The sequence below is a fragment of the Martes martes genome (genome assembly GCF_963455335.1).
Source record: "Martes martes genome assembly, chromosome: 5".
NCBI classification, from domain to species: Eukaryota; Metazoa; Chordata; class Mammalia; order Carnivora; family Mustelidae; genus Martes; species Martes martes.
In genome coordinates this window covers 95,639,211-95,778,823 of record NC_137892.1, presented here as the reverse complement: position 1 = coordinate 95,778,823, position 139,613 = coordinate 95,639,211, and the positions used below count along the sequence as shown (strand labels likewise).

At 38.7% G+C, this 139,613-nt stretch overlaps 2 protein-coding genes across 2 annotated transcripts; one reads left to right on the top strand and one right to left on the bottom strand.

Annotated features, from left to right (window-relative positions):
• Positions 1-6,602: 6,602 nt before the first annotated feature.
• Positions 6,603-8,806, bottom strand: IL5 (interleukin 5; the record flags this gene model as incomplete). Its single annotated transcript, XM_080803394.1, has 4 exons — positions 6,603-7,127; positions 7,235-7,363; positions 8,434-8,466; positions 8,669-8,806. 4 exons carry the CDS (start codon positions 8,804-8,806, stop codon positions 7,029-7,031), a joined length of 399 nt encoding a protein of 132 aa, XP_080659520.1. The 3' UTR covers positions 6,603-7,028.
• Positions 8,807-18,428: 9,622 nt separating this feature from the next.
• On the top strand, positions 18,429-116,378 carry RAD50 (RAD50 double strand break repair protein). The gene is made up of 25 exons (XM_080803383.1): positions 18,429-18,875; positions 20,423-20,506; positions 48,981-49,132; positions 52,415-52,600; positions 52,964-53,168; positions 66,887-67,015; positions 67,251-67,416; positions 69,072-69,265; positions 70,136-70,342; positions 71,479-71,661; positions 72,418-72,575; positions 75,303-75,478; positions 75,987-76,224; positions 78,498-78,687; positions 79,318-79,444; positions 79,860-80,053; positions 81,826-81,936; positions 82,772-82,864; positions 82,938-83,051; positions 90,211-90,338; positions 92,204-92,428; positions 111,244-111,329; positions 111,844-111,986; positions 114,534-114,667; positions 116,037-116,378. Exons 1-25 carry the CDS (start codon positions 18,747-18,749, stop codon positions 116,221-116,223), a joined length of 3,939 nt encoding a protein of 1,312 aa, XP_080659509.1. The 5' UTR covers positions 18,429-18,746; the 3' UTR covers positions 116,224-116,378.
• The last annotated feature ends 23,235 nt before the right edge of the window (positions 116,379-139,613 follow it).

The following is a 139,613-nucleotide window of genomic DNA, read 5'->3' as shown; positions in this document are numbered from 1 at the left end:
TGTGAGTTGACATTGGCATGTGGAACATCTAAATGCCACCATGATATTCTGGCTGGAATGGAAATCACTTAGGACAAGTGGTAAATGGAGCTTTGTCATGAGTCTTTTTTATACCCTTTGATTTTATTTTTTTTTTTTTTAGTTCTTTACCATATATGTGAGGTAAATATTCTTAGCACCTGGGACAGCCTTCATACTGGCTCTCTGACCCATGAGGTAAGGGACAAGTGGAAGGCCTTCAAACTATGTGGACCCTATCAAGATAGAAAATCAAAAACAAATACTGTATTCTTGGTTGACCACCACCATGAAAGACTTTAAACATGCAAGAGGTATATATTCCCATTCAATTTATCCTCTGTCCTCTGCGAAGACCAGAATGACACTTTCAATTCAGGCTGTGGTCAACTAGCTTGGACAGACTAGCCCTGCAGCTAAACAATTAGGAAAGATGGTTAAATGGTTTCAAAAATCTATTTAAAACAGTTAGAGAGCTGACATGGCAGTGAAGACTTAAGAGACTATAAAGAATGTAAGCCTAGAAGTGGGCCTGACATTTGGCATAGCTTCTTGCTTTGAGGCGTTTAATGATTAGTAAGCAGCGGAATGGAGGTTGAGGAGCTGAGCAACAGAGAAGCCAAGAGAAAAGTTGTGGTTGAGGGACCATGGGTATAGCAGAGTTTTAGGCCGCTTCATGGATATGGAGGCACAAAAATCGGAGTTCAGGGCCTAGGAAGTAGGAGGGGTTTCTGTAATTACTTCCAGGCTTTCCACTGGGACCCCTGAAGAGTTATACCTGAAGAACTAACTGAAGTACACCGACCTTTTAAAACCAAAACCCAGCTCAGTCAGTTGTATCTCAGACTAAATTGAGATGACCTGTTCTTACCCTAATTGCCTGCTAGAAGTACATCATTTCTAGAGGAAGATACCATCATCTTGTGTAAAACGATGACTGTATAATTCCTTCTTGCATTTCAGACCTTCCTTCTGAGATGTCCCACACCTACAATTTATCAAAGTTCTTTTAGTGAGAGTTTATTGGTAATACATTCTCTCGGTTTTAATTCCTCCTAAAGTGTTTTTAGCTGTTTTAAAAATGGGCCAAAGACATGAACAGACACTCTGCCAAAGAAGATATATATATCTTCTTTATATAGTAAATAAGCATATGAGAAGATGCTCAATGTCATGTATCATTGTGCAATTGCAAATAAAAACGAAATATCACTGTGAACCTATTAGAATGGCCAAAATCCAAAACACTGACAACACTAAATGCTGGCAAGAATGTGGAGGAATAGGAACTCTCATTCACTGTGGTGGGAATGCAAAGTGGTAGAGCCACTTTGGAAGACGCTTTGGCAGTTACTAATAAAAACTAAATGTATTTGGGGCAGCTGGGTAGCTCAGTGGGTTAAAGCCTCTGCCTTCGGCTCTGGTCATGATCCCAGGATCCTGGGATCGAGCCCCACATGGGGCTCTCTGCTCGGCAGGGAGCCTGCTTCCCCCTCTCTCTGCCTGCCTCTCTGCCTACTTGTGATCTCTGTCTGTCAAATAAATAAATAAAATCTTAAAAAAAAACCTAAATGTATTTTTACCAGATAATCCAACAATCACTCTCTTCGGTATTTATGCAAAAAAGCTGAAAATATATCCACGCAAAAATCTGCACATAGATGTTTATAGCAGCTTTATTTATAATTGCCCAAACCTGGAAATTACCAAGATATCCTTCAGTAAGTGAACTAATAAATAAATTGTGGTACATACAGATGATGGGAATATATTTCAGCATTAAAAAGAAATGAGCAATCGAATCCTGAAAAGACACAGAAGAACCTTAAATGGATATTACCAAGTGTAAGAAGCCAATCTGAAAGGGCTGTACGTTGTATGATTTCAATTCTATGATATTTGGAGAAGGCAAAATGATAGAAACAGTTAAAATATTAGTGGTTTCCAGTGGTTAGAGAGGAAGGTAGGATGAAGAAAGTTCAGCACAGAGGATTTTTGGGGCAGTTAAACTCTTCTGTTTGATGCCATAAATGCAGGTACATGTCATTATACGTTTGTCAAAACCCACCGAAGGTACAACACCAAGAATGGAACCTAATGTAAACCGTGGACTTTGGGTGATAATGATGTGTCAGTGTAGGTTTGAATCTCAGCTGTATCACCTATTAGCTATGTAACATTGGCCGGTAACTTAAACTCTCTGAGCCTTTGATTTCATATCATGAAGAAGGAATACTACTGTCTCTCATTGGCTTGTGATGTGAATTAATTGAGATAGTGACATAAAATATCTAGGAAATTCCTAAACCATTTGAGGAGATCAGTAAATGGTAGTTTGCTCCCCTCCCTCAACATAACACTTGAACACTGTGAACATTTATTAAGGGCTTATTGTGTTAAATATTAGTGCTACTCTCCAGGATTTCTTCCTCAAAAAAAAAAAAAAAATTATTTATTTATTTTAAAGAGAGAGTGCATGCATGAGTAGGGGGATAGGCAAAGGGTAAGGGAGAGAAATTTCAAACAGACTCTGCACTGAGTGCAGAGCGGGTCCTGGAGCTTGATCTCACAACCCTGAGATCGTGACCTGAGCTGAAACCAAGTGTTGGATGCTTAACCATCTGAGCCACCCAATCGCCCCCTCCACTATTCTGACTTTTCTTTTTTTCTGGGCACATGGGAGAACTGTATTTTCCTTGCCTCTTAAAGTTACTTATGGCAGTGTGGCTTGCACTAAGTAATGTGATGTGCAGTGCTTAAGAACTAACGTGTGATTCTCTTTGTTCTCTTCCAAGAGAATTGCAAAAGCAGTGGTTGTTATGGAGTCACCATAGATGAAGTATTCTGGAACACTGAGCCAACCCACAGAGGACAATTGCTCTGAAGGGTTGCCCAGAGCCACACCCACAGAAGACTTTGTGTAATTTAGAAACAAACTTATGTTGTGTGCTGCCCCTGGGATCCAGGGATAATTTGTTACTGCAGCATCACCTAGAAGATTCTGACTGATACATACACAGAAATGTATCAGAGGGAGCTGACAATGTTGCAGTGTAAAAACAAATGTTCTCACAGCAGAACGTTCAAAGTCATGCAGGGAGCTGAGAAGGAGCAACAAATCCTGCTGGGCTAGGCAGGGAAGGAAAGGAGGCAACATTTGAGCTGAACTCAGTGTGAAAGCCGAGAGAGGGATGAATGAAAATAGGAAAGTTACACATTCCCTACTTGGGAAAAGATGGGTGTACAGAGGCAGTGTGGGCAGAGGCACAGAGGTATGAACATTCGTGGGGCTATTCTGGGAAGGATAAGACTAGCATTCCCTATGGAATGTTTTCCACATGAAACATTTCTGCATAGAATGTGTGTCCTTCAACACAATGCTTTTCTACCAACATCTATGTAGGAAAAATACTTCTGTCCCCCAAAGTCGATGCATTTTTTTTAGTAAAGTGTGGTGGAGGGCTCAACAGAGGAAGTTTTTACTTTCTTTCCACATATAATTGTCAGTATATCAATGTTCACTGAAATAATTGGAAAGGCTCTGAAGGTTGGCCAGGGAGACAACATAGTGTGTTATAAAGACAAAGCAGCTATATTAGTGGTTTTGTGGTTAGGAAGTAGTGTTTTAAATATTTTACCACCATTTATTAAATAATTAAATACAAAAACATAAATTTAAAAATATTTTGAATCTAATATGTTAGCTTGTTGCTTACATTCAGGTATTTTACTGTGCTTTGTGGAAATTGGTTGATTTTGGATTGAGATGTAATGCACTAAAATTTCTCCATTTAAAATAGTGGGAACGAGACTCCTGGTTAGAGTTTTCTTGCAAGCATTGTTAAGTGAGAGATGCTTTTATTTCTATATGGCAGGGGCTTGGAGGGGACAGAGATATGCTCTAAGAAGGAACCTAGCCCTGAGACAATGAGCCCGACTGCTTCATATACAGAGATGTATCAAGTGTATCAGAGGTTTTTATGCCTTGCGACATGTGGACATGAGTATACTTTATCAACAGCCCTGACTCCCAGGCATGGGCAGAACCAGAAGTAGGGAGCGGTGCTGGTTCAGTCTAGCTGAGAGGCAATGTCTCCACCGAGGCAGTGGGTACAGAGAGGTGGGATAGGAGAGACATTTCAGAGGCTGAGTGGAGGGTGGAGGGCAGAGAAGGTTAAATGAAGTCAGGGAGTCATCCAGAAAGGTGATGGGGAAGTAGTTGTGGTTGTATTAGCCAAAATAGGGAACCTCAGAGGAAGAGGGGAAAGAAAGACAAAGAGGAGAAGCAGTGGCAGGTGTCAGGGGGTGAGGCTGGCTGACAAAGGGTGACTTTATTTGGACACATTATTTTTTTTAAGATTTTTTATTTATTTATTTGACAGACAGAGATCACAAGTAGGTAGAGAGGCAGGCAGAGAAAGAGAGAGAGAGGGAGGCAGGCTCCCTGCTGAGCAGAGAGCCTGATGTGGGGCTCAATCCCAGGATGCTGGGATCATGACCTGAGCCGAAGGCAGAGGCTTTAACCCACTGAGCCACCCAGGCGCCCCTTGGACACATTACTTTGAGATGTTCTCTGGGAAGGGTCCTCTGTGTCCCTCCAAAACTCAGCCTATTCACTCACACTGGCTCCTCTCACTGGGGGGTCACAGTGACATCCCCAAGATAGAGTGAGTGGCTGCCCTGTTGTTGGGATAAGCTTTTGAGAGGAAAAATAAGGCTTAGGAAGGTAGTCCTATTACCTGGAGGCTGCATTCCTTGCCCCCGATACCCTGGGTTCTGGAACCCCACGATCAGCAGGTTTGGGTGAGGGGGCAGTGGATGTGATCTGCCAGGGGCCATCTGGATGTTTTTCCCTCTACAGGGAAAGTAGAATCAGTTTGAGGATCATAGTTTCTGCCTTTAAAACCCTTGGTACATCTAAGAAGTCGCATTTGGGTTGATTGTATACAGTGCAGATTGCTTTTAGCTTCTCTGAGCCCTGGTAGATTGGTAAGAGTTTATGAGTGGGATTTCAGACGGGCTATTCCAGTCTTAAATCCACCTGCACCATACTGGACTTTCATAAAGAAGTGGAAAAATAACCTTTTTTGAGAGAGAATATAAGTCTACAAGGGCAGGGAATGTTGTCTGCTTTATTCATGATAGATCCTAGTCCCTAAAACAGTCCTGGACCAGTTGGGAGCTCAATAAATATTTGCTGAATGGAATTAAGTTGACATTCAGTCTCTTTACAAATCGAGTTTCCTGTTTCCTGTCAGTTTCTAGACAGTCAGCACAGTACTGTGCTGACCCATCTTCCTCGGCTCGGCTCCAACTCTCAGGGCTTGGTGGACACACAGTTGGGGGTTTGGGCCATGACAAAGCGTTAACCTCCATGCCTGGTTTGTGCTAGAAGGAAAACTTGTCTTCTTTCATGGAAGGTCTTGTATTCTCTGACCTGAGACTCTGTCTGACTACTCTGCCTCCTGTCCTGTGCCCAGACACAGCAGAGTGGTTGTTTAACACAAACAACCAGGTGTGACCCATACAATCCATGCAGATAATGCATGGGGTAATGGCACCCATCGGTAAGAACCTCCAGCCTACACCTGCAACTGTATCCCAGCATGCAGTGTAGACCCTGTGATCAGTAAATGAACGAAGGAGTCAATGGCATAGTTGAATATTCTTATTGGATCTCTCCTCCAGTTCTAGCTCAGTTTTAAAATATATTTTAAAGAACATACTTTCTGGATCCTTGAGAAATTTCCTCAAGCAGAAGAACCTTCGGTTATGGTACTGATTGTCCGAGGCAGGCAGACTGGACTGCTGCTGCTCTATGACTGGGAATACAGGATGATGGAACCCTCTAGAACCCAGTCTTCTGAATATAACTGCCTACCAGCTTTTCAGTGAGATGAGGAAGAACTCTCCCAGGCCATCGTGCTCTGGGCTCCACCAAGAGGGTTCCTGCCTCCCTCCCTGAACCAGCAGTGGGATTGGTCTGCCAAATTCTTCTCACTGGCCAGGAAGAGACCTAGTTACAGACTTTTACACTCTCCTCCTCCCAGGAAGATCCTTGAAAGTTATTTTAATTCTCCAGCCAGTCCTGGAAGCTTCATTCATTCATTCATTCGTCACCTACCATTTAACATGCATCCTCCCAGGTTCTGGTACACTGTGTCGAGGAAACCATGCTCAGCCCCTGCTGCCCACATCCACGCTAAGGCCTACTGGATCACTTCCGCCTGTGGTTTGCCTAGCAACCCTGCGACCTCTGTCATCAGGGAGACAGGAATGCTCAGCCAGCACAGATGCAGACTCGCCCTCCAAACTCAGTGTGTTTTCACACAGACTGTGCTCACTTCAAGAGTAAGACAGAGATGGCTGGGTGGCTCAGTTGGTTAAGTGCCAGACTTTTGGTTTCGGCTCATGTCCTGATCTTGTGTGTAGTGAGATCAAGCCCTGTGTCGGGCTCTGGGCTCAGCTGGAGTCTACTTGGATGTTCTGTCTCCCTGTCCTTCCCCAGCTCACGCTCTGTCTCAAATAAATACATAAATCTTAAAAAAAAAAAAAAAAAAAGGGTAGGACAGAGACCAGCAACAAACTGAATCAGAGATGTTTATTTTTGTTTTATTGGAACATAACATGATCTGATATAAATATTAATTTATCAAATTCTTAATCGTTTCATAAATAAATATTAAGTTAACAGACATTTTACAGAATGTTGTGTTAAATAAGGTTAAAGTACATATTTATTTTGCCTGGAGCAAACTGGAGGAAAATACTTCCATGATCGGATATCTAAAATATGTCTCTAACATTTTATTTTTATGCCTTCTGCTTATGTGAGGAGGTGAAGTAGAAGGATGCCTGAAATATCTACTTTGCCTCTGAAGTTTAAGTCTATGACCAATTATTAAGCGCCACGCCCCCCCCCCCCCAGTGGCTTGGCCCTCATTCTCATTCCAAAAGAAAACATTTTTCTTCTCCTCCAAAATCTTTCACTACAATAAGTCAGTTTTGTCTCAACTTTCTGTTGTCCACTCAGTGTTTATGACACCAAGAAACACTTGCAGGTAGTCTAGGAACTTTTTTACTCTCCATCTTTCTCCTCCACATTTTTTCTGTGAAAAGAGCAGACAAGAGGTAAAAAAAAAACCTGTTAGTTCTTGTCAAAACAGCCCCAGCTAGAAAAATATACTTAAGTTTCCACCAAATATCTTTAACTTACTTTTTGGTTGTCTATATGTGCTTTTATGAAAGACAAATTTTGGAATAGTTTATCCACAGCCGCTGCTTGTGCAGTTCGGTTCTTTAATATGTCTATACCCTGAAATACTTCTTCGATGCACAGTTGGTGCTAAATGAAGAAAAATTTTAAAAATATAAATAAAACAAGCTATAAAAATTTGGTGCAAAAAGTTGGACTTTGTTTTGTGGAGTTTACACAAGTTCCCTTCTCCCAAGAGTATTTTCCTTGTTTCTTTTCCGGGGGGAAACCACCTCATACTGACCTATAATTTCTTCCTTTTTAAAAAAAAAATATTTTATTTATTTATTTGAGAGACAGAGAAAGAGCACAAGTGGGGTGGGGGTCGAAAGAGAGGGAGAAGCAGACTCCTTCCTGATCAGGGACCACAATGTGGGGCTTGATTCCAGGACCTCGAGATCATGTCCTGAGCCGAAGGCAGCTGATTAAACAACTGAGCCACCCAGGCACCCTGAGCTATAATTTCAGTAAGTAAATGACATTTATGTAATTATTGAGGAGTTTGACAAATGATATAAATTAAATGCTTAATGAGAAATAAAGTATTTAAGAAGTATAATGCAACTACATTACTGATTTACCTCATATCAGAGTTTCCTCTGACAGTTCTAAGTGGTAATTTTATTCTATTTAGACTAATGATATCACATCTTTTACATTTTAAAATGACCATGACATACTCCAAAGGTATATATTTCCATTAGAGTTAAAATCATTTAAGAAATGACTATTAATATGAGACTTCACTGTATATTTTAATGTCTACTGACCATAATTCTAAAAATATAACCCTAAGTTGCTGGTACTTACAAAAAGACTTCAAAGTGAAGGAAGCCATAGATAGAGGTGAATGGAGACTAGGAGGCACCTCTCACCCAATGTGGAATTTTTCTGGAAAGAACGCTTGACCTGAGGCTCTTTGAGATGTAGAACTGACAACATCAGAAAAGGGCCTGATGCACTTGCCTAATGGATTCTACTTAATATGGTAGAGTCATTCCTAACACCATTCCTAATATTCAAAAGCACGTACATTCACATCCACACACATAAAAACAAAATGGGTAAAATTAAATCATCCCAATGTTAACTAATGCTTTGTAGCTTAAAATACAAAACTAATTCATGCAATCATTTTGTCAAATAACAATTTAACTTACATTTTTATTTTCAGGAGTAGGAATCATCAGGTTCTGAAAAGGAAAAGAAATACATTCATTTTTAATGTATTTTAAGATACATAACTTTTAATATAACATTTCCTAGTAACATGGCTATGCATTATATATTACTAACACTCATAATTTCATTATTAACAACAGATCTTTAAAAATTAGCCACTGCCAATGATTACCCATGTTTTTTAAAGACTGCAAGAATCAAAAAGAAAATTACCCCATCACCTATCAGCAGAGTTCGATGAGTGGAGAGCAGTGTCAAGGTCTCTGCCACCAGTCTGTTCATTTCTACAGCAGTGACAGAAACATAGGCAGCCCCAAGAGCTAGCAAACTCAAATGCAGAAGCAGTCTCATAGCTCTCAAATGCTCAGTGTTTGCCTTGGGCAAAGAAAGTGCATACTACAAGATTGCATCCCCAACCAATTTATTCTCTATCTTTGAGGAAATGAATAATTTCTAACAATCAGATAGAGGATGCTTAATAATGGCATATCGTAATACGAAATGTTTCCAATGCCTTATATCTTAAAAAATAATTTTGCTTTTATCTTTTAATAATTATAAAAATCCCTACTTCTCCCCCTTTAAAAACATTTTCTATTACAAAGAAAATCTTTGGGTTGATGCATTATTGCCTCACATTTGCATTTCTTAAAATTGGAAGATTGAATTTCCTCTTTAAAGATGTGTATAAAAAGGAGAGGTATAATGCACACCATTAGATTTTATACCAGAATGTATAAATATTGGGAAAGTCTTTTTCAGGCTAACTAAATTCTATCACTGTTGTTACTAGACCAATCTGTCTGGTTTTTTGTTTTTTAAGATTTTATTTGTTTATTTGACAGACAGAAATCACAAGTAGGCAGAGAGGCAGGCAGAGAGAGAGAGAGAGAGAGAGAGAGAGGAGGAAGCAGGCTCCCTGCTGAGCAGAGAGCCCGACGCAGGACTCAATCTCAGGACACTGGGATCATGACCTGAGCTGAAGGCAGAGGCTTTAACCCACTGAGCCACCCAGGCACCCCTGGTTTTGTTTTGTTTTTTAAAGATTTTATTTATTTATTTGAGAGAAAGAGAATGAGCATGAAAAGGGGGGTGTTAGATGGAGAAGAAGACTCCATGCCTAGCAGGGAGCCCAATGTGTGACTTCATCCTAGGACTCCAGGATCATGGCCTAAGCCAAAGGCAGTCGCTTAACCAACTAAGCCACCCAGGCACCCCTAGACCGATCTGTCTTAAAAGGAATTTATTTTTTTTTAAGATTTTATTTATTTGTGTATTTATTTGTCAGAGAGAGAGAGCACAAGCAGACAGAGTGGCAGGCAGAGTGAGAGAGAGAAACAGCTCCCCATTGAGCAAGGAGCCCAATGCGGGACTCGATCCCCCAACCCTAGGATCATGACCTGAGCCAAAGGCAGCGGCTCAACTGACTGAGCCACACTGGCATTTCTTTTTTTTTTTTTTTTTTTTAAAGATTTTATTTATTTATTTTACAGACAGAGATCACAAGGAGGCAGAGAGGCAGGCAGAGAGAGAGAGGAAGGGAAGCAGGCTCCCTGCCAAGCAGAGAGCCCGACGTGGGGCTCGATCCCAGGACCCTGAGATCATGACCTGAGCCGAAGGCAGAGGCTTTAACCCACTGAGCCACCCAGGCGCCCCACACTGGCATTTCTTAAAAGGAATTTAAAATACTTGTGGAAAGATGGTGGTTAGAGCAGAGACCATCAAAACTTAGCAGGGTCAAGTTCACTGGCAACTATGTTAGGATCCTTCCTGTTACCAGTGACCAAAAACCCAACCCCAGCTGGTTGAAGCCAAACAGGGAATTATTAGATCATACAACCAAATGGTCCAGGGTAGGGGCTCCTTTATATCTTACTTGTCTTGGTGATTCTTCCTTGGCTTTCTTGTCGGCCAGGTCTCCCACTGTGGTCCCAAGATGATGTCAAATCTCCTGGATCTTTATGTGTCCTGTTCCTGAGTGGCAGGAGAAAGCAAATTGTGCTTTTCTGTTTGCTCAATCAGAAGTCCTAGAATTCAGCTTCCTTGTGACAAAGGACCTCATGTTCACCCTTGAACAGTGGCTGGGATATGCGTTATACTGACTAGCTCTCACTGTAGCTGGAAGCAAGCTTCACGCCACCCAAGGTGCTCACTGGCTGTGCAAATCAATGGAATGTACAAGGTGTAACACAGCAAAGGTGGTGGGACTAAGTAAACTGCAGCATTGAATGACCGGTCTAAAGTCTTGGACTGCTACTTAGCTTCAGCTGATTGTTGCCATGTGACACCCTTGGATTTCTGTTGCTAGATCATCCCATTTTTTAAAGAATTCAAAAGCCTGCTTATTATGTATAACTTCCTGATTTTTAAATGCTGGCAATTCATATTTTTAAAAAAACAATATAGGGTACCACTGTACAGCCCCTGATTTACAGTATAACTGTGGGTCAAGTGGGAGGGCTAGTTATTTAAAAAAACCCTTCTATTCAAAATAATATTTTGAATAATATTTTATTATGGTAAAATACACATAACATAAAATATAATATCTCAGCCATTTTTAAGTGTACTTAAAATGTACACTTAAAGTGTACACTCACAATATCGTACACTCCATCTTGCAAAACTGAATCTCCACATCCATTAAACAACAGCTATTTCCCCTCTCCCCAGCCCTTGATAAACATGCTTCTACTTTGTGTCTCTATGAATGGGACTCTTCTAGGTAACTCATATTAAGTGGATTCATATGGCACTTGTCTTCTTGTGACTGACTTATTTCACTGAAAAGATCTTCAAGATTCATCCACATTGTAGCATTGGACAGAACTTTCTTTCCTTTCCTTTTTTTTTTTTTAAGATTTTATTTATTTATTTGTTAGAGAGAGAGCAAGCGAGCACAGGCAGACAGAATGGCAGGCAGAGGCGGGAGGGAGAAGCAGGCTCCCCGCTGAGCAAGGAGCCCAATGTGGGACTCGATCCCAGGACGCTGGGATCATGACCTGAGCCGAAGGCAGCCACTCAACCAACTGAGCCACCCAGGTGTCCCTTTCCTTTCCTTTTTAAGGCAGAACAATATTCCATCCTATCATATACCACATTTTGCTTCTTCATTCACCTATCAGTGGACATTTGGGTTGCTTGCATCTTTTGGCTATTGTGAATAATGCTGCTATGAGCATGAGTGTACAAAATTATATTTCTTAAAATGTTGTCCTAATTCATTAACTTTTCCTCTGTGGGACTGATCTCCCAAACCTGACTTCAAACTCTCTCATAGCAAAAGCCATAAAATAATGTATTTAAAAGAGCTTTATTAATGTAAAACTCCATACAAAAGTTAATTATTTTAATCTCCTGTGCAGAAGGACAACTTCAAGTAACTTTTGTTGCTATTCCACCCTCATGAAGTGCAGCGCCATCCCCCTGAAGCGTGGGATACACAGCGACTTCATTTTAAAGAATATGGTGTGGTGGGCACCTGACTGGCTCAGTCAGCTAAGCGTCTGCCTTCGCTTGGGTCATGGTCCAGGGGTCAAGCCCCATGTGGGCCTCCTGCTCAGAGGGGAATCTACTTGTCCCTCTTACTCTGCCCCTTTGCCTGCTCATGCTCTCTCTCTCACTCTCAAATAAATAAATAAACTCTTTTATAAGAAGTAAAGAATATAGTATGGGAAGGAGAGTATAAGAAGACGAACTTTGCAATGGAGAAACCTGGCAAACCTCAACCAGGTAACCAAGGTCAACATCAATTAAGTTACGTTAATTGCAACTACTCTTAACCTGATGTAATGAGAATGGCATTTTATCTGTGATCTTCCTCCGCAAACCCAATAACCTCTATCTAACCAGGAGAAAAACATCATACATATCCAAATTGAGGGAGAAATACCTGGTCAACACTCCTTAAAACTGTCAAGGTCATCAAAAAGAAGCAATGTCTGAGAAACTATCACCGTGCATAAGTCCAAGCATGGTGACTAAATGTAATGTGGTATCATGGGTGAAATCCAGGAACAGAAAAAGGACAGTAGATAAAACTAAGGAAATTCCAAAAAAAGCAATGGAGTCTAGTAATGTACCACTGTTGGTTCCTCAGTTGTGTCAAATGTGCTATAGGAAACTGGGTGCGGGGTATATAGGAACTCTATAAAATTGTTGCAACTTATGCAACTCTAAAACTATTTAAAATTAAAGTTTGTTAAAAATAACATTGCAAGGGCACCTGGGTGGCTCAGTGGGTTAAAGCCTCTGCCTTCGGCTCAGGTCATGATCTCAGGGTCCTGGGATCAAGCACCGCATTGGGCTCTCTGCTCAGCAGGGAGCCTGCTTCCTCCTCTCTCTCTGCCTGCCTCTCTGCCTACTTGTGATATCTGTCAAATAAATAAATAAAATCTTTAAAAAAAAATAACACTGCAAGGTCGCTGGGTGACTCAGTCTGTTAAGCGATTGCCTTTGGCTCAGGTCATGATCTGAGGGTCCTCACATCGAGACCCTCATCAGACTCCATGCTCAGCAGGGAGTCTGCTTCTTCCCCACCCCTCCGTGGCCTCCCAACCCTGCTTGTACTCTCTCTCTCACTCTCTGTCTCAAATAAATAAATAAATAAATAACATCTTTTTTTTTTTTTTTAAGCATTGCAAGTTGAGAAAATTAATGGTTGTTTTTACTTTCATTATTAAAAAGACGTTGCATCCTGTAAATGTCTTGCACTCAGGACCTTTTCACTAGACTGTGAACTACTTGAGTAGAAAGATTTTATTTAATTAACCTTTTCGTCCTCAAGGGCTAGCCTATTATTGTAGGTACTGTTTGTTGAAAAAAAAAAAACTGAATGAATAAGCAGGTACATGGTTGTGTTAGTTGAAAAATTAATGTGAATACTGTGGAAACTCAAGGAATCTATTCCCTGAGGCTGGGAGCCTCAAGTAATAGAAAAAGCTTTGGCAGACTCCTTGGAAAAAAAGGTAAAGCAAAACTTTAAGCCTCAGCTCTAGAGACCAAGGCAATGTGAACTACTATGGCATCTTAAAAAACCCACATTATTTTAGGAGAACAGAAAATTAGCAATCAGTACTTGGAATTTTTAAGAATTACTAGTAAATATGTAAAATAATTTCAAATAGTATTGAAAAGTTGTATTTGTGGGTAATATCCAAACTTTTGCCCAAAACCCTTTATCTCTACTAGTGGCTTCCAAATTGGCAACATGTTTTTTAAAAAACTGGTAAGTGTGGTTTTTACTAACTGTGTAGTCATTTAAGGTCAAATGACTTTTCTATGAACTGATTCTAATCAATCAACTGGGCAAGATGCCACAAATTTTTTTTTTGTGGTGACTAAATGTAAAATGATAGCATCACTTTTTTTCCTTCCTTCCTTTCTTTTTTTTTTTTGACCCTATTCTAACCTCGATGCTTTCAATCCCCAAGCATATCTTTAAAATAATCCTTTTTATTGAATAAATAACATTATAGGAAGAGAAACAGAACTTCCTCCCCTCGGCATAGCAACTGTTAGTTTTTTGATGACTTCTTCCAATCCTTACTAATACATAGATAGCTTTATAGGGTTGTAATCAATGAATATGACACCGTGTTTATCTTTTTGCTTATAAATACCTCTCTTTCATGTATCTACTTATTATTTTAAAGGTTACCTGTTATTAGATAAAATCGGTATCTATAGCTTACTTGACCATTTGGATTGCTTCTAGTCTTCCATAACTATAAACAATGCTGCTAGAAAGCTCTTTGTATAATTTCTAAAAATATTTCCTTATCCCAAGGAACATGTGTGGTCATTTTTACAGCTCTTATTACATTTTACCAGATCACCCCTCTGAAAATATGAAACGGACAAAAAATAAATCCCTTGCATGTCAGTGTTTTACAAATTACAAAGCGCTTTCACGAACATAGCTTTGTTTAATCCTGCTATCAGCACTGTGGGATAGATTTCTTTCCTTGAAATTTAGTTTAATAGTTTTGCTGATATAATGAGCAAGATGAACCCCCATGAAAGATGTGATGCAAGAAGCCGTGGTAATCAAAGAGATTGGTGAATATGTAGGTAAACCTATATAATGCTGATTAGAAAATAATTTATTTAGGGGATTTCAAGACAATGAGGAACAAAAATACTAAACAATGATAATGTAGGAGATACAGTGATCAGAGTTAGTGCATTTTATTGTTCTTGTACTGTTTAGAAATTTCCCAAAGATATTAACTTTAGGGCAACCCTCTCATGTCCCCTCTCTCTTTGGGAACTTTGTACTATCCCTCAATAAACTTTCCTATCACTCAATGAAAAAAAAAGGTATTAACTTTAGATTTCAAAATAGACATGTGAAAAATTTAAGAGGAACCACTAAAAGAACAGGAATAGAATGTACAACTTTCAAGCCAGTAGAATAAAACAAGAGCATAAAAAAAGCTCAATCAGGGTGCCTGGGTGACTCAGTTGGTTGAGCAACTGCCTTCTGCTCAGGTCATGATCCTGTAGTCCTGGGATCGAGTCCCACATCAGGCTCCCAGCTCCATAGGGAGTCTGCTTCTCCCTCTGACCTTCTCCTCTCCCATGCTCTCTCTCACTCTCTCTCTCTCTCAAATAAATAAATAAAATCTTTTTTTTTTTAAAAGCTCAAACCAGAAACCAAGAAAGGAGAAAAAGAAGCAAAGAAAAATCACAGAAAGAGATATGAGAAATACATCCAAATTTATCATGAATCACAGTAATAAAAACAGATTAAACTCATCTATCAAAAGGAAGATACTGTAAAATTCTACCAAAAATCATCTCTCAGCTATTTTCAAGAGATATACTTAATGCAAAATGACACTAAAAGCTTGAAAATCAAGGGATGGAAAATATACTGGATAAACAATAATCAAAAGAAAGCTTATGTATCAATATTAATACAAGAATTTGTGTCAGTACTATAAGGAAAAAGAGATTCACTAATAAGTATAAAATAGTATCTTATAGTAGTTTTATTTTTCATTTCATTAATTATGGTATAAGCAAAATAAAACATTTTCTAGTAATAGTTTACTGAGAAACAGGAACTTGACTAGTTTGCTTTTTCAGTTCTTTTTATTTTAGGGATTAATCATTTTTATTGCAGTTCATTTCTACCCCCCTTTCTACGTTGTTCTCTTAGTCTTATAGTTTCCTATAAAACTGTCATAAAGTTGAATTTTTTTGTCATGGAATTTATTTTGTCACGTCAATTTTTTCTTCAGTTTGCTGTTTTTTCCTGAAGTATTTAAAAGTAAATTACAGAAAAGCATGATGCTCCATCATTAACACATCATATGTATCTCAAAAAAAGAATCATTTTCTTACGTATCAAGATACTGTCACATCAAATATAATGAAATTAACAATAATAATTTTTTAGCATGTGATTTCTACTGTGTATCCCTGTGTATCCCCCAAATTCCTTTCACATCTCTATGTACAAACAAAGATCCAACCCGGGACCATGTGTTGTATATTTTTTAAAAGTAAAGTCTTTTAGGGGCGGCTTAGATCATGATCTCGGGGTTGTCAGATCGAGCCCCACGTTGGGCTCTGTGCTCAGCGCAGAATCTGCTTAATACTCTAACTTCCTCTCCCTCCTCTTCTCCCCCTGCTCTTGTCCTCTCTCTCTAAAATGAATAAATCTTTTTTAAAAAGTCTTTTAGAATCTATAGCAGCCCTTGTTTTAATGACACTGATCTGAGAGCCTGGGCCAGTGTCTTATAACACATTCCACCTTCCAGATTAACCTTTTCCATCCTTGTGGTGTTATTAACCTAATCCTAATTCCTGTGAACTGGAGGCCAAGTATAAAAGTATGATTAGATTCAAGTTAATTTTTAAATACCAAACGCATAAGAAATAATGTTGGGTTACTTCATGGTAAGATTATAGTGGAAGAATATAGTCAATGGTATTGTAATAGGTTGTATGGTGACAGATGGTAGCTACACTTTGGGTAAGCATAGCATATAGTACAAATTTATTGAATCAGTATGTTATACACCTGAAACTCATGTGCATCAGACTCCCTGCTCTGTGGGGAACTTGCTTCTCCCTCTCCCTCTGCCTACCACTCTGCCTGCTTGTGTTCTCTGTCAAATAAATAAATAAATAAATAAATAATTTTTTTTTTTTTAAACGTGGTCTCTAGGGGTGCCTGGGTGGCTCAGTTGGTTAAGCATCTGCCTTTGGCGTAGGTTGTGATCCCACGGTCCTGGGACAGAGTTCCTCATTGGGCTCCCTGCTCAGTGGAGAGTTGGCTTCTTCCTCTTCCTCTGCCCCTCCCCCCTGTTCGTGCTCCCGCCCGGGCGCTCTTTCTCGTGCTCTCTAATAAGTAAAATCTTTTTAAAAAATTTAAAAATGGGTTCTAGTCTTTGCCTATTTTTTTTTTTATTTATTTGTTAGAGAGAGCGAGCGAGCACAGGCAGACAGAGTGGTAGGCAGAGGCAGAGGGAGAAGCAGGCTCCCCGCCAAGCAAGGAGCCCGATGTGGGACTCGATCCCAGGACTCTGAGATCATGACCTGAGCCGAAGGCAGCTGCTTAACCAACTGAGCCACCCAGGCGTCCCCCTAGTCTTTGCCTATTTTTAAGATTACATTTAGTTTGTTACATAAATCATTACTGTATAGTTTCAATCTGTTGTGTTTCATTAGTAACTTAAAATGTGTATTATGATAACTGATGCTTTCATGTTCCTCTTCCTTGGTACAGCAAGAGAGTACTCACTGGCTTTCCCCACTTGCATTCTTTGACATGAATATTTTAGTTTATGTATTAAGTTCTGTAAATGATTGGGAATTATGTGATTGGCGGGGATTTCCTACATTTTTCTGGATCAATAATCCTAAGTTTTTGTTTTGATTTTAATTTCTTCCACTATTGTTTTGTAATTTCTGTCATTTTTCTTATAGATCTTGCATGCGATAGCCCTCCATAAATTGGGTTCCAGAAAGCAATATTCAGTCATTTTTTAGTTACTGTTTCTCTTATTTTACTTAACATTTATCACACAAACATTAATTTTTTTTAACATACAAAAAGCGATACGTACTTAATATACACAATTTGATGGCTTCAAAGGTAAGTGTAAACCACCAGGGAAATCATCACTATTGTCAATGCCATTGGTATATCCATTACTTCCAAAAGTTTGCTCCCACCCTCCTTATTTTTAACTTTTTATGTGCGTGATAAGAACACTATCACAAGATCTGCCCTCTCGGCAAAGTTTTAAGTACCCAATATAGTACACAGTCTCTTATTTTAGTATATGTGCTGCCGAAGCGAGCACACAGTCTCTTATTTTAAACGTGTCCATTCTTGTGGTGGTACTTGGAGGAATGGATTTCTTTCACATTCTATTTGCGTAACGTTTTATAGTTTTGTAACAGCATTAGGCTTTTGGTCTACAATAGGAGTTACCCAACTTTTGATCTTAAACACCTACACTCTTAAAAAAAAAAAATCACTGCAGACCCCAAAGAGCTTTGATGTGAGTTATAACTATCAATACTCAATTGGAAATTAAAATTGAGGTTTTTTTAAGCACAAGAAATAATGCAAGCGCACATTCTATTGGCCATCATTGCGATGGCGTCACCATACGTCATGTGCGTACATTAGCGAAAGAGAATGAAAAACGGAGTGACGTCTTTCTATTGTTAGAAAATAGTTTTGAGATTAGCTCACACGGCACTCCCTTCCGTTCCAGGCATCCCAGGATCACACTTCAGTAACCACTGTTTGTCACAAGCGCCCGCCTTCCTCAGAGTCAGGGCTCTTAAGGTTGCCCCGCCGCACCCAGCAAGCAAGCCGACTGCGAGGCCATCAGCAAAAGACCCACCCGATCTGAACTGCTCCCGGAAGCCAGAGCTGCGCGCGCACCGCGAACCTACGACTTCCCGGCGTGCCCCGGGCCTGCAGCGTAAATGCACGCTGGTCGTAACGACCCACGTGACCCGCGGGGCGGCCGCGGCGGGAACCTGTGAGTGTATCGTTTTGCGGGGTCCCTGGCTTTGCGTTTCGCGTCTACTGCGGGCAGCCCGGGACAGGCCCTCACCCCGGCTCTCGCTCGTCAGGCCAGAAGGAAGTCGGTGTGGGAGGAAGAGTTCCATCCAGAGCCTTCGCTACTCCTTCGAGCCTCCCAGCTTGGAGTCTCGCGGGCCCTCGCAGCGCGCTCTCGCCCTGCTCCGGAGGCACCGCTAAGTCTTGGTGGGCGGGGGCTCTAGGCCCCTGGTGTTGAGAAAAGAAACATTTGCAAACATGTCCCGGATCGAAAAGATGAGCATTTTGGGCGTGCGGAGTTTTGGAATAGAGGACAAAGATAAGCAAATTATCACTTTTTTCAGCCCCCTCACAATTTTGGTTGGACCCAATGGGGCGGGGAAGACGGTAAGTCCTCAGTAGCCCCCTTCAGTTTACGGGCCGTCGTGTCTTGGGAACTGGAGGATGAAATGTCTGGGCAACCCAGAGTAGTGATAGGATGAGAGGCGAGGCGTTCCTATGGCTCAGCTTTTGGGGAGCCAGGAAGTGGGTGGGGCCCGGCCCCTGGGCGTGGCCCGATGTGGCCTGCGGACCCCAGCGACATTAGGACGCGACCAGTGCCAGCTTTGTTAGGGTATCCAAGCTTGTTGGGTGGACAAGGTTTGCTTGAGAATCCCGCGCGCGCACTCAGCGAGCTTATATTCTTGTAGGAAGCCTTTTAGTCTGCACTGTTGTGTGTGTTTTTTTTTTTTAAACACTTCCCTTGCTCCCAAAACACAGCATTCACTTCCTGGCAGTTGTCCCATTATAGGAATTACTTAAAAAGTTATAAAATATGATAAACATAGGAACTTCTGAGAAGAGTTTCGGACTCTTACCGAGTCATAAAAGAAAGTTGAACAGCTTATTTACTTTCACTTCTTAAGGCCCAGGGAATGTTTAGAAATTTGAGTTGGACCCTGGAGTGGCATTCAGTTCCGGGAAGAGGGTAGCCAAGAGACTGGCTGCTCTTTAAGGTGGTTTGAGAAAAAGCGGGGCATTGTATAACGAAGACCAAACGAAGCAAAAAGGGTACAGAAAGAGAGGTTTCGAGTTGAGCATTGAATGCTACACTCTTGTCTACTTGTGCTTATGTGAAAAAGTTATTTATTGAATGCCTGTTGTGTACCTAGAGTTCTGTTAAGCGCTCTCCTAGGAGAGTGGCATTAGTGTTTATGAACACTAGCTGTGCAAATACATATAATTTGCTTCATCTTAATTAGCTGTGTGACTGGGCAAGAGTGAGCCAAATGCATTGTGCTTTAATTTTCTCATATGAAGATTAAAAAAGTTTTCTACAACTTAAGATGAATGTGAAAATTAAGTAGTTAATGTATGTAAAGGTGGGTGGTTAGTAAAATAGGTGGCACATAGTCATGCATAGCTATTAGCCATTTTTTAAAAATTTAACTTTAAAAAATTTTGGCTTTATTGGCGTGTGAAATTTTATATTTCATATATAATATTGTAGGATATTTAAAGAATATATTGGGATGATTTAACGTACATTGTAAAAGGATCCCTCCTATCTAGTTAATTAACACGTCTGTCACCTTTTTTGTGTAAGAATATTTTAAGTTTTACCCTTAGCTAATTTCATTTCTACAAAATGGTGTCATCAACTATGGTAACCATATTTTACATTAACCATTGTTAATAGTTTGAAAAGTTTTAATTGGAAATAGAGGACTTTTAAAAAAATAATTTATTTTAATATGCCTTTTTATTAGTAGTTTTTCCATGCAGTTATCCTTTAACATCTAATCATATCTATATTACAGGTTTTATAGTATCAAATTTTATCTTATACCTTTATAGTTTCTGTGGTAGATAATATTTTTATAACAAGTTAACATTTTATGATAAACTTCTGTGGTTGTCTTATTACTAAGTAATAAAATTTTCTATTTTTTTAGACCATCATTGAATGTCTCAAATATATTTGTACTGGAGATTTTCCTCCTGGAACCAAAGGAAATACATTTGTTCATGATCCCAAGGTAATAGTGCTAGTGAACTTAAGTTTTGGGGTTTGTTTTTTTTTTTTTTTTTTAAGATTTTGTTTATTTATTTGAGGGAGAGAGAATGAGCAGTGGGGAAGGGCAGAGGGAGAGGCTGAGCAGGAATCCCAAAGTGGGGCTCAATCCCAGGGCCTAGACATCATCACCTGAGCTGAAGGCATATTGTTAACCAACTCAGCCACCCAGGTGCCCTGAACTTAAGTATTTTCTTTTTTTTTTTTTCCAAAATAAAATGTTGGCAATTATAAAAGTGATAAGGCTTATTTAGAAAACCTGGCAGTGGAAGAGTATGAAAAGATAGGAAAGTCCACACAGTCTTGGCACCCAGTGACAACCACTGTTAACATTTTCATGTTTTTTTTTATTCTCTTTTACATATAATCTTACATAGCTAAAGTCCTATCCCAATTTTGTATTCTTGTGTTTTTTCCCCACTTAACATTATCAAAAATAAGGTCCCATGTCATCAAATAAATTAAATTCTTAATCTAGGTATTTGTCATATGGGTGCTTCTATTTTTTATACTTCTTGTGTATCTGAAGTATTTCCTTCTTTAAACATGTAACCTATTATGAACATTTTTAATAGTCGCATAATTTTCTTAAATTTAGATTGCTTTTAGTTTTTCATTAAAATGTGCCATAGTTTAAGTCTTTGTGTACGAATCTTTGAATTACAGTGTTTATACCATTATCGAGTGTAAAGGACATAGATTTTTTATACTACATATTTTTGCTTACAGGTTTTTCTTGTTTTATATATGCAGTGATTTCATATGCCTTTCTCAGCTACCTGCCAGTCCCTCTTAATAGTTTGTTGTATATTTCTCAGGCTTTTTTGTGTGACATACTTGTGTGTGGATTTAAATACACTCAAATGTAAATATTTCAAAACAGTGGTAGTATTTTATACTACTGTGTAAGTCAAATTTTTAGTGACATGCTATATATATATGTGCACACTTTTATTTCATTGGTTTTAATTACTGAAATTACTAATCCACTGAGTTTATATTTTATAGTTTATCATTTGACCCCCTATTGGTGGTCATTTAAGGTGTTCCCACTTTTATATGACTGAAGGTAACTGTAATTGAAAATATTTTAAACTTTTCTCTGAGAGATAGTAAAATCATTTAGTACATTGATGGAGGCCCCTCTGCAATGACTGTTTCACACCTTCTCTTTCCTTAAACCTGTAATCTACTCTACTCAGTTGATGATCTTGCCTTGTAATTTATTGAAAAATTAGGAATTGGATAAAAAGTACCTTGTTTTCCAGTCTTCAAGTCTTTCAAACTGTGCTTCGTTTGTACTGGTACTGTTTTTTTTCTCTTGTATTAAAGGTAAATTGTTTACTGTTTTATCCAAAGGCAGCCAACTATTCTTGGAGGCTGGAGCCAGTCAGTCCCTTTTGTCAATGGAAGTGTTTTCCTTTTCAGTTACTTTCTTCTATATTAGCAGTTTCTCCCTCTTCATAGGATTGTTCATATAAGCATGCTATAGTAGCTCTAGTCTACAAACAAAAAACCTCTCCCTTTACCCCAGATCACCATCTGGCTACTACCTCCATTCAGTCTTTTTTTTTTTTTTTTTTAAAGATTTATTTATTTATTTGACAGAGATCACAAGTAGGCAGAGAGGCAGGCAGAGAGAGAGGAGGAAGCAGGCTCCCTGCTGAGCAGAGAGCCCGGTGTGGGGCTCGATCCAAGGACCCTGAGATCATGACCTGAGCCGAAGGCAGAGGCTTTAACCCACTGAGCCACCCAGGCGCCCCTCCATTCAGTCTTATAGCTCAGTTCACAAGAGTTGTATGTACTCATCGTCTTCCTTTTAATGCTTCTCATTTTGTCCCCAGCCTGCTCTGTTCAGGTTTTCTTTCCCACGCCTCCCTTGCTAACATTGCTGTTATAAGGCTGTCAGTAATCTTCATGTTGCCAGATAAAGTGGTCATTTTCTAATTCTCAGTAACTTCTCAGAAGATTTGATACAGCTTCTTACTGCCTTTTTGAAAAACATTGCTCTTGGCTTCCATAGTACCATTATCTCATACCTCCTTTTTCACTGGCCATATTTTAGTCTCATTTACTGAGTCTATTTTTGCCTTACTCTTCTTGGATGATTTTATTCATTCTCATGGCTTTAAGTACTGGTTATGTGCATATTATTCTTGATTTATATATTTAGCCCAAACTTCTTTCCTAAACTCTAGATATCTATGTCCAGCTGTTTGTTTGGAAATTTAATGGGCATCTCCTTAACAGGTTCAAAACGGAACTCATGGTTCCCTGTTCCCCCATTTCTCTCACATTCTCAAGTTTGGTACTACCTCCATACTCTCTGGTTTAATGATACCACAGTTCACACATTTGCTCACGCCAAAACCTGGTGTGTCATCCTTTGATTGATTCCTTCATCTCCCCTGTTGCCAGTCGATAAGCAGTTCTTCATTAGTTTTTTTCAAATATCCATGGATATTTACCTGGCAGGGGAGATACCATGACCACGAAGGTGGTTCTCCCAGTTAAGGTTCGTCCATTGCGCTAAAATATGTCTAAAATTTGTCCCTTTTTTCCATCTTCGCTGCTCATTTCCCAGTCTAAGCTACCTTCGTCTTCCCTTTGAGTTTTTCCAATAGTCTCTAAACTGGTTTTCCTGCCCACATTCTTTTGAGGTCCCCCACGCCCCCCAGCAACCAGAGTTATCTTTTAAATATTCATTCTAGAGGGAATGTGTCATTCACAGTCTGGGAGTAACATTCTAGTTAGTGTTAATACTAAGTGCAAAGTCTCAGAAGTAGGTGCATCCTTGATGTGTTCAAGGAATCACAAGGAGGAGCAAAATGGGGAGGAGATGACTGGTAGAAAATTAAATCAGAGAGATATGACTAGTTTCTGCAAGCCCTTGGGTTCTGTTCTCATTTAAATAGGAATCTTTTGGAAGAAGGAGAAGGGCATGGTGTGTATTTTAAAGCAATCAGTCTGGCAGCTGAGAGAAAACTATTTGCAGGTGGTTAGGGTAGAAGGGTAGAGACTAATAAAGGAGATTTTGTGATAATTCAGGTGAGATATATTGGTGTTTTGATTAAGGTGGTAATGATAGAAATGCTGAGAAATGGTTGGATTTGGGATACATTTTAAAGGTAGGACCAACAGATGAGTTGATGATTTGGATAATGGTGTATAAGAGAGGAAGCATCAAACATAACTTCAAGTTTTTTGACTTGAAAAACCAGATAAAGTAGTGTCGCTGTTTATCACAGTGAGGAAACTCTGGAAAAGGAAATTTGGGTGGCTCTGGTTTAAATGTGTGAATTTAGAAAATGTGTTAGATATCTAAAATGTCCGGTAGACAAACAGAAGTATGTCCAGGAGAGAGTTTCAAGCTAGAGAAAGAAAATTAGGAATCACTGATGTATATAATCAGTTATCTGTAGTTAGTTTTAAAGCCTGATAGGATCACATAAGGAGTGACTGTAGAGAGGAGATGGAAGATTTTTTAAAGGTTTTATTTATTTATTTGACAGATACAGATCACAAGTAGGCAGAGAGGCAGGCAGAGAGAGAGAGAGAGAGAGGAGGAAGCAGGCTCCCTGCTGAGCAGAGAACCTGATGTGGGGCTCGATCCCAGGACCCCAGAATCATGGCCTGAGCCAAAGGCAGAGGTTTTAACCCACTGAGCCACCCAGGCGCCCCGGAAGATTTTTTTTTTTTTAAGGTGTTATTTATTTGAGAGAGAGCACAAGGATGGGAGAAGCAGGGAGAAGGAAAAGCAGGCTCCCTACTGAGCAGGGAGCCTGATGCAGGGCTCTGTCCTAGGACTCCGGGATCATGACCTGAGCCAAAGGCAGATGCTTCACGGACTAAGCCACCGAGGTGTCCCGAGATAGAAAATCTTAACCTAGAGTACATTAACATGGAGAAATAGGGACAAGGAGGAGGCACCTGCAAAAGATGCTAAAAGAATAAGTGGTAAAGTAGGGAAAACTGGGAGGGTGGGGTCTTGGAATATAATAAGATGAAGTGTTAACAAGAAAGAAAGGGGGGGGCACCTGGGTGGCTCAGTGGGTTAAAGCCTCTGCCTTCGGCTCAGGTCATGATCTCAGGGTCCTTGGATCGAGCCCCACACCGGGCTCTCTGCTCAGCAGGGAGCCTGCTTCCTCCTCTCTCTCTGCCTGCCTCTCTGTCTACTTGTGATCTCTGTCAAATAAATAAATAAATAAATAATCTTTTTTAAAAAATTACAAAAAAAAAAGAAAGGGATGTCAGCTGTGTCAGATAATGTAGATAGCTCAAGTCAGGAAGGTTAGGCTACGTGGAGGCCATTGGTCATCTTGACAAAACCAGTTTCAGTAATGTGGGAAAACAGGAGATAAGAAAGGGAAACACAATTGTTTTATGAATTTGCTTGGAGTGGAAGGAAGTAGGTGAGAATGTTTGCACAATCAAGAAGAGTTTTGTTGATTATTCTGGTTTTGTTTTGTATATTTTTGTTGTTTTTCTGGATGTTTCTATGTTGACTGATGCTCTAGCATCTTTGACAATCTCACTCTATCACGCGTTCCCCTTGCAAATGCTTTATCTTTCTAGAGCTGTTTTTCTCAGCTGTCTGCTTATGTCCTCCCTCTTGTTCTTCTGGCCTTGGTGGTTTAGCTTTCTTCACTTATTACCTGCTTTTCAGCTGCTCTCATTCCCAGTTCTGAGCTCCCACCCACACTGTTGTTCATCAGCTCTTCTCTCCTGAGTCATTTATACCTGTTATGGAGGGAGTCATTCCCCTCACCTGAATTGCCCACATCCCCTCAATTTTCCCATCCTACTATGTTCTTACCGTTTCATCTCCTCTTTCATATTCATATTCTTTCATATTCATATTTCATATTCATATTCTTTTCCTTGCTTTAATTTGTCCCTGCACTAATACTGTTTAAGTTGTCTTAAACACCTGAGTTTTTTGGTGCTCCTCACCAGTCTTTCTTACTTGTCTTCATTTGTTTTTCTCAGGAACTTTGATTTTCATATTGCTCCATTTGCCTACGTTCCCCTTTTCTCCTCTACTTCTTTCAAACTTTGACTACCTCAGTCCTTCCCATTCATTCTCTGACCTCATTCACATCTCCTCAACTCTGTTGTCTGCATCTCATCAGCTTTGTTTTGCTTCTGGTTGATAACTATAAATTAACCAGATGCTTATTTCTGTAGCTGTTTCTTTATCACATATTGCTCCCATATTTGTGTTTTTAAACACTATAGGACTTAACCCATGTGGGATTAATATGGGTTAAAGCATATATACTTGGGATAGAGCATTTCTAGGCTGATAGAAATGACCTTGGACAGAGGAAACAAATGGATGCAGAAGGGATGATTGCAGAGTTAAATCCTGGAGTAGGCAAGAAGAGATGGGATCCATGACTTGACTGAAGGAGTTAATAGGAGTATAAGCTGTTTATCGGTTTTAAGAGGATGGCACGCACAGTATGTAATTGTTTAGAGGTGAGAGAATAAATCAGTTGTCTTTGGATTGTTTCTGTGTTCTCAGTGGAAAAAAAGTTAAATTGTTGGCTGAGTGTGGGAGAAGGGGTTTATAGAGGCTTGAAAAAGTGTAAGGTAGTTTTTTTTTTTTTTTTAAGATTTTATTTATTTATCTGACAGAGACCACAAGTAGGCAGGAAGGCAGGCAGAAAAAGAGGGGGAAGCAGGCTCCCTGCTGACCAGAGGACCCTGGGATCATGACCTGAGCCGAAGGTCATGATGAGCCACCCAGGTGCCCCTGTAAGGTAGTTTTTAGCTCAGAGCTAAGTTGGTTAGGGAAGTGTTACAGTTACATGATGGTGTCATTGGGTCACTTGAGGTTTGAGGGTGAAAGTTTGTAGGAAGACCAGTCATCATAGTTGTGTTTCTTCTGTCTAGTTTAGCAGCTCAAAGGTAAGCACTGAGCAAGTTGGAAAGTTGGAGTTCATCAAGGGCTGAGTAAATTGGAAAGTAGGTTTAATCCATTGCCTGGTAAATAGAGTGAAAACAGAAGCAAGGAATTGACTATATTGTTAATGTATTTACTTACTTGATCAATCCCGGTGTTTGTACTGAATCTCCCATCACTGTAGTAGGGCTCCCAACACCTCATGCTGTACTGATACTACCCCATGTGAATGCCCTCTTCACCTTGCTTGGGCTCCAGCTCCTCATGTTGGTCCCTTCACATGGATGGTTTCCCATCCTGCTTTGGCCTCCCATGCTAGACCACCTCCCCATTCCTCCCAGTGGGTATCTTTATCCGTTTGTCTGTAGATGTACACTTTCATTGCTTTTATATTTTGGCTATTGTAAATAATGTTGCAAAACATAGCTGTGCATTATTATCTTGTCAAATTATGTTTTCATTTGGGGGGGGGTAAATACCCACTAATGGAATTACTACATCATATAATATTTCTGTTTTTAGTATTTAAGGAGCCTCCATACGGTTTTCCACAATGGTTGTACCAGTTTACATTTCTCCCAAATAATGCGCAAAGGTTCGCCTTCTCCACATCCTCACCAACGCTTATTATTAATTTTTGTCTTTTTGATACTAGCCATTCAGACTGGTGTGAAGTGGTGTCTCTTTGTGGTTTTGATTTGCATTTCTCTGATAATAATGCGGAGCATTTTTTCATGTGTCTTTTGGCATCTCTGTGTCTTTGGGAAAACACCTGTCTATTCAGGTGGTCTGCCTCTTCTTAATCCAGTTATTTAATTTTTTTGGTGTTGAGTTGTATGAGTTTTTGGATACTAACCCTTGTCCAATATATCATTTGGAAATACTGTGTCCCATTCATTAGGTTGCCTTTTTGTTCTTTTGATGGTTTGCTTGTTGTACAAAAGCTTTTTATTTTGATATGATTCCATTTTGTTTATTTTTGCTTTTCTTTCCTTTACCTGAAGAGAGACATATTCATAAATATGTTGCTGAGGCTGATGTCCTCAAGATTACTATGTTTTCTTTTAGGGGTTTTATGGTTTCACATCTCACATTTAGGTCTTTAGTCCATTTTGAGTTTATTTTTGTGTATGGATAAAATAAGTGGTCCAGTTTCATTGCTTTACATGTAACTGTCCAGTTTTGCTAGCACCATTTATTGATGAAACTGTTTTTTCCATATTATATATTCCTGTTTCCTTTCTTATAGATTATTGTAATTGGCCATATAAGCATGGGTTTATTTCTGGGCTTTCTATTCTGTTCTGTTGATCTGTGTGTCTATCTTTGTGCCAGTACCATCCTGTTTGATTAATACAGCTTTGTAGTATTTCTTGAAATTTGGTATTGTGATACCGCCAGCTTTGTTCTTTCAGAGATTGCTTTGACTTTTCAGGGTCTTCTCTGTGTGATTCCATACAAATTTTAGGACTACTTGTTCTAGTTGTGTGAAAAATGCTGCTGGTATTTTGATAGGGATTACATTGAATCTTTAGATTGCTTTGGGTAGTGTGGACATTTTAATAGTATTCTTCCAGTCCATGAGCATGGCATATCTTTCCATTTGTTTGTGTCATCTTCAGTTTCTTTCATTATTGTTTTACAGTTTTTAGAGAATAGGTCTTTTTCCTCTTGGTTAAACTGACTCCTGGGCATTTTATTCTTTTTGGTGTAATTGTAAATGGAATTGTTTTCTTAATTTTTCTTTCTGCTACTTTGTTATTAATGTATAGAAATGCAGTGGATTTCTGTGTATTATTTTGGATCCTGCAACTTTTGAGCAGCCAGGACAGTAACTTCTCCCTCCTTAACTCCATCCTCAGTGCTGAAGCTCTTATGCAGGCTGTCTTCCTGGAATACTTCCTGTTCCTCCTGGAATACTCCCTACCTCCTGTCTTGCCTCAGTGCAGTTTGTTTATCCTGAAGGCAAAGTGATTCGTCTAAAATGCATATCTGCAACATGCATTTATCTTTGATTAAACCCCTCAGTGACTTTCCATTGCCTTAATTGGAAAGCCCTTAACATGTTTTAGAAGGCTCTCTCTTTATTTTTTTTTAAGATTTTATTTATTTATTTGACAGAGATCACAGGTAGGCAGAGAGGCAGGCAGAGAGAGAGGAAGAGAAACAGGCTCCCTGCCGAGCAGAGAGCCCGATGCGGGGCTCTATCCCAGGAGCCCGGGATCATGACCTGAACTGAAGGCAGAGGCTTTAACCCACTGAGCCACCCAGGCACCCCTAGAAGGCTCTTAATTACTAGTCATTTCCTGTCTTTACTCAACTTTTCCCTACTTTCTGCACCATACTTTCTGAAATTACTTTAACTATTCAGTGACTCAGATTTTTTCATCTGGCTAACTCCTGCCCATCTGGCAGTTCTCGGTTGAAACATTCACTTCCTTTAGAAAACCTTCTCAGAACTCTCCAAGGTAGATTAGATGTTCCTCCTTTGTGTTCCCAAAGGATCCTGCATGTCTCTTAAGATGATATTTAACACACCTTTTTCTACTCTTCTATTTAACCTATATGTTAAATAGGTTAACTTCATACTTCAAAGGAAAAAATGTCCTTCGTTTTTGAACCAAAATAATACATGAAAGTTACAAGTTCTTAATAATACAAGTTCTTACAATCCCAAAGGATCCTGCATGTCTCTTAAGATGATATTTAACACACCTTTTTCTACTCTTCTATTTAACCTATATGTTAAATAGGTTAACTTCATACTTCAAAGGAAAAAATGTCCTTCGTTTTTGAACCAAAATAATACATGAAAGTTACAAGTTCTTAATAAATTTGTGCTTAATCATTTTTTGAATGACTTGTTGAATTAATATCAAAGTTAGATTCATGCCTGAAAATTATTAAAAGGCCAACAAAAGATGGTCTGTGATTCAAAAAAAAAATTCAGGATTTGCTCCAAGATAAACAACTGTAAAACTGGAACATATAACTGAAGCAACTGTTTTTAGGTATTGGGCAATAAATGCTGCAGGGCTGTGATCTTGAGAAAAGAGAAATATATGATGTGACTATGCATTCATTCTAGCTTTCTATACATGGGATTAGAACCCAGCAGAGAATAGTGGTATTGCTAGGTAGATGAGACAAAGGTAGGTAGAAGTGTGGGTTTACTGAAGTGGCTGAAGATTGTGGGAAAGATACAGGAGTGGGATTGCTTTGCAGAGATGGGCACCAGAAATCAGTGTAAGGGATTGTTGAATCTTTGGCTAGATACTAAGCTGTGTGTGTCCAGGATAGGATTCAGTGAGGGCTAACAGAGATTAACTACTGAGGTGGAGGAGTGGGACAGTGAGCTGAATGGATATTGTAGAGGTTACACACTGCTGGGTGACATTTGAGTTTCAATATGCCAGAGTAGGGAAGCCTTCTGGAACCCTAGCATTCTTCTGAGACCTCAGAAGGGCCTTCTTAACAAATCTTAAAATAAGCTTTGACAGAATCAAGGTGTGTTTCCAGTAAATTAACTGCTCGCTAAAACAAAACTCAGCACTTTTTTTTTTTTTTTCACAAGTAGAGAAGCAGGCAGAGAGAGGGGGAAGCAGGCTCCCTGCTGAGCAGATAGCCCGATGCGGGGCTTGATCCCAGGACCCTGAGATCATGACCTGAGCTGAAGGCAGAGGCTTAACCCACTGAGCCACCCAGGTACCCCCAAAACTCAGCACTTTTTAAGGGAAGTCACCACAGTCCAGACTCTCGGTGTAGCACCTATAGTGTCTGAGAGTCTAAGATGTAATAAAAAAAAAAAAATCAGTGGGTATATGAAGAAGCAAATGTGATCCATAACTGGGAGGAAAAAAATGCATAGAAGGAGATCTAGAGGTAATAGATTTTGGAATTAGCAGACAAGGATACATAAGTTCAACAGTTTAAAGGGAAACATGGTCATATGTGTAGACCTCATATCTCAACAGAGAAAATGAAAAAAGACCTAAGAAGCTCAACACATCACAAAATAGCGTAAACACATTTATGTTGTGTATTATATTCAAACTACTGAAAACCAAAAATAAAAAGAAGATTTTAGCAGACTGAGGAAAAAGTAAAACATTATGCAGAGGAGAGAAATACTGACTGACTTGTCATTAAAAACCATCAAAGCCAGGAGATAATGAGGTGATATCCTCAAAATGCTAGAGAATAAAACTCAGTTTAAAATTCTATATCCAGCAGAAATACCTTCAAAAAATAAAGATGAAATGGAGTACATTTTTAGTTTTTGTTTTTGTTTTTTTTTTTTAAAGAAATGACAATTACTTGTTCATCACCACACTTGTGCCACAAGAAATGTTAAAGGAGTTTCTTGAGGTTAAGGGGAAACGATACTAAATTAGTCGTAGAGTAAAGGTTGCTCTACATCCCCCTTTACAGTCTTTTTAAAAAAAGGGTCATAAGGATCAAATGTTGAGAAACTCAGCTGCATGCCTGCACAAAGTTCAATACTCATTAAAGGAGTAAAATGTAATTCTTTATTCAACAACGTAAAATTCACAGTAAAAAATTACCAGCCATGCAAAGAAGCAGGGAACTCATAACCAGGAGAAAATTCAGTCACAGAATCTGATCAAAAATGAAAGAGATGATAGAATTAGCAGACAGCCTTAAAACATTATTACCAATCTTATAAGTGTATAGGAAGTTGTAAAGCAAAATATAAGTATAATGAGAAAAATGCAAAATAAAACGAAAGACCCAGATAAAAGGAGTAGCAGTGTTTTTAAATACAATACAGATAGGTTAAAAGTAAACAGATGGGGGAAAAAACCCCTAAAATATGCCAACTGAAGTGGAACATTATATGAAGTAGCTGTATTAATAACAGATAGTATACTCAGAACCAGCAAGGTTAGTGGGGTAAAAAGACATTTTATGATCATAAAGGGATCAGTTCACCGAGAATATACAACAGTTCTAAGTGTAAAGCTTCAGTATAGAAGATAACAAAAATCTGTGGAACCAGAAGGAGAAATAAACAAATACACAACTATAGCTGTAGATCTCAACACCCTCCTGGGTAGAAAAACAGGAAAAGGAGGCAAAAAATCAGTAAGGATATGGAAAATTTTAACACTATTAACCAAATTAGCCTTAATTGACATTTATAGGACATTCCACCAATGAACAACAGAATATACATTATTTTCAAGCACACTCACAGAACATTCACAAATATTCTGGACCATAAACAGGTGTATATAAGTTATAAGAATGAAGTCATACAGAGTGTGTTCTCTAAGTACACTAGAATTAAACTAGAAATCAGTAACCAACTGGAAAATCTCTAATGTTTGCAAATTAAGTAGCACACTTCTAAATAACCTATGGATTAAAGCAAAAGGGAAATTAGAAAATACTTCAAATAAAAGCGTAACAGAAGAATTTATGGGGTATATCTAAATAATGCTTAGAAATTTATAGAATCAAGTGTTAGAAAAGAAAAAATATCTGAGATTAATGACCTGAGAGCTTCCATCTTAAGAAGCTTGAAAAAGACAAGGTAATTAATTTCAAAATACACAAAGGGGAGAAAGTAAATAAAAATGAGAGCAAAAATAAGTGAAATAGAATACAAAGACAGCAGAGAAAAACCAGTGAAACCAGAAGCTAGTTCTAAAAAAACAAAACATGAAATTAATCAACATCAGGAAAAAGAAGAGAAATTATCAATATTCACAGTAAAACAGTCAACATCACTGCAGATCCTATAAGCCTTATATAGGTAAGAAGACAATATTGTTTTTAAAAAAAAACTATTGTTAGCGATTTTATGCCAGTAATTCAACTTAGATGACATGGTCAAATTCTGTTAAGGATGCCAGCTACTAAAGGTCACCCAAGAAAAAAATGCACCTGTTGAAGAAATTAATGGTTAAAAACCTCATGATGAGGGGCGCCTGGGTGGCTCAGTGGGTTAAGCCTCTGCGTTCAGCACAGGTCATAATCTCAGGGTCCTGGGATTGAGCCCCACATTGGGCTCTGCTTCCCTCTCTCTCTGCCTGCCTCTCTGCCTACTTGTGATCTCTCTCTCTCTCTGTCAAATAAATAAAATCTTGAAAAAGCAAAACAAAACAAAACAAAACCCTCATGATGAGAACTTCAGGGCCTTATGATTTCCCTGAATTCTACCAAACATTTTAGGAAGAAATAATTTCAGTTCTACAAACTCTTTCAGAAAAGAGAGGCAGAGGAATCATGTCCCAACTCATTTTATGATGCTAATATTTCCCTGATACCCAAACCAGGCATATACAATACAGAAGAACTACAGACAGCTAGCTCTGATGAACAAAAATGCAAAACCCCATAGGAAAATTGTAACCAATCAAATTCATTAATATGCAAATAGAAATAATATACTGTGAATAAGTTGGGTTTATCTCAGGAATGCAAGGTTTGTTTAATATTTGAAAATTGATCAGTGTAGTTTGCCACTGATAACAGAATAAAGGAGAAGAATTATAGGAGCATCAATAAGTACAAAAATACTTAAATTCATGAAGTTCCCACATGGCTAAGTCCATTAAGCATCTGACTTGGTTTCTGCTCAGGTCATGATCTCATGAGTCATGAGACCTAACTCCACAGTGGGCTCCCTGCTCAGCGGGGTGTCTGCTTGAAGATTCTCTTCTTCTTCTCCATCCACTTGTGCTTGAGCTCACTCTCTCAAAATAAATCTTTAAAAACAAAATAAATTCAGTATTCATGTTAAAAACTCTGCACCTTCCTTCATCCCTAATTAATTCAGTACAAACGCCAGTTGGTGAAGCTGTGGGACAAAGGGAGAACCTAACTGTGGCATCCTGGTTGGGGATTGGGACTCCAAGTGAGGAATGTAGGAGTCTGTAGTGATATTATTTATTTATTTATTTATTTATTCTATGGTGATATTTTTTAAATGAAAGTAAATAATGGGAAAAGACAAAACCCTTCCTTATAGTAGAATATTGTTTTTTTCAGCGCTCCAAGATTTATTGTTTATGTACCACACCCAGTGCTCCATGTAATACCCACCACTAGGCTAACCCATCCCCCCAACCCCCTCCATTCCCAAACCCTCAGTTTGTTTCTCAGAGTCCATAGTCTCTTGTGCTTTGTCTCCCCCTCTGATTTCCCCCATTCACTTTTCCTTTCTGTCTCCTAATGTCCTCCATGTTATTCCTTATGCTCCACAAGTAAGTGCAACCATTTTATAATGGACTTTCTCTGCTTGACTTATTTCACTCATCATAATCTAGATCTCCAGTACCATCCATGTTGATAAAAAAGTTGGGTATTCGTCCTTTCTGATGGAGGCATAATAGTCCATTGTAGATATGGACCATATCTTCTTTATCCATTGGTCTTTTGAAGGGCGTCTTGGCTCTTTCCACAGTTTGGCCATTATGGCCATTGCTATTAACATTGGGATACATATGGCCCTTCTTTTCACTACATCTGTATCTTTGGGGTAAATACCCAGTAGGGCAATTGCAGGGTCATAGGGTAGCTCTATTTTTAATTTCTTAAGGAATCTCCACACTTTTTTCCAAAGTGGCTGCACCAACTTGCATTCCCACCAACAGTGTAAGAGGGTTCCCCTTTCTCCACATCCTCTTCAACACTTGTTGTTTCCTGTCCTGATAATTTTGGCCATTCTGACTGGTGTAAGGTAGTATCTCAGTGATGTTTTGATTTCAATTTCCCTGATGGCTAATGATGATGAACATTTTTTCATGTGTCTGTTAGTCATTTGCATGTCTTCTTTGGAGAGTCTGTTCATGTCTTCTGCCCATTTTTGACATGATTATCTGTTTTTTGGGGTGTTGAGTTTGAGGAGTTCTTTATAGATCTTGGATATCAGCCCTTTGTCTGTAGTGTCATTTTCGAATATCTTCTCCCATGCTGTGGGCTGCCTCTTTGTTTTGTTGACTGTTTCCTTTGCTGTGCAGAAGCTTTTCATCTTGATGAAGCCCCAAAAGTTCATTTTTGCTTTTGTTTCCTTTGCCTTTGGAGACATGTCTTGAAAGAAGTTGCTGTGTTCAGTGTCAAAGAGGTTACTGCCTATGTTCTTCTCTAGGATTTTGATAGATTCCTGCCTCACGTTGAGGTCTTTTATCCATTTCGAGTTTATCTTTGTGAATGGTGTAAGAATGGTCGAGTTTCATTCTTCTATATATAGCTGTCCAATTTTCCCAGCCCCATTTATTGAAGAGACTGTCTTTTCTTCCACTGAATATTTTTTCCTGCTTTGTTGAAGATTATTTGGCCATAGAGTTGAGGGTCCATATCTGGACTCTCTACTCTGTTCCATTGGTCTGTGTGTCTATATTTGTGCCAGTACCATGCATGCTGTCTTGGTGATCACAGCTTTGTAGTAAAGCTTGAAATCAGGCAACATCATGCCCCCAGGTTTTTCTTTTTCAACATTTCCTTAGCAATTTGGGATATTTTCTGGTTCCGTGCAAATTTTAGGATTATTTGTTCCAGCACTTTGAAAAATGCCGGTAGAATTTTGATTGAGATGGCATTGGAAGTATAGATTGCTCTGGGCAGTATAGACATTTTAACAGTGTTTATTCTTCCAATCCATGAGCATGGAATGCTTTTCCATCTTTTTGTGACTTCTTCAATTTCTTTCATGAGTGTTCTATAGTTCCTCAAGTACAGATCCTTCACCTCTTTGGTTACGTTTATTCCAAGGTATCTTATGGTTCTTGGTGCTATAGTAAATGGACTTGATTCTTGATTCTCTAATTTCCTTTATATATTTTCATTGTTAGTGTATAAAAAAGCAGCTGATTTCTGTGCACTGATTTTGTATCCTGCCACATTACTGAATTGCTGTATGAGTTCTAGTAGTTTGGGGGTGGAGTCCTTTGAGTTTTCCATGTAAAGCATCAAGTCATCTGTGAAGAGAGAGAGTTTGATTTCTTCTTTGCCAATTTGAATACCTTTTATTTCTTTTTGTTGTCTGATTGCTGTTGCTAGGACTTCTAATACTATGTTGAACAACCGTGATAAGAGTAGGCATCTTTGTCGTGTTCCTGATCCATTGGGAAGGCTGTCAGCTTTTCCCCATTAAGAATGATATTCGCGGGCGTCTGGGTGGCTCAGTGGGTTAAAGCCTCTGCCTTCGGCTCAGGTCATGATCTCATGGTTCTGGGATCGAGTCCCGCTTCGGGCTCTCTGCTCAGCGGGGAGCCTGCTTCCCCCCCCTTCTCTCTGCCTGCCTCTCTGCCTACTTGTGATCTCTGTCTGTCAAATAAATAAATAAAATTTTTAAAAAAGAATGATATTTGCTGTCGGTTTTTCATAGATAGATTTTATGAAGTTGAGAAATGTTCCCTCTGTCCCTATACTTTAAAGAGTTTTAATCAGGAACAGATACTGTATTCTCTCAAATGCCATTTCTGCATCAATTGAGAGGACCATATTGTTCTTCTCTCGTCTCTTATTGATTTGTTCTATCCCATTGATTGATTTGCGAATATTGAACCTCCCTTGCATCCCAGGGATAAATCCCACCTGATCATGGTGGATAACCTTTTTAATGTACTGTTGGACATTAAACAAGCTAGTATCTTGTTGAGAGTTTTGGTATCCATATTCATCAGGGATATTGGTCTGAAATTCTCCTTTTTGATGGGGTCTTTGCCTGATTTGGGGATCAAGGTGATGCTTGATATTAGAAATATCAAAGATATCAAATAGGGTCTGGAAGTTTTCCTTCTGTTTCTATTTTTTGAAACTCTTCAGGAGAATAGGTATTATTTCTTTGAATGTTTGGTAGACCCAGGGAATCCGTCAGGTCCTGGGCTCTTTGGGGGGAGGTTTTTTTTTTTAATTAAAATTTTTAATTTTTTTATTAACTTATAATGTATTATTAGCCCCAGGGGTACAGGTCTGTGAATCGCCAGGTTTACACACTTCACAGCGCTCACCATAGCACATACCCTCCCCAAAGTCCATAACCCCACCACCCTCTCCCTACTCCCTGCCCTCTGGCAGCCCTCAGTTTGTTTTGTGAGATTAAAAGTCTTATGGTTTGTCTCTCTCCCCATCCCATCTTGTTTCATTTATTCTTTTCCTACCCCCAAACCCCCCATGTTGCATCTCCCCTTCCTCATATCAGGGAGATCATATGATAGTTGTCTTTCTCTGATTGACTTACTTCGCTAAGCATAATACCCTCTACTTCCATCCACGTTGTTGCAAATGGCAAGATTTCATTTCTTTTGATGGCTGCATAGTATTCCATTGTGTGTGTGTGTGTGTGTGTGTGTGTGTGTGTGTGTATACACACACCACATCATCTTTATCCATTCATCTGTTGATGTACATCTAGGTTCTTTCCATAGTTTGGCTATTGTGGACATTGGTGCTATAAACATTGGGGTGCACGTGCCCCTTCGGATCACTACATTTGTATCTTTAAGGTAAATACCCAGTAGTGCAATTGCTGGGTCATAGGGTAGCTCTGTTTTCAACTTTTTGAGGAACCTCCACACTGTTTTCCAGAGTGGTTGCACCAGCTTGCATTCCCACCAACAGTGTAGGAGGGTTCCCCTTTCTCCACATCCTCGCCAGCATCTGTCATTTCCTGAGTTGTTAATTTTAGCCATTCTGACTGGTGTGAGGTGGTATCTCATTGTGGTTTTGATTTGTATTTCCCTGATGCCAAGTGATGTGGAGCACTTTTTCATGTGTCTGTTGGCCATCTGGATGTCTTCTTTGCAGAAATGTCTGTTCATGTCCTCTGCCCATTTCTTGATTGGATTATTTTTCTTTGGGGGTTGAGTTTGATAAGCTCTTTATAGATTTTGGATACTAGCCCTTTATCTGATATGTCGTTTGCAAATATCTTCTCCCATTCTGTCAGTTGTCTTTTGGTTTTGTTAACTGTTTCCTTTGCTGTGCAAAAGCTTTTGATCTTGATGAAGTCCCAGTAGTTGATTTTTGCCGTTGCTTCCCTTGCCTTTGGCGATGTTCCTAGGAAGAAGTTGCTGTGGCTGAGGTCAAAGAGGTTGCTGCCTGTGTTCTCCTCGAGGATTTTGTTGGATTCCTTTCTCACATTGAGGTCCTTCATCCGTTTTAAGTCTGTTTTCATGCGTGGTGTAAGGAAATGGTTCAGTTTCTGCATGTGGCTGTCCAATTTTCCCACCACCATTTGTTGAAGAGACTGTCTTTTTTCCATTGGACATTCTTTCCTGCTTTGTTGAAGATTAGTTGACCATAGAGTTGAGGGTCTATTTCTGGGCTGTCTATTCTGTTCCATTGATCTATGTGTCTGTTTTTGTGCCAGTACCATACTGTCTTGATGATGACAGCTTTGTAGTAGAGCTTGAAGTATGGAATTGTGATGCCACCAACTGTGGCTTTCTTTTTCATCATTCCTCTGGCTATTCGAGGTCTTTTCTGGTTCCATATAAATTTTAGGATTATTTGTTCCATTTCTTTGAAAAAAATGGATGGGACTTTGATAGGGATTGCATTAAATGTGAAGATTGCTTTAGGTAGCTTAGACATTTTCACAATATTTGTTCTTCCAATCCATGAGCATGGAACGTTTTTCCATTTCTTTTTGTCTTCCTCAATTTTTTTCATGAGTACTTTATAGTTTTCTGAGTATAGATTCTTTGCTTCTTTGGTTAGGTTTATTCCTAGGTATCTGATGGTTTTGGGTGCAGTTGTAACTGGGATTTACTCCTTAATTTCTCTTTCTTCTCTCTCGTTGTTGGTGTATAGAAATGCAACTGATTTCTGTGCATTGATTTCATATCCTGATACTTTACTGAATTCCTGTATAAGTTCTAGCAGATTTGGAGTGGACTCTTTTGGGTTTCCCACATAAAGTATCATATCATCTGCAGAGAGTGATAGTTTGACTACTTCTTTGCTGATTTGGATGCCTGTAATTTCTTTTTGTTGTCTGATTGCTGAGGCTAGGACTTCTAGTACTATGTTGAATAGCAGTGGTGATAATGGACATCCCTGCCGTGTTCTTGACCTTAGTGGAAAAGCTCTCAGTTTTTCTCCATTTAGAATGATATTTGTGGTGGGTTTTTCATAGATGGTTTTGATGATATTGAGGTATGTGCCCTCTATCCCTACAGTTTGAAGAGTTTTGATCAGGAAAGGATGCTGTACTTTGCCAAATGCTTTTTCAGCATCTATTGAGAGTATCATATAGTTCTTGTTCTTTCTTTTATTAATGTATTGTATCACACTGATTGATTTGCAGATGTTGAACCAACCTTGCAGCCCTGGAATAAATCCCACTTGGTTGTGGCGAATAAACCTTTAAATGTACTGTTGGATCTATTGGCTAGTATTTTGGTGAGAATTTTTGCATCTGTGTTCATCAAGAATATTGGTCTGTAATTCTCTTTTTTGATGGGATCCTTGTATGGTTTTGGGATCAAGGTAATGCTGGCCTCATAAAATGAGTTTGGAAGTTTTCCTTCCATTTCTATTTTTTGGAACAGTTTCAGGAGAATAGGAATTAATTCTTCTTTAAATGTTTGGTGGAATTCCCCTGGGAAGCCGCCTGGCCCTGGGCTCTTGTTTGGAGATTTTTGATGACTGCTTTAATCTCCTTACTGGTTATGGGTCTGTTCAGGTTTTCTGTTTCTTCCTGGTTCAGTTGTGGCAGTTTATATGTCTTTAGGAATGCATCCATTTCTTCCACATTGTCAAATTTGCTGGCATATAGTTGTTCTTAATATGTTCTTATAATTGTTTGTATTTCTTTGGTGGTGTTTGTGATTTCTCCTCTTTTATTCATGGTTTTATTTATTTGGGTCCTTTCTCTTTTCTTTTTGATAAGTCTGGCCAGGGGTTTATTAATCTTATTAATTCTTTCAAAGAACCAGCTCCTAGTTTTGTTGAGTTCTGTTGTTTTTTTGGTTTCTATTTCATTGATTTCTGCTCTGATCTTTATTATTTCTCTTCTCCTGCTGGGTTTAGGCTTTCTTTGTTGTTCTTTCTCCAGCTTCTTTAGGTTTAGGATTAGGTTGTGTATTTGAGACCTTTCTTGTTTCTTGAGAAAGGCTTCTATCGCTATATATTTTCCTCTCAGGACAGACTTTGCTGTGTCCCGTAGATTTTGAACTGTTGTGTTTTCATTATCATTTGTTTCCGTGAATTTTTTCAGTTCTTCTTTAATTTCCTGATTGACCCATCCATTCTTTAGAAGGATGCTCTCTAGTCTCAATGTATTTGGGTTCTTCCCAGATTTCCTCTTGTGATTGAGGTCTAGCTTCAAAGCATTGTGGTCTGAGAATATGCAGGGAATGATCCCAATCTTTTGATACCGGTTGAGACCTGATTTCGGACCCAGGATGTGATCTATTCTGGAGAATGTTCTATGTGCACTAGAGAAGAATGTGTATTCTGTTGCTTTGGGATGGAATGTTCTGAATATATCTGTGATGTCCATCTGGTCCAGTGTGTCATTTAAGGCCTTTATTTCCTTGTTGATCTTTTGCTTGGATGATCTGTCCATTTCAGTGAAGGGAGTGTTAAAGTCCCCTACTATTACTGTGTTATTGTCGATGTATTTCTTTGATTTTGTTATTATTTGGTTTATATAGTTGGCTGCTCCCATGTTAGGGGCATAGATGTTTAAAATTGTTAGATCTTCTTGTTGGACAGATCCTTTGAGTATGATATAGTGTCCTTCCTCATGTCTTATTATAGTCTTTGGCTTAAAATCTAATTGATCTGATATAAGGATTGCCACCTCAGCTTTCTTTTGAGGTCCATTAGCATGGAAAATTGTTTTCCACCCCCTCACTTTAAATCCAGAGTTGTCTTTGGGTCTAAAAAGAGTTTCTTGTAGATGACATATTGATGGGTTTTGTTTTTTATCCATTCTGATACCCTGTGTCTTTTGATTGGGATATTTAGACCATTTATATTCAGGGTAACTATTGAGAGATATGAATTTAGTGCCATTGTATTGCCTGTAAGGTGACTATTACTGTATATTGTCTCTGTTCCTTTCTGATCTACTACTTTTAGGCTCTCTCTTTTCTTAGAGGACCCCTTTCAATATTTCCTGTAGAGCTGGTTTGGTGTTTACAAATTCTTTTAGTTTTTGTTTGTCCTGGAAGATTTTTCTCTCTCCTTCTATTTTCAGTGATAGCCTAGCTGGATATAGTATTGTTGTCTGCATGTTTTTCTTGTTTAGTGCTCTGAATGTATCTTGCCAGTTCTTTCTGGCCTGCCAGGTCTCTGTGGATAAGTCTGCTGCCAATATAATATTTTTACCATTGTATGTTACAGACTTCTTGTCCTGGGCTGCTTTCAGGATTTTCTCTTTGTTGCTAAGACTTGTAAATTTTACTGTTAGATGACGGGGTGTGAACGTATTCTTATGGATTTTGAGGGGGCTTCTCTGTACCTCCTGGATTTTGATGCTTGTTTCCTTTGCCATATTAGTGAGAATTACTGTAGAGAATTGTTGTAGAGAATAATTCTGTCCAATATACCTTCTGCTCCCCTCTCTCTTTCTTCTTCTTCTGGAATCCCAATTATTCTAATGTTGTTTCATCTTATAGTATCACCTTTCTCTCGAATTCTCCCTTCATAGTCCAGTGGTTGTTTGTCTCTCTCGCTCAGCTTCTTTATTCTCTGTCATTTGGTCTTCTATATCACTATTTCTCTCTTCGGCCTCATTTATCCTAGCAGTAAGAGCCTCCTTTTTTTTTTTTTTTTTTTTTTTTTTTTAGATTTTTATTTATTTATTTGACAGAGATCACAAGTAGGCAGAGAGGCAGGCAGAGGGAGAGGAGGAAGCAGGCTCCCTGCCGAGCAGAGAGCCCGATGCAGGGCTCTATCCCAGGAGCCCGGGATCATGACCTGAGCAGAAAGCAGAGGCTTTAACCCACTGAGCCACCCAGGTTCCCAAGAGCCTCCATTTTTTATTGCACCTCATTAATAGCTTTTTTGCTTTCAGCTTGGTTAGATTTTAGTTCTTGTATTTCTCCAGAAGGGGCTTTTATTTCTCCAGACAGTGTTTCTCTAATATCTTCCATGCCTTTTTCGAGGCCAGCCAGCACCTTGAGACTTGTCATTCTGAACTCTAGATCTGACATAGTACCAATGTCCATATTGATTAAGTCCCTAGCTTTCAGTACTGCCTCTTGTTCTTTTTTTTTTGTGGTGAGTTTTTCTGCCTTGTCATTTTATCCAGATAAGAATATATGAAGGAGTGAATAAAATACTAAAAGAGTGGTAAAGACCCCAGTAAAATGTGCTTTAACTAAATCAGAAGAGATCCCAAATCATGGGGGGAAGAAAGAGGGTAAAAAGATGTTCAGAAAAAAACATTAAAAACAAAAATAAAGGAAAAATATAAAAAAGAAAAAAGATATATATTAGACTGGTGAATAGAACAGGGTCACCCGCTTAATTTTGGCAGTATTTTGGTCTCTTAGAACAAACTACCTCCCAAAATTTAAAAGAACGAAAACATATATAAGGGTAAACACAATGAAGGGATGGAATATGACTATAAAGATGAAAAAAAAAATTTTTTTTTTAAATTTCTAAAAAAGGAGTTGATAAGGTAAGTTGGTTGGGAGAATAAAGGAAAAGAAAGTGGAGAGAATTTGCTTAGGCTGGAGACTAGAATAAAGCCCTGTGCTAGATGTAGGGTATATATTGATCTCTTAGAAGAAGTTGTATCCCAAATTTTTTAGATGAAAAAACCCTATGTGTAAACAAAAAATAAAGTTAGATACAATGAAGGATAAAATATGACTATACTAATGAAGTTTCAAAAAAGTTTTTTTTTATGAAAGGTATTGGTAAGATAAACTAGTTTAAAAATGTTAAAAGAGGAAAGGGTAAAAGTTAAAAATATTTAGCAAAAGAAAAAAAATTAAATTGACTTTGCAAGACTGACAAATCATGGGGAGAAAGCCATGAATTCCATGCTTTGCTTTCTCCTTTCTCTGGAATTCCTCTGTTTTCCTTGGTCTTGGCTGGATTTCTTGCTGATCTTCTGGGGAGGGGCCTGTTGTAGTGATTCTCAAGTGTCTTTGCCCGAGGCAGAATTGCACCTCCTTTACCACGGGCCAGGCTAAAGAATCTGCTCAGCTTCGCTTTCGGGAGCTTTTATTCCCTGAAACGCTTTCCGTAGAGCTCTGGAGGATGGGAATAGAAATGGCGGCCTCCCAGTCTCCGGCCCAGAGGAGCCGAGAGCTCGGGGCCCCACTCCTCAGTGCGCCCTTGGAGAAAAGTGCTCAATCACTCCCGTCTCCCTGGTCTTCGGCTGTGTTCCGAGCTCACCCAGCCTGTGACCAGTGGTCTCTGTCTCTGGCACACAGCCCCACCTGCAGTTTCCAAACCCTGCAGATACCTGTGCTCTTCCAGGGCGGGTCTCCCTGGATCTTGTGGGGTCTCTCCTCACAGAGCAGTGGCCTGTGCCACAGACCACAATTTAAGGTAACCCCGAGTTGAGAGCTCACTCCTTGGCTCCATGTCTGTAACCGGCTTACCTGCTCTAATACCTGTGAGCTCTGCGACACTCAGACACCCCCGATCCTTCTGTGATCCCGTGGGACCCGAGGGCATGCTGTCCCTGCATGGGTTTCACCCCGGCTTAGCCTCTGGAGCAATGTCCCTCATTGGAGCAGACTTTTAAAAGTTCTGATTTTGTGCTCCATTGCTTTGCTGCTTGCCCAGAGCCAGCCCCTCCCCCGCAGTCTATCTTCCTGTCTCTTTGGATTCACTTCTCTGCCAGTCCTACCTTTCAGAAAGTGGTTGATTTTCTGTTTCTAGAATTTCTGCTCCTCTTCTCTTCGATCTCCTGTTGGATTTGTAGGTGTTCAGAATGGTTTGATAAGCTATCTAGCTGATCTCCTCCTACCTGATGTTGTCTCAGCCTGCTACTTCTCCGCCATCTTGACTCCTCCCTTTGGGAGGTTTTTTGATCACTGCGTCAATCTTGTTACTAGATATTGGTCATTTCAGGTTGTCAGTTTCTTCCTGTTTCAGTCTTGGAAGTTTATAGGTTTCCAGGAATGCATCCATTTCTTCTAGGTTGCTTAACTTATTGACATATAGCTGTTGATAATAATTTCTGATGATTGTTTCTATTTCCTTGGTGTTAGTCGTGATCTCTCCCCTTTCATTCATATTTTTGTTAATTTTGGTCCTCTCTGTTTTCTTTTGGATTAGTTTGGCCAGTGGTTTATCGATCTTATTAATTCTTTCAAAGAACCAGCTTCTAGTTTCATCAACTTTTTTTAAAAGATTTTATGTATTTATTTGACAGACAGAGATCACAAGTAGGCAGAGAGGCAGGCAGTGGGGGGGGGGAGCAGGCTCCCCACTGAGCAGAGAGCCTGATGTGGGGCTCAATCCCAGGACCCTGGGATCATGACCTGAGCCAAAGGCAGAGGCTTTAACCCACTGAGCCACCTAGGTGCCCTCATTGTTGTGTTTTACTTATCTCTAGTTTCTAACTCATTGATCTCTGCACTGATCTTAATTTCCCTTCTTGTGCGTGGGGTTGGCTTAATTTGTTGTTGATTTTCCAGTTCCTTAAGGTGTAAAGAGAGTTGGTGTATTTGGGATTTTTCAGTTTCTTTGCGTGAGGTTTGGATGGCTATGTATTTCCCTCTTAAGACTGCCTTTGCCATATCCCATTGGTTTTGGACCAATGTGTCTTCATTCTCATTGGTTTCCACGAATTGTTTAAGTTCTTCCTTGATTTCCTGGTTGATCCAAACATTCTTGAGCAGGTTGTTCTTTAGCTTCCAAGTGTTTGAATTCCTTTCAAACTTTTTCTTGTGGTTGAGTTCCAGTTTCAAAGCATTGTGGTCTGAGAATGTGCAGGGAATAATCTCAGTCTTTTGGTATCAGTTGAGCCCTGATTTGTGACCCAGTATGTGCATGTTCTGGAGAAAGTTCCATGTGCGCTCCAGAAGAATGAGTATTCTGTTGTTTTCGGATGGAATGTTCTGTATATATCTATGAGGTCCATCTGGTCCAGTGTGTCATTCAAAGCTCTTGTCTCTTTGTTGATTTTCTGCTTGGATGATCTATTACCGTGATTTGCATGTTAAGATCCCCTACAATTAATGTATTCATATCAGTAGGACTCTTTATTTTGATTAACAATTGGCTGCTCTCATGTTGGGAGCATAAATATTTACAATTGTTAGATCTTCTTGCTGCATAGACCCTTTAAGAATGATATAGTGTCCTTCTGTATCTCTGACTACAGTCTTCAGCTTAAAATCTAATTTATCGGATGAGAATTGCTACCCCAGCTCTCTTTTGAGGCCCGTTGGCATGAAAGATGATTCTCCATCCCTTCACTTTCAGTCTGGATGTATCTTTAGGTTCAAAATGTGTCTCTTGTAGACAGCATATGGAGGGGTCCTTTCATTTTAATCAGTCTGCAGCCTGTGCCATTTTATGGGAGCATTTAGGCCGTTCATATTGAGAGTGATTATTGAAAGGTAAGTTTTTATTGACATCATGTTGCCTGTGAAGTCCTTATTTTTATAGATTATCTCTGTAGATTTCTGTTCTATGTCAGTCTTGGGTTCTTTCTTCTTTTATAGAACCCCCCAATATTTTTTGTAGTGCCTGCTTGGTGATCATGTAATCTTTTAAACCTTGGCAGTCTTGAAAGCTCTTTATTTCTCCATCCATTTTGAATGTCAGCCTTACTGGCTAAAGTATTCTTGGCTGCATGTTCTTTTCATTTAGTACCCTGAATATGTCTTGCCAGCCCTTTCTATTTTGCCAGGTTTCTGTGGATAGGTCTGACATTATTCTGATGGTCCTCCCTCTATACGTAAGGGATCTCTTCCCTCTAGCTGCCTTTAAGACATATTCTCTGAAACTATGATTTGTGAATTTCATAGTTATGTGCCTGGATGTCTTTCTGGCCTTGTTGATCTTGGGGCAGGGGTGGTTGTCCTCTCTGCCTCTGGGACATGAACACTTGTTCCGTTCCCCATATTGAGAAAATTTTCATCCAGGATTTGTTTAACTATATCTTCTTGTCTTCTCTCTCTCTCCACCCCCTCAGGGATCCCAATAATTATGACATTTGGATGTTTCATGGCATCATTTATTTTCCTAATTCTGTTTTCATGGCTTCTAAGCTGTTTGTTCCAGGCCTTCTCCTGATCCTTCTTTTCTATCAGTTTGTCTTCTAGATTACCAATTCTATCTTCTGCCTTGGTTACCCTAGCTCTTACAGTATTTAGATTAGATTGAATCTCATTGATAGCATTTTTAACTTCTTCCAGATCAGCTCTCACCTCCACCCTTAGAGATTCTATGTTGTCTCTAATGGTCTTCTCCAGCCTAGCCATTGCCTGGATAATTGTTACCCTGAATTCCCTTTCCAGCATATTGTTTATGCCCATATCCAATAGTTCTGTTGTCACAGTCTCCGAATTTTTCCTCTGTTGGGTGTTCCTCCTTGTAGTCATTTTAGTGAGAGTTGGTTGAAGGGATGTATAGCTGAATACATGTTTTTGGCAAGGTGCACCTTGAAAAGCTTTGGAGCAATCGGAAGTCACCACCAAAAAGAAAGAAGGAAAAGAGAAAGAAAGAAAAAAACCTGCCAAAATGGGCCCCCAAAGTAAAATTATAAAGTACAAAGACAAAAACAAACAAAAAGACCAACAAAAGAAAAGACAAAAAAACTAGCCAAAATGAACCCCAAGAATAGGATTTATATAGTACAAAAACAAAAGTAAGTACACAGAAACACTGACAGAAGGATAAGATGGGAAGGTGTTTATAAATCTTCAGTGTGGGTGAGGAAGGTTATTTCAGTTCTTCCTGGGTGTATCTTGTTATCTTGGTTAAAAGACTCAACTTTCTAGAGATACAGGGAAATTAAAACTGGTTTCTATACAGGGGTAGTATTGAATAGGGGAAAAGGATTACCTTGAAGCTTGTATCTATATGTATATTAAAAAAAATAAAAGAAACACAGGTATATGTATGAAAAAAGTTCAAGTTAAAAAGTTATTATGGAATATGTTGTATTAATCCTCTAGTTGTAATGGTAAGTAGGTTAAAAAAGTTAAAAGAACAAGAATCATGAGAACGAATTTAAAAAAAAGAAAAAGAAAAGTTGTATCTATGTAATATATAGGTTTTGGTGTAATACCGGGAGCTTAATATATTGTTTTCCCCTGATGTTGGGGTTTTACAGTTTTATGGGGACTCTGTGGTGGTTGTCCTCTTGTTCTTTTGGCTTCTCTTCTGGGGGAGGGGACTGCCACGTTTGCCAGTTGATCTTGCTTTGGCTGAGTTGTCCTGCCCCCTGTTAAGGTGCTGGGCTCTGCAGAAACTGGGTTTTCAGGCTTTTGTTCTCTGAAGGTTTTTGTTCTTAGGCGGCTTTCTGTGACTTTTTGGAGTGTTGGTGGAAAGTAAACTGTCCGCATCCAGACCTCCGCCTCAGAGAAGCCTCAGTTTGCTCCCCTCTGGGTGGTCCAGAAGACACAGGCTCCCCCTCTGCAAACTCTGCTGAACACCACAACCTCCACAGGTAGTGCACACCCCCAGCCACCATCTCAGTGGTCACCCAAGGTCCCCGCTTGTCTCTGTACCCCTGTGCCACTAAAACCACGAGTGATACTGGTCGGGGGGAGCCCAAACCTGGGTGGCTGTCCTTGCTGGGACTGCTGTCTTGAGTCCATGCCCACACTGGCTGTGCTCAGGCAGCGGCGCAGGTCGTGGAAGGCTGCAGGCCAAGGGACACCAATCAGGGTCCGCGCCAGGTTCTCTCAGGTGCGGGCTGGGTGTGTGCAGACCCTGTAGTCGCGCAGGTTGTGAAAGGCTGAGGGCCCAGAGACCCTGGCTGGTGCCCACACCAGGCTCTCTCAGGCATGGATGGGAGAGCGCCTGACCCGAGCGGTGGTGAAAGCAGCGGAAAGCTGTAGGCTCAGGGACCACGGACTGGAGCCCCCACCAGGCTCTCTCTGGCACAGGTGGTCACTGGCAGTGACCGTCCTGGCATCGTGGACTTAGGCCTGTGCCCATGACCGCCCAATTCCATCAGTTGCCCCTTAAGATCTTTTGCTGTTTTTGAGTGGTTTTAACCAGACTCCAAATTAATGCTGGTCCCCAGTCACAGGGCACTTTTCGTATTGAGGTATTACTTTCCAGTGGGTTGCTTCTGGTGGCTCTCCCCCTTCTGTTTATCGTCTGATATCAGTCCGAGTGTTCCTACTCTGCTTTACCTCTCCACTGATGATCCTCTGTCCGGGTAGAGATCCAGAAGTGTATGATCTTACATCTCAGGGTGATTTCATGGGTGTTCAGAGTGCTCTGGTAGATACTTAGTTCACTTTAGGGGACTAGTTGAAACAGGGTCTCTTGCTTTTCTGCCATCTTGCTCCTCCTCCCCTTATAGTAGAATCTTAACAAATAAATGTAGGAGAAATAATGGAACTAGAAAATTACTATTTGATAGTTATAATAGAAATAGCTCATTCAGGTAAGAAACATTAATAGGTGCTAAAACTAGTAGAAGAAGGTTTGATGAGGTATGAGATACTAACATCATCTCAGTGTATATCCCAAATATTTGTTAATAGCAAAGTATAAAACATAATTTAATGGTAGAGAAGTGTGACATACCATTATCCCCATAGTGGGATAAATTGAAACCATGTCCCATTTGACAAGATGCAATGAAAGGAACACATGTCACTTCTGTAATATTCCTCCCAAAGGTACATAATCTGATTCTAGTCATGAGGAGATATTAGACAAACCCAAATTCTGGGAAATAGTCTGTGAAATAATGGTTTGTAAATTACCAGTCATGAAAGTCAAGTAAAATCTGAGGAACTGTCCCAGACTGAAACTAGAGGCATGACAACAATATGTAATTCTAAACAGTGTGTAATACATATAATAAATAGGGTGTAATACATATAATTCTGACCTGTAATACACTGTATAATTCTTTTGTTGTAAAGGGTGTACTGGAACAATCGACCAAACTTGAATCTGGGGGCCATATGGTAGTAATACATCACTTTAAATATCCTGATTTTTAGGTTTGACAGTGTCCCTGTTTTGTAGGAAATAATTGATGGGACATCAGATCAGCAACTTAATCTCAATTGGTTCAGGAGAGAAAAGTTTTGTATACTGTATTTTTACTTTTCTGTACACTTGTGTATTTTTTTAAAAATCTGTTTTTGATACTTTTTTGTTTTGTTTTTGATACATTTGATACTTAAAGTAAAACTTATTTGGAAAATTGACTTACCTGATCTCCTAATGATACTGAATAACAGAAAAACAATTTCAGTAAATCAGTTAAAGAGTATTCTTTTCCTCTTATATAATATTGGTAGCATGCAGAGCTGTCACTCATTTTGGATATTTAAGTTCTTTTTCTCATTTTTGGTAAGATTGCATGTGTCTTGTCTTTTAGAATGAATGTTCTAATATTTACTAAGATAGCATAATTTTTCTCTATTTATTTTCAAAGGTTGCTCAAGAAACAGATGTTAGAGCCCAGATTCGTCTGCAGTTTCGTGATGTCAATGGAGAAGTTATAGCTGTACAGAGATCTATGGTGTGTACTCAGAAAAGCAAAAAGACAGAGTTTAAAACCCTGGAAGGAGTCATTACTAGAACAAAGTAGGTGTTTATTTATATTTGAATATCTGTTCATTTTCAGTCATTTATGTTCATCAGAACCTAATGGTTTTTTTCCCATTAACTTATTTTAGGGGAGCATATTAATTTTTTTAAACAGATTTTATTTTTTAGAGCAGTTTTAGGTTCTCAGCAAAACCAAGCAGAAAGTAGAGTTCCTGTGTACTCCCTGCCGCTGCACTTGTATAGCTTCACCCACTATGAACATTTATTGTTTGATCAATTTATCGGTTAAAAGGAATGATCCCATTAAAGAGTTAGTGATAATGCGACATTCCTTTGAGTAATTTGTGAACAGTTGCTCATTTGAAGGTGTATAATCACTCAAATATAGATTGAATGAATGGAAAATGCTAGTATTATGTGTAGGAGTGAGATGAGAGGTATACAGATAGGAAAGAGATAATTTGTCCCTTTGAACTGTTACCTTTGTTAGAGGCAGGTATCGTCTTGTAATGGGAATGGATTTTTGAATTAGCTTGCCCTGACTTCAAGGTTTTATCCTTGTTGAGCACATTACTTAACTGTCCCCTTACCCCTCCCCTTTACTTGTTAATGTATTTATTCAACTAATGAAATAATTCTTTTAGTTAATAATGTTTAGCACCTATTATTTGCTAGGGGCAGTATTTTAGCTACTGGCTTCTCAAGCAGGTTTTTCCTTGGCATTTAAACACACTCAGGTCTCTACCACACCCCTTGGATTTCATTCCATGCCAGTTACTGTCTGTCTTCATCTTCCCCTTTCCAGCCAGTCTTCTCAAGAAGAGTTGTTGATACTGTCTCCTTCTCACTCCTCCTCCAGCCCCATTCTTTTACTGAAATAGCTCCAACTAAGGTCACAGGTACCCTCTCTTAATTAGGATAATGCTATTGCTTTACGAAATAGATCTCATAGCAAGCCTGTGTTTTTTTCATTTGTAAAACAGGGATTCATTATTACTATTAATGTCTTTAAAAATGTTTTAAGGATTGAGCTAATGCATATAAAACACTTAATAGGTAGTAAGAGCTCATATGTTAGTTTTCCATGACTGTAAAACAAACCACAAACTTAATAGTTTAAAACAATACACATTTATTATCTTAGGGTTCTGTAATTTATGAGTCAAAGTTGTATCTCACTGTTTAAAATCAGGATGTTGGCAGGGCTGTGTTCCTTTCTGGAGACTCCAGGAAAGCTATCTTTCCGTGCCCTTTCCGTCTTTTACAGTCCACCCACAATCCTTGACTCATGGCCCTCCTTCACCTCCAAAAGCCAGCAATAGTGGGCAGAGTTCTCACAGTACATCACTTTGACCTCTTCTGCCTCCTCCTCCCACTTAAGGACCATTATGATTCTGTTGACCCACCAGAATAATCTAGGGTAATCCCTGTATTTAGGGTCCAGATGATGAGCAACCTTAACTCCATCTGTAATCATTATTCTGCCATATAACCCAACAGATTCACAAATTGCAGGGATTAGAATATAAGTATCTTTGAAGGGCCATTGTTCTGTCCACTGTAATTCAGTAAATGGTAGCTGTTAATAACTTCTTGAAAATCTTTAATAGTCTCCTGTGACATGACACTGTTCTCTTTCTCTTCTTCACAGCCATATCCTACCCAGCCAGTAAAGGTAGGAGTTCGACAGGCTTCTAGATCCTCTCCTATTTTTGCTCTATATTCTCTTCCTAGTTAATCTCATTCATTTTCATTACTCAAATTACTATATATTCATAGGTGACTCAGATATTTAGGTCTCCAGACCTTTATTTCTAGACCCGTGTACCAGCTGCCTTTTTCATGTTCTACCAGGTCTTTCAAAGACACCTCAGATTCAGCATGTTCAAAACTAAGCTCATGGGTCTTTTCCCTTGCCTCCTAAAAAAATCTCCCACAAGCTAATATTCTTGCAGTACTCCTCCTTGCAGTGAATGGCACTCTGATCCATCCACCTGACACAAACCAATAACCTCTATCTGACACTTCCTTGCCCTGTATATTCATTTCATTACCAGGTCCTATGTATATTCATTTCATTACCAGGTCCTATGGATTTAACCTAAATGTCTGGTGATTCTTTCTTTTCATCGGTGCAGTGACCATTCTAACTCAAGCTACCATCATCTTTTACTGGTCTAATGTAATAACCTCCTGGTCTCTGTCCATTCTGTCCCCCTACAAAATATTCTCACTGTACTCTCTGTGATATTTTCAAAACACATATTGGAATATATAAATGACAGTAAATACAGACACTACCTCTGCCCACCTAATCTGGTTATTAACAGATACTGCACAGAAGATAGGAAAGAAAATTTTGAGTATGTTCTTCTTATGAAATATACTGAGAGATCTCTTGGAATCCAAGGGCAGGGATGATCCTGGCTGTAGGTATAATGATGTAGGGAACTCATCTTTTATTTATTTTTTATTTCTATTTTTGGGGGGAACTTACCTTTTAAAAGACCCTAAGACACTTCTCTCTGTTGGATTGCTTTGTCAGTGTGGCCTTAAAAGTTGAAGTCTACTGATTAAGAATACTCCTTGATGGGGTGCCTGGGTGGCTCAGTCAGTTAAGTGGCTGCTTTTGGCCTGGGACATGATACCAGGGTCCTGGAATCGAGCCCCACATGAGTCTCCCTGCTCAGTGGAGAGCCTGCTTCTCCCTCTCCCTCTGCCTGCCTCTCTGCCTACTTGTGCTCTCTCTCTGTCAAGCAAATAAATAAAGTCTTAAAAAAAAAAAAATACTCTTTGGGTTTGCTTAGGTGAGCATCACTAAAGTTTGCCTTTGTTCCCTTTTTACAGTGTATTTGTTACTGAGCAGTCTCTGTCTAAACAATGCCGTCTTTAGAGGTCTTTGTTTAAGACACTGTTGCCTGTTTGGTGTGGTTCATCCTGTTTTATTCTTTAAAAGTCTCTTATTGTCTTATTTTTAAATTCTGGGGATGGAAGATAGTTTCTTCTGTTTATTGTCTGTAAATATTTTAAATTACTGTATTTCGAAGTCCAGACGTAAAAAGTTTAATTCTGGCATCATTTCCTGTCCTGCCCTGTTTTACACACTTTCCATGATTGAATTGCTGAATCATTTAAGAGTTAAACTTTTTACCATGAGGAACTTATTGTAATGGGAGGGATGAGGGTCTCTCTTTTTTTCCCCTTCTTCTTTTTTCTTTTTTTTACAAGTATAGTGTAAAGGAATGATTAAATAGGTACAAATGGAGGGTGTTTTTGTTTTTTTTGTTTACATAAATTCTCATTTTTTGTTTTCTGTAGGCATGGTGAGAAGGTCAGTCTCAGCTCTAAGTGTGCAGAAATTGACCGAGAGATGATAAGTTCTCTTGGGGTTTCCAAGTCTGTGCTAAATAATGTAATTTTTTGTCACCAAGAAGACTCTAATTGGCCTCTAAGTGAAGGGAAGGCTCTGAAGCAAAAATTTGATGAGATTTTTTCAGCAACAAGGTTTGTAACCTTTAGTGAGACTTGATAACCCATTAAGTTATTGAGCTGTGGTTGCAATTTGGATGCTTCTTTTTTAAAAGAAAATGTTTTAAAAGTAAAAAAAAAAAAAAAAAATCGGTTATTACCTGTCATCCAGTAGCAACCACTGGGCATGTTTCCTTTCAGTTTTCATTCTGTACTTCTTTATTGACTGGGTTGATAATTTATTTGTAAGTTTTTCATTTATCATTATATCATAAGCATTTTCTAAGTTACTAATAACTCTTTGTAAATGTCATCTTAACAACTCTGTAATATTCCCTTGTTTGAATCTACTGTAATTCCCTTGGACAGAAGTTTGATTTTTATTTAACATCTCCAAAGGTACATTAAAGCCTTGGAAACACTTCGGCAGGTACGTCAGACACAAGGTCAGAAAGTAAAAGAATGTCAAACAGAACTAAAATATTTGAAGCAAAATAAGGAAAAAGCATGTGAGATACGTGACCAGATTACTAGTAAGGAAGCTCAGTTAACATCGTCAAAGGAAATTGTCAAATCCTATGAGAACGAACTTGATCCATTGAAGGTAATTTGATTTCTTTTATAATAGGAAAGTCACCTTTTATCCCAGTAGCGCCCCTAAAGCACCTTATTTTTATATAAATTTGTATGTTATGTATATTTCTTAAAGTATCAGATACTCTATAATGTTATGGTTAATATCTTAGTTCTCTATTGGATGGTTTGTCTTAGAATTGTCCAAAGAGCTTGGATTTGAGAGTAAACAAATTCATACCATGATAGTAAGTTACTGATGTAGATCTTTGGTTGTTAAATAATAACCCAACTTTACACATTACTGTATTCTTAAGGAGATTTTTTTTTGATTAACACATCTTTCCAGGGAATTATTTTTAATTTGCAGGACATTCTTGACATTGCATAAAATTTGGAACTGATACATAACATGTTGATATATTTGACAGTTCTCTAAACTCTTGTGGTTTATAGGAAGGGCCATAAAGACTGTAAATAAAAATGTTCACTTCCTAAACATTTATTGAGTATTTCCTGTGTGTGAGGGGTATACAATGTATATTGTGGTTGGGTCTACAGGTACAAGGAGTACTACAGTGATGTCCTTGCTCTTAAAGTGTTCCTAGCCTAAATAAGTAAGAGCAGTAAGAGCATGCTTGAAAATGGCTATTTTCTAGGTTTCAAATAGTAGAATTGTAAAGTTATTTAGAAGTTAACTGATTTGGCTCTTAAAATGCATCTCTAAATACTGGTATAGATTTTTTTTTAAATAATTATAGATTCATTCATTGATTTTAAAAGGTTTTTGTTTTAATCATCTGTTGATCATCATGACAAAGGTATTCCTTAATCCCCATCTTCTGTTTCACCTATCCTCCCACCTACTTCCCTTCTGGTAATCATCAGCGTGTTCTCTTCCTAGTAAAGAGGCTGTTTCTTGGAGCACGTGGGTTGCTCACTCAGTTAAGCCTCTGCCTTTTGCTCAGGTCATGATCTCAGGGTCCTGAGATCGAGCCCCACATTCGGCTCCCTTCTCAGTGGGGAGCCTGTTTCTCCTTCTCCCTCTGCAGCTACCGCTGCTTGTGTTTGCTCTTTCTCTGTCAAATAAAATCTTTTTTAAAAAGAAAGAGTCTGGGGGCACCTGGTTGGCTCAGTGGGTTAAAGCCTCTGCCTTCAGCTCAGGTCATGATCCCAAGGTCCTGGGATCGAGCCCCGCATTGGGCTCTCTGCTCAGCAGGGAGCCTGCTTCCCCCTCTATCTTTGCCTGCCTCTCTGCCTACTTGTGATCTCTGTCTCTCTCTCTCAAATAAATAAATAAAATCTTTTTAAAAAGTCCATATATGAGTGAAATTAGTCTTTCTCTGACTTGTTTCACTTAACATTATACTAATTCCATCCATGTTGTTGCAAATGGCAAGATTTCTTTCCTTTTTATGGCTGAATTACAGTCCATTGTCTCTATATATCACATCTTTATCCATTCACCAGTTGATGGACACTTGGGCTGCTTCCATATCTCAGCATTGTAAATAATTCTGCTATAAACATAGGGGTCATGTATCCCTTTGAATTAGTGTTCTTGTACACTTTGGCTAATACCCAGTAGTGCAGTTGCTGGATCATAAGGTAGTAGTACTATTTTTAACTTTTTGAAGAAACTCCATACTGTTTTCCAGAGTGGCTGCCGCAGTTTGCATTCCCACCAGTAGTGCACAAGTGTTCCTTTTCTCCACATCCTGAAGAGGATCTTGTGATTTTTACTCAGTCTCACAAGTGTGAGATGGTATCTCATTGTAGTTTTCATTTGCATTTCCCTGATGATCAGTGATGTTGAGCATCTTTTCATGTGCCTGTTTGCCATCTCGATGTCTTTTTGGAGAAATGTCTGTTCATGTATTATGCCTATTTTTTAATTGAATTATTTGTTTTTCAGGTGTTGTATCGGTTTTTTATATGTTCTGAATACTAACCCTTTATCGGATATGTTATTGTAAATATCTTCTCCCATTCCATAAGTTACCTTTTAGTTTTGATGGCTTCTTTTCACTGTGCAGAAGCTTTTTATTTCAATGTAATCCCAGTAGTTTATTTTTGCTTTTGTTTGCCTTCACTGAAGAGACCTGTGTAGAGAAAAGGCACTATTTCCTGTGTCGGAGAAATTACTGCCTGTGCTCTCTTTTAGGACTTTTATGGTTTAAAGTCTCACATTTAGGTCTTTAATCCATTTTATTTTTGTGTATGGTGTAAAAAAGTGGTCCAGTGTAATTCTTTCACATGTAGCTGACTAGTTTTCCCTACACCATTTGTTGAACTTTTTCCCCTTGGATATTCTTTTCTGCTTTGTCGAGGATTGATTGACCACATTATTGGAGTTTATTTCTGGATTTCTGTTCTGTTCTGTTGATCTATGTGTTTATTTTTGTGCCAGTACCATATTGTCTTGATTACTTCAGCTTTGTAGCATAACTTGAAGTCTGGAATTGCGATGTCTCCAGTTTTACTTTTCTTTTTCAAGATTGCTGGCTCTTTGAGGTCTTTTGTGGTTCCACACAAATTTTTAGATTGTTTATTCTAGTTCTGTGAAAATGCTCTTGGTATTTTGATAGGGATTGCATTAAATCTGTAGATTGCTTTGGGTGGTGTAGACATTTCAACAGTATTTGTTCTTCCAATCCATGGGCATAGAATGTCTTCCCACTTTTTTGTGTCATTTTCATTTTCTTTCTGCAGTATTCTATGTTTTTCAGAGTACAGGTCTTTCACCTCTTTGGTTAGGTTTACTCCTGGGTGTCTTATTTTTGGTGTAGTTGTAAATGGATTGTTTTCTTAGTTTTTTTGCTACTTCATTTTTGGTGTATAGAAATACAATTGAGAATGATGTTAGCTGTGTGTTTTTCATAGATGGCCTTTGTTATTTTGAGGTATGTCCCCTCTAAACCTACTTTGTTGTGGGTTTTTATCATGAATGAATATTTGTCAAATGCCTTTTCTGCATCTATTGAAATGATCATAAGGTTCTTTATCTTAATGATGGTGATGCATCACACTGATTGATTTGCAAATATTGAACCACCCTTGCAATCCAGAAATAAATACTACTTGATTGTGGTGAATGGCTCTTTTTTTTTCCCCCCAAGGTTTTATTTATTTACTTGAGAAGGAAGCCAAAGCATGAGCTGTGTGGAGGAGGCTTAGGGAGACAGAAGGCAGATGCTTAATGGACTGACACCCTCTTCCCCCCCTCCGCCCCGTGCCCTGATTTTTTAATGTATTGTTGGATTCAGTTTGCTAGTATTTTGTTGAGGATTTTTGTGTGTATGTTCATCAGAGATATTGGCCTGTAGTTCTCTTTTTTTAATAGTGTCTTTATCTGGTTTTGGTGTTAGGGTAATGCTGACATCATAGAATGAATTTGGGTTTTCCTTCCTTTGAAATTTTTGGAATAGTTTGAGAAGAATAGGTATTAATGCTTCCTTAAATGTTTGGTAGAATTTATTTGTGAAGCCACGTGGTCCTGGAGTTTTGTTTATTGGGAGGTTTTTTGTTCTTGTAAGGTTTTATTTATTTGTCAGAGAAAAAGAGATCAAGAGCAGAAGGGAGGGGGTTTGTTTGGGTTTTATTTGCTCTTCTTTTTCTTGCTCCTTTAGGTGTAAGATTGGGTTGCTTATTTGAACTATTGCTTCTTTAGATAGGTCTCTATTGCTATAAACTTCCCTCTTAGAACAACTTGTGCTATGTCCCAATGATTTTGAACTGTTGTGTTTCATTTTCATTTGTTTCCATGTACCTTTTTTAAAAGTTTATTTGTTTGTTTACATAATCTCTTCACCTAGCATGGGTCTTGAATTTACAACCCTGAGATCAGGAGTGGCACGTTCCTGCAACTGAGCCTGCCATGCAGCCCTCCGTGTACTTTTTTATTTCTTCTTTTATTTTCTGGTTGACCCATTCATTCTTTAGTAGCATTTTATTTAATCTCCATGTATTTAGTGCTCTTTCCACATTTTTTCTTGTAGTTGATGTCTAGTTTCACAGCATTGGGGTCAGAAAAGATGTATGATTTTGATCTTTCTGAAGTTTTTGAGATATGTTTTGTGGCATAATATATGATCTATTCTGGAGAATGTTCCATGTGCACTTGAAAAAACTCTGTATTCTGGTGTATTAGGATGAAATGTTCTGAGTATGTTAAATCTGTTTCGGTTGTCATTCAAAGACATTGTTTGCTTGTTCATTTTCTGTTTAGATGATCTGTCCATTGATGTAAGTGGGGTATTAAAGTCCCCACTATTACTGTATTATTATCAATTAGCTTCTTTACGTTTGTTATCAACTATTTGATGTATTTGGGTGCTCCCGTGTTGGGAGCATAAATATTTACAATTTTTGCATCTTCTTGTTGGATTGACCCTTTTATTATATTTTATGGTGTCTTTGTCTCTTATTACAGTCTTTGTTTTAAAGTCTTTTTTGTCCAGTATCAGTACTGCTACCCTAGCTTTCTTTTGAGGTTCATTTGCATGGTAAATGTTTCTCTCTCCCCTCACTTTCAATCTGCAGATGCCTTTAGGTCTGAAATGAGTCTTTGGTAGGCAGTTACACAGATGGGTCTTATTTTTGTTTATCCATTCTGTAGCCCTGTGTTTTTTGATTAGAGCATTTAGTCCATTTACATTCAAGATAATTATTGATAAATATGTATTTATTGCCATTTTATTGTCGTGTGGTTGTTTCTGAAGATTTTCTCTGATCCTTTCTTATTTTTCTCTCTTTCATGTTTACTGGCTTTCTTTAGTGATGTATGTGGATTTCTTTCTCTTTATTCTTCCGATATTTATTAGTGATTTTTCATTTGTTACCATCAGGTTACCATTAGGTTTGTATATAATCTTTTCTACATATAGCAGCCTGTATTAAGTTGATGGTCATTTAAGTTTGAACCCATTCTTTAGTCGTCTTCTCCCCACATTTTAGGTATATGGTGTTATAATATCTTATAGTTCTTTTATTTTGTGTATTTCTTGACTGATTATTTTTTACAGAAATAGTTATTTTTCCCACTTTTGTGTTTCCTATCTTCATACTGTCATTTTTTTGTCTTTTCACACATAGAGTCCCCTTTAATATCTATTGCAGGGCTGAGTTAGTGATCATAAACTCCTTCAGTTTTTGCTTGTCTAGGAAACTCTGTTTCTTTTTCTATTCTGAATGATAGCATTTCTGGTTAGAGTATTCTTCGCTATAGATTTTTCCCATTCAGCACTTTAAAAATATCATACCACTCCTTTTTGGCTTAGAAAGTTTCTGCTCAAAAATCAGATGGTAGCCTTACGGAGTTTCCTTTTTATGTGAATGTCTTCTTTCATCTTGCTGCTTTAAACATTTATTTTTCTTTATCAGTATTTTGCTTTTTAAGTTACAATATATCATGGTGTGACTCTGCTTTTATTGTTTTTGTTGGGGGTGTCTCTGTGCCTCCTGAATCTGGCATCTCTTTCCTTCCCTGGATTAAGAAAGTTTTCAGCTGTTATTTCTTCAAATAAATCCTCTGCCCCATTTTCTCTCTCTTCTTCTTCTGGGATTCCTGTAATAGAAATGTTATTATGTTTGGTGAAGTCATTGATTTCCCAAAGTCTGTTCTCATTTTTTTTTTTAAGATTTTATTTATTTGTCAGAGCAACCAGAAGTAGGCGGTGCTGCATGCAGGGGGGAAAGCAGGCTCCCCGATGAGCAAGGAGCCCAATGTGGACCTTGATCCCAGGACTCTGGAAACATGACCTGAGACAAAGGCAGATGCTCAATGGACTGAGCCACCCAGGCATCCCTGTCTGTTCTCATTTTGCATAATTCTTTTTTTCTCCCTTTTATTTAGTTTTTATTTTATTTATTTATTTATTTATTTATTTATTATTTATTTGACAGAAAGAGAGAGAGTGCTCAAGCAGGCAGAGTAGCAGGTAGAGGGAGAAACAGGCTCCCTGCTGAGTAAAGAGCCTGACACGGGGCTCGATCCCAGGACCTTAGGATCATGACTTGAGCCAAAGGGAGTTGCTTAACCAACTGGGCCACCCAGGCCCCCTTCTCCCTTTCATTTAGTTTTATGACTTCCCATTAGTCTTTATGGGTCACTATTATCTTTCTTCTGCTTCTACCAGCCTGCTGTTCATTCCATCAGATGTGTTTCTCATTTCATTTATTGAGCCCTTTATCTCTATGTATTTCATTATCTCTGTGTTAATGGTCTCACTGATGTCTTCCCCTTTTCTAAAGTCCAGTGAGTATCCTTATCATCATTGCTTTAAATTCTCCAACAGGCATGTTACTTATTTCTGTTTCACTTAGATCCTAGCTGTGGCCTTTCCTGTTCTTAGATTTGGGACAAATACTTCTGTCTAAGTCTTTATGCCTGTTACTGTGTGTCAGGAAAGTCAGCTATGTTTCCTTTTTTTTTTTTTCCCCCTTTTTTAAGATTTTTATTTGACAGAGAGAGAGAGAGAGAGTGCACAATTAGGCAGGGAGGTAGGCAGAGGGAGAGGGGAAGCAGGCTCCCTGCTGAGCAGAGAGCCCAGTGCGGGGCTCAATCCCAGGACCCTGAGACCATGACCTGAGCCGAAGGCAGAGTCTTAACCCACTGAGCCACCCAGGTGCCCCTATGTTTCCTATTTTTGAGGGTAATGCCTTTATGAAGAAGAGGTCCTATGTGTCCTGCAATGTAGTCTTGGGTCTGGTGCTTCTGGGAGCATCTCCTATGTGTGCTTCATGTGCTCAGCTTTTGTATCCACTTTATCCTTCAAATCAATCATTTGCAGAGGCTGTCTCTACCTGTTGTGGGCATTGTTGGGTCCCTGGCCTGATTGTAGCACATTTTAACGAGGTGTACTCTGTTCTGCTTGTGAAATGAGGTCTGTCACCGCTGCCACTGGAACCGAGGCTCTGAAAAACCCCTGGGTTGGGAGATGCAGTGTTGGCAGGGATTTGGGCCAGTCTTCTGGGGGAGGGAATCTGCTGCACTGGGACTGAGACAAGGGTGACTGGGAGCAGAGGTTCCACTGGGGTGTGGGGGGCATGGCTTGGTGTAAGTGAGTTAGGTAGCAAGTGTCAGGGCTGGGCTGGTTCCTGCATATCGCTCTCTGCTTATGCTGAGGGATGGTGGGGGAAATGGTGCCCGCCAGTTCCTTTGTTCCCAGAGCGGTCTCTGAATGAATGTTGCCTCTTGAGGACATGCTCTGAAAGGAGCGACTAACCAACCTCTGCACTGTGTGCCCCAGGCACTCTTCAAATTGCTGTTTCCATGGTGGATGTCCACTGTCTGTTTGCCCCACATAAAATAAGAGCAGCCCCAGTGCCCTCTGAACTTCCCCAGAGCCAAACACATTGACCTTTAAAATTCCAGGCCTTAAGCTCCATTGGTTGGAAGAACTCAGAAAATTCAGACCCTCTCGCTTCTCAAGCCAATTGCTATGGGGATTTGTTTTCTCTGTGTGCTTCCCTGCGTGTTAGTCTATCTTCTCACCCTTCTCTGTGACTGTTGTTCCTTCCCCACCCTAGGGGCCATAATCCCTTTCTCTCCCCAAACCTCATCTCTACACTTCCTGTCTTTCTCACTGTGACTTCTTCTCTGCCTTTAGTTGTGGAGTTTGTTCTGCCAGACTTCAGATAGATTTCTGGGGTATTTAGGATGATTTGATAGTTATCTACTTGTATGTGTGGGATGAGGCAAGCCTAGGGTCCTTCTATTCCATTGCCATCTTCTAATTTCCTGGTATAGATTTTTGAATTGTAAACTAGAAAAGCTTTGGTTTTGTGTCTGTTCCAGTACCCATTGACATTATTGCATTTTTTAGTGAATATTGGTTTTTTGTATAGCACTGTGGCAGGTGCTCTTGGGGATGATGATGCCAAAAACTTCGGCCTTTCTTTTAAAGAACTTAAAATCTATTAGGAGAAACAAGGAAACTTTTTGAAAAGGTAGGATCACAAAGGAGTAATTTGAAAAGCTATGTGAATAATAAAGTTTAAAATATAGGTTTTTTAGGAGCTGAAAGTGGTAGCTGTAGCACAAGTGAGGAAAGAAAAAATGGATAAAAGTAGACCTCCTCAGAATAAAAACTTGTTCTGCAAACTATATTATCGAAAAGCAAAAAGACAACCCACAAAAAGAGAGAAAATAATTGCCAGTCATATATCTAAAAAGGAACTTTTTTCCAGAATATGTAACAAACTCTTAGAACTCAGTAATAAAAAAAAAAAAAGAAAGAAAGAAAATATGCAAAGGATCTAAATAGATATTTCTCTAAAGAAGGTCTCTCTGTGTCCAAAAACAAATGAAAAGATGTTTGACATCATTATTCATCAGGAACATACAAATGAAAATCACAGTGAGATACCACCTCACCCCCACCAGAGTAGCTGTAAATCAAAAAGACATATAATTATTGTTATAGGATAGGGAGAAATTGGAACCCTCATATGTGCTTGTTGGAATGTAAAATGGTCCATCTGACATTGGAAAACAGTTTAGCAATTCCTTGAAATGTTAAATATAAAATGAACATATGATCCGGCAGTTTTACTCCTTAAATTTCTTACACCCAAGAGAAATTTAAAAATATACCTACACAAAAACTTGTATAGGGACGTTCATAGCAGCATTATTCATAATAGTCAGAGTTGGAAACAACTCAGTTGTCCATGAACTGCTAAGTAAAATGTGGCATATCTTTCCATTGGAATATTATTCAGCCATAAAAAGTAATGAAGTTCTGATATATGCTACAACAGGCAAGAACCTCGAAAACACATAAGTGAAAGGAGTCAGTGACAAAAGACCACATATTGTACGATTCCATTTATTTGAAATGTCCAAAATAGGCAAATCTATAGAGACAGAAAATACATTAATGATTGTGTAGGGTAGGCAGTAGAGAGGAATGAACAGTGACTGCTGCTAATTGGCATAGCTCCCTTTTTGGAAGTTGAAATACCCTAAGATTAGGTTATGGTAATGGTTGCACAACTCTGTGAGTATACTAAATAGTGTTAAATTGTGCACTTCAAACAGGTGAATTATGGGAGCCTGGGTGGCCCAGTTGGTTGAGCATCTGCCTTTGGCTAAGGTCATGATCCCAGGATACTGGGATCAAGGCCCACATTGGGCTCTCTGCTCAGAGGGGACCCTGCTTCTCCCTCTCCTGCCTGCCGTACCCCCTGCTTGTGCTCTGTCTCTCTCTGTCTAATAAGTAAAGTCTTAAACACACACACACAAACACAAACAGGTGGATTATGTGGTGTGTGAAATCTCTCAGTAAAAGCTACTAAAAAGGGGGGGGAATGGTCTTAAAGAGAGGTCTGTCTCAAGCCTTGAAGGAAGGAGGGATGGCTGAACTGGGCTTTAAAGGATGGGGAAAAAATCAAACTCAACAGAGTAGAAGGCGTTTTATGTATGTTTGTGTTTTTATTTTTTAAAAGTAGTATTTGCTCACAGTAGAAAAAAAATGACAGAAAAATATGAGTTGAAAAGTAAGAGGTACTCTTCCAGCTCCTCATTTCTGACCTTCCAGATACAGCCTATCAGCAGTTTCTCTTTTTTTTTGTATAAATACAATATAAATGTATTTACATCCACATTTTTATATGTCTGTTTTCATGCATGTGACTTATCAAAACAGAATCACGTGAGGAAGTGCCTAGGTTAAGTAACCCAGGGAAAAATGAATGAAAAAGAATTGCATTCAGATTATAGAGAACCAGTAGGTTTAGAATTTAGTTTAATAGACAAAAGAATGATAAATTATGATAAATGTTAGGATGAGTTATCATGATTACTGTGTATAGATATTTGGTAATAACCAAGACATTGGAACACATTTTATCTTTTTTAGGAGCAGCCTGGTTAAAAAGATGACAGGCACACATAAGGTAGAAAAAGACAAGAGGCGTAAGGAGGAATAAGAAAGAGAATTTCTGTCTGAGATGGCCAGAGAGGATGACATTGGAATGACTTGGGGATATGACTTTGTTGATCATAAATGGGTAGGTAATTAAAGATATAGGGACAGTGAAAAGCAAGCTGTTCTTGAACAGTATCAAGGAAATCCATATAGTTGAAATGGAACATTTGGAAAGAATGTGTAGGTATGGCAAAGAGATGATAACTAATATTTATTGAGTGATGCCAGGATTCTAACTAAGGCTATAGCAAATAGTGAGGTCTTGTTTCTTTTTTTTTTCCTTCAAGTTTTTATTCAGTTTCTAGTTAATTAACATGTAGTGTAATACTGGTTTCAGGAATAGAATTTAGTGATTCATCACATATATACATTATTTCTTTATTTGTGTTTAGTTTTGACTAGTTCTCCATGAGTTTAATTTTATTCTCTGAAAAAAATTTTTTTTAATTTTCTGTGTCCTCATAGTCTAGCCCAGTGCCTGGCACATTGCAGGAGGTTCAGTAAATATTTATTAACTGCATGATTTCAAAGGTTTGTTTTGCTTTGTTTTGTTTTATCTCTGATATGCAAAGTTAGGTTTCTTCCCTCCATGGAACTAAACATAAGGTTTGAGTCAAATCACCCACACAGGAGCCATCTAGAGACCACTTCATTTCCAATACTGCACTCATGCTTTCTCATTTTTATAGATTCTTTGCCTTTAGGAATTCTGTCATAAACGACTTTATTTTCATCCCACCACATTCTATCCTGACTTTGGCTTTGTTTTGTCTTTGGTGGAAATTGCTTGAGAAACTTGTTTTTGAATTCAGAAAACACCTTCTGGCACACTTATTTCTTCCACACAGAAGTTCATGGTTCTTGCATAGCTGATAACCCGACTTCTTCATTGTCTCATTTCACACTGACACTTAAGCTTTAAATACTCTGCTATATTTTTTGTTGTCTTTCTATTTGTCCTGGCTTCTTTTACTAGTGGTGTGCTCTGAGAATAGAACCTGGGGTTTGTGCTGTGGGGGCTGAACAGATTTTTATAGGACTGTATGTGAATGACAGTGGAATTAAAATAAATTTAAGACAAATCAGATTTCAAAGAAGGAATATTCAGGATCTGGTGGACTGGCTAGATTTAAAGAATGAAGAGGTATCACAATAGATCCAAGCCCAGATAAAGTTAATACTGGCGAGAAGCAGTGATAGAAGCCGAGAAGTTTCTGAGTGTAGTACCATAACTGAGGTGTTAGCATGCAGGGCTTATAAGAATCAAGCTGGTCTCTTTGTTAAACTGCTCAAAAGGTATTTTTGGAACACAGGATTTTTTTCACAAGTGGTATGAATGGTCCCATTTATTGATTGTCTACTATGTGCTAGTCACTGATAAGAATGCTTTAAAATGCATTGTGTAAGCCCTGTAGTAACCCTGTGATGTTTCATAGGCAAGAAAACTGAGGCTCAGGTGTTCACATTACAAGTATAGTGTAGAACCATGATTTGAGTCCAGACCTCTCTGAATTCCCTTTTTTTTTTTTTGAGCTAGATTTATTGAACTATAATTTACATATAGTAAAATCTACCTATTGTAAAGTATGTAGTTTGATGAGTTTGGGCAAATGCATACAGTAGCTTAACTACAGCATTACTGTAGTTAAGATACAGAACATCCCCTGCCTTATCCCAAAAAGTTCTCTGAAGTTTGTCTGTAGTCCCTCCCTCTACTCCCAGCTCTTGGTAACCACTGATTTGTTAGGTCATAGTTTTGCCTTTTCCAGAATGTCATATAAATGGAATCATATATTAGGTAGCATTTTGTTTCTGGTTCTTAGCTTGACCTTTTTAACTTACCTGTATTGTTGCGTGTATGAGTAGTTAATTTATTTTTTTGTTGAGGGTAAATTGTGTGGATATATTACAATTCATTCATACAATTCCCTAGTTGATGGATATTAGGCTCTTTCCAGCTTCTAGCTATTAGGAATAAAACGGCCATAAACTTTGGCATATAGGCTTTTCGAGATATCTTTTCCTATCTCTTGAATAACTTCCTTGTGGTGGGTTGCTGGGTTATATGGAAGTATATGTTTAACTTTATGAGCTGCCAAACTACTTTGAAAGTGGCTATACCGTTTTGTAGTCCTGCCAACAACATCTAAGAGTATAGTTGCTCTATATCCTGTCACTACTTAGTATTGTCAGTCTTTTTTATTTTAGCCATTGTAGTAGATGCATGATAGTATCTCTGAGTGGTTTTTTTTTCATTGTAGTTTTTTTCGTTGTAGTTTCATTTTTCTAATGCTTATGGATGTTAAGTATCTTTATGTGTTTACTATATCTTCTTTTGCTAAGTTTCTATTCAGATATTTGCTTATTTTGAATGGGATTTTTGTCTTATTATGTGGCTGTGAGATTTCTTTTTATTGTGGATGCAAGCCCTAATCATATAAGCGTTTTGCAAATACTGTATTTTGTTAACTACTTTTCCAAGGGCAGCAGTTTTTAATTTTGTTGAAATCCAGTTTATCATTTTTTTCTTGTACAGTTTGTTTGTTTTCCTAATTAGGAAATCTTTGCCTGACCCAAAATCACACAGATTTTCTTCTGTGTTTTCTTCTTGAAGTTTTATAGTTCATGTTCTAACATTTAAGTATATGCTTCATTTCAGGTTACTTTTTATTATGGTGCAAGGTAAAGTTGAGATTTACCTTGTTAAGGCACTCAGAGCCTTAACCATTCCAATCTTAGCTCTTATCATTAAGAATGTGACTTTAGACACGTTGAGTCCTCCAAGTCTCCTGCTTAAGCAAGTAATCTCATAAGGGTTAGAGTGGATGTGTAGCAGCATTTCGCACAGTGTCTTCAATATAGTAGGCATTCAGTCAGTGACAGTTATGAATTATTATTGGTGAAATTACTCATTCTTCCATTTAGCTAACATAGTGAAGATCAGTTGCATGTGTGCGGGGATATGTTAGTGAACAAAGTTCCTGTTTTTAGGGTGATTATGTGCTACTTGTTAATAAAACAAATCACAAGATAGGCTATTACTATGATTTTATTAAATGACATTAAAGTTAAGGGTGCATTATGGTGCAACAGTGAAACCTTACAGTTGATACCTAAGCACTCTAATAGTGTGGTAGTTTAATAAATTAGGTTCTGAAATTATCTCAGGAGAGGAATTGGTCAGCCTTGGAATTATAGAGGCAAACATTAGAAGAATATCGTCAGTGCCACTCCAGGGAGAGAACACTGAGTCTGGTTGCACATATTTCTAGGAGATTAGACCACCAGCTTTTCCTAGAAGCCAGCCAGTGAAATCATTTGTCACACTTCATATGTTCAGAGTTCTCTGTGCTTGAGCAGCCTTTGAATCAAAATATAGTTTTTCATGTAAATTTTGCCTTCAGCCTCAGAATGTACTCATGACTCAAGATAAGTTTCTAGCTCACACAGTAGTTCTATTTTTTAAAAATAACCTATTAAAGATTTAAGTTTTTATAATGTGGTACTTTACATAATGTGATTGTACCCAATGAATGAATGACTTTTGTGGGAGGTGTGAGCGCAATATATGGGCTTTTGAAGTTAGAAGTGGCGTTTAATTATTGTTTTTTTTCCTTAGTAACTCTTAGGAGCTGTGCAAATTTTTTAATGTCTCTTATCCTTGGTTTCTCTATGCCTCCTATAATTTATAGCATTGTTAGCATTAAGTGAGAGAGGTCACTTTTACTAAGTACCTAGCCAGGACATCTTTCTACTTTTCATTCATTTGCAGTATAAACTGTAGTGAAATTTATGTACAGTATTGGTTTATTTTCAGAATCGTCTAAAAGAAATTGAACAAAACCTCTCTAAAATAATGAGACTTGACAATGAAATTAAAGCCTTGGATAGCCGGAAGAAGCAAATGGAGAAAGATAATAGTGAACTGGAACAGAAAATGGAAAAGGTTTGTGGTGGTAGAATTTCATTTTTCAAAATTTTGAGATTATTAAAATGAACCTCATTTGAATCCATTTTGCCACTCGTATTTCAAAAAAAAATACAAATCTTGATGTTTGTGTTATTTCCATGTATATGTTAAAGGGAAGGATATTGAATAAGCTTTGGTTCGTATTTTGTACTTCAGAGTGATAACTTGTTTTATTTATTCATTAAAGCTCTTATTTTGGTTCTCTGCACAGGTTTTTCAAGGGACTGATGAGCAACTAAATGATTTATATCATAATCACCAGAGAACGGTAAGGGAGAAAGAAAGGAGACTGGTAGACTGTCAGCGTGAACTGGAAAAGTTAAATAAAGAATCAAGGCTTCTCAATCAGGAAAAATCAGAACTGCTTGTTGAGCAGGGTAGGACAAAACGTTAATTTGGTCTTTTTTCCTATTATAATATTATGCTTTTTCTGCACGAATAATGGATCTCCAAGAAATTATATAGAGTGAAAAAAGCCAACCTAAAAAGATAATATACGGTATGCTTCCATTTATATAACATTTCTGAAATGTCAGAACAGATTAGTGGTTGCCAGGGTTATTGAGCAGGAGGAGAAACAGGAGGAAGATTAATATGTTTATGGTTGTAAAAAGCAACAAGAGCAAAAAAAAAAACCCCACATAAGTATGGTTATAAAAGATTATGGAGGGGCTCCTGGGTAGCTCAGTAGGGTAAAGCCTCTGCCTTCGGCTCAGGTCATGATCCCAGGGTCCTGGGATCAAGCCCCACATCGGGCTCTCTGCTCAGCGGGGAGCCCGCTTCCCCCCTCTCTCTGCCTCCTTGTGATCTCTCTCTCTCTGTCAAATAAATAAATAAAATCTTAAAAAAAAAAAGATTATGGATACAGAAGCTTATTGTGGTATTTGAACTGTTCATTAATGTTCACTGTCATGGTGGAGATATGAACTAACACAGTTGATTATATTATGTAGAACTTAATATACACAAATAGATAAAAAGTAACACTGGGGAAATCTGAATAAAACTGGTGGATTGTATCAATGTCAGTATCCTGACTGTGAAATTATAGTACTGCAGAGTATTACTAAAGGAAGCACTGTCTTTTCTCACGACAGTTCTGATGCCACGTGTGTGGGTTTTTCCACACCAGGCAATCCTCCAGTTTTGGGCAGAGAGAATTCCGTTCTGACACTAATTATCTGGAGTCAGTGCTTTACCTGTGTAGTCCCACAAAACTGCCTACCCAGTTCAGATTCCAGTTGCAAGTCCCAAGTTGTCTGTCACCTACACTTCTGATCAGTTGGCTGTAAATCAGGAGTCCCCACAAACCCTTTCTGAGACTCAGTAATTTGCTATAATCATTCATAGAACTTAGGGAAACTTTTTGTGTTTATTATAAAGGATACCACTCAGGAACATTCAAATGGAAAAGATACTTAGTGCAAGGTATGCAGAAGGGTCTTCAGCTTCCATACCCTCTCCGTGTGCATCACTCACACATGAACCAGCACCTTGATGTATTTACCAACCTGTAAGGTCTCTGAATGCTGTTGTTCAGCGTTCTAATGGAAGTTCCATTACATAGGCATGGTTGAATAAATCATTAACCATTGATGATTGAACTCAATCTTCAGCTGCTCCGTAGAGTTGAGGAGGTGGGTACTGAAAGTTCCTACTCTCTAATCACATTATTGGTTCATTTGAGCACCAGCTCCCATCATGGTAAGGGTCACTGCATTAGAATAAACTCCAGTATGCTGAAAAGGACTAAGAATGAGTAACAAAAGATGCTTCTTTCACCTATATCACTCAGGAATTCTAAGAGTTTTAGGTGGTTTGTGTCAGGAACTGAGGAAAAAAACCAAATACATATTTTTTATTATGTCACAAAACCAGTTACCAGGGTGAACTGGGCAAAGTTTATAGAAGATTCTGCTGTGGTTTTTGTTTTTGTTTTTGTTTTTTTTAAATAACTGCTTATGAATGTACAGTTCTTTTAATTAAAAAAAAACACTTGAAAATTGAATTATTATGGTTGTGTGTTTTAAAGGTCGTTTGCAGCTACAGGCGGATCGCCATCAAGAACATATCCAAGCTAGAGATTCATTAATTCAGTCTTTGGCAACACAGCTAGAATTGGATGGCTTTGAACGTGGACCATTCAATGAAAGACATATTAAAAATTTTCACAAACTTGTGAGAGAGAGGCAAGAAAGGGAAGCAGAAATTGCCAGCCAGCTGATGGTAAATATTGCTATATTCTTTTGTTTGTATCAGATTCTCTAGTTATACCGTTTTAATTTTGGGGTGGACCTCATATTGTCAAATTTTCAGGTTAGTGTTAGGCTAGAATCTTTTTGAGATAGAAAAAACCCTTATGCAAGCAAATTTCTAAAATTTTAAGGATAAAAATATGAAGAAAATACAGACTACATTTTAAATTTGATTTTGTTACATTTCTTTTTTTTTTTTTCTTTTTTTCCAGTTTTACTGAGATAATTAACAGGTACCACTCAACGTTTAAAGCAGATGGCATGATGGACCAGTTTACATATATTGTGAAATGATTACCACAGTGGGTTCAGCTAAAACCCATTTCCTCATGTAGATACAAGAAAAGAAAAGAATATATATTTGCCTTGTGATGAGATCTATTAGAATGTACTTCCTTAACAACTTTCCTATATATCATATGGCAGTGTTAGTGGTAGTCATCATGATATACATTATATCTATAGTACTTATAACTAGAAATTTGAACCTTTTGACCACCTTCCTTCAATTCTCCCTCCTCCCACCTTCCATCTCTGGTGACCATAAGTCTGATCTCTTTTATTTGAGTTTGTTTATTTTCAGGGTTTGTTTTGTTTTTAGATTCCACAATATAAGTGAGAGCATACAGTATTTGTCTTCCAAAATTTCTTTTTAAAGGTAATCATAAAGAAAAAGTTTGCTCATGGTTAATAATGGTTACCTTTGGGTGATGGTTATTGCACTTTTTTGTACTTTGCTCTATTTTTCTTAATGTGCAGATGTTAATTTTGTATTCAAGAAACTTTATTATTAAATGGTTCAGTGAAAAAAATTGTTAATGCTCATTCTTCTTATATGTAGAATGACTTTGCAGAAAAAGAGACTCTGAAACAAAAACAGATAGATGAAATAAGGGATAAGAAAACTGGACTGGGAAGAATAATTGAGCTAAAATCAGAAATCCTAACTAAGAAGCAGAATGAGCTGAGAAATGTGAAGCATGAATTACAGCAGTTGGAAGGATCTTCAGACAGGATTCTTGAACTAGACCAGGAGCTCTCAAAAGCCGTAAGATATTATTTGAGTAATCTAATAACTTTAATGTGTAAAATGTTTAGAATCTTTATTCTGAAGTATATTATCTGTTGCTAATCTTAAGATTATGGCATTTCAATAAAAACATCAACCTTGTCTATGAATGTCATACAAAATGAAAACATCTGAATATTATAATCATACCAACTCTTTGATTCAGGAAGTGGGTGGATTGAAAATTAGAATTATGTAAGAAGCTTTTAAAAAAGACTTAAGCTTGGGGGCACCTGGGTGGCTCAGTTGGTTAAGCATCTGCCTTCAGATCAGGTCATGATTCTGGAGTCCTGGGATCAGGCCCTGCATTGGGCTCCGTGCTCAGTAGGGAGTCTGCTTCTCCCTTTGCCCTCACCCTATTCCTTCGTGTTCTCTCTAGAGTGGGGACTAGAAATGTATGTTCCAAACAAAACCAGGTGATTGTTAGGAGTACCTTGGTTAAGAACCACTTACCTAAGTTAAATTAAAAAAAAGGATTTTTCCTCTAGGTTCCACACACTGTAGATTTTACATGATTCTTGCCATGTTATCACTTTATGTGTGGTAGAAATTTTCCTAGACCATCTACTTTTACAAATACCCAAATTCTCTTCCTTGTTTCTGATCTGTCCCCTTCCTTCACGTCTGCCACCAAAGTAGGCATCCTAAAGCTCGGTAGATTTCCCTTCCAGAACCCATCTTGATAATTTAAGTAAACATTTCAGTTTGCTCTGTAACTTAGCATCTAGCATACATTTTTGTCAGTTTAGCAGTTTGTCACAGTTTCCCATCACTTGTGATGGTAAAGCACTCGTTAGAGACCAGATCACACTATTTCATGTTCTCTAAATGCCAGGCAATATAGTATATTTACGTGGGTACCTGATGAATACTTACATACCAACCAAAGAGTTACTAAACTATACATTTGGATGTATTTTTCTCAGTTTTCTCTACCATTGTAACCTAGTAAGATAACATTATAAGATTTTCCTTTAAAATCCGTGCTTTTTCTCTTCTAGGATAAAAGTAAACAGTAATATCTTGATCATTCTGAGGAATAGTTGATTTCTAATACATTTTGTCATTATTTTAATACAAAACATATAAACTTGTGTGTTTGAATTATTAATAAGGAACGTGAGCTAAGCAAGGCTGAGAAAAACAGCAATATAGAAGCTCTAAAAACAGAAGTAATAAGCCTTCAGAATGAGAAAGCAGACCTAGACAGGACCCTGCGTAAATTGGACCAGGAGATGGAACAGTTAAACTATCATACAACAACACGCACCCAGATGGAGATGCTGACCAGAGACAAAGTATGACCTTTCTTTTTGTTCTAATTATACTTCTGGTATTAAAAAAATTTACGTTTGTAAGGGATGCACTACAAAATACTTAGGTGGTGTTGGTACTGTATTTTAGGAGTTAAGTGAGCTTAATATTCTATAAAATAAGACTTTGGAGCTTAGAAAAACTATTTTCTAATTCCAAAAAATAATATTGAAGTATATATACATGCGCCCATTGCTATTAATATTTATCACATGTCATATAGAAGTTTTAATTTTTACTATTGTCAGACTTCTTCCTTTTTTCTCTTATGGCACAGAAGGGCAGTTCCCACTGTGAGACTTTAAGAATTTTGCATTTTCTTCTTTCATGTTCATTGTTTTATTTTTTAAGCCTAGAATTTTAGTCTCGAATTTATTTTTGTTCTGAGCCACCTAGCTGGCTCAGTTGGTAGAGCATGTAACTCTTGATCTCAGAGTTGTAAATTAGAATTTATTTTTGTTCTTGATACAATGTAGAGATCTTGGACTTTTTTTTTTCTTTTTTTTTAATTTTTTATGGGGCACCTGGGTGGCTCAGTCGTTAAGTATCTGCCTTCTCAGGTCATGATCCCGGAGTCCTGGGATCGAGCCCCGCATCGGGCTCCCTGCTCAGTGGAAGCCTGCTTCTGCCGCTCACTCCCCCTGCTTGTGTTCCCTCTCTCGCTGTGTCTCTCTCTATCAAATAAATAAATAAAATCTTTTTTAAAAATTAAATAAAAATAAAGAAAATTTTTTCTATAGGCTGACAAAGATGAACAAATCAGGAAAATAAAATCTCGACACAGTGATGAATTAACTTCATTGTTAGGATATTTTCCCAACAAAAAACAGCTTGAAGACTGGCTTCATAGTAAGTCAAAAGAAATTAATCAGACCAGGGACAGACTTGCCAAATTGAAGTAAGTAGTTTTAACATTTGGAGATGTACTACAGAGCTTTTATTTCATGCTTTTTATTTTTCATTGTTTGAAATATTCTACTTATTGTTATAAAATGGAATGTTTTATGTTAGTCGACTTTGGTTCTGCTGTATTTATCAATCAAGTAAAATGATGACATTAATATGGGCCTTTTGTTCCTTGAAAGTTTGCAGAACTTAGAGGATTAAAATTGTCCTTTATAAAAAAGAGGCCTAACACTATAAAATTCATAGAAGAAAATTTAGGGGGAAGGCTTCATTATATTGAAGTTGACAAATACTTTCTGGGACCTGACACCAAAAGCACAGGCAGCCAAAGCAAAAATAGATAAATGGGACTACATCAAACTTAAGAACTTCTACAAAGCAAGGAAACAACCGGGAAAAGGCAACCAACGGAAATGGGAGAAAATATTCAAACCATTTATCTAATTAAGTGGTTGTTATCTAGAATATGTAAACAACTCCTGTAATTAACAACACAAAAATAAATAATTGGACTTAAAAATGGGTAAAGAATTTGAATAGACATTTCTCCAGAGGCCATATATAAATGGCCATTGAGCAAATGAAAAAGTACCTAATTCATCAGGGAGATGCAGATGAAAACCCGCAATGATAGACCACTTCACACCAGTTTAGCATGGCTACTACCAAAACAAAACAAAATCAGAAAATAACAAATTATTGGTGAGGATATTGAGAAACTGGAGCCTTGGTACATTGTTTGTGGGAATATGAAATAGTACCGCTGATAGAGAAAATGGAGGTTCTTCAGAAAAAAAAAAATAGAATTACCAGATGATCCAGCAATTCCATTTCTGAGTATATTCAAAAGCACTGAAAACATGATCTTGAAGAGATTTTTGCAAATCCATGTTCATTACAGCATTATTCTTGGTAGTTAGATGAATGATAAAGATTCAATGTGTATGTGTATAATGTGTGTTTCTGATTACTCAGCTTTAAAAAAGAAGGAAATCCTGGGGGCACCTGGCTGGCTCAGTCGGTCAAGCATGTGACTCTTGCTCCCCAGATTGTGAGTTCAAGCCCCCATTGAGTGTAAAGCTTACCCAAGGTTGGCGGGGTGCTGGGGGTTGGGTGCAGGCAAGAAATCCTGTCCTGCTACAACTTGGATGAACCTTGGGGATATTATTGCTAAGTGAAATAAGCTAGTTACAAAGGGACAAATACTGTGAGATTCTACTCACCTGAGGTACCCAAAGTAGTCAAACTCTTGAAAACAGAAAAGTAGAATGATGGTTGCCAGGAAGTGGGAGAAGGGGGAAGGAGAATCATTGTTTAATGGTTATGGAGTTTCAGTTTTATAAGATGTAAAAGTTTTAGAGATGTAGGACAACAATGTGTATATAGTTAATACTACTGCATTGTACACTTAAAAAAATGGTTAAGATGGTGAATTTTATATGATGTATGTTTTTTACCACAATAAAGAAGTGATCACTTTTTTTAATGTCACTTTGAGTGGTGGTTGGATAGAAGAGTCAAAAATTCTGTACAGATATTTGAGGAAGATAGTGGATTTTGCTTTGGCCATGTTTGATTTGTTTCTTATGGAAATGGGTCTTAGGGAATAGAATATTGGAGTTTGAAGTTCAAGAGTTTGGAAGTTGTTGCTTTCTAAGTAATAATTGGAGTCATTTGTATAGGCCATATCACCTTAAAAGGGTTATGCAAAGAGAAGAGAAAAGGTTATAGTCAGATGCCTGGGAAACAGCAGTAGTTACTGTTGGTAAGCAAAGGAAGAGGAGCAAGTGAAGGAAATTAGAATTCAGGGAGCTGGGGTGAGAGCCAGACCGGAGTACTTCTTGAGACCTTGATTAAATAGACTTTCAGTGAGGGGTCAGCAGTGCTGGGTGTTAAGATAATGATGTTGATGAGCATGGCTCCGTGGCTAGGATGGTCAAAGCATCATCTATATTAGTTACTTCTTTTTGCCTTATTTTTACTGTGACTCAAAATGGGAAGTATCAAAATGTAGCACACATGCACTCATACACATTCATCTGAAACAAGTTTCTCAAAATAGTATGTGTCCAAATGATGCTCAGTCTGTTGCAGTGTATTTTTTTCTGTTTCATTTTTTTAAGATTATGAATACAATCCATTATATTGATTACATGACTTGCCCAGTGAATTATAACCTGTAAACCCTAATCTGTGTTGGTATGAAGGTTGGCTAGGATGATATTTAAGAGTTGAAGTAGAGATGAATTGTATTAGTGAGCAAAGGCTTTGATGAATGAGAGAGAATGGATGATGATATAAGTAGATGACAGCAACAAGGAAGGGATAAAGAAGTTCTTACAGAAGTGAAGGGAAGTGATACTGAAAGGGTCCAAAGGGAATCAGGAGAATGTTCTTTTCTCTCTCTCTCCAGTATGTCCTGCAAACATATTCTTGCTGAGCTTCCTAACCTGAGCTCAAAGACCATGAACCCCAAGGAATCACAGTTTTGCCTATACACATATGTCTGGGTGCAGGTCCATGACCAGGTTTGGAAAGTGATCAGTGTCCAGGGTGGAGTTCAGGCAGAAGAGGACTGTTTCCTTGACTTCTAAAAAAAGTACTTCGTCACAGCAAACCTTTGTAATATTTATTGGCAGAATTTGTATTTACCTACTCAGATTTTTCAAACTCATTTCTTATGTTGTAAAATTGTAATCTGTAGTTGTTCTTATTTTAGCAAAGAACTAGCTTCAGCTGAGCAAAATAAAAATCATATAAATAATGAACTAAAAAGGAAAGAAGAGCAGTTGTCCAGTTATGAAGACAAGCTATTTGATGTTTGTGGTAGCCAGGATTTTGAAAGTGATTTAGACAGGCTTAAAGAAGAAATTGAAAAATCCTCAAAACAGCGAGGTAAGTTACCTTCTTTATATTATCAAGGTGCTTTGACACTTGAATTTTCACTCACTGGTAGCTATTAAGGATGGGAGATTTAAAAATTTGTTTCTGGCGCCAAAGGGGTTAAGTTTCAGTCTCGGTTCTACTTAAATGGTTTTGTGACTTTGGACAAATCATCAAATGATTCCTTTACTTCAGATTCATCTGACATAATTATCTACCAAGTATGGTGTTAAGACTAAATTAGATTAATAGGTATAAAGCACTTAGAACAATTTCTGGCACACATTATGCTCCAAAATTTTGTTACACTTTTTGTGTGTTACCAGAAAGTAGTTAATAGAAATCTGAATGTATTGTGCCCATTCAAAAAAGAATATAAATATGAGAGGATTTTTATTTCTTTCATTATATGTCTATAAATGAAGAATGATCCTGTATGTATGAAAAAGAATAGAACCATAATAACAAAACTATATTTTATATTCTTTTCATTGGTAATATATTTATTTTCTTAAAATAGCCATGCTGGCTGGAGCCACAGCAGTTTACTCCCAGTTCATTACTCAGCTAACAGATGAAAACCAGTCATGTTGCCCTGTCTGTCAGAGGGTTTTTCAGACAGAAGCTGAATTACAGGAAGTCATCAGTGATTTGCAGTCTAAGCTGCGGCTTGCTCCAGATAAACTGAAGTCAACAGAATCAGAACTAAAGAAAAAAGAAAAACGGCGTGACGAAATGCTGGGACTTGTCCCCATGAGGTGAGAATGGGGATTTACTATTACTGCACATGAATAGCAGCACTTGTAAAAGATGCCCATCCAGTCCCTGGCATAGGGTAGGTGTTCAGTAATGGATTGAATGAATAAAAGTTCAAGTCAAGATTCTGAGCCAGTGTGCCCCATCTTGTGTTATTTATAAGACAAAGCAATTATTGAGGTGCCTCTGTGACTCAGTCGGTTAGGGGTCTGCCTTTGACTCAGGTCATGATCTCAGGGTCCTGAGATGGAGTCCCAATGTCCATCTCCCTGCTCAGCAGGGAATCTGCTCTTCCTTCTTCTGACCCTTTCCACTGCTTGTGTTTTGCTCTCTAAGTAAATAAAAGTCTTTTTAAAAAAATCATTTAAAAGTAAACAAACTTCTTAAACTAGTCACAGGGCAGTTATTATAATCTTTACTATTTTCTTTTTGTGTGTGTGGGGGGGTGTGTGTTAATTTCTGAGTCTTGGCTTGAGGACAGAAATTTTGACAGATTGAGAACTGTTTGCTGATCTCTCACTTTCTAAATTCATCTAGAGAATTAAAGTACTGAAAACCTCCCCCAACAGACAAATTTTATATAAAACTATATTTTATATATATAATATATATGTATATAGTTTTATATAAAACTGTATTTTTATGTTTTTTTCTCCTTTCAAAAAGAATGATTCATCATGATTTCTGTTGTTCATTTTCCCTCACTTACTCAAGACATTCAAATGATGGCCTATTTATAAATAAAATCAATTCAGAAAGTTTGGGGTTTCCCACAATGTAGATCATAAAGCTGGTCACAGAGACCAGTATGACATAATCTTTAAGGAGCTGATGATCTAAGGAGACAAGCTCTCAGAATTGAATATTTAGAAAGCTGGGCTTAATAAAGTTCTTAATTGGTTCAGACAGGTATATTAGTTAAGAGGAGAGAAGCCAGTGGACTACGGAATGAGAATAAGATTTTGAGAACATAATAGGAGGAGATTGTGAAATGTAGGGAAGTTGGTTCTGCTCAGTTAATACTTCATGATAAAATGCCTGTGTGATGATATAAAGTGAGGAGAATGATATAGATCTTGTAACTTCAAGTTGGGCTACTGTTAACATAATGACAGGAGGATCATCTGCTTTTGAACCACAGCTGACCTCAGGTAACAGAAACAGTGGAGAGGGAAAGTGCAGATAAGAGGACTACTGTATTACTGTAATGTTTGCCAAACTGAGAGATTTTGTAAATTAACTAACTGTACTGATCAAAAGTGTCAAGATCATGAAAGACAAAGACTGAAGAACTGTTGAAGACTGCAGGAACCTAAGGAGAAATAATAACTAGTTGCCATGTGGGATCCTGGGCTTGGCCCTAAAACAGAAAAACAACATTAATGGAAAGACTGCTGAAATTCTTCGTATCATCACCCAGGCATTTTATCGTATAATCACCTTAAGAGGGAGTGAGGGTGCAGTACAATAAGATTTTTTAAATTTGTATTTATTTGAGAGAGAGCACACACTTGAATGGGGGGAGGGGCAGAGGGAGAGAATCTCAAACAGACTCCCACTGGTGCAGACCCTGACTCGGGGTTCGATCCCATGACCCATGAGATCATGACCTGAGCCGAAATCACAAGTCAGACACTGCACCAACTAAGCCACTCACGTGCCCCTGTACAGTAAGATATTTTGAGAGAGACCATATTCACTTAACTTCTTTTACAGTATATTTTTATTTTATTACAGTATATTATTATAATTGTTTAATTATTAGTATTATTAATCACTGTACCTTATTTATAAATTCTGTCACAGATGTGACTATAGGGAAAAAAGGTGTATATATAAGGTTTGGTACTATCCATGATTTCAGGCATCTACTGGGTGTCTTGGAGTATATATCCTGGGGATCTGCGTGGCTGCAGGGAGACTCTTGTAATTGTTGTGAGCAGGAACTGCCATTGGATACTGAAATCAGTGGGCAAAAGTTTGAGGAGAAGCAAGATATTGACATAGTCCCAATACATTTCTCGTAAGATCGTTATTAATTACAAAGACAAAAATAGTAAATTTATAGTGGATAAAACTGGCTGACACCATGTTAACCAAGTATGAATAAGATTAACATCTCCAGTAATAAAGTATAATGATGTCATGTGTCCACTGATAAGATGCCCTGAAAAGGATACAGTCACTTCTTATGATATTTTTGCCAAAAATGCATAACCTCCATTTTATGATAAGAAAACATTAGCTAATTTTTAATTGTGTGTTCTCTGTTTAGGCAAAGCATAATTGATTTGAAGGAGAAGGAAATACCAGAATTAAGAAACAAACTGCAGAATGTCAATAGAGACATACAGCGCTTAAAGAATGACATAGAGGAACAGGATACACTCTTGGGCACAATAATGCCTGAAGAAGAAAGTGCTAAAGTCTGCCTGACAGATGTTACAATTATGGAGAGGTTCCAGGTAAATTTATTGTAGTTGAAGGCCAAATAAAACTTGTTTCTTGGTGGTTTGAATGTGAAATGTGAGAGTGGTAAAAACAGATAGTGTTCAGGTATAGGTTGAGTTTAGAGTTCCCTGTCCTGAACTGCAGATACTCTCATGGGAATACTGCTTAGTTTACATTCCTGGGTTTGGATTCTTTATTCATAAACATGAGAATTAAGAAACGTCCTGTTTGTTTTCATATTTAGTTGGTTTCCTTTTGTTTATATATTTAAATTATTAAAATTCATTTTATCCTATTAAACTTTGTTAAAATTTAATCTGAAATCAGTTACAAATTCAGATTTTAAAATACAGGTTTTTGGGGTTTTTTGTTTTTTTTAAAAAAGATTTTATGTATTTATTTGACAGAGAGCACAAGTAGGCAGAGAGGCAAGCAGAGAGGGTGGGGGGAAGCAGGTTCCCTGCTGAGCAGAGAGCCGGATGTGGGGGCTCTATCCCAGGACCCTGAGATCATGACCTGCGCTGAAGGCTGAGGCTTAACCCACTGAGCCACCCAGGTGCCCCTAAAATACAGTTTTTTAAAGATACTGAATAATGATATTATAATAAGTTTGTTAAAGGAAATAACTTTGTTTTATTCTTAAGATGGAACTTAAAGATGTTGAAAGAAAAATTGCACAACAAGCGGCTAAGCTGCAAGGACTAGACTTGGATAGAACTGTTCAACAAGTAAACCAGGAAAAACAAGAAAAGCAACACAAATTAGATACAGGTAATATAGTCTGTTTCTTCATATACCCACAAAGACTTCAACATCCCGGCATACGCTTTTCATCACAAATTTTGTACTGTTATGTGGACAAGGAACTGTCTTTCTCGCAGTTCACCCTATATTCACTCTTTTCTCAAAGCCTCACTTGTTTCCTTGCTTTGCACAACAGATTTAGAACGGTGTGAGGTTTTGAATGATGGGTATCTGATGAGTTCTACTCTTTTCTTAGTCTTACTTACCCTGTGGTCCTCACCCATGCATGGCCAGGAGGGGGTTCCATAGCACTTTTCTTGCAGTGGGTGAGACCCATGGAAGCTGAGCCTTTGTGAATTCCATAGAACTCTAAAAATGAAAGCTAGCTGTTTGTAGTATTTTCTGTATCCTTACTTTAGTCGCTGTGTATGTTTTTGTTTAGTTTCCAGTAAGATGGAATTGAATCGTAAGCTTATACAGGACCAGCAGGAACAGATCCAACACCTTAAAAGTACAACAAATGAACTTAAATCAGAGAAACTTCACATATCTACTAATTTACAACGTCGTCAGCAACTAGAGGAGCAGACTGTAGAATTATCCACTGAAGTTCAGTCCTTATTCAGAGAGATAAAGGTAAGAAGATTCATACAAAACTATTTTTTATCTTTTTTTTTTTTTTTTAAATTAAATGGGCTCTGTGCCGAACATGGACTTCAACTCACAACCCTTAGATCAGTTGTCTCATGGTCTACTGACTGAGCCAGCCAGGTGTGTCCCACATATCTTTTTTTTTAAGTTAGTTCAAATATGTGAAATGCTTTTTATTGGTGTAGTGACTAAAACTGTGTTTACTGGGAGGATTAAATAAAAAATAGTATAATTCTTTTTGTGGCTCCTTTGTTGACGAAACTTGTACTAATAGGTAAAGTTGTCAGGGAAGATTTTGGCTATAATAAGGAAGAATTGGTTGGTTAATTAGTGAACTTCCTGTTACTGGGGCTGGTCAGGTGGCTGGTTAACTAACATACGGAGTCCTGCATGTATGGGATATTTGTCTTACCTACCAATCCTGTAGGTAGATACTGCCTCTCAGTCATAGTGCTTTTTCTGTTGATTCCAGGTGTAATCTCAGAATCCTTCCCACTATCGTGAGCAGGCTTTGAGTTACTGCATGGAATGGAAACCATTCGGCATCCCTCATCTAGATTAATCACATCTAAGACCAAATCAAATTTTTGGACAGTTTTAGAAATAACAATCTTACCCAGCTTTTCATAATTACAAACATTCAGTGAGCACTAAGTATATTACTGAGTCTGTCATTAATTACTATAAATGTTTCAGAAGTATTTTCAAATTACAAATTATCAGAGGCTTAGAGTATGATATAAAATAGTAACATCTTACATTTGTTTTAATTTTTTTACTCTTTATAAAGCCCTTTGAAATTAAACAGTTCAGTGTCTCAGTAACCCTGTTGAGGTATATGGCTTAGTCCCCTTTTTATAAAGAAGAGATTGAGACTTTCAGGTGCTTCATGTCTTAGCCAAGGTCATGCAGCTAGTAGGAGGCAGGGTTTATTTTTAGGTGGCTCTTCAATGTCTGTTACATTTGACTTCCTACCACACTGTACCTCTTCTCAATATGATAAAATACAAAAAATACACCTACACTAAAGTAATGCTAAGGGATTGTTTCTTCTTTTATTTGTTCATTAGATATTCATTATCTTAGCTTGAGTATCATTGTTTTCTACAGTGGTAAGTATGCTGTAGAGCTGTTATAAGGCTGAACAATGTAGACTCCTGATTAGTAAAATAGTTGGTCACTCTAAAGTTCCTTTCCTTCCCAAATAGGTGTGGACATACCAACATCAATGTACCAGTATGTTTCTATACTATAAAATATCTACTTAGCCCTTAGCAAATTAAGTTTAAGGACAAAGGTGTCCTGTATAGTCATATTTCCATCTGTAAAAGAGAGGCCTGAACTGAATCTCTTCTTTGGTCACACAGAGCTGACATGTGCCCCTACAAACTATTAAAAACTTACACCTGAAGCCACCTGCTCATATGCTTGGGAGCACATGCCTGGATTAGGAATCAGATTAGTGGTGAAGCAGTATAGCATAGTCATTACAAGAAAGACTCTGGAGTTGGACAGGATATGGATACTGGATCCTTCATTTACTTGCTTTTGTGACCCCAAACAAATCATTCTGTGCCTGTTTACGGATCTGAAATATGGGATGAAAATAATGGTAGGGCTCTTCATAGGATTATTGGAAAAAGCAGATGAGTTTATCTTTCAAGCCTGACCCATAGAAAGTGCTTTTGTTATGACTGTAAAGTCTGACACCTGAAATAAGATAATGGAATATAAGACACTATGTTTTGTATTTTTAGGATGCTAAAGAGCAGTTAAGCCCTTTGGAAACAACAATGGAGAAATTCCAGCAGGAAAAAGAAGAATTAATCGACAAAAAAAATAAAAGTAACAAAATAGCCCAGGATAAAGTAAGATTTCACTTATATTTTTATTATCAAATACATATATTAAACTTAATGTTCAGAGAACACGTCAGACAGTAGCATTTCATATGAAATTAAAAACATGGTAAGGTAAATAGTATTTTCAGATTTGTGACATAATCGACATTAAAAATTCTTGTTAGACTAAAGATTAATTGCAACAATGTGGATGGAACTAGAGGGTATTATGCTGAGCAGAATAACTCAATCAGAGAAAGACAGTTATCATATGATCTCACTGATATATGGAATTTGAGAAACATGGCAGAGGATCATAGGGGAAGAGAGGAAAAGATGAAACCAGAAGAAACCAGAGAGAGAGACAAACCATAAGAGACTCTTAACCTCAGGAAACAAACTGAGGGTTGCTGAGTGGAGGGTCTGGGAGGGATCGGGTGGCTGGGTGATGGACATTGGGGAGGTATGTGCTATGGTGAGCACTGTGAATTGTGTAAGACTGATGAATCACGGACCTGTATCCCTGAAACAAGTAATATATTATGTTAATTTAAAAATTAATTTAAAAAGAATAAAGATTCAAATTATTTTGCTTCTTAATCTAAAATAGAAGTTGAGAAGAGAGACTATTTAATCCCGTCCCATAGATGATAAAGGGAATTGTCTCAGATTATAAAATTTGATGGTGATAGAAAGTGGAACCCAAAGCTCCAGCTTCCAAGCCACTGTTCCACTGTGCTTGCCTATTAAGTTTTTGTTACCTGAAAATGTATTTTTCCTTGGCAATAAATCTTACATGCCCTGGTCCCAACCAAGTGTATAAACATAAGAATTAAATAAATACTAAAATATTTTTCCACAGATGAATGATATCAAAGAAAAGGTTAAAAATATTCATGGTTATATGAAAGACATTGAGAATTATATTCAAGATGGGAAAGATGACTATAAGAAGGTAATTTAAAACTTAAAATTATTATTTGTTTATACTTTTATTTCTTGTGCTTAAAGAATTTTCTTTTTTGTAGCAAAAAGAAAATGAACTTAATAAAGTAATAGCTCAACTAAATGAATATGAGAAACACAAAGAAAATATAAATAAAGACATGGGAATCATGAGACAAGATATCGATACACAGAAGGTAGGTCTTTTTTGCTAGTTGCTTATGATATCACTTAGACCAATAACATTCTTCTATTTATGTTTTAATTTCTACTTTTGTTTTCAATAGATCCAATAAGTAGAAATATATACAGTAGAGCAAAGCAATTCTAATAATATAACCTTTTCTTCCTTTTTTCCTATTTTATTTTTAATAAAAGACCCATTTAGTAAAGTTTAAACGTAGAAGTTTTTATTTATTTACTTAGTTTAGAGAGAGTGTGAGCAGGCTAGAGGAGGAACTGGGGTTGGAGGGGGAGAATCTTAAGCAGGCTCCATGTCCAGCATGGAGCCCAGTGCAGGGCTTAAGCTCTTGCACATGAGATCATGACCTGAGCCAAAACCAAGAGTCAGACGCTTAACTGATTGAGCCACCCAGGTGCCCCAAAGCTAATTTTAAATATAAATATTTAAACATAAAAAGTTTAAATTAAAATTCTCCTTTCTGCCTTGTCTCAGCTCACTCCTAGATGTCATTATGTTAACAGTTTTTTGTTTGTTTTCAAAGAAGTTTCTTGGGGTGCCTGGGAGGTTCAGTCATTAAGTGTCTGGCTTTGGCCCAGGTCTTGATCCCAGGGTCCTGCTTAGTGGAAGACCTGCTTCTCCCTCTCCCACTCCCCCTGCTTGTGTTCCCTCTCTTGCTGTTTCTCTCTGTCAAATAAATAAAATCTTAAAAAGAAATTTCTTACTCTTATTAGCAGGTAGAGAGATCAGTAATATATCCTGTGTATATGTATATTTACTTATATGTATGAGATCATACCATTCATATTCTGCACCTTGCTTTTTTCACTTAATGCAGTTTGATCTTATATATCAAGTCAACTCACAGATCTACCACATTCTTTTTTTTTTTAAAGATTTTATTTATTTATTTGACCGAGACAGATCACAAGTAGACAGAGAGAGAGAGGGAAGCAGGCTCCTCACCGAGCAGAGAGCCCAATGCGGAACTCGATCCCAGGACCCTGAGATCACAACCCGAGCCGAAGGCAGAGGCTCAATCCACTGAGCCACCCAGGCGCCCCTCTTTTTTTTTTTTTTTTTTTTTAAATAATTTTGTATACTTACACTAAGAGTTCATGACTTTTTTAAGATTATTTATTTGCCAGAGAAATAGCACAAGCAGGGGGAGCACCAGAGGGGGAGGGAGAAGCAGCTTTTCACTGAACAGGGAGCCCAGTGCAGGGCTCGATCCCAGGACCCTGGGATCATGACCTGAGCCAAAGGCAGGTGCTTAACTGAGTGAGCCACCCAGGCACCCCACTATATTGTTTTTAATGATCATGAAATACTCTGCTTTGTGGGTGTGCCAGAAATTGATCACTTTTTTCTTACTGCAGATGGTGGCAATGAATATCCTACATACATATCTCTATTTTTTCTTTCTTTTCTTAATGTGAGATAAAAATCACACAGAACAAGGATGGTGGTATAATAATCCCAGAAGTTGTAAGTAAAATATCTATATATTTCCAGTCATTTTTTCAGTTGATTCCTATATCATTTTCCCTATTAAGGAAATTAATTTCTGCCAGTATAAATCACTGAGAAAGTATTTTCAGCATTCCTTTTGTAAGCATGATAGTTAATGTCTTTACACCATTTCTGTATTCCTGCTGTATTAACAAAATTTGCTATATGAACGCTTTAATCATTTAGTTATAAATGCTGGTTTAAAATCTGTTTGAAAATTAGCTGTATCAGCTGTCTGCAGGGCCCCTGACCATAGTGCCAGGTTTCAGATACATAAATATTAGTCAAAAGTAAATTTCTGCCATCTAGATGTGCCTGGCTGGGTCAGTTGGTGGAGCGTGCAGGTCCTGAGCTCATAAGTTCAAGTCCCATGATGGGTGTAGATCACTTAAAAAAATTTTTTTTTTACTTTTTAAAATTTTTTGTTTTTTTAAGATTTATTTATTTGAGAGAGAGAGAGAGAGAACACATGAATGGGAAGGGCAGAGGGAGAGAGGATCTCAAGCAGACTCCACAGAAAGCACAGAGCCCACTACCGGACTCAGTCTCACCACCCCGAGGTCATGTTTGACCTGAGCCGAAATAATGAGTCGGACGCTTAACCTACTGTGCTACCCAGGCACCCCAAGTTTTTATTTATTTTTAAGTAATCTCTACACCCAACGTGGAGCTCAAACTCATAATCCCTAGATCAAGAGTTACATGTTCCACCAACTGAGCCAGCCAGGTGGCCCCCAAAAATAAAATCTTTAAAAAAAAAAAATCTCTGCCATGTAATGAATGGTAAGTAACTATAAATTTATGATGGCATGTGTAACAAGATACTTAGTTATTCCTCGCTTATATATTGGTTGTCAGTTTAAAAATCACAGTCTACGGGGCACCTGGGTGTCTCAGTGGGTTAAAGCCTCTGCCTTCAGCTCAGGTCATGATCCCAGGGTCCTGGGACTGAGCCCCACATTGGGCTCTCTGCTCAGCAGGGAGCCTGCTTCCCCCTCTCTCCCTGCCTGCCTCTCTGCCTACTTGAGATCTCTCTCTCTCTTTCTCTCTGTCAAATAAATAAATAAAAGAAATTTAAAATTGTTTAAAAAAATTAAATAAAAATCACAGTCTACAAATCAATAGTGTGTCTCCATGTATAAACTTATACAGAGAGGGGCACCTGGGTGGCTCAGTGGGTTAAAGCCTCTGCCTTCAGCTCAGGTCATGATCCCAGGGTTCTGGGATCGAGCCACACATTGGGCTCTCTGCTCAGCGGGGAGCCTGCTTCCTCCTCTCTCTCTGCCTGCCTCTCTGCCTACTTGCGATCTCTGTCTGTGAAATAAATAAATAAAATCTTAAAAAAAAAAAAAACTTATACAGAGATTATTAAGATTTACCCACCTGTGACCCTTTTCAAGTTGATGGTCTAAACTTCATGGATCTGATTGTTATTAGTTGACCTGTAATCTCCTTTGTTCTAGAAATGATTTAATAAGTTATATACATAGAGCAATGCCAAATAACATTTTAATTTAGTGGAAAAATGAGACAATGTGGAAATGAGGACAAGAAAGTAAAACAAGAAGAGAAGTATATAAAATGTAGCCCATGAAATGTGATGCTTGCTAAAGATTCTAGTAGTCACATGAGGATAGGAATAGGATAGGATGGGAATAGGATAGGAATAGAATAGGATAGGAAGTCACAAGTCACAGTTAGTTAAGATTTACATTGTTTCAGAGCTGAAAGGAATCCAGTTCCCATATTTTAAAAAAAAAAAATTTTTTTTCCCTCTGGAAAAATGTTTCCTGGAAACATTCATGGAAAGGAGGACACTGTGTAGATTAATAACACCAGGTCTTTAACAAACCTCTTGAGGCTTTTTTTCTTTTTCTTTCTTTTTTTTTTGTCTTCCTTCCTTTTTTATTCCCCCCACCCCCAGTGTATTTCAGCATCTTTTCTAATCTTCCATTAATGAGGTTCTTTAGCATACTGTGTGATTGAAGCCTAAAATAAATGTTGGAGTGTTCTAGGGAGCAAAGATTAGCTAGAGGCACCCATCAGAATCACCTGGGTTTACCACTCCTAGGTGTACAACCAAGAAAAATTTTAACATGTTCACATAAAAACTTGTACAAGAGTATTCATAGCAGCATTGTTCACATTAGTTAAAATATGGAAACAACCCAGATGGTCATCAACTGATGAATGGATCAGTGGGGCATATCCATAGGTATTAGGTTCTCTAGAGCAACAGAACCCAACAGGATAGATACGTGTACACAAATTTTTATAAAGTTTATTATAAGGAATTGACTCACATGATTGTGGAGGCTGAGCATTCCCCAGATCTGTAGTTGGCAAGGTGGAGACTCAGGGGACCTGATGGTATATTTCTAGACTGAATGTCAAGGTCTGAGATCCAAGGTTTCAGTTCAAGTCCAAAGGCAAGAAAAGACCACTCTTTCAGCTCATATATTCAGGCAGGAGCAGGTACCTCTTACTCAGTGTTTTTGTTCTATTCAGGTTGTTGTTAATTGATATGAGGCTCACCCACGTTAGGGAGGACAGCCCGTTTTAGTCTCCCAACTCAGATGTTAATTTTATTCAGAAATACCCTCCAAGATACACTCAGAATAATGTTCAACCAAATGTCTGAGCATACTGTGGCCCATCCAAGTCGACATGTAACGTTAACTATCGCATCATAGGAGGGAATATTATACAGCCATGAAAAGGAGTGAAATGGTGATATATGCTACAGCATGAATAAACCTTGAAAACATTATGCTATATGATGAAAGAATCCAATCACAAATGACCACATATTATGCGATTCTTTTTATATGAAATATGAATATCCAAAGGGACAAAAAGCAAATTAGTGTTACCAGGGGTTAGGGGAAAGAGAGAGAAAGGAAATACATTGACTGATAATGTGTACTTGGTTTCTTTTGGGGGTAATAAATGTTCTGGAATTAGTGGTCATGGTTGCACAACATGTGTGTATACTAACCTCTGATTTACACACTTTAAAATGGTGAACTTTATGATGTATCAATTACATCTCAATTTTTTTTTTAAGATTTTATTTGACAGATATCACAAGTAGGCAGAGAGGCAGGCAGAGAGAAGGAAACAGGCTCCCTGCTGAGCAGAGAGCCTGATGCAGGGCTCCATCCCAGGACCCTGAGATCATGACCTGAGCCAAAGGCAGAGGCTTTAACCCACTGAGCCACCCAGGCACCCCACATCTCAAGTTAAAAAAAAAAATCACCTGGGTTAACTAAAACATACATGTCTATGTCTCCATTATAGGCCAATCTCTGGGGCACAGGCTGAAGCAACTATGCCTTGTTAAAGTTCCCCAGGGGTTCTGAAGTATCGGTCACTGACCTAAAGCACTGCAGAACTTTCAGGCCATTCTCTGTAATTAATGGCATTTTTCCCAGCCAGACTTGGTAGAACTTGAACTGCAATCAATTCAGTGTGCTGCTCCATTACAGTTACCTAGAATGCAGCTAATTTTTAGGCTTGCTTTAGGTACCCCACTTCGTATATTAACTGTCATCAGGGCTAAATAACTGGGGTTTATATTTTGAGCCTTACAGTACTTTATTTACATGCTTATGCTCTATGAAATTCAGTCCACAGAATAAGAAATTTGGAAGTTGAATAATCTGCCTTCCTCATTTTTTAGATGAAAGGAACTGGAGGTGACCTGCCTTGCCTGAGGTCACAAAAGTAGTAACAGAAGTAGAACTTGACCCAGCATTGCCACATGGCTAGTGTTACATACAGAGAAACAATTCTGTTGTATGTTAACTGCATCTGGCTTGCTTTCTTCTTTCTCTGATACTTTATATTTTGTAGACTAAATTGGAATTCTCACTGCTTAAAGTACAAGGATAGATTTGACCCAAAAAGCATTTCACTATCAATTACTGAGCTTAGGCACTGTGCTGATTATTTTACATACATGTTCATTCATTTAATCTTCACATCAGCATTATATGTCAAGTGGTATTATTATCACCAGGTTACACATGTTAAGGAAACGGAGGCTCAGAATTTAAGCTCATTTGCTCAAAGTCATCAAATCATCAGCTGTAATGCTGAGTTTTGAGCCAAGTGTACCTAACTTAAAAACTTGTGCTGTTTAACTTGTGCTGTATACTGTCTTTCAAAATGATCATTAAGAGCAACTAGAAGCTGACCTAAAAGAAGAAAGAAAAAAAGAAAGAAACGCCTAGTTTTCTGTTCCTAATAAGAAGTCCAAGTGTAGTCTCCTAGGGACAAATTTTTGAGAGTCACAGCAACTGCAGTGGTACGTGAGGTTGCCTGGCAACAAAAGGATATTTACAACATACCGTTTTAGTTACTTAACTGCCTATAATAATGCCCTTAATAGATGTGTATGGATTTGTATTACTATTTGCAGGAAAACTGAAGGTGACCTTAATGACAGTTTTTTTTAAAAAAGCCCACCTCAGGATAGTGATTCATAGATTGCAAGGTTAAGCATGTTACAGAAGTCCTTGGCTTCCCTTCTGGCCCACCTCCCAAATCCTTACTCCTTAGTAATTCCTGTGCAATTACTGTTGGCAACAAGATTCTACCAAATATTTGCTCCTCCCTCCCACTTCCCACAACACTGGGTTTATTTCAGTTGGAAGGGTTAATGCAGGAGGGTCCTAGTCTCCCCTTTGAGAAGTCTGGACTCTGAACTTGGGATGAGTTTTCTATATTCAGACTTTTATGAGCCAAATCTAGTTCTGCAGGCAGTTTTTTTCCCTGCATTCCGAAGAGTCAACTGATAAACTGTTTCCTGTTTGGCTCTTGACAACATAGTTTATCATCACCAGGAAGGTTACTAAAATAATTCTGTTGGTGTTGCTGCTGCTACATGATGGGTCTCTTTTTAAGGATAGAACTACTCAGAACTAGGCAGCTTCTTATATTTTCAATTGGGAAAGTGCCATCAGGTATGCAGATAGGTATGATCTTTGTGAAACTTCTGACTGCCTTGTGACTGTCACTTGTCAACCTGAAGGTAAAGATGTTATCTGACATGCCTAACAGTATCTCAGCCTTAGCATATGTTAAGAGATAAACACAACTAGGAAAAAAAAGTGAAGTGAGACTTTGATAGTATATTGCCCTTTTGTGATCTTTTACATCAGTAAGCTTTATTGTGGGGTTCCCATGCAAAATGATCCCAATGGGGTATAGGTATAAAATATTAAAACATGACGGGGCACCTGGGTGGCTCAGTGGGTTAAGCTTCTGCCTTCAGCTCAGGTCATGATCTCAGGGTCCTGGGATTGAGTCCAGCATTGGACTCTCCGCTCAGTGGGGAGCCTCTTTCCCACCCCCCTCTCTCTGCCTGCCTCTCTGCCTACTTGTGATCTGTCAAGTAAATAAATAAAATCTTAAAAAAAAATTAAAACATATGGTTACATTCTTCTATTTCATCATTTAAATATCTGTTTTGTGTATTTGTGGGCTGTCCATATTATTCTAAGCCTCAAGATCCCCTCACTCCAGCTTCTCCCTCTTTTGTTTGAGTTTAACCTGATTCTAAGTGAAAGCAAAATTAGTACTGTCTGTCAGCAATTGTGTATTATGAATCACATGTTGGTAACCTGATTATTTTTGTTAACCAATTTGATATTATTTAGATACAAGAGAGATGGCTACAGGATAACCTTACTTTAAGAAAAAGAAATGAGGAACTAAAAGAAGTTGAAGAAGAAAGAAAACAGCATTTGAAGGAAATGGGTCAAATGCAGGTTTTACAAATGAAGAAGTATGTTTTTAAAAGGAGTCTAAATAAAGGCCTTTTTATTGAAATGTGAAGAATACTCAATACCTATTTTTTAAAAGAGAATTTTAGCACCTTTAGGAAGGTGCACAGAATTTTTATACAACCATATGTCATGGCTTTACAAATTGAATTACTGAAGAAGTGATACAGAATTTGTAGTCCTACTGTACTGTTTGGCAGGTTTAAATATGCTGAGTCCCAGATTTCTGCTAGCTTACTTCACAAGATAATGGTTTCAAGTGTAAAGAGCACATACGGCCTGTGGACCATGCCTGGGTCACAGCTTATACAGTGTCTAATACTGCCAGTGGACTTATTGCCAAAGTGATTTGTCATTGGAGACGCATTCTAGATGGTTCCAGTTGTAATTGCATGCCAGCCAGAGCTGCTTGTTTTTTGTTGTTTTTTTTCTTTTAATGATTAGTCCATTACTTCTTTCATCTTTTATTGATACTTACTTTAGTTGCTACCTTTCTGCAACAGCAGAAATGATGTTGTTCATGCCTTGTGTGCCTTAGAGTTACCTTAGGAATTATCTAAGGAACTGATTGATGTTAAGGCACTAGAGCCAAACAGATTTCTTAACTACCTTAGCTAAATACAGGCCCTTCATTCAGCCCTCCCTTATGATTTTCATTTGTTTTCTTGACTTTAAATCTGGATCAAAGAATGCTTAAGTTTTTCTAAATGGCATTTTAATGAAATTTTAATTTACTTGATAAAACCTAACAAATGGTTTAATCTTATGTTATTGTAAGTACTCTTTGTTTAGCTATTTAAAATCTCTTACATATATTGAAGAAATCAGACTTTATAACTGATTTTATAACAAACTTTATAACTGAAGATACAGTCTTCATCTTCATTCTCATTTCTAAAGCATTAGAACATTTTGAGAGCCAGAAAAAAATCCACAGGAAGTTATGACAAAAGCTAGACAAATATCCTAGTTCCTAAGCCTCAGCTCTTTAACATTGAAATGTTAGAGCTCTCAGTGGGAAGTTGAAAGAGTGAAGCTTTTAGAAGATAGTTACAGTTGAAACAACTTATTCTTTGCTACTGAAGACTAAAACCAGATATTTTTTAAATTTCTCCTATGTTTGGCACATAACAGTGATTTTTTTTTTTAATATTCATTCCGACTACTAAGTACAACTGCTCTTTTTCAAATTGTCTTCAACTAGAATGTAACAGAAGTGTCAACAAAACAGATAATATGGCTAGTTCTGTAAGGATGTCCATAAACTGGGGAGCAATACTTAGTAAGAAGGTCCTTAATAAGTAATTATTAAAGGAATAAGATTTTTAATGCACACAAATCTGTATTATCTTGCTAGTTACCAAAAAAGTTTGGGTATTTCACTTTTTTTTAGGCTTGCACTTGTGCAAGTGAAATTTTGTTCTCATAGAGTACAAACCTTTACTAAGTATTACCACAGAAACTAATAGTTTGAGATGAAATTGTATTTCGTCTTTGATGTAGTGTGAACAGGATGATGACATCTATTACTCAGTAAAGTCTCAGCATTGGTAATTGTGCATTTTCCATTCACAATCAGAATTTTGTGAATTTGTAATTTAATCACCAAGAGTACTTTTTTTAGGTTGATGTCCAAAAGTGAGGACCTTGCTCAGTGTTCATGTGTTATGAGAGTTCCTTGTTCAGGACACAGAACTCAGCTGTTCAGAAACCTGGACGCTTCAGAGATTTAAGAAATTTTTCTTTAGTACTAAAGCCTTAAATAAAAAGCAAAGAGAGACTTACATATCTAGAGAGATCGGGCTTTTCCACATCAGGCTGCTAAAAGCTAAAAATGGTCCTTAATTGTCATGTTTACCTTTTATAGTGAACATCAGAAGTTGGAAGAAAAAATAGACAATATAAAAAGAAATCACAGTTTGGCAGTAGGGCGACAGAAAGGTTATGAGGAGGAAATTATTCATTTTAAGAGAGAACTTCGAGAACCTCAATTTCGGGATGCAGAGGAAAAGTACAGGGAAATGCTGATTGTTATGAGAACAACAGAGCTTGTGAACAAGGATCTGGACATTTATTATAAGACCCTTGATCAGTAAGTACTGGACTGGGGATTTGGTTCCCACTGCAGTCAGTATCAACTAGCATCTTTTACTAATATTTTCCTCTTTTTTTTTTGACTCTTTAAATATAGTTAATACATATTAAAGAATGGGAAAACACACATGTATGCTTACTTAAGTTATTAAGTTAAGTTTTACAGCATCTTAATTTTAAGGAGTACTCTTGATACCACCCTGCATAGCCATTCCAAGTACTCTTCCGTTGTCACTAACTGGGGTCCACTTAGATGCTCTTCCTCCTCATCTCTGCTTTCTGTTATTCCATACTCCCTATAACCACTGACACAGATTTTTGCTTTCTATGCTTTGGGGGAAAAAAATCATATGTAGGGTTTTGTTTTATTTTTTGAGCTCTTAAAAACAGTATTCTATGTACTCTCCTAGGAATTGCCTTTTTTGTTTTGTTTTGTATTGTTATACACCTGTTGCTTAGAGCTTTAGTTCATTAATTTTCACTGATGTACAGAATTCTGTCATGGGAATATACGATACTGCATGGTATATGGTCTTTACTAATATAATCTTTGCTGCTAGGAATATTCTTGTGAGGTCTTCTGGAGCAAAGGTATAAGAGATTCTGTAGGTTGTATGTGTAAGTAAAACCTTTTACACTCAATTTTACAAAGTAATGTTAAATTGTCTTCCAAGGTAGTCTTACTAATCTGCACTGCTAGCAGAATGTAAAGATTTTCTCTCATGTATCCTCTGACACTGATTTTGTCAGTTTCTCTCTCTCTCTTTTTTTTTTTAATTAACATGTAATGTATTATTTGCCCCGGGGGTACGAGTCTGTGAATCATCAGTCTTACACAATTCACAGCACTTACCATAGTACATACCTTCCCCAATGTCCATAATCCAGCCACCCTATCCCTACCCCCTTACCCCCCAGCAGCCCTCAGTTTGTTTCCTGAGATTAAGAGTTTCTTATGGTTTGTCTCCCTCCCAATCCCATCTTTTCATTTTTTTTCCCCTCCCTACCATACAACCCCCAGCCCTGCCTCTCAGATTCCTCATATTCTTAATTTTTGTGAATCTGGTGGGTGTACAGTGGTAAACCATTGTTGTCTTCATCGGTAGTCCCCTGATTTCTAATGATGCTGTAAACATCTTTTCATATTTAATCTTGTTTTTCTTCCTTGAAGCATTGGTGTCTTTCATCCATTTTTAATGTCTTACTGGTGGTGGTACTGATCTGCCTGTGTTCTTTATCTCTTCTGCATCCTAATTCTTTTTTAGTTACATGTATTATAAGTATCTTCTCAAGCATTTTATGTTTATCTTTCCACTTCGTTAGTCTTTTATTGAACAGATGTGATTTTTTAAGGTAGTTGAATTTACAAATCTTGTTTAATTAGCTTTTCGTGTCTTAAATCCTTTTCTACTTTTTTTTTTTTTAAGATTTTATTTACTTGATAGAGAGAGACACAGTGAGAGGGAACACAAGCAGGGAGAGTGGGAGAGGGAGAAGCAGGCTTCCTGCTGAGCAGGTAGCCCTATGCAGGGCTCAATCCCAGGACCTGGGGATCATAACCTGAGCTGAAGGCAGATGCTTAACCGACTGAGCCACCCAGGCGCCCCTCTACTGCTATTTTTTCTTCTAAAAGTTTTAGCTTTGCTTTTTACATATAAGTACTTAATCCTAAATTGAATTTTATATACATTGTGAGGTGGGAATCCAGTTTCATTTTTCCCCCAGATAACCAGCCATCCTGGCTGTCGTTCTTGAGTAACTAATCCTTTTCTTAATGATCTGCAGTGTTATTTCCATTACATATCAGAATTCCCTTTGTGTACATACAACAAGTTGGTTCTAGATTTTCTGTTCTATGTCACTAGTCACTTTGTCTAACTCTGCCATTTCTGAGACTGTCTTAATTATTACAATCTTATGATATATTCAGCAAAGCAGAATTTGTTTTTTATTCAGTCTGATCATCTTTGTTTTTTAAAACTGCCCTTTTAGAGCGCCTGGGTGGCTCAGTGGGTTAAAGCCTCTGCCTTCGGCTCAGATCATGATCCCAGGATCCTGGGATCAAGCCCCACATCACGCTCTCTGCTCAGCAGGGAGCCAACTTCTCCCCCTCCCCTCTCTCTGCCTACTTGTGATCTCTGTATGTCAAATAAATAAATAAAATCTTAAAAAAAAAACTGCCCTTTTAATCCATTTTAATTGATAATAGAGTTGAATTTAGTTCTGTTTCCTTTTTTTTTTCAACTTACCTGCCTTCTCTGGTGTTGATTTATTGTTGTTTATTCTTCCTCCCCTTCTTTGGGTTATAAATGATATAGTCTCCTTTAGTTACTTGGTTATTTACCCTTTTTTGCTGTTGTTTTTGTTGAAAGAGAGAGTAAGGGAGGGGTGGGGAGAGGGAGGGGGAGGGAATCTCAAGCAGGCTTGCCAGGCATAGAGCCAGACACGAGGCTCAGTCTCACAACCCTGAGGCCATGACCTGAGCTAAAATCAAGAGTTGGGCACTTAACCAACTGAGACACTCAGATTACCACCCCCCTCACTCCCCACCCCCCCCCCCGCTTTAAATTTTTAATAAATGTATTTGACTTAAAATCAAATGTGTTGATTCTTAGAGAGGTCCTGGAGCAACGTTATCAGCATCACCTTGTAACTTGTTTGAAATGCAAATTCTTAGCCTCCACTTCAGACTGTTGGATCAGAAATGTTGAGGGACAAGGCCCAGCAGGCAGTGCTCTAACAAAACTTCTTGGTGGGGGTGCCTGGGTGGCTCAGTGGTTTAAGGCCTCTGCCTTCAGCTCAGGTCATGGTCTCGGGGTCCTGGGATCGAGCCCCACATTGGGCTCTCTGCTCGGCGGGGAGCCTGCTTCCTCCTCTCTCTCTCTCTCTGCCTGCCTCTCTGCCTACTTGTGATCTCTGTCAAATAAATAAATAAAAAATCTTTAAAAATTTTTTTAAAAAAACTTCTTGGTGATTCTGATGTACATCAAAGTTTTAAAATCATGGTTCTACTGTGCATTGTTTGATCTTCTTCCTGAATACAAATGATCTTGTCTGCTGTGTTTCTGTTGTCTAGTATTTTAGTTTCTCAGTGTTTTTATACCATCTCAAATTAGTAATAATTACTACACTGGTTTCATCCTTGGTGCTTATTTGGATAAACCTTCCTGTTTACCAATTTTTTAAAAATTGTACTCTGTTTCCTTAGGTTTTGTTTCCCTTCCCCATTCCCAAGGTACAGCCCTTACTAATTTTTTTAGTGTAGAATTATTAGTAGTGAAGTCTCTTTCAGTCATAGAAAAGTCTTTGCTCTCAGTCTTGCAGTTTAGCTAGGCATAAGAGTTCTAGATCGAGAGGGTTTTTTTTTTTTTTCCTTTTAGCACTTTGAAAACAGTCCATTTTCTCCTGACTCCTGTTGCTGCTGAAAAATCATTCTAATTATCCCTTTAGAGTAATATGCCTTTGTTTTCTGGTTCTCCTAAGATTTTTCTTTATCTTCATCATCCTGCATTTTTTGTGGGTGCGTCTAGAGATAGGTCTGTTTTCAGTTCTTTTGTTCAGGTACTGTTCATTGATCTGAGGATTGATAGCTTTCATCACTATTAGGAAATTCTCTTATATTATCTTTTCAGATATTATCCTTTCCTCAATTCTCTTTATTCTCCTCCCTTCATTTCTCATCAGACATAAATAAACCTTTTCGTTCCTTCCTCCATAGGCATGCACGTACTGGTAATAAACTCATAAATATTTTCCAGGTCTTTAGCTGCTGTTCATCCTGCCTATTAATAGTTGCCTTTGTTTTGTTTTCTAACTTCTCATTTCTGTAAGTTCTCTTTTTTCTCTTTTCATAAATTGTTTTTTCCTATTTTGTCCTTAGGATTTCAATTTCTTTTATGTCTGTATTCAAATATTCATATTTTATGCTCTTACGTTACCATTTTTTTTATTTCACAGAAGTCTATTTCTTGCTATTGTTTGTGCTAATTCTAATCCCTATTGAATTATTTTTTGTTTTATGCAATGCTTAATTGTAACTTTATCTTTCCTGGTGCTTTTTTTGTTTTTCTGTGAGACTCTTTTAACCTTTTTGTGTGAATGTTCTTCCACATAACAGTTTTGATACTGATCTGCTAGGAGCTCCAGGGATATACTGCCCTGGGTCCAGTTTTTTGTTAATTTTTCAGTTCAGTCTGAAGTATACCAGTAATAAAACACTGAACCTTAAACCCATCCATGTAAGGCATTTGCCCAAGAGTTTGAGTATTCAACTTACTACTTCTCCATTTTTTCATTGAAGGTTGATGATACAGCTCTTAAAGATATAGCTCTTATGTTGGGAGTCAGTTTTAACTCTGTGCCTCACTTGGGTCTTATGCCTCATGTTCTTTCCTGGTTGATAGTACCCAATCTTAAGTTTATGAAAATAATAACCAAATTTAGCTGCAATATCAGATCACACACTGACCGTGCTGGTTTTCAGTCTTTTATTTCCATCACATAGGGATTTTCCTTTATTTCTTATGAATGCAACTGTGAATGTAAAATACTTTTTTAAAAAAATCTTTATCATGTTCCTAGGCATTTGTGGCAGGAGATTTACCAGTTACCTGAGGTTTTGTTTGTTTGTTTTTGTTTTCTGAAAAGGAAAATATCCTCCTCATAGACAGGTTCTCTTTTAAGTTGTTTTCTGGTCAGGAAGTGCGTACTCAATGGACCAGCCTTAAGCAGTGGGATTCAGATCGTAGGGCTCAGGAAGGCAGGAGGACCCTGCTTTCACTATGAGGATTATTTTAGTTAATGATGAAAATAAAGGTGGCTCCAGAATCACCTAGTCATAACTTTGGAATATATAAGTTTGGGAAAGCTCATATTTTAAGACAAGTTGGATTCATTTACTCTGAAAACTGAATGAGCCCATTATGTTAGTCATTTTTTTAAATTAATACTGCCAACATTTTGGATTAAGTTAGAGTTCCAGAATGACTGTTAGGGGGTTATTCCATGGATACATCTTCTATCCTGTTTCTTAGTGAGTGAATAAGTTAACATTACGCAGCTTCCTGGCTCATGGAAATCTATGCATGCACCAAGTAAGAAACTCTTATTTTTTAACCTTTGTGAATGTTGAAACCCCCAAAGTTTCTAGACCCAGCAGTTTAAAGAAATTGAAATTTAAGGCTTTGAAACAACATTAGCAAGACATTATTAAAAAAATCCTTACCAAGTAGACTGTACTTACAGATATTGTCTTTCTTTCTTCCCCTTTTTGCCTTTCATAATTCTTTTTATTCCTTCCAGCTATCTCATAGATGCCTTTAGGAGGCTTTTTTTTAGTTCTTCAGCAATAGATGTTGTGTACCCAATAAACTTAGCAAACTTTTTTAAGCACTAAGGAATAGGAGACCCACTTCTAGTAAGGCAAGTTTATTTTAAGAGACAAGAATCAAAAGGGATTCTATCATTAAAAACTTACTGTATGAAGTAGAATAACTTACATTGGTTGTTACGAAAAATGAATTATTACAAAGTGGGAAATGTTTTTGTAAAAGTTGGTAAGTTCTACTTTTTGAAGCCTCAAAAATCCATAATGCGCTGTTAAAAGTATTTTCTCTGGAGAGTATTTGAATTCAAATATCACTGTTGACAGCTAGCAAATTGTTCAGTTCCTTTTCTATAAAATGGAAATCTTTTTTTTTTAAATATTTTATTTATTTATTTGACAGAGACACAGTGAGAGAGGGAACACAAGCAGGGAGAGTGGGAGAGGGAGAAGCAGGCTTCCTGCTGAGCAGGGAGCCCAATGTGGGACTCAATCCCAGGACCCTGGGATCATGACCTGAGCCAAAGGCAGACGCCTAACAACTGAGCCACCCAGGTGCCCTGGAAAGCTTTTTTTTTTAAGTCAGTTATAGTCACCATTGAGCCAAAGTTGTAAGGGAAACTCAGAGGCCATTTAGTCCAGCTTTCTTTGTCATGTTCCATTCTTTAATATAAATTCTTTTTTTTTTTTTTTAAAGATTTTATTTATTTACTTGTCAGAGAGAGAGAGAGTGAGCACTGGCAGATGGAGGCAGAGGGATAAGCAGGCTCCTTGCCGAGCAAGGAGCCCAATGTGGGACTCGATCCCACGACGCCGGGATCATGACCTGAGCCGAAGGCAGCTGCTTAACCAGCTGAGCCACCCAGGCGTCCCTCTTTAATATAAATTCTTAAACTCTCTATTCCTTACTAGTACTGAGAAACTTAACTTTACTAATAAGAAAATGTAGGTTTCTGTTTCTATTTAAACATTCTTTGAGACAATTTTCAAGGGTGGGAGCTGTACAGAGAGGATGTTAATATCGATTGAATACTTACTGTTTGTTACCCATAATCTTACTGAATTCTTGCATCTACCTTGTAAAGGTCAAGTATTTATCAAAAAGGTTAAGAAGGCTGTCTAGGATTATCCAGGGAAAATTAACTTTGGTGGTGGGAGTAATTGAGGGGTTACTTTAAGCTTTTTTCTAAGTCAGGATCTTCTCTGAGAATGTGTCATTTATGCTGAGACCTGATTGTTGAGAGGGAGCAACATACTCAACAGAAAGCAGAGATGCAAGCCTTCCAGGTGGATAGACCAGCGATGCATAGGCCCCAAGACCAATTCGAACAGAAGGGGTTCAAGTACTAAGAAGGGTAGCGTAGCTAGAATATAGCGAGCAAGGGAATGTGGTCAGAAACAGATGGTTCCAGAGTATGTGGGTGCCCTTGTGGCCTTGGTAAACAATTCGATATTATTCTGTGTTTGATAGAAAGTCCCAAGGGTTTGAAGCAAGGAAGTGATATAATCTGATTCAGGTTTGAAGAAACTGCACTGCTTCCTGTTTGGAGAATGGATTGCAGAGGGGCAAGAGTAGAAACGAGATAGGAAGCTGTTTTCAAAATCCAAGAAATGGTGGAGGGAGGTAGCAGTGGAAATGAAGAGAAGTGGATGGACTCTGCATTTGTTTTGCATATGGAGTTGACTGGCCTTCTTTCTGAATTGAATATAGGTGAGGAAGAGGAAAGAACAAAATCGGAGATTGTTCCTACATACTTTTACTTGAGCAACAGGATGTTGGGGGAGCAAATCGCCATTCCCTGAGATGGCAGGATTTGGGAGGGGAAAAAATAGAGTTTTGTTTTAGACAGTTTAAATATAAGGCACCTGTAGGCATCTCAAGCAGTTAGGTGTGTAATCTAAAATTGAGAAAATAAATTTGGGAATCATCAGCATATATGTAGTATTTAAAGCCACAGAGGGCGGTTACGTGACACAACTGTAGATAGCTGATGAAGTCGGAGAAACATGTAAAAGTTATGGTATCTTGAAAACCAAGTGAAGCAAGTTATTTCAAGAATCTAGTGTTATTGAGAGGTCAGATGAGATGAGGACTCAGAAGTGACCCTTGAATTTGCCAGATGGAGGCGTTAATGATTTTATTTTATTTATTTCTTTATTTATTTTTGTGTGTTAATGATTTTAATGAGCAATCTCAATGGCATGATTTAAACTGAAGCTTTGGAGTTGGATGAGGAGAGAATGGGGCTAAGAAGTGGAGACAGTGAGTAGAGATAATTCTTAAGAGAAGTTCTGTGAAGGGGAGCTGAAAAGTGGAGTGATAGGCATAGGGGAATGTGGGGCCAAGGTAGGTAGGTTGGTCTTTTAAAAATTTTACTTGTGTGTATTCTCCTACAAGGTAACTCCTCCTCATAGTACATTGACCTGCAGACTTGGGGTTTCATATGTGTTAACTGAATAGAAAACTACATCTAGGACCCCTCCAGCTATCCCTGCATACCCCAAGATGCCTTGACAGCAGGAAGAAAAGAAATATCCTCTATTAGGCACATGTTCATTCAAAAAGCCCTGTTAGTGTTTTCTTTTCGGGCTCTGGGAAGACAGGAATATCATACCCTGTCCCTACTGTAAACTGCTAATGGTCCAATAGGGGAGCCCATGGTAGGTAGGTACTCCATAGTCTGTATTTGACCTTGGTCTTGAATAAGGAACAAAGGGCACTTCAGTAGAGAAAAATACCTCAGTGCCAGAGCCATCATACTGAGCAGAGTGAGGGGGTGTGAGGGGGCTTGATGGGGCCAGTCAGGAGGAGTTTGTGGGGGTGGGGAGGTGCAGAGGTGCTTTCCAGCAATTTTAAGCTTGCCTAAGGAACAAAGCCAGGCTGTTTACTGAGTTCTGTTATCTAGTAATCAGATGGATTCTTCTAAATGAGAAAAAAAAGAAGTGGTACAGATTTCCCCAAAATTGAGTCTTTGTGGGCTTGTGCTAGCAAATGGTGGCCTTCTTAAGGTTGATATTGTGAGCCTTAAATTTGCCTTCTCACCTAGAAGAAAGGTCCAAAATTTCCCTCATTGTTTCACCTCTTAGAATGAAGCATGCAATCAGTGTAATTGTTGCATTCAGCTGTCTATTTAGGGTAACACAGGAAACTAGCAGTGCATTTTCAAGAAAAGCCGATACCATCTGTTATTAGTAATCATCAAAAACATCACTGATTATAAGCTTGCCAGTGGTCAGAGACACTCATACTAGATGAGAAGGGAAGAAAACTATACCATTTAGAATATGGTATACCCCTTGCTCCTCTAAAAAGAAGGCTTCAATTAAATGATTTTTTTAAAAGATTTTATTTATTTGAGAGAAGGAGGGGCTTGAGCAGGGGAAGGGAAAGGGAGAAGCAGACTCCCTGCTGAGCAGGGAGCCCAATGGAGGGCTCCAACCCAGGATCGTGACCTGAGCCAAAGGCAGATGCTTACCCAACTGAGCCACCCGGGGGCCCCGTGATTTTTGGAATGTATCACTCAAGAGTACAGTGTTGTATCCTATGCCCCAAGTTTTCCCCTGTCCTTTCCCCCCAAGTACAGAATGTTGCATGTTAAGTCACACTTCTTCTGAAACTCAGTGAAAACACATAACAGTTTTGCAGCCAAGGCAGCCAGCTCTGTGAATCTGTCCAGAGTCTGGGTCCTTGTACTGGAGGAGAGCTTAGGGATGAGAGATTGATCCAGGGCTCACCTCACAGCCACCATTCTTGCCCTCACCGTGAACACAGTACAGTTCCACATCAGCAGCCTCACTAGCATCAAGCGAAACCAAAAGATAGCTGGTTTCTCATTTCTCACACTGCAGAGTTCTTTAACCAAATGTTTGTCTTTGAACAGTAGTTTAACCGCTGCCTGAATTTTAAAAGCTGATATTTAAGAGTGTGGTCAATAGTTTTAAGCATTTTGGGAAATGAGTTTAATAGTCTTTAAGGGTTGCGTCTAGAAAAAGAAGTCATTTTTCTTTTAAATGTATGACTTCAGTTTGGTAAATGACAGATTTTGAGTTTTGCTAAATAGTGAAAGTCCCTGTTAGTTTGGAACATGATACTCAGTAGAACGTGACACTCATCATTCCCTTGTAGAAGAGTGCTTCCGTTGACCTAAATATAGGGAGACAGAAAGTTGTCATAGCAGTAAGTACTAGAACAGTAGGGAAGAGTATCCATTGTGATCACAAATAGCTGTGGTCATAGCCAGTTTTTTGTTTGTTTGTTTGTTTTAGCAATTTATATATCTGAAAATTTGGCACACTTTTAAATACAAGGATGAGGATAATGTTGGGAAATGTCTTTTGCAAGTATAATCTTTCTTAATGCTTTTTTCCAACTTGGTAAATTTTCACTAACTTAGTAGTTTCTACCGTAATTCTGAACTAATTTTTTTTATTAATAAGACTCATGTATTTGGCCCTTTGACTTAATGTTTTATTCAGTGAAATAGCTGAGAGTAGGGGGGAAACCCACTTACACTTGCTATTTTATGTGTTCCTTGGATTTTGAGCATCACTTCAAATTTTGCAGAATGGTGGTTTTCTATCTCAGTATATGAGTCCTGGTTATGGTTTAAATAATGAAGGCAGGAAAGGCATTTTCCTGACAGCAAGGTTTTGGTCTATTTAGGTGATATTTTTCTAACCCCTTAGGTACCTGCTCTGGAATGAATCCCTTTCAGGTGTTCAGTTCTCTGCTAATGGCTGAGTCCCAGAATCATTTAAAAACAGGACTCAGAGAAGCAGCAAAAACCCTGAACTACTGTCCTGGGGGGCCTTACAAGCTTCATTTGTGACATCAAGCTGGAACCCATGTATACTTAGGAAGACAGTAAGTCAGAGGCTTGCAGAAGCTTTTTATTAAAGGTCCAAGAGTAGGGGGCAAGTATAGGAGGCAGTTGGACAACTTAGAACAAAATGGAAAATTATCTCATTGTTGGGGCAGAAGCCATGGTGCAAAGAGGTGTTGAAGGACAGTACAGTCAGCCTGGTGTGTAAAGGATGAGAGACATGGATGGAAACAGCCCATGTGCTCTGCTTGCATAGATCTCTTTCTCTCTCTCTTTTTAAATACACTATTTTAGAGCAGTTTTAGGTCCATAGCAAAACTGAGCAGAAGGTACAGAGATTTGCCATATCCCCGTCCCCTCTCCCTCCCTACCCATCTCTAGAGCCACAACCATAGCCTTCCCCCACCCCACTCCCTATAACCATCCCTCAGCAGATCACCCCAGATCTGTAGTTTACATTTTGTTCACTCTTGGTATTTTACATTCTATGGGTTTAAATAATGTGTTAAGTCCTTGTTGTGTGAGGATCACATTTTAGGACTTTGATAGAACATCAAAATACAAATACCACTAAAGCCATCATTTTGTCCTCTTAAAATGCAACTGATTATTATTGAAATTTTTAAGGAACTCTTTCTACATGCAAAAGAGTATTTAAATATAAGACTAAATAATTTTATAAACCACTGCTGTCTTAGATCTTGGACATTTTCACTTTCTTCTGGGAGTCACTTTTCACAAGAGTGAGAATAAATGTAACTGAGTGACATACACACTCCAGGGACATGGTGGGGCTGATGCAACTACTCAGATGACCACTGAGACGCAACAGTTTCCAGTCCGTAAGATCATCATCCGTATTTCATCTTTGAGCAGAAGGATAGTTATTACACGTCATGGATTTTCAAGGTCATTCTTAAATATTCATTATCTATAAAATCCAAGGGCTACAAGGTGTGTTGTGAAGTTAATTTTTGGACCTGTGTCAGCTCACCCAGGGTTCTGCACACAAGGTCCCTTCCCACCCAGTATACTTGTACCAGGTTTATTTTCCTAAAGGTGGTAGTCCCTATTCACTTCTGATATTAAGAAACACTCTCCACATCTGGTCTTTCTCATTTTGCCTCTCACTATTCAGTGTGTTGTAACCAAACTGAACCATTTTGTTCTCTTAAGACACCTCATATTTTCCTGTGATCCTTCTCCCCCTATGGAATGTTACCTTGATGAAGCCCTTTCCAAATGATGTCATTTTTCCTTCCTTCATGATATTTGTACCACTTGTACCACTTAGCCTTGTATTTCATTTATGCTTTCCTGTTGTCCATTACTGTGTAAATTATAGAACACAGTTCATATTAGACTTGGGTTCGTTTCCATGAGAATGACTAGAATTTATTGAACACTTAATATTAGGGTGATGACATTGTCATTTCCCTCACAGTGCTTTTTGGATGTTATGTACACACAAACAGGTCTTTGTTTTATGTGAATAGTATCACACTGTAGGTATTTTGTTTTGTCCCTGAACATGTGATGAAAATCTTTTTATGTATGTAAGTTTGTTGTTATTTTTAATGGCTGCGTAATATTCTGTGAAATGGATGTAACCTGCTTGATTTAACCACCAATGGACATACTAGAAAGTTTTTAAATGTTTGATGCTATAGATAATGCTACAACGAAAGTCTTTGCATGCTTGGGCAGATAGACCAATAGATAGCTTCTTAGAAACAGAGTTACTAGGACAGAGGGTATGAGCATTTTTAACTTGTTAGTGCCAAAATGGCTTCCTAAGACAAAAATTTGTGTTTCTACCAGTAGTGTGTGAGAATACCCATTTCTCCATGACTGCATTTCATATTATCAACCTTTTTAAAATTTTTGCCAGTCCATTGCACAGAAAATGTTCTCACTTGAATTATATTTCCTTGTTTACTAGTGAGGTTAAATATCATTTTATATGTTGGCTATTTGTATTTCTCCTCTGAGAATTATTGTTCATATCTCTTTACCAGTTTTTCTGTTAGGTTATCTTTTTCATAGTGAGTTGTACCACTTTTTTTTTTTTTAATAGATTTTCTATGGTAATCCTTTTCTGATACCTTGCAAGTAGTTATTCCTAGTTTGTCATTTGACCTTTAACTTTGTGGTATTTTTCGGGACTTTTAATTTTTTGGTAGGCAAATCTTTAAGTCGTATTTATGGCTTCTCCCTTAGAAAGGCTTTCCATTCCTAAGATTATAAAACTGATAGCTTTATTTTTTATTTATTTATTTATAATTAATTTATTCTCAAGTTTTATTTGACTTTTAATCCTTTAATTCATTTGGATTTTGAGGTTTATAATAAAGATGATGGATGGGGTACGTGGGTAGCTCATTGGGTTGAGCATCTGACTCTTGATTTCAGCTCAGGTCATAATCTCAGGGTCATGAGATCAAGCACCCTGTTGGGCTCCATGCTCAGCCTGAAACCTACTTGAATTCCTCTCCCTCTGCCCCTCCCCCTGTTTTTGTGTTTTTATGTGTGTGTGTGCGCACATGTGCTCGTGCTCTCTCACATGAGCGCATGTTCTTTAACTCTCTGGCTAATACAAATGAGTCTTTTAAAAAATATGAAGTTAAACAAAGTAAGAATAAAGATAGAGATGTAATTTTTCCCTCTTTACAACACTATTGAAACTTTTCCCACTGATGGACAGTATCAGTTAACGACTGAAAGTCCTCTTTTTTGGGGGAGAGGGGGAGTTTATTTCATCTTGATTCCGGTACCAATACTTTGATTTATTCTTTTACCTATGTCTTAGATACTAACTTTAAAGTCACCTTGTGGATGTCATTAATTTTTTTTTTAAATCTCTTTGGGAGTTCTATATGGACTGCATTTAACTTAATGGATTACTTGGGGAGAATGGACTTCTTTGCTATATTAAATCTCCCATTTTGCACTCAAATGTAAGTTTCTCCTACTTAGTTTTTTTTGTTCTGTTGTAAAAGTTGTTCTTTTGTAAGATTTTATAGCTTTTCCCTCTAGATCCTGTACCATTTTGTTAGATTTCTTCCTAGGTTTTCATAATTTTTTATTGCCACTGTGAACAGGATCCTCTTTTCTATTAGGTTTCCTATTGGATTTTGTTCACTACATAATAATACCAATTTTTTTATGTTTATTTCTGACCACTTTATTAGTCTTAATAGTTTTTCAGTTGATTCCTTAGATTTTCTAAGGTACAACTATATTATCTGCAGAAACAGTGACAGGTTGTTTTCCCCTCATTCTTCATTTTTCTTGTCTTACTGAATTGTTAGGGATCTCTAGGATATTATTGTAGAGTAGACATAAGAAGAGGCATCTTTCTCTTGTTCTTTAGAAGTACTCCTTTTTTTTTTTTTAAGATTTTATTTATTTATTTGACAGAGATCATAAGTAGGCAGAGAGGCAGGCAGAGAGAGAGGAGGAAGCAGGCTCCCTGCTGAGCAGATAGCACGAGCGCGATGTGGGGGCTCGAGCGCTATGTGGGGCCTCCATCCCAGGACCCTGAGACCATGACCTGAGCTAAAGACAGAGGCTTTAACCCACTGAGCCACTCAGGCGCCCCACTCCTTTCTATTTTAACATTAAATTTGATGCTTGCTATGGATATTTGATAAGTCATTTTGTCAAGTTTTTTAAAATTCCTGTTTTTCACTTTCTGAATATTTTATCAAAACTCAGTGTTTATATCAAATTGACAATTGCTGAGATAAGCGGTTTTTTTTTTCTTTAGTCTGTTAATGCAGTGAGTTATCTTAAATTATTTTTCCTGTTGTACTAGTCTTGCTTCCTTGGATTAAATGCTACTTGGTCATGATACCACTGGATACCATGATATTACTTGGTCTTTTTAATGCCTTACCACTAAATTTGATTTTATTTAGAATATTTGTATCTATATTCATAAGCAAAATAATTGGGCCTGTACTTTTTTTTTCCTTTTTTTTCTTCTATTTCTTCTTGCTGTGTAATACTTTATATACTTTAAAGCTAACATTGATTCATAAAACTAACTGAGCCTGGTGTCTTTGAAGATGACATTTTGACTGCTTTTTAATTTTAATTACGATATTCAAGGGCTGTTAACATTCTGAGCACTTCTCTCTAGTTGTGACCAAGTTGTTAATTTCATGAGACCTCAGGGTTTTTTTCACTGTTACTAAGAAATAATTGACATACCTCACTGTCTGAAGATGTACAGGATGATGGTTTGTTTTACGTATACTGCAAAATGATGAGCACAGTGGGTTCAGCTAACATGCATTTTCTCGTATAGATACATTAAAAAGAAAAGGAAAAAAAAATTCTCCTTGTGATGACAATTGTAAGGATGTATTCCCTTAACAACTTTCCTGTAGATCATGTGGCAGTGTTAGCCGTAGTCATTACGATGTACGTTACATCCCTAGTGCTTACTTCTAACTGGAAATTTGTACCTTTTGACTACCTTCCTCCAATTCTCCCTCCTCCCATCCTCCACTTCTGGTGACCACAGATCTAATCCCTTTTTTCTGTGAGGTTGGTGTTTTGTTTTGTTTAGATTCCACGTAGAAGTGAGATCATACAATGTTGTCTTTCTCTGACTTATTTCACTTAGGTAATGCCTTCCGGTCCTTCCGTATTGTCCCAGGTAGTAAGATTTCCTCATTTTTTTAATGGCTGAATAATAATTATCCATTGAATATATACACATCTTTTTTCACCCATGGACACTTGGGTTGTTTCCATGTAATGGCTGTTGTAAATAATGCAGCTGTGAATATGGGAGCATATATCTCTTTGACATAGTGTTTTCATCACCTTTGAATATATTCCCAGAAGTGGAAATTGCTAGGTCAAATGGTAGTTCTATTTTTAATTTTTTTTAGGAACCTCCATAATGCTTTTCATAGTGGCTGTGCTTGTTCACAGTCCCACCAACAGTGCACAAGGGTTCCCTTTTCTCCATATCCATGCCACCTCTTATTATCTCTTGTCTTTTTGATGATGGCTATTCTAACAGGTATGAAGTGTTATCTCATTGTGGTTTTAATAGGTATTTCCCTAACAACTAGTGACACATCTTTCTATGATGTAAAATCATAAAAAGTATTTTTTGTACTTTATTGGCCATCTATGTTTCTTCTTAGGAAAAATGTCAGTTCAGGTCCTGTGCCCATTTTTTAATTGGGTTATAGGTTACCCTTGAATAACATGGGTTTGAACTGTGTGGGTCCACTTAAATTTTGTATGTTTTTCAGTAAATAAGGTACAGTTCCATAAATGTATTTTCTCTTGGAATTTTCCTAACATTCTCTTTGCTCTAGCTTACTTTATTGTAAGACTCTAGTATGTAATATGTATAACATATAAAATACATGTTAATCAACTGTTTGTTATGGGTAAGGCTTCTTGCAGTCAACAATAGGCTATTAATAGGTTTTAGGCCAGAGTTACACATGAATTTTGACTGTGTGGTACTTGGTACCGTTAACCTCCATGTTACTCAAGAGTCAACTTTTTTTGCCATTAAATTATAGGAGTTCTTTGTGTGTGTATATATATACTTTTTTTTTAAGATTTTATTTATTTGAGAGAGAGTGAAAGCAAGCGGACACGAGCAGGGGGTAGGAACAGAGGGAAAAGGAAAAGCAGACTACCTGCTGAACAAGGAGCCTGACTTGGGGCTCCACCCCAGGACCCTGGGACACAACTGAGCCACCCAGGGGCCCCTGAGTTCTTTGTATATTTTAGATATTAACCCCCTCTATCAGATACATGGTTTGTGAATATTTTTGCCCATTCTCTAAACTGACCTTTCGTTTTATTTATGATTTCTTTTTGCCATGCAGAAGCTTTTCAGTTTGATGTAGTCCCACTTGTTCATTTTTTTTAAATAAACAATTATTTGAGAGAGAATGAGAGCAGATCAGGGAAAGAGCAAGAGAGAGAATAACAGACTCCCTGCTGAGTGCCAGTGTGAGACTCGATTCTGTGACCCTGAGATCATGACCTGAGCAAAAATCTATAGAGTCAGAAAGTCAGCTGAGCCCCCCAGGTGCCCCTGTTTTTTGTTTACTTTTGCTTCAGGTATGATTTCCAAAAAATCATGTCAAAGAACTTACTCCCCATGTTTTCTTCTAGGAGTTTCATGGTTTAAGTTTTAAATTTAGGCCTTTAATCCATTTCAAGTTAATTTTTGTGAGTGCTATAATTTAGGGGTCCAGTTTTGTGCTTCTACATGTGAATTTCCACTTATCCCACCATCATATATTAGAGTATTGAGTATTGGCACCCTTGGCACATTTTAGTTGGACTCTTTATATTTGGGTTTGTTTCTGGTCTCTAGATTCTTTGCTCCTGAGCTATTTGTCTATTTTTATGCCAGTGTCATAATGTTTTCAAGACTATAGCTTGAAATCAAAGTGTGATGCCTCCTGCTTTTTGTTCTTCTCAGGATTTCTTTGGCTCTTCGGGGTATTTTGTGGTTCCATATAAATTTTAGGAGTGTTTTCTCTATTTCTGTAAAAAATGCCAGTGGGCTTTTAATAGGAATTGGGCTGAATCTGTAGCTGGCTTTTGGTATTTTAACAATATTCTTCCAATCGATGAACATGAGATCTTTCTCATTTATATGTGTCTTTGAATTTCTTTCATCAGTGTCTCTTAGTTTTCAGAGTAGAGATCTTTGACCTCCTTGTTTAGATTTGTACCTAAGTATTTTATTGGTTTTGATGCTATTATAAGGGGATCAATTTCCTTTCCAGAAAATTCGTAAAGTACCAATTTTCTTAATGGTAAAATGGGGATAACTAAAGCTAACTCCCAGTATTGTAAGGATTAAATGATGTAATTGCTTACTGTAATTATGCTTCACAGATTTAAATGGCTTAGTAGTAACAACTGATGTTACTGTTATCCCTCAAGTAGATGTCATGTGGTTATCTTCATTATCCCCTGCTGTTGCAAGTTGGGTGGTAAACTCCATACTGGAGAGAGATGATACAAAGATTAGCTTATGGTCTGGCCAACAGCAGTAGGAATCAGGCCAACAGCAGTAGGCATCAGCTCAGTGTGACACACTCCTTTGGGAGTCCGGATCTCCCTCAGGACTAGAGCTGCTACATGCAATGCTCTCTTACACAGGTGAGGAAGCACCACCTCTGTTGTACAAGGAACCCACAGCAGGGGCTGTGTGTGCGCACCTTGGACATGTGGAGTTTGTTCTCCTCCTTGGGTATGATTATTTAGGTTAGTTAATGAAAGATCTTTAAGTTGAATGGAAAGATGACCTTTTTAAGAAATTATTTGAAAAATCAGGATTGTAATGTGTGAAGAGCTGTGGATTACGTGACTGATCCCAAGAACATTCTCTAGGGGTTTTGTTGTTTATTTGGCAAATACTTAGAAGTCTGGTATCAGTCCTTTTGACAGGAGTGTAAAATGTCAGGCTGGGATAAACTAGATGTATGAATTAGAAAATGGAGGCTTGCAGCATTCTCACCAGTGAGCACAATACGGTTTTTTCCAGTCTTATTACTTCAAAATCCCTCATCTGATATTTAAAATGTATTTATGTTGAGTCATTTCTTTCTCTCTTACTGGTGAACCAAAAGATCATGAAATGATTCTGCAGAGCCGGTAGCATTACGTTCAGTTTCTTTTTTTGTATATATCAGATAAGAGACTTGCAAATGGAAGTAGGGCCACCTCACATCCTCTGTATGGTCATAGCAGTGATGTTTGCCTTTTTGTCACTGATGCAACATTTATTAGTTCATAAACCCATTTCCAAAGAACCTAAGGGCTTTTTGATGAAAGGTGACTATAGGAATAATGAAGTTAGTTTTTAACAGGCTGCTTTTGTTTTTATAAACGTTGCTTTCCTTCTTTGTAGTGTTTAGAAAGTACTAGTTTCTGAAGTGTGTTGCAAAGTGAGGGTGGGGAGGCTGACAGGCCAAGTGGAAATGAATGCATATATTTGGAGTTAGGATTTCTTAGTCTTCAACTAGGAAGGGAAAATAGAAGTTTTGAGGTTCATCTCAGCTTAAGCCTAGAAATTGCTCTTTCAACCATACCTTCTGGTTGGAGAAAAGCTCACGCATCTGAGGAATTAAAGCCCCTGAAGAGGCTGACTTTTGGTAAACCTTACTAGTAACAGAAGTGAAAAGACCACAGTTCAGAGTTGCATGTACGTCCCCATAGACTAGGGAACCTCGTACACCTCCCGGCTTTTTTTACTCACTGCTGTCCTCCTGTAGCCAGTAGGCCTCAGTAGCTACAGTCTTTCCAGCGAGCCTAAGAAAAGTTGTCCACACATTTTGAGATTTTTACAGTATTTAAATGCTTCTTCAAGAGAGGGTATTTGTCCTGTCACAGAGTGACCATGGAGCAGGGCCAGGACTCAGGGGCCCTGGTTGCATGCCTGGCTGTATTCATTAGTAGCCATGTAGCAGTGTTGTTGTTCCGGTTATTGTTTCTAGCTCTTACTGTATTCTGCTTTTACCATTAGAAGTACCCATAATTTCATGAGATTTTTAAGATGTTACTTTTATGATATGCATTATATGTCATATATTTTTTAAATATACTATTACATATAATTAATGTTACCATTACATTATTTTAAGTACCAATGACTTCTTTTTCCAGAGCAATCATGAAATTTCACAGTATGAAAATGGAAGAAATCAACAAAATTATTCGTGACCTTTGGCGAAATACCTATCGTGGACAAGGTAATTGACATGGTTTGTCATGAATGGTTTTTCCAAAGCCCTGTCCCTAGCTCTTGCCACATAGGCTCTCTCATCATGCCAGCATTATCGCCTGGACCCTTTCTGAATATCTCTTTGAGATTTTCTAAGAATTCTTATCTTGACAACATCATGTAGCAAGAAAAAAAAATGCAAAGTTTTCTATTCCAGAGCCTGACAGGACTTACATATTTGGCTATATACATATTACATTTAACTGATGACCTAATAGATTCTGTTGAAGTATAGATAGGGATAAACTGAAAGACGATAAGAAGAAAACCAGCAGGAGGAAACTTTTAATAGGGGAACTAAGAAAGGCAGAGCTGAGACTGAGGGTTGGGGCATCTGGGTTGCTTTTGTGTCCTGAACCTTCTCAGCCAGTTTGAATGGTAATGTCAGCTCACACGTTATTTCAAAGGCTTACTTAATATTTGCAAATGACAAACGGCTGCAGAGTGTAGGTTCCTCTGAAATCATCTTCTTTTTGTGTCAGATATTGAATACATAGAAATTCGGTCTGATGCCGATGAAAATGTATCAGCCTCTGATAAAAGGCGGAATTACAACTACCGCGTGGTAATGCTAAAAGGAGACACAGCCTTGGATATGCGAGGACGATGCAGTGCTGGACAAAAGGCAGGTATCTCGAGAGCCCCAGGAGCCACCCATACACAGAGAATTGACAGGGAGCGAGTACTGTTGGTGCCATGAAAGCACCCAGGGCTGCCCGGGAATGGTGAGAAGCTCCTTGAAGCACTCTTTGTTGCCATATAAGGTTGATCAGACTCACCTATCCCGTTCCACTCTTCCAGTCCTAACCAGCATTTCCTGCACCATTAGGTGGTCTTTTAGAAGGGTCTGAAACATTCTCATGTGATAGGCCTTATGTAGAACAAGCAGCTAACAACCCTTGTTTCATAATACTCCTTATGGGAACAAAGTTACTGTATCATCAGTTGTAAGACATAACACTATTTTATGTGCCACCAAGAAAGGAAAAGAAATGGAACCATAATTGCAAGAGTGCGTCCTGATTTCGAGTGATCAAAGGTGGGGAAAGATGTTAGAAACAATGACCTGTAGTATCACCAAATGAGATCCTAGGTTGAGCCAGATGAGGCATTATAAAACTCTGATTGAGAAAGCAGCCCCATCACAGGACTGAGTCCCCATCAAAGGTGGGGAAAGATGTTAGAAACAATGACCTGTAGTATCACCAAATGAGATCCTAGGTTGAGCCAGATGAGGCATTATAAAACTCTGATTGAGAAAGCAGCCCCATCACAGGACTGAGTCCCCACCCCTCTCCTCCCTCAGCCTAGCCTTTGGGCCTGTAGATCCTCTAAAAGAAAGGTCTGCTAGGGACATCTGGCTGGCTCAGTTGGTAGACCATGCACCTTTGATCTTGGGGTTGTGAGTTTAAGCCCCATGTTGGGTGTAGAGATTGCTTTAAAATGTTAAAAGAAGCGTTTGCTAGACCAGAATTCATGACACCCTCAGCAGCTGGGCCAGGCACTTGGCTCCACATGTGGCTCTGGCAAAATAGGCTATGTTGGGTAGAGAGCACAGAGCAAATCAGAAAGAGGATTAAAGCTTTAAGGAGTCAGGAAAATTGGACCTGCATCCTTGTGAACAAGGCTGGGTTCCTTTGTGCGCAGGTCTGTAACCAAGACAGTCTGGATTCTTGAGCTTCCTCCTTTGAGATTAGAAGCAGATTATATTTCATAACACTTCTGGACCCCCAGTTTTCTTAACAAAATCTTAAAATTCTCAAAATGGCTGCTCACATTATCTTAGGTATTTCATAGTTTTCAGTTTTTGCTTTAAGAGTCCTGTGTGTATGTATTTTGTTGTCAGCCCAGACAGCAGATACCAATTTAAGGCACATGCAGATTATTATCTTAATCATAGTTTGCAAAAATGACAAATTTGTGATCTATAATCAGTATTCCTACTTGCTTTGGTGATTTTTAGTAGTTATGAATAAGAAAAAACAGTTTGAAACCCTTCCCTTTGGATTAAGAATACTTTGGAAATTATTTGAACAAAGTAGATTTCCCAAAGATACTCTAAAATTACAAAAATTAGCAGTAATTGCTTCCTTGGTGTTGGGGAAGAAGACAGACTAATAGTTTGGTAGAGGTGGGCCAGGAACTTCATTTAGCCTCTACTCTGAGTACATGGTGGTGGAGGTGGCAGCCACAGTGGGGTTCAAATACAGGAAGGAATTGTCTTCCCCAAAGGGCCCAGCTATGATCCTGACTTCTGCAGTCTCCCAGCCTGCCTTGGGCAACAGAGAGAAGCTGTAAACTGTTCTGTCCCTCACTTATGCTCCTTTCACTCACAGGTTCAGGGTATGGGGTATTGACAGCTCACACACAAGTGGTTTATACTTACTAGACTGTTCTGTCACTCTTAGTTCGGTGTCCCTTATGCCCTCAGATGGCTTCAGCTGCATATGAGGGTTTAAGTATTGGGTTTCTATTAACCAAGAAGTGCCTCCAAGTGTCAGTTCCTTGGATGGCTTAAATAAAACCATACTTCTGTACTTCTGATCCATTGACCCAGGAATATTCTTTCTCTCTCTGTTGGCTTGCTGAAACTTACGCATGTAGACATTTAAGTGTAGGTAAGGTCACAGTATCCGGTGCCCCTTTTACACCATGGAACATAGAGATATCAAGATAACTCAGAGATAAGACGTGGGGGGGGGGGGGGGGACTCTGGAAGATGTCATGTGTCTACGTTTCCTAACTAACCTTATTATCAGGAAAATAAAATATCCAGGCCTTGAATTTTTAACATTGTTAAACTGTTACTCAAATTACTAGTTAAAGGGTGATGCATTTCAGATTCAAACCTGGGCCTTCAAGTTTCATTATAGCTGACAAGATTTGTGTGTATTTGGGGTAGTAAGATCACCATTGGTTTTAGCATTTTATTTCACTGCCAATGACAGGCTGAGTTAAGTACCTGATGGCTCACCTTCTGGAAGGGTTTAAACATCTGGTCACAGTGCCATACGCTCTCAGGTAAAAGAGCAGTGATTTACCTAAGGCCAGTGAGCCCATTACATTGCTCCCTTTCCCTGACCAAGATATTAGGCCAGGTCTGCCTACTTTCCTAAAAGTGAATGAGGAAAAGGTCTGTGCACTACAGCTCAGCGTTCATGCTTTATTCTAGGTGTTAGCCTCCCTCATCATTCGCCTGGCCTTGGCTGAAACGTTCTGCTTGAACTGTGGCATCCTTGCCTTGGATGAGCCAACAACAAATCTTGACCGAGAAAATATTGAGTCTCTTGCACATGCTCTTGTTGAGTAAGTATCTCCTAACCTGGGGGCAGGTTATGATAGAACTCTCTGTCCTACTTTAAAAACTATAGTGAAAACCCTGTCTGGATGTGTCTTCCTTGGGGAAGCTGGTTGGTGGCAGACCTTAAGCTTTACCTTTGATAGTAATTCTTCAGATGCTTAAAAAAAGAACTAGGTGGGGAACAGCAGTCCCAGACACATCCTGCATCTCCCCGAGTGTGTTCATAGGGAAACTGAAGGGTTTCCTGGTTTGGTTTGGTTTTTCTGTAAACCACCCCCCCACCCAGCAGTGCCCACGTGTCACGTAGAGAACTTACCATGCCCTGCTAAAACATTTGTATGTGCTGACGGTGGATTTTGGCCCATCTCCCCAGTCCTGTGAAGAATGATAGCTCTTACTCAAAAAGTGTAATAGTGGTTAAGTAGAAACTAGAAAGTAAAATTGTACACACCTTTGCCACATTCACATGCCCTTGGTACAGACTCCAGGGATAGGCACCCATTGCTGAAAAACTGTGCTGGCAGAGGAAAGGCACTTGCTCCCAGCTGAAGAAGCTGTTTTGGGTACTCTGGCTCCAGATACATTCTTTTTGGCAGAGCTGATAGGGAGGGTACCCCTTTCTCAGCCATCACTCAGTAGTCTTAATGTGGCCAGCGCATAAGGGCTACTACTTTAGGAAGCCACGTGCATCCAGCTTCAGGCAAGGGAGAAATAAATGATTAGTTAAAAGAAAAAGTCTGATTTCAGTCTTATAGCTAGGTACCTCAGCATATAGATAATGAGCAAAAATGTTCCCAGTACACCCACTCAGGCCTCTTGTGTGTCATACCAGTGATGCATCTAGTGACTGGTGGTGGCAGAATTCTAAGTAGACCCAGCTCCTAAGAAGGCAGTGGGGCTTGCAAATGTAATTTCCCTTGCCTGTAGTTGGTCTTTTTTTTTTTTTTTCCTTTTTCTCCCAGAGAGAATTAGTAACAGGTCACAAAAACCCCAGACAAAGGAATAAGCCAGACTCCTAAGGCTGAACAGCTCAGATACTAAGGAAAATTAAGTAAAACACTTCTACCTGCTTTAGTAGGAAGAACTTTATGTTCTGGAAGAAATAACATCATATATTCTTATCAGTGCCTATGTCAGACCTAGGTGAAGAGTCACTTCAGGCACCTGTGCTGTCTGGAGAGGAGATGGGACTCCTTCCTGGAGGGTTTGAAGCCCTAGGTCCAGCCTAGCCCTCTCCAATTCCTATAGGACTGGCAGAGGCCCTGGTCATCACATTGTGTCATGTGTCTGACGAAGTTCTCAGTGGCTTTTTACCTAAAGGAAAGGATTATTTGTGCTCTCCAATAATAAAATGTTCTAAATATACTGTTTCAGGATAATCAAGAGTCGCTCGCAGCAGCGCAACTTCCAGCTTCTGGTCATCACGCACGATGAAGATTTTGTGGAGCTCTTAGGCCGTTCTGAATATGTGGATAAATTCTACAGGATTAAGAAGAACATTGATCAGTGCTCAGAGATTGTGAAATGCAGTGTTAGCTCCCTGGGTTCTTATGTTCATTAAAAATAGTCATGATTTTGCCTTAGAAACACAAGTCCTCAGGCAACTGCTTATTTCTGGTATCAACTGAGTCAGTAGGAAAATCTGTCCTCTCAGAGGAGCTTTGCATCTAAGATTTTGAATGAGAAGTTCTACCATCATTAAAGTTGTTTCAAATGAAATTTGGACTGATTTCCTGAACTGCAGCCCCCTGCATGCAGCCCCTGATATACCTTGGTGGGGGGGAGGGGTCAGTAGCAACACAGTTGGACTCTGCTCGCCTGCTTCCTGGTACCTGAGCTTAATTCACTCAGCTTCCACTTTTCAGTGGACTTTCGAGAAGTAGATTCTCACTGTCTGGATAATGTGAATTACAACTGAGCATTCATATCTGAAGATGACCAGAAATTAAGAGGTTTTAGTATTTCAGTCTGCTCTTAGTTTTATAAATCCAGGAAGCGACCTCCCTCACTGGCTGTCAGTTTCCCCAAGTAAAATTCAAAGTAGTCACATGGGGGCATTAGAGTTTCAAGGACCCTTAAATAATCATGTAACTCAGTATGTACCGTCTTCCCTCCCCACATGCTCCTGTCAGGGAGCCATCCAAACTTGGGGCTCAGTCTAGACAGATGAAGTTCTCCACTGTGCACATCTACCTTTGGAAAGCTCTGATCAAGATCAGGCCACCCTTGGCTTGGGGCATGATCTGCCATCATGAAGAAGTCTGTTCCTCTCTACATCTGTCCTGTGTATCATCTCCGGTTCATGAACAACGCTGACTGTTCATCCAGTGTGCATTACAGTGTGGAGAGCAAACAAGATTCACCAGATCCTAGCCGCCTCCTAGCGGGGTCCAACCAGACCTGGAAAAGTAGGACTCATTCTCATTACAGATGTCATTTCTAACAAAAATCTAGTCACACCTTTTTCCTGGAATTGCCAGCTGACAGTGGGAAGCTTTTCCCAAGCATGACACACAGAATGCTACCAAGTTACACACTGCTGAATTAGACCTTGGAGCGTTATCTTTCTGAATCTCAGTCATGTGGCACGTCTTGTGCCACCTGTAACTCTCCTGAGCAAGCGGTATAGACAGGCCTTCTCAACCAGGGTGTGCAAAGAATCAAGCCCTGAGGCCCTTAGCGAAGTCCTCATCCCTAGAGCTTGTGAATGTTCCCTCGTGTGGCAAAAGGGACTTGGCAGATTTGATTAAAGGTAAGGAGCTTGAGTCTGGATTGTCCTGGTGGGCCCTAAATGTAATGGTGACTGCCCTCATTCAGGCAGAGCATGTGTGTTGCCAGAGAAAGTGGCATACTAACTGAGGCCACTGGGCTGTACTTGGAAGGAGGAGGAAGGGCTATGTGCCATGCGCTACAGGCAACCAGGAGAGTCTGAAAAAGGAATGCTCTCCCCTCAGAGCCCCCAAAAGGAAGAGCCCTGATTTGGGGGTTCTGATCTCCCAAATCATGTGAGAGAATTGGTTTATGGTGTTTTAAGCTGCTTAGTGTGGGCTACTTTGTTAAAGCAGCAGTAGGAAACTCATACTGTATCCATTTTATATAATCAGTTTCTGTGCATCTAATGTGATCTCAGTTGATCCTTGCACAACATAGGTTTGAACTGTACATATACTGGGGTTTTTTCCCCCCAGTGAAGTACAATATTGTAAATATTTCCTTTTCATTATGATTTTCTTAGTATTTTTTTTCTCTAGCTTAACTTCATGCTAACAATACAGTATGTAATACGTATAATATAGAGAATATGTGTTTTATCAACTGGTGATATCAACAGGCCTCAGTCAGCAGTACAGTATTAATAGTTAAATTTTGGGGGGCGCCTGGGTGGCTCAGTGGGTTGAGGCCTCTGCCTTCGGCTCGGGTCATGGTCCCAGGGCCCTGGGATCGAGCCCCGCATCGGGCTCTCTGCTCCGTGGGGAGCCTGCTTCCCCCTCTCTCTCTGCCTGCCTTTCTGCCTGCTTGTGATCTCTGTCAAATAAATAAAATATTTTTTTAAAAAAAAGTTAAATTTTGGGGTAGTCAAAAGTTATACATGGGTTTTTTACTTCACTGAGGGTTTGGTACCTCTAGCTCCTGGGGTTCATTGTTCAAGGGCAAATATAGTTACATACTATCTGTGAGAGAACTTAAAAAAGAGTTACTTGAATCATTTTCTGTGTTCTATTATTCACATGAAGAACCCTGGTTGAGAAAGCCTGGTCCAGATTCTCACCCAGTCCTTGGATCAGAGGGCCAAGCAGCACAGCCACCACTCCAACCATTACTTCCTGTCCAAGTTTCGGCCATCCTAATTTGCTTTGAAAAACAAAAATTACCCTATTTACCAAACTAGCATGATATCCACAAAGGTACCAGTCTCAGAGCAAAGATCCAAGAATTTGTAAATTAACTAGAAGCACTTCAATTCCAGCCATACATTAAACATATACAACCAATAGCTGAGGAATTCAAGAATATTTCAAAATGTGATAAATCTGTTCATAAATCATCACCATAATAAAGCCAAAGAGGAAAAAATTCTGATAGACACCGCATTTTTTTTTATAAAATTCAGTATCTCCTAGCTTTAGCAAAACTAAAAATTTTGCAAAGACTTAAGATTTTATTAGAGAGTAAATGAGGGGAGGGGCAGAGGGAGAAGGAGAGAATCTCAAGCAAACTCCCATGAGCACAGAGCCTGATGGAGGCTTGCTCTCACAACCCTCACCTGAGCAGAAATCAAAGAGTCTGAGGTTTAACTGACTGAGAACCAGGCACCCCCAAAATATTTTCTTAACATTACTTGTCATCAAATAAAATTAAAGTCATCTTAATAGCAAAAGAGGAAGCATTTACCATTAGATAAAAAACATGAGATCTTCTATCAACAGGTTTCTGAAAGTGCTAGTCATTACAACATGGAATGACAATAAGGGCAATACAAGATAAATGCAGGCAATGAAATAGTTATTTACAAATTGAAAGATTTCCCATTCCCAGATGGAGCTTCCCTTACAGCCCTTCTGAGAGTGGCTCCCTTCCCATTCCCCTTGTACCTGTGCCATGAAAGTGGGGTAGGTACCCTTCTGTTCGTTTCTGCTTCTAGATCACTCTTCATTCAACACCTGTGCTTCACGTGAGGGATGAGTAGGCATCACAGTGTGGAGATGAAGAATAGGAGGCAAGCATACGCTAAACCCGAGCACCACCACTCCCTGGCTCTGGGACCCTGGGCAAGTCATTTATTCCCTTTTACGTCCGTTTCCATATCTTTAACGTAGGTAAAACAGCTGGAGGATTGTTAATACTGGAGGATTGTTAATGAGGATTAAAAGACTATAGACTGCACATAAGTACCAGGTGGCTGTTCAAGAAAAACCTGTCTTTAGTTTATTCTTTTGTACCCAGCCTGCTCACCCCCTTATTCATTGACAAATTTAGCCCCCTGTTTGCAGTCATTCCCCAGGTCTAATTTCATAATCCCAGTGATTTCAGCATTCAAATGATAACATAACATAACCCTGGCCTCTCTGCTCCTTTCCTGCACTGAAAAGACACTCCATAGTCTTACTCCAGAGTCCAGTCCTTTCAGTAACAAAAATTGCAGCTCTCCATAATCTCACTGTTAAGCACCTCACTCTCCAAAAAGCCCCTGATACATTCACAGTTCACTCTTGGGGACTCCAACCCTAGTAATTCTTTGAGTCCCACAAGGTTTCAGGTCCTCGCCTCCCTCATACCTTTTTCTCTCCTACAGCTTAGACTCTGGCCCATCACTCTATCACTGTCTGGCACAGATGCTCAACTGTCTTGCCCAGGTTCTGTTCTCAGACTCCTGCCAACCCCCAACGCTGCTGAAAGAGAAGCCGCTTCTCCCTGCACATGCAGTTTCCCTGGCCTACTGATGGGGCAGCCCTCTGGTGCTCAGTCTGCTCCTCTTGGCTTCTCTGCACTCACTTGTTTGGAGATTTCATCCATTCAGCTTTAAAATTATCTTAGGGTTCTCCTCAGAGTGGAACCTGAAATGATTCCAGTGAAAGGAAACAGGAGACTAGGGGAATTTTGTAAAGAGCAAACAGCCAACATAGAGTGTTGGCAACTGTAGTCTAATCCCACAGGAACACTCAGGGAAATGTGGCAAATACATGCCTCAGCGCTTTCCCACATAAGGGGCAGGAGGGCTGTGGTATTACATGCCACCTCCCAAGAGCCATTCCGGGACAGGTCAGCCTACTGATATGCCATGTACACCTTCCACAGAGCTGCCTTTCACAGTTAAAAAGTAAAAACAAATACTAAGAAAGAAACGCCTCTGACAAAGATACAGTTAACAGCAACAGACAAAAGTGGGCAGGAATACACCGGAAGTTCTTATGATAGAGGCAGGGCACTGACAGCACTTTCCCCAGGCCCCTAGATGCTGACTCCTCAGATGTGTCTCCAGTCCAGATCTTGTCTAAACTCCTGACTCAGAATCAGCTGCCTACTGGACATCTAGTTGCACTTGAATATCTAACAGACATCTGAAACTTCAAATGACCATAATCAATCTTTCCCCCAAAACCTGCACCTCCCATAGGCTTTCAGTTAACGGCAACTCCACCCTTTCAATTGCTCAGGCAAAAACTTGGTATCATCCTTCAGATTTTGTTTATCTAATGTCCCAAATCCAATGCCTCAGTTTAATAGTCTAGGTTCAACTTTCAGAATGTATCCCAAATCTGACCGTGTCTTACCTTCTCAACTGCCACTGTTCTGGCCCAAGTCACCACCATCTCAAACCTGAATAATCTGAGGAGATACCTAACTACTCTGACTGGTGGGTCCTGCCCCCGGCCCTCTGTTCTCAACACAGCTGTCAGTCATCTTCGTAAGAGTAAACCAGCTTGATGTGTTTCTCACAGGGGTGTGGGTTAGTAATTCTGAAACCACTTTATACATGAAAATCAAACACACATGTATATTGTAGATAATAAGGAACAAGTTTCTCACTGTTAGAGAATTACATCTGTATCAGGAAAGGGAAAAGACTCTACAAAGAACCCTGAAGTATTGGACTGAATCCAAATTGTCAGTGTAAATTTACAGCTTTAGTATACAGAGTGTCTACTTCCTTTAGGGAAGTAAAGGAAGGAAATAAGGGGACGAAGGAGTAGGTAGGGAATAGTCAAGACTGACAAAAATCAGTCTTCCATAAAGGCAAAGAGAACAATGGCAAAAGCTGGTAAACTTCTTCAAAACTTTGGAAATTAACTAAAGGTTTGTAATAAGCCAAGGAGTGTTTATTCCAGGAAAACAATCTCAGAAAAGCCTGTGGCTTTGCCCCACTCCCTGTCTCTGTGGTAGCTTTGAAAACCAGAAGCCCCATAGCTACAGAACCTGTGAAAACCTGCAGTGACTGGAAAGACCAGAATGGACTAGAGCTCCCCAAAATCTTCACCTGCAGAGAACTGCCCCCATTTGACCTGTCTGGCAGCTCACTGAAAATCTCCATCCTCGGGGCTGGTCTTTATTTGACCTGATTTAAGCTCACTCTGCGAACAGCCCTAACTGCTGTAGGCAAGCAGTGGTCCTTGGCTAAAACTGCAGCTGCCTGAGACATTACTAACTGGAGCCAACAACAAGGTAACCAACGAACCTGAAAGAAAAAATTAGAGTTGTCGTCTGTGGTGGCTTTGACAAGCTACCACATATTCCTGGGAATCTAGATGTTCATGTGTGTGTCACATTTTTGTGCATACTCAGGAAGGCCCTGAGAAGACCCTAAGCTCTGACCTTGAAACTACTCATGCAATCAGTGAAGGCGAAGGCATAGCTGCCAATTGCCTGTGGAAGCACTGAGGATGTGATGGAACAAATTCTCTCCCTCACACAGACACGTACCCAGACACAGCCCTTCAACAAATGCTTGGAAACTTAGCTGAAGACATTAAATGAAATCTCTGTCCAATCATTAACGATCACTAAGCTGAGAATTCAGTGACCACACATAACAAAGAATACAGATTTACAAAATTAGTCGAGGAAAGGAGGCTTCAGGTCCTAGATGATGATTGTAGGAAGACCCTGTACTCACCTCCTTCACGGACACTCCAAATTCATACGTACTTATAGAACCATTCCTCCTGAAGAACTGAGGGCTGAATTAACCACTTCTGCACAAAGACAGGGAGATCACATAGAGAATGGCAAGACATGTACACATGGTACTGAAACGAAACTTAACCCTGACCCTGTGAGCAGCAGGAGGAGGGACAGTACTGAGAGACCAGAAGCAGATTCAGCTGTCTGGGGTACAGAAAAGAAAACAAAAACAAAACAAAATGAAAAAAGAGCAACTTGGCTTAAAAGAGCAATTAGAATATAAAAGATCGAGGTCCAGAACTCTGCCAGATGGTAGGAGAGCTGATGGAACTCTGTCTGGCTCAGAGAGCCTGGCGAGCACCAAGGTTTACGTCCCCCTTCCACCTTGAGAAGGTGGATGGGAGCAGGGTCTGGGCACCATTCCCAGTCTCCTTCCTCAGTGAGCCCTGAGCCTTTACCCCACACCACCTCAAACTATCCCACCAAGAAGGCCCCAGTGTGGCACACACCAGGACACCCCTGGTGAGCACTCACTATAGTTCCAGCCATCATGCCAAGGTGACACAGCTGCAGGGCACCCAGAAACACTCCAAGCCCACACTGCTTTGGCTACAGATGATCTCCTATGGCAACCCCTGTGTGGACGACCATCCAGCCTGCACCCACCACAGCTCCAGCCACCCAGGCAGGACACCCTGGCTTGTACCCACATCAACTTCAGCTGTCCTGTCAAGGAACCCTCTTCATGGAGAGCCCAGGGAAAGCCCCAGCTTAAACCCACCTCAGGGGGCGCCTGGGTGGCTTAGTCAGTTAAGCGTCTGCCTTCAGCTCAGGTCATGATCTCAGGGTGCTGGGATCAAGCCTCGCATCGGGCTCCCTGCTCAGCAGGGAGCCTGCATCTCCCTCTCCCTCTGCCTGCTGCTCTGCCTACTTGTGCTCTCTCTCTACCTCTCTCAAATAAAGTCTTTTTAAAAAACTAAACAAACAAACAAACAAACCCACCTCAGCTTCAGCTGTCCTGTCAGGGTACCCTCTATGTGGAGGTCCTCAGGACCATGAAGTGCCTGGAAACCCATGCCAGCCACAGCTCCAGCCAGCCAGCCAGCCAAAATTGCCAGGCTCACACAGTCTATACATGGGATGACCATACATAAGACCATTCCTTCAAGTACAGAAGAAGTAGCTGTTCCACATGACTGACAGAAAAAACACAAAAAGTCAAGCAAATTAGAGAAACATAACCCAAATGAAAGAAAAAGATAATACCTCAGAAAAAGAGCCAAATGAAATGGAAATAACCAATCTACCTGATAAAGAGTTCAAAGTAATGGTCATTAAAGAAGCTCAGCAGACTGCAGTAAGTAGTAAATGAACTTAGTGAAAACTTCAACAAAGAGGGGAAAAAAGGGTTGAAGAATATAATAACCAAAATGAAAATTACACTAGAGAAAATCAGCAGTATATTAAAGGATGCAGAAGAATGAATCAGCAATCTGGAAGACAGGGTTGTGGAATGCAGTCAAGGTGAACAGCAAAAAGAAAAAAAGTTTTTGAGAGGATAGGTTAAGGGATCTCTTGGAGAACATCCAGTGAACAAGAATTTGCATTGTAGGGGTTCCAGAAAGAGGAGAGAGAAAGGGGCAGAAAACTTATTTGAAGAAAAGGCATCTGAAAACTTCCCTAACCTGGGGAAGGAAACAGACATCAAGGTTCAGTAAGCAGAGAGACTTCCAAACAAAATGAACCCACAGAGGTGCACATCATGACATATGATAATTAAAATCTCAAAGATAAATAGATAAATCAGTAAGAGAGAAGCAACTGGTAGTGTACAAGGGAAACCCCACAAGGCTATCAGCTGGTTTTTCACCAGATACTTTGAAGGCTAGGAGTGGCATGATATATTCAAGGTACTAGGGGGGGGAAAAAACCCACAATTAAAAATACTGTACCTTACAATGTTCTCAATTGGAATTGAAAGAGAAAGTGTTTCCCAAATAAAAGTTAAAGGAATTTATTACTGCTAAAGTGGCCTTATGAGAAATGTTAGGGAGGCTCCTATAAGTGGAAAAGAAAGGCCATAATTAGAAGAAAACTAGGAAATGAAACATTTCATGAATAAAAGCAAATGTACAGTAAAGGGAGTGAAACAGTCACTTATAAATCGTATTTTATTTTATTCTTTAAGTAGGCTCCATGTCCAACGTGGGGCCTGAACACACAACCCGGAGATCAAGAGTCACACACTTGACTGACTGAGCTAGATAGGCACCCCTATAAGGGACAGTATGAAGGGTAAAAGGCAAAAGGAGTAAACTCAATTATATCTTAAAAAGTATTTAAAGGGATTCACAGAGGGCTGCCTGGATATAAACGAGGATGGCTCCCTGGTTAAGTGTCTGCCTTTGGCCTGTCGTGATCCTGGGGTCCTGGGATCTTGAACTCAAAACTTACCAACTGAAATCAGGAGTCTCAGCCACCAAGGCACCCCAGATGTCTGACTCCTGATCTCAGGGTTGTGAGTTTAAGCCCTATGTTGGGGTCCCACTGGGCATGAAGCCTACTTTTTTTTTTAATTAAATTTAAAAAAATAATAAAGTAAAATAAAATCTTTAAAAAAAGAAACCTCCAGTTGTAAAATAAATAAGCCATGGGGATATAAAGTACAATATGGTAACTATAGTTAATAATACTATGTTTCATATGTGAAAGATGCTAAGAGAGTAGATCTTAAAATATCTTATCACAAGAAAAAATATTTCTTTTTTAAAGACTGTATTTATTTATTTGACAGAGAGTTTACAAGGAGGCAGAGAGGCAGGCAGAGAGAGAGGGGGAAGCAGGCTCCCCACCGAGCAGAGAGCCCGATGCAGGGCTCAATCCTAGGACCCCAAGATCATGACCCAAGCCGAAGGTGGAGGCCCAACCCACTGAGCCACCCAGGCGCCCCAAGAAAAATTTTTTTTAAATATTTATAGTGATTGATGTTAACTAGACTAACTGTGGTGATCCTTTTGTGACATACACAAATGTGAATGATTATGTCATATACCTGAAACTATACATATATGTCAATTATATATCTCAATTTTTAAAAAACTCAAAAGGCGGCACCTGGGTGGCTCAGTTAAATGGCCGACTCCTGATTTCGGCTCAGGTTGTGACCTTAGGGTTGTGAGACTGAGCCCCATATTGGGCTCCAAATTGGGCAGGGAGCCTGCTTGAGGTAGTCTCTTTCCCTCTCCCTCTGCGCCCCCCGCCATCCCTCTCCTGAAAGAAGGAAGGAAAGAAAGAAAGAAACCTAGCTCAAAGAGATTTGCACAAAGTGTCAAAAATCAAAGACAGAAAATATTGGAAGTGGCAAGAGAAAGGAGCAAAATAGCCTCAGTGAAATGAATAGCTGATTTCTCCTTAAGAAGAGTGGAGGCCAGAGGCAGTGGGATAATAAACTAAAAGTTATTATTAACTGGAAGTTAATAACTAAAAGTTAATAACTAAGTTAATTAAAAGTTAATAACTAAAAGTTAAAAGACTGCAACCAAGAATTCAATATCTAATAAAACTATTCTTCAAAAACAAGAGAAACTAAGACATTCCCAGATCAACAAAAACAGATAATCTGTACCAAGTAGACATGTCCTATAATACTAAAAGAATCTTTTAGGTTGAAATGAAAGGAAACAAAACTTAAATCCACGTGAAGAAATATCTCCAGTAAAGGTAAACATATAGGTAACATAAAAGTATAGATGTGTTTTGGTCTGTTTTCCTATCTGATTTTTTTTTAAGATTTTATTTATTTATTTGACAGAGATCACAAGTAGGCAGAGAGGCAGGCAGAGAGAGGAAGGGAAGCAGGCTCCCCGCTGAGCAGAGAGCCCAATGTGGGGCTCGATCCCAGGATCCTGGGATCATGACCGGAGCTGAAGGCAGAGGCCTCAACCCACCGAGCCACCCAGGCACCCCTTCCTATCTGATTTAAAAGATAACTGCATTGGAGCTCACAGAGGAGCAAGATGGGAGAGGAGAAAGAGACCTAAATTCCCTCTGATCCCAGGAATTCAACTAAACAGTTTTCAGACCATTAAACCAATAGTTTTCAAACCATTCTGAACACCTAGGAACTCCATAGGAGATTGAGGAATAGCAGCAACTCTATGAATGGAAAAGCGACCACTTTCTGGAAGGCAGGATGTGCAGAGAAGGGTATCTGAGGCGATATATGGAAAGACAGAATGCGGTGGGAGGGGCCAGCTCCCGGGAAGTAAGAGAGCACCAAAGCACAGGGTTGGAACTTTTAGAAGTCTGGTCCACAGAGGGATGTTGCTCCAGTGGCTAAGCAGTGGGTGGAATCCTTGCCAGGACAGTGTGGTTTCAGGACCCTCAGGGTCACAGACTGGGGGTGCCTGAGTGTGGCAGAGCTTCCAGGTATTGGAGCAGGGAAGCCAGCTGCAAAGACCGAGCCAAGGAGAGGGCTCCCAGCTCAGGCTTACCTTAAACCGAGATCCGAGGCACAGTTGGTCACAGGCCAGGTGAGCTCAGAGTGCAGCCAGAGACCAGGGAGACAGGAGGGACTGACTGCTTTTCTCCGAGGGCGCACTGAGGAGCAGGGCCCCGAGCTCTCAGCTCCTACGGGGCTGGAGATTGGGAGGCCGCCATTTTCATTCCTGTCCCCGGGAACTCTACTGAAAGTGTTCAGGGAACAAAAGCTCCCGACAGCGAACCCGCAGATTACTTAGCCTGGCCCCTGGCAAGGGTGTGCAATTCCGTCTCGGGCAAAGACAATTTGAGAATCACTGCAACAGGCCCCTCCCCCAGAAGATTAGCAAGAACACCCAGCCAAGACCAAGTTCACCTATCAATGAGAACTGCAAAACTCCAGTGGTAGGGGAAAACAGCACATAGAATTCATGGCTTTTTCCCCATGATTCTGTAGTCTTTCAGAGTTAATTTTTTTTTTAATTTTCTTTATGTTTTCCTTTTCCTTTTTTTTTAAATTTTTCTTCTTTCCTTTTTCAACCAACATCTTATCAATTCCTTTTTAAAAATCTTTTTTAATTTTCATTTGTGCAGTAATATTCTATCCCTTCACCGTACATATATAAGTTTTTTGTTCCTTTAAATTTTGGGATACAGTTTTGTCTAATAAACCAAAATATACCCCAAATCTAGTGTTATGGCTTTGTTCTAGTCTCCCGCCTGATCACATTCTCTCCCCCGCTTTTTTTTTTTAACTTTTGTTTTCTTTTTTCAACAAACTTCTTATCAGTTCCTTTTTTAAATCCTTTTTAATTTTCATCTTTACAGTCATATTCCATCACTTCATCATATTCACCCATATATGTATTTTTTTTTCTTTCTTTAAAATTTTAGGAGGCAGGGGCACCTTGGTGGCTCAGTGGGTTAAGCCTCTGCCTTCGGCTCAGGTCATGATCTCAGGGTCCTGGGATTGAGCCCCACATGGGGCTCTCTGCTCAGCGGGGAGCCTGCTTCCCCTTCTCTCTCTCTCTCTGCCTCTCTACTTGTGATCTCTGTCAAATAAATAAACAAAATCTTAAAAAAAAATTTTTTTTAGGAGGCAGTTTCTTCTATCAGACCAAAATACACCCAAAATCTAGGGTGTGGCTCTATTCTATTCACCAGCATTGTCATACTCTTTTTCTCTTTTTTTGTTTGCTTTTTTTTTTCCCCTTTCTTTCCCCCCTAGTTTCAGGTCTCTTCTGATTTGTTTCGTGTGTATTTTTCTAGGGTTGTTGTTACCCTTTTAACATTTTTTTCTCTCATTCATCTATTCTCTGGACAAAATGACAAAATGGAAAAATTCTCCTCAAAAAAAAAAGAACAAGAGGCAGTACTGAATGCCAGGGACATAATCAATACAGATATTAGTAAGGTGTCAGAACTAGAGTTCAGAATGATGATTATAAAGATGCTTGCTGGGCTTGAAAAAAGCATAGAAGATACTAGAGAATCCCTTTCTGGAGAAATAAAATTCCTTTCTGCAGAAACAAAAGAACTAAAATCTAACCAAGTTTAAATAAAAAAAAAAAAAAGAACTATTAATGAGGTGCAATCAAACATGGAGGCTCTTACTGCTAGGATATATGAGGCAGAAGAGAGAATTAGTGATATAGAAGACCAAATGATGGAGAATAGAGAAGCTGAGAAAAAGAGACATAAACAACTACTGGATTACAAGGGGAGAATTCGAGAGATAAGTGATACCACAAGACAAAACAATATTAGAATAATTAGGATCCCAAAAGAAGAAGAAAGAGAGGGGCAGGAAGTATATCAGACAAACTAAACCAGAGAACTTCCCTAATCTGGGAGAAGGAAACAGGCATCAAAATCCAGGATGCACAAAGAAACCCCCTCAAAATCAATAAAAATAGGTCAACACCCTGTCATCTAATAGTAAAAATTACAAGTCTGAGAGACAAAGAGAAAATCCTGAAAGCAGCTTAGGACAACCTACAAAGTAGAAATATTAGATTGTACTAATCTTTTTACTAATTTACTTTTTTTTACTGATTTTTTTTTACTAATTTAATTTTTACTAATTTTTACTAATACTTTTGTAACCTACAAAAGTAGAAATATTAGATTGACAGCAGACCTATCCACAGAGACCTTGGCAGGCCAGAAAGGACTGGCATGATATAGTCAGAGCACTAAATGAGAAAAATACACAGTCAAGAATACTATATGCAGCTGGGCTGTCATTGAAAATAGAAGGAGTGATAAAAAGTTTCCAGAACAAACAAAAATTAAAGGAATTTGCAAACACCGAACCAGCCCTACAAGAAATACTGAAAGGGGTATTCTAAGCAAAAAGAGAGCCTAAAAGTAACATAGACCAGAAAGGAACAGAGACAATAATACAGTAACAGTCACATTACAGGCAATCCAATGGCATTAAATTAATATCTTTCAATAGTTACCGTGAATGTAAATGAGCTAAAAGCCCCAATCAAAAGACACAGGGTATCAGAATGGGTAAAAAAAATAAGACCAATCAATATACTGTCTGCAAGAGACCCACTTTAGACCCAAAGACACGTCCAGATTTAAAGTGAAGGGGTGCCATTTACCATGCTAATGGACATCAAGAGAAAGCTTCAGTGGCAATCTTTATATCAGACAAATTAGATTTTAAACCAAAGAATATAGTAAGAGATGAAGAAGGATACTTTATCATACTTACAAGGGTCTATCCAACAGGAAGATCTAACAACTTTAAATATCTACGTTCCCAAAACAGGAGCAGCCCATTATATAACCCAACTAATAATAAAATCAAAGAAACACAACAACAATAATACAATAATAGTAGGGGGAAAAATAGTAGGGGACTTTAACACCCCCCTCACTGAAATGGACAGATCGTCTAAGCAAAAGATCAACAAGGAAATAAAGGCTTTAAATGATGCACCAGACAAGATGGACTTCACAGATATATTCAGAATATTCCATCCCAAAGCAACAGAATACACATTTTTTTTAAGTGCCCATGCAATTTTTCAAGAAAGTGCACTTTCTCCAGAAGAGATCATATCCTGGGTCACAAATCAGGACTCAACTGGTGCCAAAAGAGTGGAATCATTCTTTGAGTATTTTTGGACCATAACACTTTGGAACTAGAACTCAATCACAAGTGGAAAGTTGGAAAGATCTCAAATACCTGAAGGCTAAAGAGCATTGTACTAAAGAATGAATGGGTCAACCAGGAAATTAAAGAAGAATTTTAAAAATTCATGGAAACAAATGAAAACACAACTATTCAAAATTGTTGGGATGCAGCAAAGGCGATCCTAAGAGGAATGTATGTAGCAATACAAGCCTTCCTTAAGAAATAAGAAGGGTCAAAAAGAAAGAAAGAAAGAAACAAACAAACAAACAAACAAGAAGGGCCTCAAATGCACAACCCAACCCTACACCTAAAGGAGCTGAAGAAAAAACAGCAAATAAATCCTAAACCCAGCGAGAGAAGAGAAATAATAAAGATCAGAGCAGAAATCAATGAAATAGAAACCAAAAGAGCAGTAGAACAGATCAACAAAACTAGAAGCTGGTTCTTGGAAAGAATTAATAAGATTGATAAACCCCTGGGCAGACTTATCAAAAAGAAAAGAGAAAGAACCCAAATTAATATAATCATGAATGAAAGAGGAAAGATCACAACCAAAACCAAAGAAATAGAAATAAGTATGAGAACATATTAGGAGCAACTATATGCCAGCAAATTAGACAATCTGGAAGAAATGGATGCATTCCTAGAGATGTATAAACTACCAAAACTGAACCAGGAAGAAATAGAATTCTGAACAGACCCATAACTAGTAAGGAGATTGAAGCAGTCAACAAAAATCTCCCAAAAAACAAGAGCCCAGGGCCAGACGGCTTCCCAGGGGAATTCTACCAAACATTTAAAGAAGAATTAATACCTATTCTCATGAAACTGTTTCAAAAAATAGAAATGGAAGGAAAACTGCCAAACTCATTCTACCAAGCCAGCATTACCTTGATCCCAAAACCAGACAAAGACCCCATCAAAAAGGAGAATTACAGACCAATATCCTTAATGAGCACAGATGCAAAAATTCTCACCAAAATACTAGCCATAGGAGCCAACAGTACATTAAAAGGATTATTCACCACAACCAGGTGGGATTTATTCCTGAGCTGCAAAGTTGGTTCAACATCCGCAAATCAATGTGATACAATACATTAATAAAAGAAAGAACAAGAACCACATGATCCTCTCAATAAATGCAGAAAAAGCATTTGGCAAAGTACAACATCCATTCTTGATCAAAACCTTCATAGTGGGGGCGCCTGGGTGGCTCAGTCAGTTAAGCTCTGCCTTCGGCTCAGGTCATGATCCCGGGGTCCTGGGACTGAGCCCCTTATGGGCTCCCTGCTCAGCAGGGATCCTGCTTCTCCCTCTCCAGCTCCTCATGCTTGTGTTCCCTCTCTTGCTATCTCTCTGTCATAAATAAATAAAGTCTTAAAAAAAAAAAAAACTCTTCACAGTGTAGGGATAGAGGGTACATACCTCAATATCATAAAAGCCATCTATGAAAAACCCACAGCGAATATCATTCTTAATGGAGAAAAACTGAGAGCTTTTCCACTAAGGTCAGGAACACAGCAGGGGTGTCCACTATCATCATGGGTGTTCAACATAGTGCTAGAAGTTGTAGCCCCAGCAATCAGACAACAAAAAGAAATAAAAGGCATCTGAATCAGCAAGGAAGAAGTCAAACTCTCACTCTTTGCAGATGATATGATACTTGACGTGGAAAACCCAAAAGACTCCACCCCAACACTGCTAGAACTCATACAGGAATTCAGTAAAGGGTCAGGATATAAAATCAATGCTCAGAAAGTAGATGCATTTCTAGACACCACCAACAAGACATTAGAAACAGAAATTAAGGAGTCAATCCCATTTATAATCACACCCAAAACCATAAGATACCTAGGAATAAACCTAACCAAAGAGGCAAAGAATCTATACTCAGGAAACTATAGAATATGCATGAAAGAAATTGAGGAAGACACAAAGAAATGGGAAAATGTTCCATGCTTATGGATTGGAAGAAAAAATACTGTGAAAATGTCTATGCTACTTAGAGCAATCTACACATTTAATGCAATCTCTATGAAAATACCATCAACTTTTTTTCAAAGAAATAGAACAAATAACCCTACAATTTATATGGAACCAGAAAAGACCCATATAGCCACAGGAATGTTGAAAGAGAAAACCAAAGCTGGTGGCATCACAATTCCAGACTCCAAGCTGAATTACAAAGCTATAATCATCAAGACAGTACAGTACTGGCACAAAAACAGACACATAGATCAATGGAATAGAATAGAGAGCCCAAAAATGGACCCTCAACGCTATGGTCAATTAATCTTCAACAAGGCAGGAAAGAATGTCCAATGGAAAAAAGACAGGCTCTTCAACCAATGGTGTTGGGAAAATTGGACAGCCACATGCAAAAGAATGAAACTGGACCATTTCCTTACATCACACACAAAAGTAGACTCAAAATGGATAAAAGACCTAAATGTGAGACAGGAATCCATCAAAATCCTTGAGGAGAACACAGGCAGCAACCTCTTCGACCTCAGCTGCTGCAACTTCTTCCTAGACACATCACCAAAGGCAAGGGAACCAAGACCAAAAATGAACTATTTGGGACATCATCAAGATAAAAAGCATTTGCACAGCAAAGAAAATAGTTAACAAAACAAAAAGACAACCAACAGAATGAGAGAAGATACTTGCAAATGACATATCAGGTAAAGGGCTAGTATCCAGTCTATAAAGAACTTATCAAACTCAATACCCAAAGAACAAATAATCCAATCAAGTAATGGGCAGAAGACATGAACAGACACTTATCCAAAGAAGACATCCAAATGGCCAACAGACACATGAAAAAGTGCTCAGTATCACTTGGCATCAGGGAAATACAAATCAAAACCTCAATGAGATGCCACCTCACACCAATCAGAATGGCTAAAACTAACAAGTCAGGAAATGACAGGTGTTGGTGAGGATGTGGAGAAAGGGGAACCCTCCTACGCTTTTGGTGGGAATGCAAGCTTATGCAACCACTCTGAAAACAGTATGGAGGTTCCTCAGAAAGTTGAAAATTGAGCTACCCTATGACCCAGCAATTGCAGTACTGGGTATTTACCACAAAGATACAAATGTAGTGATCCCAAGGGGCACCTGCACCCCAATGTTCACAGCAGCAATGTCCACAGTAGCCAAACAATGGAAAGAGCCTAGATGTCCATAGACAGATGAATGGCTAAAGAAGATGTGGTGATAAAATCTTTAAAAAAAAAAAAAGAAGAAGATGTGGTGTACACACACACACACACACACACACACACACACACACACACAGGAATATTATGCAGCCATCAAAAAGGAAATCTTGCCGTTTGTAACGACATGGCTGGAACTAGAGTATATTATGCTGAGAATAACTCAGAGAAAGACAAGTATCATATGATCTCACTGACATGAGGAATTTGAGAAATAAGATAGAGGATCATAAGGGAAGGGAGGGAAAAAATGAAACAAGATGGAACCTGAGATGGAGACAAACCGTAAGAGACTCTTAATCTCAGGACACAAATTGAGGATTGCTGGAGTTGGTGGGGAGGGATGGGGTGGCTGGGTGATGGACATTGGGGAGGGTATGTGCTATGGTGCATACTGTGAATTGTGTAAGACTGATGAATCACTGACCTCTACTCCTGAAACAAATAATACATTATTTCTTTCAAATGTCAACTTAAAAAAAGATAATTGTCTTATAAAATAATTTAAATAATGTATTGATGGGCTTATAATTTAAGATGTAATTTATGTGATAATAATAATATAAAGGGGAAAGGACAGAACTATAAAGGAGCTTTTGAAATATAAAGTAGGTTGATATTCATCTAAGTTAATATGGCAATTTATAATCCCCAGAGAACAAGTATGAAAATAACCCCCTCCAAAAAATATATAGCAAAAGAAACAAAGTAATTAAAATGGTGTACTAGAAAATATTTAACACAATGCCTAAGACAAAAGAAAGTGATAATGGAGTACTAAGAAAAACAGAAATGCATGAGACTGACAGAAATCAAATAGAAAAATGGCAGAAGTATATCCCATATTATCTATAATTGCAGTAAATGTAAACGGATTAAACATTCCAATCAGAAAACAGAAGTTAGAAGAATGAATTTTAAAAAGGCATAACCCAACTATACACTATCATTATCAATACAATATCTCAAATCAATAGATACACTTTATTTTTTTTATTTAAATTCAATTAATTAACATATAATGTATTAGTGGGTTCAGAGGTAGAGGTCAGTGATTCATCAGACACACTTTAGATTCAAAGACACAAACAGGTTGAAAATAAAATAATGGGAGAAAGAAATACTTTGCAAATAGTGCCCCAAAGATCTGGAATGGTTGTACTCTATCAGACAAAATAGATTTTAAGATAAAAATTATTACCAAAGATAGAGAATTCTATAATGATAAGAAGGTCAATCCATCAGGAAGACATAACAATTATAAACGTGCATGCAGCTAACAACAGATATGTGAATGTAAAATATATGATGCAAAAACTGACAGAATGAAAAGGAAAAGAAAGGACCATTTTGACAGTAATAGTTAGAGATTTCAATATCCCACTTTTCATAATGGATATAAAGATCAGCAAGGAAATAAAAGACTTGAAGAACACTCTAAACCAATCAGACCTAACAGATACTTCTAGAACATTCCACATTCTTCTCAAGTGAACTTGGAACATTACCCAACATAGGCCACCTGTTAAGCTATAAAACAAACCTCGGTAAGTTTAAAAGTATGTTCTCAAACAATGGAGTGATATTAGAAATCAACAACAGACAGACATTTGGAAAAGTCACATATATGTAGAAATTTTCAAAAAAAAACTTCTAAGTAAGTAATGGGTCAGAAAAGAAATTACAATGGAAATAAGAGATTTTGAGGTGAATGAAAATGAAAATACAACACCCAAAACTTATGGAATGCAGTGGAAGCAACGCTTAGAGGAAAATGCATAGCTATAAATGCCTACATTTAAAAAGAAAAAAGAAAATAATATCTCAAATCAATAAGCTAACCTTCCTACTACAGACTGAATGTGCCCCCAAAGTTCATGTGTTGAAATCTAATCACCAATTGGAGGGTATTTTGACATGGGGCTTCTGGGAGATAATTAGGTCATGAGGATGGAGCCCTCCTGAATGGGATTAGTGCCCTTATAAAAGAGACCCCAGAGTGCTTCTGTTACTCCTTCCATCATGTAAGGACTCAGCAAGAAGACAGCCATCTATGAACCAGGAAACTGGCCCTCACCACACACCAAATCTATCAGTGCCTTCATCATGGACTTCCCTCCCTCCAGAAACAAACTTGTGTAAGCCACTTGCTGATATTAAAAATATCAGTCTCTGGTACTTCTTTTAACAGTAGTCCAAACCAGCTAAGACAGAAAGTGATACCAAGAGAAGGAGGTTGCCATAAAACCCATACAATAATGTCCAAAAAGCAAATGAAAAGATGTTCAGTATCAGTAATCTTTAGGAAAACACAAAGCAAAACCACAATGAGGTACCACTTCACATTAGGATGGCTTGCAAAAAACACCCCAGAAAGGGGCGCCTGGGTGGCTCAGTTGTTGAGCATCTGCCTTCGGCTCCGGTCAAGATCCCAGGGTCCTGGGATCGGGTCCTGCATCCGGGGTGGGGGGCGGGGGTCCCTGCTCAGCAGGAAGCCTGCTTCTCCCTCTCCTACTCCCCTTGCTTGTGTTCCCTCTCTCGCTGTCTCTCTGTCAAATAAATAAATAAAATCTTTTAAAAAAAACAAAAACAAAAACATAAAGTATATTGACAAAGATGTGGAAAAACCAAAATCCTTGCGCCCTGTGAGCGGCAACGTAAGATGATAGAGCTGCTGTGGCAATTATGCAAGGAATTCAAAAGGGAGTCACCACAAGATCTGACAATTCCACTTCAGGCTCTAGATCTGAAAGAACTGGGGTCACAAGGTCACGCTGATATAAACAAGTATTTAAGTACTTAAGTAGATAAATTAAAGAGGGACAAAGGCAACTTTCGTCTATAGTAGAATTACAAATTATGAATGTGGAAGAAAAGAAAGATATTGAAAAGTCACCATCAGGCAAACACCACAGTAAAAACTCTTACAGGCAAGAGTCACTGACGGGTGCAAGTATGAGGGGGTACACATTTGGGGAGACACAGAAATTATAAATTCTCAAACTGCCTCCTCAGCCCATCTATGAAATAAAAAGGGAAAGACAGTAACTCTACAGGGTTGAAAACCTGCACTCATCACTACATGACATAGAAACCAATTTATTCAAATGGTCAGAGCTGACATCACCCTAGTAAGACATGTTGGCATCATGAACCCCATGAGGTGCCTGAGAAAAGGACGCAATGTCATTCCCATGAGATTCTCACCAAAACTGTGTAACTCCAGCTATGAGAAAACTGAGGAAGGTCACAACTGAGGAAACTGTGACAGCATAACTAGTCACTACTCTGGACAAGTGTCAGGTGATGAAACGCAAGGTTGAGGAAGTGGGGGAGACCAAAGCGAACTAATGACCAAAAGCAATGAAGGGTCCTGGGTTAGATCCTGGAAGAGGAAAGGGACATTAGTGGAAACAATGTGGAAATCATAAATTAGGTCTGCAATTTACTTAATAATAATAAACCAGGGGCACCTGGGTGGTACAGTCAGTTAAGCATCTGCCGTCAGCTCAGGTCATGATCCTGGGTCCTGAGATGGAGTCCCTGCACTGGACTAGCTGCTCAGCAGAGAACCTGCTTCTCCCTCTGATCCTTCCCCTGCTTGTGCACATGCTCTCTCTCTCTCTCAAATAAAATCTTTAAAATAATACTACAAATAATAAGCTGACATCAACTTTTCTGTCTTTGGTAATTGCTCTATCTGTGGGTAAGATCTTATCATTAGAGGAGGCTGGCTATGGGGGAATAAGGACATTCTCTACATGTACTATGTTTGCAACTTTTCTATACATCTAAAACTAGTTCAAAATAAAAAATTCTTCTGAAAAAGAAAAAAGTACAAATCAAGTCATGTAACTCCTCTGCTCAAAACCTCCATGGCCCTCTAGTTTTCTTATCTGAAAGCCCCTGTCCTCACAAGGGCTTGCGAGGCTCCATAAGCTCTGGTCCTACCCACCTCTCTGACAGTCTCTCACCCTGCTCCCCGCTAAGGCCTTCCAGCTCCACCAGCTTCCCTGCAAATCTGAATCCGCAACACAGTGGGCACTCTCCAGCAGCAGGCTCTCGGAACTTGCTCTTCCTTAGTGTGGAAACCTCTTCCTCCAGCTATCTGCACGGTCACAACCTTCCTTCCTTTAGGTCTCTGCTCCAAGCTGGGGGGGATTTACCTCACCATCCCATATAGAATAGCATAAAGTATCCTTTCTGCCTGTCCCCTGCCTTTTTTCATTTCCATTGCACTCGTCACTACATGACATAGTATCTATATATCTGTCTCCACCTATTAGAATCTATCTCTAAGCCTACACTGTTGGTGGGAATGCAAGCTGGTGCAACCACTCTGGAAGACAGCATGGAGGTTCCTCAAAAAGTTGAAAATAGAACTACCCTATGACCCAGCAATTGCACTACTGGGTGTTTACCCTAAAGATACAAGCGTAGTGATGATCTGAAGGGGCACGTGCACCCCAATGTTTATAGCAGCAATGTCCACAATAGCCAAACTATGGAAAGAACCTAGATGTCCATCAACAGATGAATGGATAAAGAAGATGTGGTATATATACACAATGGAATACTATGCAGCCATCAAAAGAAATGAAATCTTGCCATTTGCGACGACGTGGATGGAACTAGAGGGTATCATGCTTAGTAAAATAAGTCAATCGGAGAAAGATAACTATCATGATGATAGTTATCTATGATCTCCCTGATATGAGGAAGTGGAGATGCAACATGGGGGTCTTGGGGGGTAGGAAAAGAATAAATGAAACAAGATGGGATCTGGAGGGAGACAAACCATAAGTGACTCTTAATCTCACAAAACAAACTGAGGGTGGCTGGGGGGAGGAGGGTCAGGAGAGGGGAGTGGGGTTATGGACATTGGGGAGGGTATGTGCTATGGTGAGTGCTGTGAAGTGTGTAAACCTGGCGATTCACAGACCTGTACCCCTGGGGATAAAAATATATTATATGTTTATAAAAAAATTAAAAAAAAAAAAGAATCTATCTCTAAGGTGAGAGCTGTGTTGTTTTGTTTAGTGCCTGGCATATACATAGTAAACACACAATAAACATTTACTTAATGAATGAATGAACTTACATTTTTTGTGTGAAGTATCTGTAATTATTTGTTTAAAATATGTCTCCCATATGAGGATGAATACTTAAAAGCAAAGATTTCACTTGTAAAGATGTTGGTCACCTTCACCCATTTTACCACTCGTCCAACCCCCACCTCTGGAATCTGACCTCAGTTTTGGTTTTGTTTTTATTTTTTAGATTCCACATTTAAGTGAGATCATATAATATTTCTCATTCTCTGACTTATTTCATTTAGCTTAATGACCTCAGTCTATTCATATTGTCTCAAATGGCAAGATTTCCTACTTACTTATGGCTGAATAATATAATATTCCATCATGTGTGTATGTGTGCTGGTGCATGTATGGTACGTTTTAAAAAATTCATCTATCAGGACACTTGGGTGGCTCAGTCAGTTAAGCATCTGCCTTTGGCTCAGGTCATGATCCTGGGGTCCTGGGATCGGGTCCCTCATTGGGGTCCCTGCTCAACGGGGAGCCTGCTTCTCCCTCTGCCTGCAGCTAACCCTGCCTGTCCTCTCTCTCTCTGAAAAGTAAAATCTTTTTTAAAAGTTCATCTATCAGTGGATGTTTAGGTTGCTTCCAGGTTTTGCTATTATTAATAATGCTGCAGTGAACATTGAGGCACATATATCTTTTTGAGTTAGTATTTTAATTTTCTTCAGATAAATGCCCTGAAGTAGAATTGCTGAATCGTATGGTAGCTCTTTTTAATTCTTTAAGGAACGTCCATACTGTTTACGTAGTGGCAGCACCAATTTACATGCCTACCAACAGTGCACAAAGATTTCCTTTTCTCCACGTTCTTGCCAACACTTGTCTCTCCTTTTTATTGAGAGGGTAAGGACAGAGGGAGGGTGAGACTCTTAACGACCTAGCACAGAGCCTGACACAGGGCTCGATCTTATAACCCTGGGATCATGACCTCAGCTGAAAGCAGACGCTTAACTGTCTGAACCACCCAGGCGCCCCAGGGTTGCACTTTTAGCTCAGGGAGAAAGTACTGATCGTTACAGTGATAACTATTTCTGGGTGCTGGTGTTATGGGGTATTTTCCTTTCTTTGCATATCTGTGCTTCACACAAAACATTTTTGTGTAATTTTTTAAAGGGGAGAATACCGACATGGGAAAATGCTCTTCAGATATTTTAAGTGAAAAAAGGTGGTGAAATTACATCATGTATTATCCCATGTTTGTCACAAAATATGAATGTGCATTTAGAAAGGGCTGTGACTACATACTAAGGGGTCATCAGTGCCAGGGGTGCAAAGATTAGTGTTTGCTTCTCAGTGCTTGTCCCTTCAGCAAATTCTCCACGCTGAAAGCGTATATTTCAAGTCAAGTCAGTGAACGAACATGTAATTTCTGGCCTGA

Excerpts from the sequence above, each read along its gene's own strand:
- RAD50 (XM_080803383.1), top strand. The coding sequence starts at position 18,747 with ATGTCCCGGATCGAAAAGATGAGCATTTTGGGCGTGCGGAGTTTTGGA. Across the intron at positions 81,937-82,771 it reads ACAAAATAGCCCAGGATAAA|ATGAATGATATCAAAGAAAA; the intron begins GTAAGATTTCAC and ends ATTTTTCCACAG. Across the intron at positions 83,052-90,210 it reads AAGATATCGATACACAGAAG|ATACAAGAGAGATGGCTACA; the intron begins GTAGGTCTTTTT and ends GATATTATTTAG.